At 40.2% G+C, this 115,978-nt stretch overlaps 2 protein-coding genes across 3 annotated transcripts; one reads left to right on the forward strand and one right to left on the reverse strand.

Annotated features, from left to right (window-relative positions):
* The first annotated feature begins 759 nt into the window (after window positions 1-759).
* Window positions 760-23,939, forward strand: ankub1 (ankyrin repeat and ubiquitin domain containing 1). The gene is made up of 6 exons (XM_002937094.5): window positions 760-834; window positions 14,194-14,337; window positions 16,199-16,415; window positions 17,963-18,077; window positions 21,231-22,127; window positions 22,984-23,939. The coding sequence occupies exons 1-6, from the start codon at window positions 808-810 to the stop codon at window positions 23,060-23,062; spliced, it is 1,479 nt and encodes a 492-aa protein (XP_002937140.2). The 5' UTR covers window positions 760-807; the 3' UTR covers window positions 23,063-23,939.
* A 5,485-nt stretch (window positions 23,940-29,424) lies between these two features.
* Window positions 29,425-60,483, reverse strand: rhbdd1 (rhomboid domain containing 1). Of its 2 annotated transcripts, none has more exon segments than NM_001016449.2 (7): window positions 29,425-30,208; window positions 44,803-44,931; window positions 46,194-46,244; window positions 46,400-46,485; window positions 55,080-55,212; window positions 57,994-58,499; window positions 60,461-60,483. In NM_001016449.2, coding segments are annotated over 6 exon segments (927 nt in total). In that variant the 5' UTR covers window positions 58,427-58,499; window positions 60,461-60,483; the 3' UTR covers window positions 29,425-30,113.
* Window positions 60,484-115,978: the final 55,495 nt, after the last annotated feature.

A 115,978-nucleotide genomic window follows, 5' to 3' on the forward strand; every position in this document is an offset into this window, starting at 1 on the left:
CGAAAATGTAAATCGCCAGTGGGATGGCATACATGGTGCGGCGATTTGCCAAAATCACCTAATTTGCCTTGAGAGGAAACTTCCACAATTTGGGAAATCGCGGCGCCGCGTATGCCATCCCACTGGCAATTTACATTTTAATTAAACTTGTTATCTACAAAATCTACACACTACCATTCAGTAGATAGTTCTTGTTTATATTATTTCTACCAAAGTGCATAAGTTTGCACTTATCAACATTGAACCTCATTTTCCAGTTTGCTGCCCAGTTTTCCAATTTTGTCAAATCGCTCTGCAAAGCGGCAGCATCCTGCATGGAACCTATAGTTTTGCACAATTTTGTGTCATCAGCAAAAATAGAAACAGTACTCTCTATGCCCTCCTCCAGGTCATTAATAAACAAGTTAAAAAGCAAAGGACCAAGGACTGACCCCTGCGGTACTCCACTAACCACACTGGTCCAATTAGAAAATGTTCCATTTACCACCACTCTTTGTAATCTATCCTTCAGCCAGTTCTCTATCCAATTACAAATATTATGTTCTAGGCCAATATTCCTTAATTTGATCATTAACCTTCTGTGAGGTACTGTATCAAACGCTTTAGCAAAGTTCAAGTAGATGACATCAATGACATTGCTTGAAATTGTGTGTGCCCACATATTGAATCCAAATCCTGCATGTCTAAATAAGTATGCATCTAAATTAATTGCTTAATTAGACATGCAGGAAGTGGATTCAATATGTGGGGAGTATTAAAGGTGTGAGGAGGCAACCTCAACTTTGGGAGAAGTTTGACAGCACAGCAATGGTGATAGTGGGAAACTGCATGCAGGTATTACTTTGTTCTGATGCAGTTGAAATCATTAACTGCCTCTTCCTTTTTATGTTCAAGGACAAAAGCACGTGGTTGGTGTGTCACACAATTGCTATAACACATTATAAAGGAGGAGATTGTTGGGAAATGGCTGTCAAAACAACTCCAACCAAGACTAACTTGACGCTATAGAGCTTACATTCTATTTACAAAATGTAAAAATGTATGGGGGAAAGTCTCCACATTTGCAACTGATATTTCAACTTTAGTATCTGAAGCTATGGAGATAATGGTAATGCCTCAGATGTGCATTCTGCAACCTACTGATATTCTCTGCTTCGGCTGTACTTTGCTGCCTGTGCAAGCAGACATGACAGTGGTAACTACAACAGAATTTATTTTAATCCTATTTGAAGTGTATATCCATCAATTAAGATTATTTTATTAAATCTTTGTTGTAATATAATAATGAGAAGGGATAAATTATTATTATAAAATATTTCATTTGTAATAAACGTTTGCTAAAGCTGTAGAATAGGCTGTGACATTTAGGCTGATGCCAGATGTGGCGTAGGGCTGATATTTTCGGCAAGCGGAAAAACGCTTGGCAAAAATTCAGCCCTACGCCTGCTACTTGTGCCTGCACCGGAATGAATGAGATACGCTCGGGTGCAGGCACATGTAGCCGATATACTCATGAAAATGCAAGATAATGCAAAGTCTCGCGTTTTCATGCGTATATCGGCTACATGTGCCTGCACCCAAGCATATTCCATTCATTCGGGTGCAGGCACAAGTAGCAGGTGTAGGGCTGTATTTTCGGCAAGCAATTTTCCGCTTGCCGAAAATATCAGCCCTACGCCACGTCTGGCATCAGCCTTAATTGCTTACAGGGATTAGGCTGAGCATACAGATTCAGCCCCTGGTACATCTCTCCTTGTTGCTTTTCTCTGATTAATTGTAGATCAGTGCTGTCCAGCTTTTTTCATATGGTCCAGTTATTCACAACCAGTCCTTTAGCTTCAAGTTGCACAGCCTTGCTGTTGATAATAGTGTCTTCTAACTGATCCTTCTCTGTTTTAAAATTTTGCCCTTTAAGCTTAGTAAGGGGCCCATTTACTAAAGGTTGTGTGTTTTTTTCAAGTTTCATATCTTTTTGCATAAAATATGATTGGACATGGAAAAAAGTGCTATTTCTCTCTATTTATAATGTTTCAAAACTGCAACAAATCTGACAGTAAAAAACGCCATCTAAAAGCTGTCAAGGTCATGTAGAAGTCAATGGCAGATGCCTTTTTTGACATATGGAAGATCTTTCTTTGGGGTGTTAGAGGTTTTTGTTTTTTTATGCTTTCATTTGTGTAAACAAATTGAGTTTTCTGCATTTTTTCCAGGTTGTCTTTGCTCATACTTTTTTAAAAGGCTGTTTTAATAAATCACTTGGCATTTGTTGTTTTAGTGAAAATGCTTATTAAACCTCTAAAACTCTAAAACCACAAACATTAGAAGATTGATAAATGGGCCTCCCTGGGTTTACCTGCACTTCAGTAATTTTTTGTCTTTTGTAGAATTCATACATTTGATGACATATCAACCTATGGATAGGTTGATAGGTGGATGGCCTATGGATATACAGGTATAGGACCCATTATCCAGAATGCTCGGGACCAAGGGTATTCCGGATAAGGGTTCTTTCCGTAAGTTGGATCTCCATACATTAAGTCTACTAAAAAATCATTAAAACGTAAATTAAACCCAATAGGCTTGTTTTGCATCCAATAAGGATTACTTATATCTTAGCTGGGGTCAAGTACAAGGTACTGTTTTATTACAACAGGGAATTATTTGATTAAAATGGAATCTATGGGAGATGGGTGTTCCGTAATTCGGAGCTTTCTGGATAACGGGTTTCCGGATAACGGATCCCATACCTGTACATATATTAATCTTTCTGTGGATGTTTCTCAAGACAAAATTAAACATATACAACTACAGTAAAATATTACCATCAGCAAATTAATCCAGTCTGGGTATTTGAGAGGTTTGTAGAACTTATTGATGTATGAAATTCCCTGCTTAATATTAAAGTGACTCTATAGCCACAGCAGCAAGTAGCATCATCCTCATGCTTTTATTCTGAACCAAAATTTACAGAAAATGTACGTTCCTTATCTGCAAGGCATCTATTTTATACTAACCATTAACCATACATTTAAGGGACCGTGTCAAATTCAATATAAGTCCTTTAAATTTGCATCAGGGTTATGATGGTGGAAATATGTTACTAGAGATCTCTGGAAATGTTTGCCAAACATATATTACTTGACAATTACTTACTATGACAATGAAAGATGTGAACATTTAACAGATTTTATTTGTAATACAGCAAATGTGTGAAGGTAGCTGAGCAGCCTTTCCTGGTTATTGATAGCTGTTGCAGGAACAAAAGCCTGACAAAGCATTTCCTGAAGGACAAATAGCAAATAAGCTTTGACTTTTCCTCCCAGCAAAGACTTTACAATTTCAGCGGTGCAGGCGCCATAAGCAAAAACAGATGAGTTATTTGAGATTGGTCATTGCTTGGTTTTCACATGGTACGTAAAATGATTATTTAGTCCTTAGTAATGCTACATTAGCCTTTCCAAGAATGGCATGGCAAAATCATTTATTATTGTTTATTTATAGAGAACTAGCTAGTTACACAGAGCTGTACATCTGCATTTTGTAGGGGGTTTGAGCAGCCTGCGGAGAATCTGTGCTGTCAGCAGAGGGGGGGCAGGAAGGGTTTGAAGGGAATGGTAGAGTGAGCTAATTGGACATGGCATGGAATGCCAGATACTGTCACATGCATGAGGTAAATTAGCTAGCTACTTTAGGGATTCACTATTTTGTGTAATGAGCTGATAATTTCTCACTTTGTGAGAAATGTAACATACAAGAAAAATCTATACAAAATGTATGCCTTTGTTTTAATTAGTCCTTAGTCAAATACTTTTTCTAGTAGGATTCAGATTCTGACAAACTCACATTCAAGGCTGAATCAAATCTGAATCCTTAAAATAATGTGACTTTTTGTCACATAAACATGAAATTTGAAAATTCTTAACCATGCGTTACATATGTTCAGTATTCGGTCAAGTCTTTAGCAAAGGATTTGGGGTTCAGCTGAATCCCTACCGCTAAGCTAAATAACCTTCCATCTTTACTCCTTGAGCAAAGCACATGTGTAGTAGACTCCCTGGAGTTTTGTGTACCACTGTGCACATCAAGTAAATCAAGTTGCACACATCAATTGGTTGTTTTGAAAAACCAATATGGCAAGATTATGCCTGTATATGTGTTTATATTGTACACCTTTTTTACTTTATTCAGAGTGCTGCAGCGTGTTGTATTGCAAAATCATCAAGAAATTGGCACCCAACGATACAACAAGCGGTCGTTATAGGTCAGCATTACCAATTTGTATTTGGATTAAACAAAATGATTGACACCCTAGACTTAATATTATGTAACACACCCTCTGGAAAGAGATCAAGTGCTTTTTATAGCCATAAGCTACTGCCAGTTTGTGTCACTCTTCTTTTCACAACTGCACTCTTCTTTATTAACAATGTATATTTCTCTGTCAGCGGTGAGGTCTTCAGGGCTCACCTACCTTTGAGCCCCCTTTTAACTGAGTTGGAAACAGATGATGCGAGGTGAAGCTGTTGTACCATGTACCTGAAGGTTTTCTTGAATCTGTCTTGCAGTTGACTGAGCTCAATGTTTGACCAATCCTTCTGTGCAGCCCTTGATCATTTATTCTCTTGCTCTAGATGCTGACTTCCCCCACTGAAGAAGTAGCTTTGATAGTAGATACTTTGCCAAGAGGAATGGAAGAGTCTGATATAACAGATGCACCCTCATCCACATCTGACTGTTATATTATGACTATTGTGCTAGGCTATGTAATAGTACATCAGAGACACTAATATATAATTTATTCAGATGTGGAGTGTTGTGGACTGTTCACATCAACACCGCTATACATAATGTGTTATTTTCCTTTGTATATGTCTATTGGCTTCTACATTTAGGTGGTTAGAAATATGTTTAATTGTTTTCTATGTAGGTGCACAGCCTTGTGAATTTGTAGAAAAAAACACACTGAAATACAGGTAGAATATGTGGCATATTGCACTTTCCATTGTAAATTAGCACTGTGGTATGTTATTTAGCCATCTACCAACATTGTTTCAGAAGTCAGAACCATGAGTGCAGAAAATATAAACAGCCAGAACTGCATTTACAAATAACTTTATAAACTTTGAAAAACTGTAATTAATGTATATTGCAAAGCTACTTAATAAGAATAAGATTTTGTTAACTTAATCACTCTGGGTGAAGGAATCCTTTAGTGATAAATGGATACTTATTTTCCTTTGGCCTAGCTTCTGTAGGTGTTGGTTGCTCAGCTTGCAGTTTAAATGAGCATCACATTCATTTAATGCTTTGCTGCTACATTCCAACAGCATAGCCATCATAAGAAATGAACACGCTCATCAGCTTGCCTGCTAAATCATTATGTGCCTGCTGTATGGACTGTTTGCACAATAAGCATACAGAACAAGAACATCACTAGGACTCATGAATGAGCTGTTATATGCAGGTACCCTCATTTCTTAATGAAAGAGAATGAAAAACTTAATGGGGTTATTTCCTATACCCTGGGATGCAAGTGCAAGCCCCTTAGTGCTCAATTAAGAAACATTTGTGCCACGGGGTAAGCTTTGCTCTGCTCCTTTCATTTGGTCTTTATTTTGTGTGTGTGTGTGTTTTTTTTTCTATTATTTTGCTTAATGTTATTCAGCTATCTGGTTTCTATGGCCCAAATTACCCTAGCAACCATGAAGTGGTTTGCCTGAGAAACAGAAAGAAAGATAAATAGGAGAGGGCCTGAATAGAAATATTAATAATAAAAAGTAACAATAACCTTAAAGCTATAGCTGCACACAGGCGTGTTATTCAGGGGAAACATTTCTTTGGCTCCATGATCAACATTTTGAAATCATATGAGGTATAGTCACATTGGTTTTATAATATTTATCACATTTTAATATATGCTAATTATAGTAACTAAATGCTTTGTGGTGTCATTTGGCACCTCCTCTTTCACACATATCTACCTATATGCACTTAATATTCACTTGTGTGTTGTCCTAGATAAAGGTCCCCAGGTAGGACTGAAATATTGGAATAACTGGCGAATAAGATGGTGAAAATATATAGAGCTGGACCAGAGACCTAAAGTGTTTGTGCTCTAGGAAATGATGAACCCTAAAAGTATATACATATAAGGGATCCATTAATGACCCTGGGGGGCACAAGTGCATCCAAAAGCACTTGCTTGTAGGCAGGGTGTTGTGCCAGATGAAAATGTTGCCTCTCAGTGACAAGTGCAGTTTCTGGTGGAACAGCTATTCCTGCCATTGGGCCAACGGTAAGGACAAGGCCCCTCCTGCCACTCCATAGCTTGTGCCGCTAAATGGCACCATAGGTATAGGACAGGTATGGGAGGGTTGCGAAGGCCCTGTACCCCGCCCACCTTTCTTCAATTGAGAGCTGCCTAATGCAAACTACTATTCCCTCAGTTTGTACTGGAAGCTGTCTCAAAAACTAGAGCACACAGGCATGCACTTGCTATGAATATTATTGTTATATTGATTTATCATGGAAGGTAGTGTATGCCAGTGTAGGGGCTTTTCTCCTACTATATGGTCGTAGAGAGCCTAGTGAAGATGGCAGCATAGCATTCAGTTATACAAACAATGCCGGTTTCTATGCCCGTTTACTAGACTTTCAGTAGTTCTTTCACATACATCTGTACCGTGGCTTCATGGAAACAGCCAGTTATTATTCAGCATTGTTTGTTACTGGTGTTTCCTAGCTATAGAGATAAGTGTTCATATACATTTGTTCTGTAAGTCTGTAAGCACACAAAAGTGACATATCTTATAGTCTGTAAATAATTATACTTTCTCTCATATATGGATTTTTCATTTGCAAGACTCAATTACTGTAATTCAAGTTCAATACTGTACAATATAGGGTATGTTGTCTACGGATCTCATACCTGGCAAGGCAGCTATATCTTTTAGGCAGCCAGTGGCGTAACTAGATGTTACTGGGCGCCACAGCAAATTCAATTTAGGGCCCCAAAACATTGGTAAGCTGACCAAGCTTTTACCAAGAAATATTGAAATTGTTCATTATTTAGGGCCTAACTGGCCCCCCGCACTCCTGGGCCCCCCTGCAACTGCAGGATTTGCATTCGCTGTAGTTACACACCTATAACCAGCTATACTGAAGTAAACAATTGCACATTAAATATTTTTCAACACACTTTTGTGGCAGTGAACTCTTCTGTTTCATGGATTGTATATGATCATAACGCATTTATACAGCACCAGCAAGTTATACAGCTCTTATAGCAAACAGAGGTCTTAAAAAGAATACAGAAAAAAAGCTTACAATCTAATCAATAGTTAATGGGAGAATACCTAAACCAGGTCCTCTATTAGAAACCTACTTGGCACCTGAGGCATATACAGCTAGAATGTTTGAGATTTACTGTACTTCTAACTGTTCTTCAGCACTGTACTTAAGTATGTTGCTGCTCTAGGCCCCTGCCTGCCCTCTCCTGTTGCCAACTGGTGTGTACAGAGGACAGGTTACTTTTAAGGTGATCATGGAAGCAAGGGGTTACCCATTTCCTCTCAGCTCCACCACCAGATTTAGCAGAGAGATAGTTAAGACCCAGTGCACGGGCCCTTAGGTTCATATGAGGGTGCTGTATATCACTTTCCAGTCTACCAACACTCCTGACTTGCCTTGTAACATCTCGTTTGATTGGTTTCCTCTGGTATTCGGGCTGTATTTACCATATGGGGACCTGAGCTTAGGGCAAAAGCTTTAGTGGGACGGCCCTCTGGTGCTTATTTTATAAGTAAAACAATGCATTAAGAAATCCCCCCCATCCTGCTGGTGGATTCTTGGTGGCTCAATCCAGCGGCAGGGCTGGGGGTGGTACCTATCTCTGCTGCAATCATTGCCTGCACAGAACATTCTACACTTGCCCCAGTCACCAAGAGAGGAGGGCGGACTGAGGTATGGTGCCTAGGGTAGCACTGGACCTAAAGAGAGCCCTGTCTGATATCATGGGATTAGGTGTTTTGGCAGCTTCATGTATTCTGTGTGTGTTTCAGACTTATTTATGTACGTTTGCTTCATTGTATATTTAATGTTATTTAATGTGTGGAAGGGATATTGCTAGCACCAATTTAGATTGGTACAATTCCACTTACTGTATAGTGAAGGCTTAATTTGTTCATCGTTATGGGGTAAATGAAACTGCTGCAGGTACTGGATAGGGTGAACTGAGTGAACTTGTGTTTTTTTAAACAAACTCTACTGAATTAAGTTAGAGGACTGTGCTAGAAATGTGTGTGGAAGGCACGAGCCACTCAGTGCTTCTGGATTTATAATTGCACAGGTATAGGATCTATTATCAAGAATTCTTAGGAGTTTCTGGATAAGGGATCTTTCAATAATGTGGATTTCCATACCTTAAAGGTATTCTGTCAAGATTGCCTGTGCCAGAGTCTGCTCAGCTCTCTCCTCTCTTCCCTCTCCTGCTCCCCCTCCCATAAGAATGCTAAGAACTCATTCCCCCCCCTTAGGAATGTGGATCTGAGCCTTTCCTCATAGTCTCACAAACTGCCCATGTACAGCAGTCTTGGTCTTGGTGCAGGGGTATGGCATTATGGGAATTTTCTTTACAGGATTTCTTGTTTCCTTTTTTGTAAACATGTTCTTCAAGTATCTGACTTCCTCTCTCAGAAAGATCCTTCATTCCTGGGGCCAGAGTCTGCACAACTCTCTCGTTGCTCCCCTCTCCTGCTCCCCCCTCCCATAAGAATTCATAAAACTCACTCCCCCCACCCTTAGGAATGTGCAATCTGAGCTATAACGGCTAGATCTGCAAGCAGGAAGCTACTTAAAATGGCAGCTGCTGTCTTAAGCAAATGGAGAAAGCTTCTAGGGCTGTTTACTCAGGTATGGAAATGGTTTCTGCAGAATAAATATATTGTTCTAGGTGGCACTAATGTGGCGGATCTATTGGCAGTAAAATTCCAAAATGACTTTAAAATGTTATCTTGAACCAACAAATGTATTTTTTTAGCTGTAATATTGGTGTGTAGGTGCATTGTGCCTGAGTGTGAGCTTTCAGAAGCGCTACACATTAGAACTCCTTTCAGGTAACCTATTGTTTCTCCTACTCCCATGTACCTGGAGGAGTCCGAAGCTGGACTTGGATTTCTTACTATTGAGTGCTATTCTGATATCTACTGCTATCTTGCTCCCTTCCCATTGTGGCTTTAGGCATTTCTGTGCCAGCTAAAATACACCGTAAAACTGTCCCATGTGCTATTAGCCTCAATTAGCTTTTACAGTAAAGGATATATAGATATATACACACGGTGTGCACTTGCACTTGTAAATAATGGTACATTGACTTTTATAAACAATAACTCCAGATCCTAAATACATTATGCTGTGGGGGGCAGAAGTAGTGGCACCCAGAATACATTAAATGCAACAAGAAGCAGTGGGAACTTAAGCCCCAAATACATTAAATACAACGAAGGACAGTGATTTTTGACAGCCAAGACCTCCTTACCCTTTCAAAAAGCAGATTTTCTGAAGGCTGGAGATGATTTCAGCATTGTAAAGTTCAGAACGCGTTCACAAAATGTTTGCATTGCTAAACATGCCCCACCTAATGGTAGACATGTGAATAGCACCTAAGCAGGAGAAACCCTGTTTAGGTACTATATGACTTGGGTCATATTGAAAGTACAGGAGAAACAATAGGTTACCTGAAAGCAGTTCTAATGTGTAGTGCTGGCTCCTTCTGAAAGCTCAGACTCAGGCACAATACACTGATATGGCACCTACTCACCAATATTACTAAATATTATTAAATTTGTTGATTCAAGAATAAAATTTGAAATGGTAGAGTGAATTATTTGCTATGCAAACAGTGTAATTTAGAAATAAAAAGTACTCCACAATCCCTTTAAAGGAGAAGGAAAGGCAAAATCACTTGGGGGTTCCAAAATGTTAGGCACCCCCAAGTGACTTGAATCGCCTACCTTTTACCCCGGGCTGGTGCCCCTGTTAGGAGAGAACAGCACCAGCCCGGGGTACCTGCAGCACTTCCTCCTTCCTGTAGCGCTGCGCGCGCATGTACAGTAGAGTGAGAGGCGGAACTTTAACAGAGAAGTCGGCTTTTCACTCTACTGCGCATGCGCCTTTCGTGTAGTCGCAGCGAAACGAAGCAGGAAGGAGGAAGTGCATCGCTCCAGGTACCCCGGGCTGGTGCGGTTTTCTGCTAACAGGGGCACCAGCCCGGGGTACGAGGTAAGCGGTTAAAGTCACTTGGGGGTGCCTAACATTTTAGCACCCCCAAGTGACTAAGCCTTTCCTTCTCCTTTAAGTCTGGTATAAAATCATTTAAACATTAAATAAACCCAACAGGATTGTTTTGCAAACAATAAGGATTCATGTAGCTTATTTGCCATCAAGTACAAGGTAATGTGTTATTATTCCAGATTAAAAGGAGATCATTTTTCAAAATTAGAATTAATTGGGAAATGGCCTTTCTGTGATTTGGAGCTTTATGGATAACGGGTTTCCAGATATGGAATTCCATATCTGCATAATTCTGAATTCTTGCTGCATTTGCCTTCTGATCCAACATAGTATATTAGAGATAGCTGGAGTAGTGTGACAGGAGGGAACCCTCAATTCATTTGAGAAATTTCAGGGAAACCAATTGCTGGTTATGTTATACCCCTCTCTGTGACTGGGGGCCCAGGCAGACGTTCTTTTTTCCCAGCACAAAAACATATTTACATTTTCTCATTATTTACAGGGCAGAGGCTGAGTTGTTATAACAACTTTAGTATTAAATGTCTATATGCATGTAATCTTAACTTGTGAGTAAATGTTGTATAGGTTATGTAAACACCTTAAACTCTTTTAAACGCTCAGAATCAAACAAGCAGATTAAGTTGTTAAGGCTGCCCAGTACTCAGCACAAGGGAAGGACTGTGTGCTTTCCCTGCTGCCTGTAGCTGTTCTTGATACCATGTTAAACCTGCAAACACTGCCCTTGTTTGCCGTATCTCTTAAGAATGGGTGGAGATATTTTTCCTGTTCATTTTGGCAGGGAAAACAGTCTCTCTGACTACCAGTCATTGTGGAAAAAACTCAAAGGAAGCCATAAGAGAACAACTCTCCTTTCGGCACTGCAGGCTATTGATCCAAAGGCATCGCTTACACAGTGCCCAGGGCACCCAGCGGATGGCAGAGCCAGGCTGGATTCTTTCTCTAGAAAATGCGGGTGTTTATAGCTTTTGAAGGTCTTTGTGAACCTTTTGATGTTCACCCTGGCCAAACTGTCTATGATGTCAAACTGATGATAAAGGTAATTGTGTTTACACCAGTCTCTGATATAGAAGGTCACAGGGGGACAATCAAATTCAGATTAGAATGTTCCTAACAGATGTAATGGCAAAAAAGCATATATTATTATAGTGGAAAGTTAGATTTGTCATATTCATTTGCTTCTCTATGGGAGAATTAGCCAGCTTCAATGCTACCAGACATATGCAAAGAGAATTTATTCAGTGCCAAAATGCTACCTGTTGGGTACAGACATGTCAAACTCTTTCCATGTTTGCTAGGCTGGCACTTCTATCAGAGGTTTTACAATATCCCAGCACAGCACTGAACCTTCCCCATTGTATTACACATATTCTCTCCTACTTAAGAGTTAAACTTCAGTGTATGGGGTAATTCAAATTTAACATTTATATATACAGTATATATATTTAGAATGTCCGTTTATTAGCAACTTTTCTATTGGTCTTCATGTTTTATATTTTTTAGACATTCTTCAGCCTTTTCAATTGTATTGTTATTGTATTACTGTCTAGTTGCTAGGTTGAGTTGCTAGCAACCCGATAGCTGTTGAAATTCCAAAAATGGAAGGCTGCTGAACTGAAAGGTAAATCATTATATATGAAAAAATAAATTAACGTTGAGGAGCCCACAAGTATATAAATACATAAAGAACTATAAGAACTTTGCGAAATAGTGTTATTGTTGATTTTTTCAATTTTGAATTGAGAAAGCCAGTCGGATGACTGGTGAAATGTCTTCAAGAAAGGAAAAAAAACACAGCAAGTCCAGTTGATTTGTGTTATTACTACAGATATACCATAATCTAGATGCATGAGGCAGTGTTATTGCTCATTCACTGCACTTTAGTGTTTTTTTTCTGTCCTTTTGTGCTAAAAACAGATTTTGCCTGGATGGTCCATTCCCTGTAGTCAGAGCTGGAATAGCTCCAGTTTCCAGTGTCTTATCTGGTACAGTTATTGGCTTATACAGCCACTGTGCCTGGGAGCAGCTCAGCAGAAACAGGTGACCTAACTACTAAATAAAATGCACTCCGAGGAATAAATCTTTCAAAGCTCCCATAAGCCCTATAAGTGAATTAATTTAGTAGTTTCTGTTCAATTTCATATCTTGGGGAAACAGCTGGAAAAGTACAAGAGCAACCTGGGGAACATAGTAACATAGTAAGTTAGGTTGAAAAAAAGACACAATTCCTTCTTGACTACAAAATGGCAACCGGACCAGTCCCTGGATCTACCCAAAGCTCTGTAAAGTGGAAGAATAAACCCCTCCTCCTGTGAATCTATGCCCCTTTTAATACAGCTATCTTGCAGAAGACCTTCAGCCATTAAGCTAAATTGTTGTCTATTTTCCCTCTTCCATTTATTCTTACATAATAGTTATTAGGGGTCAATTAGAACCGCAAGTGCAGTTGCACTGCTGCATTTTTCCCCGGAAGTCAGTTGAACTATTAAAGGTACTTGCACTGCTGTGACTATTGAGGCAGGGGAACCCTGGAGATAAAGCCAGCTCCAGACCAGGCGGTTAGTCCAGGGTTACTTTTGTGTCCAGCATACCCAGTACATTTGCACCTAAAGAATCAGCTGCAGACAACACTCAATGGGGAACATCAGAAATAGTGCCAGCCAGACTTCTGTGCCCAATTGGCATAAGAATGTGCACACAGTTGGGTTCATTTTTGGAAAATTGATGCAAAGCCCTTGCAACTGCATTGACGCTGAAATTCTAAGAAAAAGCGCTGCATTGTGCTTGAAATTGCACTTTACTCACTGCGCTAGCGGACATAAATAAGCCTCTTATTAATATAAATAAAAACTGCATATACAGTGTTGAACTGGTCCACTGTGGTACTGGAAGAAATCCTGGTGGGCTCCACTGCCCTGGGTGTGTGTGGCAGGTGGGGGGTTATGGCAATGCGGTGGGCAGCATTGATTCCAGCACAGGTTTTCTGGTGGGTCCAAGGGTCTCCAGTATGACACTGTTCCTAAACTATAACTAATTAACTTTGCTACTTTAACTCTTATGCTTCTCTATATTGGTATTGCAGCATTTTTTAATGTCAATGCATCATTTTCCCAGGCATACAAGTATAATGTGTAGCCTTATTCATCTTCCCTTCCCATAGGTACAAATAGATATAAACCTTTAACCCCCCCCATCTGAAATATTATTTCATTGTTACCAATGAAACCAGAAAAAAGAATGACAGTGCCATGACATTTTTTGGGGGTTTACAGAAACAGTTATATTGAAAAATATAATTATCTGGGATGCATGAGGTTGAAAATCTGACAAAAAAAGGGAAAGCAAAATAGAAATGGAAACTTGTGTAATCACCAGTGATGAGTGAAGCTGCCCTGTTTCACTGCAGAAACATTCGCACAGCAAAGAATGCTCATTGGCTTCAATTTCATCAAAATTAAGCAGTTTTTGCTGTTTTTTTTTCCTCATGCCAAATGTTTAGAGAGATATTAGAAGCTCATGCTTCTGGCCCTTTCCTTGCTGCTATTACTGACTGCATCTGTCTGCGCCCTTCTCTGACCTGCTCTTTTTGGATTCTGCTGTTTGGCCCAAACTCAGCTGAGCTGACTGGTTGGGACTTAGCTATTATAATTGCCCTAGGGAAGGACTTGACATTACACCCTGCTGCACCCAAGAGGGTTCAACACAAAGGTAAAAGTGTCTGATACGGTGGGAAGAATGTGTTAGAGAGAAAAGAATAGGACAGGATAAGTACTTTAACTCACCAACATTTGACTCAAAAAATAGGGAACTTCATAAAGTGCAAATAGAGTTGGGTCATTCACTTTCTCTTTTCTGTTTTTATCCAAAAACACTCATCTATTTCAGGACTATTTTCATGTCCAGCTGTCGGATGACAAACAAGGCAGAAGGATTTTGGAGCTGACCTTTGCAGGGGGAGTGCTAAGAGATGAGTGGGTTCTTACTGATGTTGGGATCACTCTTTGTTCAACCATAAAATGTACTATAAAGGTAATGGGAAAAACTCATGGCCTATTTTGGGACTCTGCCATATTAACAGGATAAATAAATGTATGAAAGTATGTTATTTACTAGAGTAGTGCTGGCCAACTTGTCCCATGTAGTGGGACAATTATTTCTCATATAGCATGTTGGAGGGCTGGATTCAGTTAAAATGATGTCAAATAGAGGAGCCTCTGAGTGGCCTGGGGACCAAAAAGATAATTTCAAAGGGCCACATCTCTAGTTGGACAGCCCTGTACTAGAGAATATGTTATCAATCTGCAAGAAGCTGAATAGCATTCTACTGATTTGGGGATGAAATTCACATCTTCTGCAATATGCAAGGGGCTATGCCTCATGGTGGGGAATGGAACTGCTGTGCTGCCTTCTCAGCCTGTCAGATAATGGGAAGGTGGTGCCCTTCCAGAGGAGCACTGTCAGTGTCCTTTCACCCTGACGGTACATCTAACTTATACTGTATCTGTTATCTGTAACATGGCACCTATAATGTATATGCTGTTGCACATTAGCATTGAAAATACAGTATTTGCCCAGGGCCCCTAACAATTGATACTTTATATCAGTGCTGTCCAACTTCTACGGTGCCGAGGGCCGGAATTTCTCTAGCATACATGGTGGAGGGCCGCTTATGGAAGCCAGTTTTGACCGCTCCCCTATTTGAAACCATGCCCACTTCAAACCACACCTATTTTATCACAATGGTGGTAGCACAGCAAAATCCCAAATGCTTGGCCTTACTGTGGGGATATCAACCATCATTCATATGTGAAAGAATTATGTCATATTAAGATATACCCTTATTCCATATGCCTCCTCCTCCCCTGTGGATAGCACAGCAACCCCCACTACATAATTACACACCTTAGGGACCATTTAATGGCTATTTCCAACTGCTAACAAACTCCCACAACAAACCCCTGCCAGGTTCACCTCCCACAAGCAGAATAGGGCAAGCAGAGTATGGCACACACAGGCAGCACTCTGTCTGTCCTATGCTGTCTGTGTGTGCCATACTCTGCCTGTCCTACCCTACCTGTGTGTGCCATACTCTGCCTTCTCTATGCTGCCTCTGTGTGTCATACTCTGCCTGCCCTACCCTGCCTGTGTGTGCCATACTCTGCCTGCCCTACCCTGACTGTGTGTGCCATACTCTGCCTGCCCTACCCTGACTGTGTGTGCCATACTCTGCCTGCCTTACCCTGACTGTGTGTGCCATACTCTGCCTGCCCTACCCTTCCTGTGTGTGCCATACCCTCCCTGACCTATGCTGCCTGTGTGTGCCATACTCTGCCTACAGTACCTATGTCTGAGGTGTGAAGAAGTGAACAATGGGAGTAATTACAGTCTGAGCCTGAGGTGTGAACACTGCAGGGGGTGAACAATGCAGGTATTAAAAGGTGTGAAAAACACAGGGGATTACATTTTTAAACAATACAGAGGAATTACAGCCTGAATCTGAGGTGAGAACCATGCAGGGGGCCAGTTAATCTCAGTACTGATACCATTTAATGCTTACTCAAAGGTAAGCCATCAAAGCAGCCAGACAGGTGGGGGGCCACACAGAGGGGGGTCGTGGGCCGCCAGTTGGACAGCACTGCTTTATATATATACACCATAGTAAGAAAGGGCACACTCCAAAAAATATATCTACAAATGCCTGGGTGCCGAGTGTAGATATCGAGATATAACCATGGAAAGGACACAGCACTCACAGGACTTATGTCTATTATCCTTTATTAGTGCAAAATCGACATTTATTGCAAAGTCCTGTAAGTGCTTTATTTATATCAAAGCTGAATGTGCAAAATGCTTCTCCTCATTAATAATTCATAATATATTTTTTTTGTAGGAAGAGACAAAGCCAGCACTGTATGTATTTAATGCAGTGACCAAGGAGAGAATAGGAATATTTGGTGGAGCTTATCTTTTCACTGATAGAGTTTCCAGCCTGAAGACATTAATATCTCAGAAAAGTGGTTACCCCGTTAGCATTTACACCCTGAGGACTTGGCAAGGCACGGAAATGTATAACTGCAACTGTCTGAGTGACTACAAGTTAGATCTTGGTAGGTTGTACCTGGTGGACCCAAGCTGTACTGTGAGAAAGCTAGAGATCAACAGGCAAAAATTAAGTCCTTGAATCAAATGTTCAAAATCCCAGGCTCCTCTCTTTATTTTAAACATTTGGCAAAAATCTCACTCATGGCCAGGATATTCACAATTATATCTGCATACCAGGCACATTAAATACTCTAGTTGTGCAATTACACTTACAAATCACTTATGCATCCATATTGGAAAGTTGCTTTGAAATACATTTTCTTTCATTGTGCAGTTGTATTTGTGTAACAACAGTTTCTATCTATCTCTTACAGTTGCCTCTTTCCTTTCCCAGACTACTCATATCATTGCGGCATTGTAATGGTGGGCAGTTATCCTCCTGCCAGGACTCCAATTCCCACAAGGCTTTGCATGTTCTATGAGTAATGGGCCCGAGAAGACGCATAATAACAGAAGTGTGCAAGGCATTGTAGGAACTGGAGTGTTGGCAGGAGGAGAGACAATTTCTGATACATGGGGCCAAGTCTGGACTAAAATTGAAAAGAGACCATGGGCCCACTCTCCAAACTAGTTCTCATCTACTTTTTACTCAGTCTCTATATTTTCCTAGATTTTTTATCCTTACAAACTATAATTTATTTTTCAAACGAAGTCATAAAAGGCAGGCACTCATGTAAAAATCCATTATGATGGCCTGGGTGCAGGTTGAAGATATCCAGAGTGTAGTAAAGGTCCACACAACTCAGGGCTTAAGAAAAAATCATTTACTTTATTAGGAGGAGCCTTCTAATAAAGTAAATTATTTTTTCTTAAGCCCTGAGTTGTGCGGACCTTTACTACACTCTGGATAATTTATTATTCTATATATTTAGTTGCTTTGTTCCCATAAAAAAAAAAATAATGACCATGAATTAGGCCAAATGGCTAGAAGCAGGAGGACCCACTGACACCTGGGCCCGCCGGGAATTTTCCTGGTATCCTTGTGGGCCAGTCCGACACTGGGCCCTGGCATTTTTAAGTACACAAAAGCCTGAATAGCCCCCAAAGGCCTATAAACAGTTGCTGTCCGAGTACCGGTCTGGGCCTGCATGGGGCATATTTAATGTTAAATCCGTGGCTAGTTGATTATCAAAAGTGAAACTGCTAGCTTAACATTGGCTTTTGGCTTCCAAGTTATTTCAGCTGAACAATTAGAATTCAGTCCAATTTAAATTCTTCAAAAAAAGTACTGGGATTTGTCTAATTTCAGGATTAGGTACATCTCTAGCCTTACACTTTCCATGTATTCTAGGTGTAGCTCTCAGCATGAATGGACAATGGCTGTAAAGCAAACAGGTTGTAAATGTATGTTCCAGAGTACTGGATCTTCTTGTACCCAATGACATGCCTTAAATAAACCAGCCATCCCAATCATGCTTACATACTGAGTTGCACCCAAAATACATACAGAAAATACAGTATGCATTTTTTTGCATGATTTGGATCTGAATACTGAACTGAATACTGGTATTTGTACATACCTTAAACATATTTCTTTTTGTGTGCATTTTAGGTGCATCACTGAGAATGGATGTTTGGGACGGCTGGAAGGAATTACTTAAGGCATGTGTCACTGGGCACAAGAACAATGTCCAACGTTACTTAGCAGGAAAGCAAGAAGTGCTCAGGTATGTACATTTATTATTGCAGTCACTGTGCCCAGGATAATCAAACCTGCCCAACTGCTAGTTGAGCTACAGGAAGGCAAAAAACCTCCCCTACAGCTTCTTTAATTTGCCTCAGAGGGGGAAATTTCCTTTATGACTCCCAAAAGGGCAATCAGAATATTTTGATATATAAATATATACTGTATATAGCTAATACCCATGAATAAATATTACTAACAGAAAACTTGACCTGTCCCACTTGGCTACCAGTGAATATCATCCTTACTGGAACATCATAAGATATTATCACATCATACACATGTATGGGATCTGGTATCCAGAAACCTGTTATCCAGAAAGATCCAAAGTACAATTTGACCATCTCCCATAGACTTTATTTTAATCAATAACTCAAATTTTTAGAATGATTTTTTTCTCTGTAATAATAAAACAGTACCTTGTATTTGATCCCAACTAAAATATAATTAATCCCTATTAGATTTAATTAATTTTAATTACACTGACCATGTGGATTTTTCTGTGTTGGAAAAAAAATACCCTGCTAAAAATGAATATATATATATATATATATATATATATATATATATATATATTAAGAAGACTTCTTTTTTTGGAAAAGCTGACTTGCCTGTGCTAGGTTATGGACATGCCATATTGGCATATTGAGGAGGAGATGTGGGTGCTCTACTATTACATATGGAGTGATGGCAGTTTATCGTTTATTGCCACACTTTATGGAGGTGATATAAACTAAAGGGCAATATGACAATGGCATATATATATATATATATATATATATAGCATGAAATAATCCATGGCCGGCACACCCTTAAAATTCCAAAAAAATTTTTATTGAAAACTCATTGTTTAAAAACCAACGTTTCGGTCCTCATTAGGACCTTTATCAAGGATAAAACAACGGTGTATCATCTCACATATAAATACCCTTGCAATCTAAACAGCTGTTTAGATTGCAAGGGTATTTATATGTGAGATGATACACCGTTGTTTTATCCTTGATAAAGGTCCTAATGAGGACCGAAACGGTGGTTTTTAAACAATGAGTTTTCAATAAAAAATTTTTTTGAATTTTAAGGGTGTGCCGGCCATGGATTATTTCATGCTAAATACTCAGATTTTGGCTGTGCACCCCACAGAATACTAAAAGCCTTGGAGTGCAGACACCATCAGGACTGATATATATATATATATATATATATACACACACACACACACATATATATATATATATATATATATATATATATATATATATATATATATAATATATATATATATACATTGTTTGAATACATACATAAAACTAACTGTAACCCTGGATATTTTACCTGTCCAAGAACTCAAGGAATAAATCTGTCATCACAACATTACTCCATATAGCCTGGCAAGCATGTGTGCCTTTGCTGTGCCCTTTTTAACAACATTTCTTTTATCTTTGTTGTCCAGACACAATATCAATCCAGCCACACCTGTGCTTGGCAAAGGCAGGTACAAATACCGGCTCAGACCCCTCCCTTTACATTTATCACTTAGAAATATTTACACTCATACAACATTTAAAAATTACAGTTTGACCACAGCTCAATTTAAGATATAGCAAGATAAGTGCAACTTTAGCTAACAGTACACGGTTAAATAACAAAGACATATAAAATATGACCAATGACTGGGTTAAATTAACCAACACACCTCACCTCTGAGTTACTAGATAGGTATCAGGAATAACAGAGTAGCTAACTGCAGGCACAGGTCATGTCAATTTATAACCACATCAGAGACATTTTATAGCAAATATTTGCAGTTATCACTGCCCTAGAACATATCTCCGTCTGATGGCAAGCACCAGAAACAATGCTTGGAGATATTAGTTTAACCTGACACATAGCACAACTGATTTCAATTGGATTCATGCCATTATTATATTAGGGCAGCAAATAACCAGAGTGCTTAGCACTGTGTATTTATAGTTCTAGGGGCTTGAGTCCAGTTCTGACTAAAGATGTATTAGTGTGGAGTTTGTTTAGTCTGTATTTCCCACTGTTTGCTCATAGAGCACAAAATCTTACTAGCAGATTCATTGGCTTCTGGTTAAATTCACCCTAGTATGTGTTTGTGTGCATGTGATAGGAACTTAGATTGTAAGCTCCACTGAGCCAGGGACTAATAGGAAATCTTTCCATACCATGTCAGTACAATATAAAGTATACTAAAGCACAACAATATTAAAGGAGACATATCCTATAAAAATTAAGAATACCCCAGTGAATTATACTCCTCTAGATATAGAAGGAATGTGCTTAAAAAGTTGTGTTTCAGACTGATTTATTGAAATTCCACAAAAACCCCACTAGCCCCGCCCACCTGTTCCACTTCCTGCTGGCTGAATTTTCTGGATGAGCAGGGGAGCCGGCGGCTCTCAGTATACTGTAGGATAGGAACCAATCAGCAGCTAGGCTGACCTGATAGGGAACTGAAGCCTGTTTTTGCTTGTGTGAGTGCAGGGCTGCGATTGGCTCTCCCCCTCCTACTGTGCTTCTGGCAGGGACCGTTAGGACACGCCTACTCTTCATTTCACACTGGAAGGAGAAGTGAGAGGATCTATAGGGAGCTCCAATAAAGGGGCCATTGTTACAGAGAGGATTAATGTTTAGCTCAAAGGGAAACCAGCACCGTATATCATAATTGCCTACAAAATTAGGGTTTTCCCCATTTATCTAATATTTCTCCTTTAAAGAAGTTTGTTTTAGAATTAAAGAGGCACAAAAACCTAAATGTTTATAATTGCTGCCAATTGCTGGTCAAATAAATGAGGAATGATTTCCCTCTCTACAGGGCTATTAATTCCCTGGATTACTAAATGGCTAAAATAGCCCATTACTTACAGCCTGTGTACAGACCCACATACAAACAAATGTACATACATTCATAAACTTTTCTGAATTGAGCATTGGTAATTTATTTCCCAGTATGAGTGCTAATCACAGTCAGTGTTGGACTGGAATTTTTGGGGACCACCGAAAACCGCCCCTCAAGGGCTCCACCCATTCTGACATACCCTAACAAAACCATCACTAAATATCCATACTGACATTTTCATATGTTACTCATTTTTTATTCTTTTTCTTAAACCAGGTACCAAGAACGAGTGGCCCTTTACATTGCAGCACACTTTGGCCATCTTGAACTTGCCCAGTGGCTTTTGAATAGAGGCGTGAGGGCTGATGAAGCAGTTGGCGTTCATCCCTACAGAGAATGGTGCCACGAGACAGATCATCCAGATGTAGGGAAATGCGCCATTCACGCTGCTGCCGAAGCTGGGCAACTTCTTGTGCTGAAAGCATTTATTGCACATAATGTTTTGTGTCTGCAGTGCCAGAATCCTGTGGGTCAGACGCCACTCAAAATATGCACCTTGCAAGGACACAAGGACTGTGTTTTGTACTTGGTTATGAAAACATGGTCCCTTGTCTCTTTCCCAAACATCTCCCTTCCAATGAATATCTACATTAAAGTGAAAAAATGGCTTTTTGTGGCTCAGAAACACATCTGGAAAGTGAAGAAGAGACTCGTGGAATTCAAGACACGGGTAGGGGACACTCTGGTTGTGGATGGTTTCACAGAACCTAACATGACTTCTCGAGGGTTGCACAGGCTTCATCATGAAAATGGGGGAAAAGAGACAGATGATTCTGGAAATAAGTCGCTCTGCGTCAGTGAAAAACATGGTACCAACAAAGTTAGTCATGATACAATGAGAAATGGTAAGGGGCAGAAACTAAAGTTGCCTCCAATTCACCAAACAATAACAAATTGCACAAGAAGTAAAGACACCTCACTTGGTGACACTTTTAAAAATACTTGGACTGCTCATGTTCCTCTTCCTCCTCTTGTGAATGCTGCCAATGGCCGCCCACAGAATCTAACTGATCCACATGCTGTCATCATTCTAAACTCAAGTCTGAAATCTTTCTCAAAGCACAGTGGAAGGACACCGAGGGAAAATGCAATCTATTGCTTAGGTCTAGCCAGGTATGTTTTTATGACTGTTGGACATTATGTTATTGTTATACTCTAGGATTGGGCTCATAAGAACCTGTTGACAGATATCATAGCCAGACCATACTACATATAACAGTCTTCTGGTGTTGCCCCATTTTTCTGTGCACCCCCTTGGGCAAACCCTTGTGCAAGTCCCTATATGTAATACAGGGCGCTAAGTTTGCCCAGGAGCGGTAACCCATAGCAGCCAATAAGATATTTGCTTTTAACCAGGTGACCAGTAAATGCTACCCGCTGATTGGTTGCTATGGGTTATTGCTCCTGGGCAAACTTAGTGAATAGGACATTTGATAACATACTAAAAGTCAACTCAGTGGGGAACTATCCCTTCAAGGGCAAAGACAGATGGTGCGATTAGTTAGTGATTTTTAAAATCCTGTCCCGGCGACTGATCGCCACTGCTAAACATAGCACCGATTTGTACTACAATATCGCAGCAACTTCCATATTTTGCATGGAGATTAGTCGCTGGGACCGTGACTGGGGTTTAGTTGCATTGACTGATCGCCCCCATCTGTCTTCTCCCTATTAACCTGGGTTATTTTCCCTGTAATTTCTCTGTGCTCTGGCTTAGAATGAAGGTTCTTTAAGGCAGTAATATAATGTGCCCCAAATCTTCTCGAGGTTTATGGAATATTTACAATTAAAGAGTTTTTACTTTGCAGTTGCCCTATGATTATTACCAAATTAATGGTTCCCATGATTTTATTTTTATATAACAGACCATTCATTTTTCCCATCAATTATTCTTTTGTTTTTTTATTGTATTCATACTGTACAAATATATTTCTCTTGCAATTTTTTCTTAATATTTATTTTTCCCCAGTGAGTTTAAAGAGAAGACATGGTTGAGACAACTTGATGTTGCCAGGATGCTGGCTAAGAAATCAGTGTGCAGCTTCTGAGCAGTCACAGGGAATGGCGTGATGAGACTGCAATGCTATAGGCTACATTTATTACTTTGCTACTCTGTAACAGAAAACACAATCTCCCCATAGTCCGTAACCAGTGAGAAACCATTGCTCAGGGAAATTCAGACTCAGGGAGTCTGCTGTTGTGAATAACGTTAAGTCCATTTCATGCCATCTATAATGTCTATACATTGGCCTGGTCACCTTTATATTAACTATTAATATGATGAGACCGCTTGAAGTTGGTCCTAATGGTTTTGTTTTTTTCTACAGCAGTTCTCTAGATTGGAATTTAGTTGCTAGGGTCTGATTAAACCTAGCAACCAGGCAAGGGCTTAAATGAGTGGTATATGAACACAAGAGGGCTGGATAGAAAGACAAGCAATACCTAATAATAAAATACCCCAGATTTTGTGCATTCACCCTCCAAAACTAGTATTTCCACTGTTGCAAACGGTTTCATACAGCAAAGCATTAGTGTCTCTCCTAGATTCACCATTTCTGTTATTTATTGCAGTTTAACCAGTAATATTTTGGCCCCCGTTAGTAAACCTGTCCCAGTGTGTCTCATATATCTATGATGTGTATGCTGCTATTACTCAGGCCATACCTAAGGGTAGGTGAGCCCATAGGATTACTACCATGGATAACAGAAGCACAAAATGCTTGCTGTGAAGCTTTTCTAGAAAGCTGTTATGCTAAATATAACATTATGAATACTGCTAACATTCTATTTATATAGCACCAGCAAATTACCAGGAGTGAACTGTACCAGGCATGAGTATGAAATAATCCCTACCTATAGGCATTATATGGACTGAATAGGAGCACTGTGTGTGTGTGTTTTTAATAAAACCTTCTTACAATATGACTAAGATTCTTTATTGAATTGCTGTACCTCAGTCAGCACCATGCCAGACATCAAACAATCATAAAAGATTAACAGGGAACTAGAGACCTAAGCTCCTTTACTAACTAGGGTGAACCCCATACCATCCAGGGCCTTTGTTTACTTACACACATTCTAATTTGTTTTTAATTACCTTCTGATTTACCTTAACGTTGGCTGGAATTGGCTCTGCTAACATCGCTTCATTAACTGACTTGTTCCCAGAAGAAAAGAAGTGGTTTAAAACCTCTGCTTTCTCCTTGTTTTCGTCAACCAATTTACTTGCCTTTGATACCAAGGCTTTAACACCCTGTCTGTGGCCCTTAATCTCTGTATATTTATTATAATGCTTGCCCTGTGTGTATTTTTCTACTCTGTAAAACTGTAAAACAATTGGGGGGCGCCAGGCAGGAACCTCTCCTGCCTTCCTTTAGCCCGCTCTCCCTTCTCATTGCCCCCGTTGCTTGTCATTAGGTGTTGGGGGCAATGACTCCCCCCGCACTTGATGGGACTGTGGATGCACGCACACGCGAGGGGGGATGAGGTGCAGGGGATGAGGTGCAGGGGCGAGGTGGCCGACCGGATGCCTAGTTGTTTAAATACTTCTGCAGAACACAACTTATCTATAAGGGTAATACTCAATGCCGCTCAGAAGGCCTCTGATGAGCTTAAGGATAGATTTAGTTAAGCCAAAATGTTGACTTACCCAGATCATAAGTCAACATTGTTCTTTCCAAAAGAATGACTCCATACGAATTCCTTCCTTTCCAATTAACAAACTTGCTGAAAAACGCTATGATATAATAAGGAATTCATCACTACTAAAGTGGCCATCCAAGAATGGAAACAGCTTGTAGTTATATACAAACATTAAAGCTTGACTGTACCCATTTTTTTGTGATTTCATTTAGTACAGGTATGAAATCCATTATCTGAAAACCTTTTATCCAGAAAGCTCAGAATTAAGGAAAGACCATCACCCAAAATAGTCTATTTTAAACAATTCAAATTTTTAAAATTGACTTCCTTTTCCTCTGTAATAATAAAACAGTACCTTGCACTTGATCCCAACTAAGATATAATTAATCCTTATTGGATGCAAAACTATCCTATTGGGTTTAATTAATGTGTAAATAATTTTTAGAAAACATAAGGTATAGTGATTTAAATTACAGAAAGATTCCTTATTCAAAAATCCCAGTTCCCCTTCATTCTGGGTAACAGGACCTATACCTATAGTTACTTACTGCCCAAGACTGAGTATCAAGATTTTTTTTTCACGTCATGTAATTTACCATTTTGCAATAATAAATTCCAGGGCTTAAAAGATCTTAGAATAACTAAAGCTATGAATAATCCAGTTTTGGTTGTTATGTAATAAAAGTAGTATGTTTGCTCAGGTGCAGTAACCCATAGCAACCAATCAGCAGGTACAATTTACTGGTCACCTATTTAAAAGAAAACATCTTATTGGTTGCCATGTGTTACTGTGCCTGGGAAAATGTACTGCCTTTTATTACACAGGGGGGTTTATGTTTTGAGCCCATACCAGTATGTACCCAGGGTTCAAAGAAAAAATCCCAAAGTCCATCACGTTCAACCCTTCCAAGCAAACCCCAGTGCACATATATAGACGTATACCAGCCTTTCTATACACACATACATAAACATATATATATCAACATCAATACTAACTGTAGATATAAGTATCACAATAGCCTTGGATATTCTGATTGTTCAAGAACTCATCCAGGCCCCTCTTAAAGGCATTAACAGAATCTGCCATTACCACATCACTAGGAAGGGCATTCCCCAACCTCACTGCCCTCACCGTGAGAAACCACCTACGCTGCTTCAAATGGAAGTTCTGTTCCTCTAATCTAAAGGGGTGACCTCTGGTGCGCTGATTGTTTTTATGGGGAAAATAAACAATGACCATTGCATTTTCCTCTTTCTATATATAATTTATTATTGTGGCAAATCTTTGTTTTATTTTTCTAATGGGATCCCCTGAGGTGTAACTCTGAGTCCCCACTAGGTGGAGGCACTGTACTATAAAATCTCAGTTTCCCTCATTCAGATTTCCATTGAGGGTTCCAGGTTTGCCCGACTGCCCAGCATATGTAGTGTGCCAAGAAAAGGCTTCCATCAATAAAATGCCGTATGGATTTACACAACTACCGATGGCGTTTTGCAGTCAGGTGGGTTCCAAATGATCGCATGAAGTGTCTGGGCAGGTTTCAGTCTAGTTTATTTAAAGAGCTAAGGGAAACTAAGCAAGGAAGAGCTGGAATATAAAGCAGAAGGTTTGAATCCAAACACACATTTATAAACTTGGGACGTATTCCAAACAGAGATTCCTCCACCATTTAAGGCAGTTTATTTGTGCATTGTAGCCTGTTCAAAGCGCAGAACTGCAAAGCATTAAAGGGAACAGCAAAAGGATAATACTGAAAGCAGAAATTAACAGATTAAGTTGAAAAAAAGACACTGGGGGTCATTTATTAACACTGGGAAAACCTGCACCTGGGAAGTAACCCTAACAGCCAATCAGTGATTAGTTATAGACAGTTTGAGTAAGAACAATGACAAATGTGGTTACTGCCCAGTGTTGATAAATGATCCCCAGGTCTCTCTGGCTTATACTCCAGACTGCCTTGTTGCCCCTGTGTCAAGGTTGCCAAATGAGGGGGGGTCTTTCCTGTATTAAGCCCCCCAGGCCATATATGTGTAGGTAAATGACAATAAATATTAATCCTCTCCACAATAACTGTAAATTCAGATGTCTACACTGACAGCAATTCATGTAATGAGACTATACTCACTCTTACAGTCAAACAAAGCAACTACAAAACCATGTTTAATGGCTGCCACCCTACCACCCAGTGAGACATGATGAAGGAAACACAGACCACCCAGAACCAGAAGGAATAAGACAAAAAGAGATTAATGACCCAGATTCAGAGAAAAAGTGGAATATCCCAAAATGTACCATGTGATAAAACACCAATAATGCCTTCAGAGATATAGCATTAAACAGAGATGCTTGTGATCTTGGGGGATTATAGCACACATGAATGGCTCACAGTTTATGGCTAAACGGAATCCAATCAACACATCCAAGCCCCCCTCTCTCTATGCTTCACAAACATACCTCACTCTCATTAATTATAATCAATAACAACAATGGTTCATAAGCAGGTCAAGCAATTAATCTACATTCAGCTCTGTACAGGAATGGCTTCAAAGAGATGAGTGATATAAATACCTCTATTATGATATAAATCATCCTGCACAGAGACTTTTCTTCTCATTTGTGTCAGTGTATAGAGGAGCCAGGGGAGCAGAAAATTCTGTTATGTGAATGGAATTTCTGCTGTGCACATGAAATTAAAGAGAACCCCTAATAGGAAAAATGATATAAAGACTGCAGAGGGGGAATTTGCATGGCACTGAGACTGCCCAAGCTGTGGACAGTACTAATGGGTACATGCATGTACAATCTGTCTCTCTACATGCAGCACGGTGTCAGTCACCTATTTTAAAAGGCACACTTCTGTGTATGGGGCCCTAAGGGACATGGTTTTTGTGCCTCTCAGAGTACGCACTATTACGTTTGAGTAAGTACATGCGCATGTAGTAACAAATTACTGTTTGCCTTCATATTTATGGAAGGAAGTTTTTAATTTGGTGACGGGGAGGCTACTGGGGGAAAAATGCAACTTTTGTTTTTTTTAGAAAAAAAAAAATTGGGGCAGATTTTGATTGTGGTTTTAGAAACCACAAAATCACAAAAAACTCATTCCACTAAAACTGCAAATGTCTAGTCATTTAGTAAAAAATTGAAAAAGCACAAACAAATTAAAATGCTGAACAAAAATGAAAAGAACAGGAAAACCTCAAATTTTCTATTTTTTGCAGAATTTTCATACACTTACAAACGATAACTGAAAAACCTCTAAAACCACATATTTAATAAACATTGTTACGACGTTCCTAGAACAGCTCCCATTGACTTCCACGTGACCTTGACAGCTTTTAGATGGCTTATTTTTGTCTCTCTTTTTTTTCATTTTCACCCTAACACTTAAGCTTTTTGAAAAGTAAGCATTTCAAGCAGCTTTGCAATATACATCATTTCAAAAATATGCAGCCTTTTCATGATTTTTAATGTAATAATATGGTTTGGAACAGTTCCCTAAGCCCCGCCCCTGCTCTCCTGCCGATCTGGCCGACTACTCTGAGAGTCAAATAAAATTTAACGGTAGTTGACTGTCTTCAGCCTGCCTCCTTTAAAGGAGAAGGAATTTGAAATGGTAAAGTGAATTATTTGCTATGCAAACAGTATAAATTTAGAAACAAAAAGTACTCCACAATCCCTTTAAAGGAGAAGGAAAGGCAAAGTCACTTGGGGGTGCGAAAATGTTAGGCACCCCCAAGTGACTTTAAGCACTTACCTTGTACCCCGGGCTGGTGCCCCTGTTCAGAGAAATCCACACCAGCCCGGGGCACCTGTAGTGAGCACTTCCTCCTTCCATGTTCGCTCTGCCGGCAAAATCCCTGGGCCGGCGCATGCGCAGTAGAGTGAGAAACCAACTTTTTTGTTAAAGTTCTGCTTTTCACTCTACTGCGCATGTGATAGCGCGAACATGGAAGAAGGAAGCGCTCGCTACAGGTACCCCGGGGTACAAGCTAAGTGATGCCTAACATTTTAGCAACCCCAAGTGACTTAGCCTTTCCTTCTCCTTTAGATCCCACAATCCCCTGCACACGTGATGTCTATAATGAAAGGACCATCACAGTGCAATGCATTGTGGGTGATGCAGTTCCATAGTGCCGTAAGCTGTGGAGAACTGTTTGGCAGCTGGATTTCAGCATGGTATTTATTCATAATTTTTGAACAGATTATAGTGATAGTTACATTATGGGTTTCAGTGTTGTGTGGGGCTGTTCAACAAAGTTTGGAGTTTCTCTTTAACAAGTCAGACATTTTATGAGTTTTCTTTTATTTAGAATAATCCATGATTTCTAGAGCTAAAACCTCCATTTGTGAAAACATTATAAACCTTAGTAAATGGGCCCCTAAATTCAGGAAAGATTTCCTGCTTTTGTATACAAGGGCATATTTAACCATTTTAAATAATTTAGATTGCCTGCTTTAAAAATATATATCATTTTGTGGGGTGAATTTATTTTTAGGCAGCTGAGGACATAAATCTGTATGCACGATTGCTTTCTTGGGGTATCCACGTGCCTAACAGCAGGGGAATCACATGCATGTGGCGTATCAAACTGTTTAGAAGACTTGCAGCATTCATATTTATGTGATTTTGTTTGTCTTTTCTGAAGCATGTGGGACAGGAGACACTGTAAGTTGCAAATTTCAAGGGGTGCTTTAAAAATCAAATTTGTATCTTTTTTCTTACCCATAAAAAGTAAAGGGAAAAAAGTAAAAGACACCATCAAGTTAACTATAAAAACAAAGACTATATTTTATCAAAAATATGGATTTTTCAAAAGCTGTTAAGGCACCAAATATTTAAAATGAATACAATAAAGTGATACAGAAACATTGAAAATGATATGACTCTGTACAGGATATAGCATTGTTAAACAGAAAGGCCTATGAGAAAGGTCCCCTGGTACCTCTTATTGCACTTGTGAGATCCAAGCGAAGAGCAGATGGCGGATGGTTCCTCTCATTCAGAAGGTCAAGCAAGTAAACAAAGTTACACTCTGGGAACTCTATAAAATACTTTCATTAATTAAACCTTGTACTACAGCAATCTAGCAAGTTTAGTAGTTTCACACCATGGAAGCCGGTGCACACATTTCTACACAAAAAATGCATATTATGGCCAATGTAATGTGCAGAACCCCCCATGTATGGGCTTCGTAATCATAAGGATCTCCTTGCTATGCACCAGGGACCTCCCTGGCCCCCCAAATTGGGGCACAGGACATGGATAACAAAATGCATTATTTGAAACTGTGTATTAGAGCAGTGATGTAAATGTGCATGTATGTGTGAAGACACAGACTTTTGCTTAAAGATATAAAAAAATAAGTATTAAAAAGTTGCTGGTTGGAAACATTTGTCAGTAAGGGCTATAAAACCAGTGCAATAATGTTTGTAGGATGGTTTGGGCTCTGTCTTTAAAACCGGTTCAACCTCCGTCTCCTAATTTCTTCTACAGAAAGTTGTTCTGCTGATGACCAGGGAGCATTCTGTTGGGGCCTTCTGTGCCCATCTATAATGAAAGAAACAAATGACCTTTATTAAGAATTGGATTAACAAATAATCTTTGCCAAATATAGTATGTGGAACCAATTCTGCACATTTGGTTACCAGTTATACATTATTATATAATGGCTTGAAACCAAGAGAACCGCACATTTTAATTGCATTTGCTTACATTATATCTTCTAAATTTGAGAAGATGTTTAAGAACAACAAACTTAATAGCACTATTTGGACTATTATATGGAAGCGCAAAAGACAACATGTATAAAAGTGCCAACACACTATAGGGCTCATGTATAAGTGCTCTGAGCAAATTGCAATTTCAAGCGCCATGTTTTTTCCCACAATGCAGTGTTGTTGAGGTCGCAAGGGGTGTTGCTACATATCAACTGATACAATTGCAGTTGATATGTCAAAATGAATGAAATTGTTTGCACCATAAATTAGACACAAGTATCTGGGAATGGCTTATTGCATGAAGCAGGCAAGGCAGACAAGTTGTATTTCTATAGACAAGAGGCTATTCCGATACAGGTAAATATTGGCAAGTCAATATTTTTGGACATTTTTCAGAAAAGCATAAAAAGCAGCTCTGCATACTACTGAATACAACTGGGGTTTTTTACGGCACATAAAATAAGGTGCTTATTTTCCTGCCAGCAATGTTTTAACCATGAAAATTTGTATGCAATATTATCTTTTTTGGGGCCTCTACATGCCATATGCTTGGGTACACCTATGCACACTGAGCATCAAACTGTTCAGTAGAGCCCCTAGCATTCATATTTAGGGTGTCAGAACTTGGTACATAAGGATTTGTGGGAGATTAGATGCTGTAAAATAGAAGCTTTTAGGCAATTGCAAAGCTTTGGTAGTTTGGAGTAGAAAGATATATTTACTCCAAAAATATATGCTTTCAGGGCTCAGTGTATTTGTTTCCCAGCTTTTACCACATATAAAACAGGCAGTGTGTTATTGAATTAGTTGAAATGTAAGCCATGAAATTTGTATTCCCAAGGTATATTTTGGGGTTTCTACATGCCACATTCTTAGGTAGACCTATGCACACTGGGCACCAAACTGTTGGGTGGGCCCCTGCCATTCATATTTAGGGTACCCAATGATATGTGGTAGTTAAGATGTTGCAAAGCTGAGCTTAGAGGTTATTTTAAAAATTTTACTTAAATCACCTTTAGAAAAGCTTTGCGGTTTGGAGGAGAAAGACATAGTGACCCATTTTGTATTCGTAAGAATGTGTACTTTCCAAAAAAAAATATGGCTTTATGGGGCGAACTTACTCTTTTAGGGATTTACCCCACATAAAAATGCAGTACATGTACACTGGCTGAAATAAAAGAAGTGATAGATTATATGGAGAGCTTAGGTAAACTTAAGCACATTGGGCATCGAACCATTCAGGAGACCCCTGGCATTTATAATGATGTTGGTACCTACTGGCCTGTGGGAGATTCTTTAAACTGGAAGCTTTGTGGCAAAGACATATTTACTCATTTTGGATTTATAAGAATGTGCTCTATGCAAATATGGTTTCCTAGGGTAGGCTGTTCCATTGGTTGATTCATTTGTATTGGATCTGTTGGAACACTGAAACATAGTATTCTAGGTAGGCTGTTTAAATGGCATTTAATAACTTTTATACAGTAAAGGCAGAGGGCAATGACACCCCAGGCACATTATATGCCATGGAATGCAGTGCATATTTACAAAGCAAGTACTTTATGTACACTGAAAAGCAATGATACTGACATACCAGGTAGTGTAATTTTAAGTGTTAGCTTGGCATTAAAAGGAAAAAAAACCTTTTTAAATCGTGGAGCATTGATTAATTCACACAGCCTAATAAATAATGCCATTCATATACATAATACAATTTCTTGCATAAAAGTCTTTATAAATATATACCTATATGTCCAGTGGGTGGCACTAAAGTCATTCACTGAACGCATGCTTAAAAAGTAGGACAAATGGCATTCAGCAAAGCTTTCCCCTAGTAAGCAGAATGCGGCTTATTCTGAAACAGATGGGCACTACACAAGCTGTTCTACTGAATGCTACACACTTGCCTGTTGTCTGGCTGCTAAGGAGTTCTCTGTGCACAAAATATGTTATAATGGTTCTGTGGATTTTCCATAAAATTTCTGCCTGAGTATAATGGCCCAAAGGCCCAGGCCAACGGTAGTAGATGTTTGGGCATGGGGTGGAAGACTATACTCAATATCCATTTGACATCACAATGATGGGTGGTGGGATGGCATAAACCCTGAATATGGGACAACTTCTTGGCCTGTTTTCCTCATCATTTCTTTACCAAATATAGCAAAGATTATGGGCGCCTAAGAATGGTTTAACAGCTAGTTTTTCCTCTTACACTGTGTGTGTATTAGGTGTGGGCATTGGCAACCCTGATACAGTTACTAAACTGGTTTACTGAATAAGCTCTGTATGTGGCATATTGTAAGATGCCTGTCTACAAACTTCTAGTAATTATCACAATAATGGCAACCCTGTGGCACAAACAGATAAATCTACATTCAAGTACATTTTAAGTCACAGAGATAAGTGCACATAAAAGTAAACAGAGAGAAAAATGACTTCCTGCCTCCCTCACCATATAATTTAATGGGGTTATTAATCAATACATACTTGTTGTAGAGCTGGAACTATATTGGTACAAAATGGCACTATATCTAGCAAAAGAACAAAATTCCATTGGCATGACCATTTAATGGAAACCTTTTCTTTGATCCTACTGTATGTTTAACAGCCAGGGGAGGAGGGGGACACAGGCTATATGCCTGACCTAGGTTTCTTTTCATGTAATCCTGTATCTTCACAATGCAGCCCTCCAGCTCGGGCAAAACAACTTATAAGGGTGCATTCGCTTACCGAGACGCAGCAAGCAAAGCATAATTTCAACACGTTTTCCCACAGTGCACCATATTTCAGTTTCAACTCCGGTGTTGTTGCAGGCGCAAACAGGCGATTCTCTTGAAGTGAATGCGCCATTGAAAATCCTGAACACTGAAATCCTGGGGTTACCGCCAGAAGGCGGTGTTAGCTCCAGGGTTTCCCTGCCCCAATAGGTTTTGCGCACAAGTGGCTGCAAGGAAAATGCAAGTTGCAGACATAAATGATCCTTGTAGTCTTTACCAGGGTTTTTTTATTCAGTACTGATATAGGATCCGTTATCCGGAAACCCGTTATCCAGAAAGTTCCGAATTACGGAATGGACTTCTCCCATAGACTTCATTTTAAACAAATTATTCTAATTTTGAGAAATTATTTCCTTTTTCTCTGTAGTATTAAAACAGTACCTTGTACTTGATCCAAACTAAGATATAAATAATCCTTATTGGAGGCAAACAATCCTATTGGGTTTATTTAATGTTTAAATTATTTTTTAGTAAACTTAAAGCATGGAGATCTCAGAATATCACTGTTTTTGGCCTTAAATATGTGGATTAAGTGGCTTAGTTTTGGAGCTGAAGGTCACACCAACCTTAGAGTAAGGGGCATGTTTCCACAGTGTAAGAAATGGATTTCTAGTTTTTTTGTTGTTTGGGCTGTCATTTGTAAATTTGACTTAACAGAAGTGTTAGAAACCCCAGACACAAAAGGAACGGGAAGTTGCTATTTTTTTAGTTTTATTTTGTTTTGTCTTTGGAAGTGGAGGTAGCAGAGAAAGTGCTGGGTGCTGCACAGTAAACCTTATCTTATGCTGTGTGTGCAGAAGGGGTGACAATACTCGTATGGTGATGTCACCAAACTAGCGGATCTGGGCCCAATCTGGCCACCCACATGCTGGGCCAAATCAGGCTGAATCATCTACTGGTGCCTATGGAGATCTGTAGGGCAAAGATCACATCAACTGACAATGCAGTCCTTTCTAACAACGTTTTTCATACATGCCAAACTGATATCTGCAGATTTATACCAAGATATCAACCAGGAAGGCCTGTTGGTGGGCCCCACACACATGCAGATAAATTAAGTCTCAAGGGGACTAATCAGCAGGCTAAATCTGTCCACCTACTTAGGGTATAAAATTTGAATATGTATACACTGCTTCCCCAAAATGAAGCTTTTTCAACCTAAATCTAAAAGGAGAATAAGGATTTAAAGTGATCCCTGGGCCATTTCTATAACTTTAAAATTTCCCCAACCACCAAATAATTGAAGGTAGTAATCCATAGTAATTAGGATGAAAAAAAACACCCATCTCTGGCAATAGCGTGTACATTTTTTACCTTCACTGTTATCTGGGAATAAAGCTCTTATTTTAATATACTTCAGCCACAGACATGCTGTGTTTACAATAACTGTCCCAATACAAGGGAAAATGTTGAACATCTGCTCATTTGCAAAAGAACCCACTGGAAGTGCTGCCCATACAATGAAAATAATAAATACAGGTACAAAAAGGGAGACACTCCTCAAGCCAAATCAATTTCACACATAGTAACATAGTAAGTTAGGGTGAAAAAAGACATTCTCGTCCATCACGATCAACCATAATTCCTATATATAACATTCCTAAATGCTAATTGATCCAGAGGAAGGCAAAAATCCCCATCTGAAGCCTCTCTAATTTGCCTCAGAGGGGAAAAAATTCCTTCCTGACTCCAAGATGGCAATCGGACCAGTCCCTGGATCAACTTGTACTAAGAGCTATCCCCCATACCCCTATATTCCCTCACTTGTACTGAGAGCTATCTCCCATACCCCTGTATTCCCTCACTTGTACTGAGAGCTATCTCCCATAGCCCTGTATTCCCTCACTTGTACTGAGAGCTATCTCCCATACCCCTGTATTTCCTCACTTGTACTGAGAGCTATCTCCCATACCCCTGTATTCCCTCACTTGTACTGAGAGCTATCTCCCATAACCCTGTATTTCCTCACTTGTACTGAGAGCTATCTCCCATAACCCTGTATTCCCTCACTTGTACTGAGAGCTATCTCCCATAACCCTGTATTCCCTCACTTGTACTGAGAGCTATCTCCCATAACCCTGTATTCCCTCACTTGTACTGAGAGCTATCTCCCATACCCCTGTATTCCCCCACTTATACTGAGAGCTATCTCCCATAACCCTGTATTCCCTCACTTGTACTGAGAGCTATCCCCCCTACCCCTGTATTCCCTCACTTGTACTGAGAGCTATCTCCCATAACCCTGTATTCCCTCACTTGTACTGAGAGCTATCTCCCCTACCCCTGTATTCCCTCACTTGTACTGAGAGCTATCTCCCATACCCCTGTATTCCCTCACTTGTACTGAGAGCTATCTCCCATAACCCTGTATTCCCTCACTTGTACTGAGAGCTATCTCCCATAACCCTGTATTCCCTCACTTGTACTGAGAGCTATCTCCCATAACCCTGTATTCCCTCACTTGTACTGAGAGCTATCCCCCCTACCCCTGTATTCCCTCACTTGTACTGAGAGCTATCCCCCCTACCCCTGTATTCCCTCACTTATACTGTGAGCTATCTCTCATAACCCTGTATTCCCTCACTTGTACTGAGAGCTATCTCCCATACCCCTGTATTCCCTCACTTGTACTGAGAGCTATCTCCCATAACCCTGTATTCCTTCACTTGTACTGTGAGCTATCTCTCATAACCCTGTATTCCCTCACTTGTACTGAGAGCTATCTCCCATACCCCTGTATTCCCTCACTTGTACTGAGAGCTATCTCCCATAACCCTGTATTCCCTCACTTGTACTGTGAGCTATCTCTCATAACCCTGTATTCCCTCACTTGTACTGAGAGCTATCTCCCATACCCCTGTATTCCCTCACTTGTACTGAGAGCTATCTCCCATAACCCTGTATTCCCTCACTTGTACTGAGAGCTATCCCCCATACCCCTGTATTCCCTCACTTGTACTGAGAGCTATCTCCCATAACCCTGTATTCCCTCACTTGTACTGAGAGCTATCTCCCATACCCCTGTATTCCCTCACTTGTACTGAGAGCTATCTCCCATAGCCCTGTATTCCCTCACTTGTACTGAGAGCTATCTCCCATAACCCTGTATTTCCTCACTTGTACTGAGAGCTATCTCCCATACCCCTGTATTCCCTCACTTGTACTGAGAGCTATCTCCCATAACCCTGTATTTCCTCACTTGTACTGAGAGCTATCTCCCATACCCCTGTATTCCCTCACTTGTACTGAGAGCTATCTCCCATAACCCTGTATTTCCTCACTTGTACTAAGAGCTATCTCCCATACCCCTGTATTCCCTCACTTGTACTGAGAGCTATCTCCCATAACCCTGTATTCCCTCACTTGTACTGAGAGCTATCTCCCATAACCCTGTATTCCCTCACTTGTACTGAGAGCTATCTCCCATAACCCTGTATTCCCTCACTTGTACTGAGAGCTATCTCCCATAACCCTGTATTCCCTCACTTGTACTGAGAGCTATCTCCCATAACCCTGTATTCCCTCACTTGTACTGAGAGCTATCTCCCATAACCCTGTATTCCCTCACTTGTACTGAGAGCTATCTCCCATAACCCTGTATTCCCTCACTTGTACTGAGAGCTATCTCCCATAACCCTGTATTCCCTAACTTGCTAAGAAGCCATCCAACCCCTTCTTAAAGCCTTCCCCAGTGTAAACAAACAACTTGGCCCCTCTTTCTTCATAACTGAGTCTTTCCATACCCTTTACCAGCTTAGTTGCCCTTCTCTGGACCCTCTCTAATTCAATAGAGATGTCCAGTTTGAGCACTGGATACCACTGGATAAACTAAACAGCATATTCTAGATGGGGCCTTGCAAGTGCTCTGTAAAGGGGAAGTATAACACCCTCGCCCCGTGAATCAAACCTTGTTTGCCCTTGCAGCTGCTGCCTGGCATTGCTTGCTACAGCCAAGTTTATTATCTACAAGGACTCCAAGGTCCTTCTCCATAATGGATTTGCCTAGTGCAGTCCCATTAAGGGTATAAGTGGCTTGCATATTTTTACATCCCAGGTATATAAACCTTAAATTTTTCCACATCCACATTAAATCTTATCTGCCACTTAGCCGCTCAGATTGCCAGTTTGTCAAGATCCTGCTGCAAGGATGCCACATCCAAGATATATAATAAATTTACTTTGGACTTATTGTTAACTTTATATTGGCATCTTTCATTGCAGGAGATTAATGCAAAATATAACCTTATTAAAAAGTATGCCATAAAAACATTAAACAGGAGGATGAACTCTCTTTAAATAAACAAAAACATGAAACCATAGGCCAGCACACACAGCACAAACTATATACAGAGGATTTTTATACACACATATATTTACGCACACGCAGACACACGTATACTGAAGACAGAGGCTGCTGCTTGAATTTCCAGGAATTACAATATTTCTTCTGGGTGTTACTGAAGTTCAGCAAAGAGATGCATTTAATATTGCCTCCACAACATTTCACAAGTTGGATGGAAAAAAAATGTTGTTATTGGAATTAAGACAAAACACGCTTTCACTGAAATGGCCTTTATTTTCTCAGGTTCTGAAGCTTGCCAGCACAGGCTGCTAAAATCAGCTATTAACTCGTTTGGCATAGTTAGAGGTTCTGAATATGCCTATAATCATGTTGGTGAGCACTAAATCTTGATATTATAGCAGCCAGTGAAAGCAGCCAAACACTGGAAGCTTCAGATACTGTCTTAATATGATTTAAGAATTGTCGGCACGCTCCTGTTTCTCAGAGGTATAAGTAGGATAGATGAGATTTTTATACATTAACATAACATAGATAATTGCGATTTTCATTAATGGGGACCTGTCATCAAGACATAAAAAGGTGTAATGCAAGCCCAAATTATTTTTTTAAACATCAATAACTGTTTGTAAAGATGTCAGCGGTCAATCCCCTTCATCTCACATAGGCTCTGCTTGGGTGCATGTGATTAGCCACATACTTAAGCTCCTCTCGTCTGATAAATGCATGAGATTTAGGGATGATACAATGCTTGCCCTGATGGCAATGTTTTTTTCATGGTAAACACAGAATGAGTAGAGATCCACTGTATTGTAGCAGTTACAGGCCTATTTTTCTGATCAACATAGGTAGAAAAATCTATGCCAAACAAATAGTGAATAGGGTAAAAACATTTCTTCAGTACAAAATAAACCAGGAGAATGCAGTATTTTTCCAAGCTGAGAAGCTAAGGACAACACTATTGGGATGGTTTATTTAATTAAAATATACCAAAACAGAAGGATCCCATTTATGTGGTTAGCCAAAAATATGTAGAAGGCTTTAAATAGGTTTCCCTGGGACTTTCTCAAAGGCACTTTGGTAGCACATGGCTTCAAGACAAACGATAGCAGAATGAATAGAGTTATTATGATGGAGTTACTGACAATTGCCATTAGACAGTATCCGAACAACAAACAAATTGAATATGTTTCACAAATCTCACAATACCCATCTCCGGTATAATTAAAAAAATAATTTGATGAGGATTTAGGTTTTAAATCCAATTTAAATGTAGTTAGTACCTATTAAAGGACATGTAAAGCCTACATGCCTACAATGTATATCAGTTTGGGAATGCCTCCCCCACCCAAATGGCATCATTTGTACTGCATATATCCCCTCCATTTGCCAGCACCATCACATTTTCCTAAAGCAAATAGAAGCTTTCACCTGGTGGCCATTTTTAGATACATAATTGGATACATTTAAATCTGCAAACAGCATACACACATACAGACCATTATTCAGCATACATTTCATCATGAATACAGGCGAATACAGGCAGAACTGTCTTTGATAAAAGTTCTACTTTGTTTGAGCTGAGCTAAGGAGAGGAGGTTATGAGAAAAAAATTGAAGCAGACAGCTAGAGCTGAGTTTCTATGGGAACCAGCAATGCCATCTCTTCACTGGCTGCTAGACTGGGGGTGTGTCTAGTAATCTGAGCTTAGTACAACTGAGCATGCCCACAAGCCAACAGCCAAAGTAAATTCCTGAGGGAGGGGGGCGAGCGGGTTACAGGAGGAGAAGCAAATCTAAGTGATTAAGGAGATGTTACAGCCTTACTATTAACCTTTGGACAACCAGTGTGACAGGTATTGAAAGATTTCCCTGAAATCACAGAAGTTTTCTCTCAAGGCAACTTCCGCGATTTCAGGGAAATCGTGGCGCTGCGTATGCCATCCTACCGGCGATTTACATTTACGTTGGTGGGATGGCATTTCGGGGAGATTAGTCGCCCGCGAACAGGGAGATTTGTCACGGGGCGACTAATCTTCCCGTGTGCCAGAGCACTAAAGGAGAAGGAAAAATCAGTGATTGTAATCACTTACCTGAAACCCCCGGCCAGTGCTCCTGTTAGGAGAAAACTGCACCAGCCAGGGGTTAATGCAGATGAGCAATCCTTCCCCTTCCTACTCCTGACGGGTGCAGTTTTCTCCTAACAGGAGCACTGGCCGGGGGTTTCAGGTAAACGATTACAATCACTGGGGGGTGGGGGGGGGGGGTGTTCCTAACATTTTGTAACTTTCCTTATCCTTTTAAGCATTAAAAGATGATAACAGTTTCATAATTTGCTCCATATTGCATACTCTACCAGTGTCAACACCACAATTCATCCTACAGAATACAGACAGGACTTCTTTTAATTATGTAAAAAGACAAGAGAGCAGGAATTAATATGAATGGAATAACAAAAACTAAACAAGAGGGAAGCCTATTAATTCCCTGTATGAAACCATATCACAAGGCAACTCACATACTGTACACAAATCAACATTATGGGCCAATCATAATTACTAAAACGGAATAAAAAAACAGGAAGAACAAAAAGACCTGGGAAAATCTTCTTTGTACACAAAACAAGGAAGGAACCCAACCCTGACTTTTAAAAAACAGTAAACCCAACACTCCAAGGTTTGCAACCAACCCTAATCAGTTCCTCCAACTACTGACACTAAATCTGGCCATTCACTATAACATCCACTCATTTGTCAAAGTCACCAAACCAGTGGATCTTTCCCCTGATATGCCCACCTAGCGTCATATGATCCGATTACAATTAAGGGAATCAAACCAGCCCAATCAACATCTGGCCAATTTTCAGCCAGATATTGGTTTAGATGGCCTGTCAGAGGGCCTCATACAAAGGCAGATAAGCTGCTGAATCGGTGTGTACGGCCCGAATCAGCTACAGCTTTAATCTGTCTGTGTATGGCCAGCTTTAATCAGCTGAAATGGATGAATAGGATACCCAAGCAGAATACTGGTAAACAAAGAAATATAAAAATAATAGGCGCGATGACCAGCACAATGACCAGCACCAATATTCACTTCTGGGTTAGCTTTACTGTACCATACAAAATGGAAACTACATTTCGGGGGGAGGGCACTACAGCCTATGGAGTAAGCAAACAAACTTGGAGGTAGCTGAAATCATATTCACCTAAATTCAAAATAAATTGAAAAACTGTCCAGATTAAATTGAATTCACTAATGTGCACTAGATGCTTAATAAACAATTATTTCCGTATTCTATCATGTTTTAGATACTGAAGCACATACGTTTCAGGCATGGGCTGGGTTTCAGTCATCTTCATGAAGCTTGATTTTTTTAAATAATGTTTCATGCTGATAAAACGTCAAAACACATAGACTTTTTTTTTTCTTACTTTGCCACCAATTTACTAAAAAAAAATCTGAAAAAATATAAAAATTTATTTTACTACCATTTGATAATTTTGCTAGAATTGTTGAAATTCCATTGAAATATTAATTATTACTTTAAATACATGTCCAATACATGAGTATTACTATGACACTGCAGGAATGCCCAACTTGCACACAACACAATGATTTGCAGTAAAAAAAAAATATTTACATTGAGGGACAGGACTATATCTCATATCTAATCATGTCTTTCCTAATAATGGTAAGAAATAACTGAAACCTATTTATGAAAAAGATTTATTACAGCTAGTGGATGTTTGTGATAGATTTTACCAGCACTGATTTGGCTAAGGGAAACCTTGGAAGAACTGCCTAACAATCTGCCCTGCCTCCCTTTTTGCCAGGGGCTTGGTGCAAGCAACTACAGTATGGCTCCCAAAGTACTACTATTACAGAGAAACAACGGCTCCTGATGAAATAAACTCAATTGCAATTTCATAATTTCTTAAAATGTAAGTGCCACTGGGGAAGGGACTGCCGCACTCCTAGGTGGAACTAAAGAGAAGCAAGACCACACTTGCTTCCAAGCAAGGCACCAAAATAGAAAGAAGCTGCCATCATTCCCCTGTGATTGGGTTCTAAGTTGAATTTCAGCCAATAAAAAGTGAGAACTGACGTTGTAAGCAGGCTTTACAAATTCATATAAGACTTGTTAAGTCTTCTCACATTGAACTGAATTGCTGAGAAGCACATTTGCCAACTGTTTCTACTGGGTTACTGCTGGCTTAACAAAGGAAAGCTTTTCACTTCATTAAGTCCCAGTATTTGGCGAGACAGGGACTTAACTGTTACCAGCCACTTGTATTTATATAACAAAAAAGGCTCCTTCACAGCAGGCTGCCATGCACAGTTATCATAAAAGCTACACAGAATACATTTGTTCTATAACTTGTGTAGCAATAAGTGAGGCACAAATGACAATCACCATTCTCTAATAAGCGGCAACCAAACATCACAAGTGTCATAGCCATCATGTCACCCACTTGTACTTCTGGTGAGGCCTAAGTGATGCTTCTACAGAGGAGCTACCGACAGTGCCACTTTCTGCTATACCTACTATCCTGTATCATCCTCCCACCCCCACAGGTACTATCCTGTATCATCCTCCCACTCCCACAGGTACTATCCTGTATCATCCTCCCACTCCCACAGGTACTATCCTGTATCATCCTCCCACTCCCACAGGTACTATCCTGTATCATCCTCCCACTCCCACAGGTACTATCCTGTATCATCCTCCCACCCCCACAGGTACTATCCTGTATCATCCTCCCACCCCCACAGGTACTATCCTGTATCATCCTCCCACTCCCACAGGTACTATCCTGTATCATCCTCCCACTCCCACAGGTACTATCCTGTATCATCCTCCCACCCCCACAGGTACTATCCTGTATCATCCTCCCACCCCCACAGGTACTATCCTGTATCATCCTCCCACTCCCACAGGTACTATCCTGTATCATCCTCCCACCCCCACAGGTACTATCCTGTATCATCCTCCCACTCCCACAGGTACTATCCTGTATCATCCTCCCACCCCCACAGGTACTATCCTGTATCATCCTCCTACTCCCACAGGTACTATCCTGTATCATCCTCCCACTCCCACAGGTACTATCCTGTATCATCCTCCCACTCCCACAGGTACTATCCTGTATCATCCTCCCACTCCCACAAGTACTATACTGTATCATCCTCTCACTCCCACAGGTACTATACTGTATCATCCTCCCACTCCCACAGGTACCATCCTGTATCATCCTCCCACTCCCACAGGTACCATCCTGTATCATCCTCCCACTCCCACAGGTACTATCCTGTATCATCCTCCCACTCCCACAGGTACTATCCTGTATCATCCTCCCACTCCCACAGGTACTATACTGTATCATCCTCTCACTCCCACAGGTACTATCCTGTATCATCCTCCCACTCCCACAGGTACTATCCTGTATCCTCCCACAGGTACTATCCTGTATCATCCTCCCACTCCCACAGGTACTATCCTGTATCATCCTCTCACCCCCACAGGTACTATACTGTATATGTTCTAAAGGCTGAATCACTAGCTGAATAGTTTTTTGTCACCTGGCATCTATAATATCCCTATCACCCTTGCTCCAGTCCTAAATAAACTCTTTCCCCCTGAAAAAGCTCATTGTGCTTTTATATATTTTTTATTGTTGTCGTTTTTTGCACTGTTTTTTTCTAACATTTGTCATTGGTTTGTTCATTTCTAGTTAGTTACAGTGAAGCCCTCGTGAGACTGCATAGCTGGGAAACAAACCAATGTTGTGTATCAGTGCCAGTGTTATAGTGCGAGGGCCTGAGTATCTGCATCAGTACCCACTGCTTCTCACTGTATATAATGTGCTGGTTTTGTAAATATCGACTGCATCTCATTGTATATAATGTGCCTGGGATTTCAGTACCGACTGCCTTACTCACTATAAAACTAACTAAAACACATTTAAAGTGGACCTGTCACCCAGACATAAAAAGCTGTATAATAAAAGCCCTTTTCAAATTAAACATGTAACCCAAAGTCATTTTTTTATTAACACATCTATACCCATTATATAAGCATTTAAAAGTCCCAGCTGTCAATCATATATTGCCTGACCCGCCTCTACGCCTTAGGCATAGGGGTGGGGCAGACAGTTACTTTCGCTTTCAATTCAGAACTTCTTAGATGTCACTGCTCTCCTCACATTCCCCCTCCCTCCTCACCATCTAATTGTGTAACCAGTGCATGGATATGGGTATCTGGTCCCCCCATACTGGCACAGAAACGAGATTTTAGCAGGATGCACAGCTTGCCTTAATAACAGTGTCCACAAAATGGAGCCTGCCTGTTTTCTGCAATTGTGAATTCCAAGGCTGAAGGAATTAAGTTTCAAATAATTTATATTGTGTAACTGAAGTTTATTTGTAATTATTTCTTAGGGTGACAGGTCCCCTTTAAGTTAACGGATCACAAACACAAATGGATGGAGAACCCCTCACAGAAGGGCATGTATATATAATACCTTTACATCCTAAGCATTTTAGGGCAAAAAAGCACTCCCGCCCACACTTCTGCACAGTATCCCTAGAAGTCAGTGGGAACCTCAAGAGGTAGCTGGGAGGTTCATTTTTACACCAGCAGTGAATCCAAAACATACTCAGGCCAATACCCTTTAGTTTCAATCTGATCCTGTAGTTTCTCATACTGCATAATGTATAGCGATTGCTGAAAGTTCTGCTGTTAAGGGTAGAAAACCACCATTGCTTTCTTACTCTCACTTTAATATTTTGTCATGTAATACAACCATTCCTTCTAGAAGGGCATTCGTGGCATAGATTTTACAAAGATAGGTACTTGATGGTGATACTTAATGCCACTCAAACGAATAACTGACCTAATGGGGGAGATTTCAGCTCAAAATACGTAAATGTGAATATTTGGGTGAAAATCCACCCTGTATAAACAGTGACAAAAGAATGCAATTGAAGTAAATGGCATAAGGTGGAGCAATTAATGTCTAATGCAAAATTTAGCCTTAAGATAACACAATGCTGAAGGCTGGTAACAATATAGACAATGTACCTGTAATTTCATGCTGTTACAATACCCCTGAACATTGCAGGTTTCTATAAAAAAAAAATTGATAAAAAGGCCATATGTAAAACCTTGCTTTACCTAAATAGACCATTTTCATAAAAATGTACTTTTCCAATAGTATGTTGCACTGGATAATCCTAAATAGAAAATTGCCATTTTAAGTACTTACGTCCTCAACGACTTTACTATTTGACACAATTTTTTATCATGCAGCTACACACATTTACATAAGAGGAACCATGACTATCTCACCTCTTTCATGGAGACTTTCCCTTATGGCTTGCTGTAATTGTTCATCTTCATCAAAGCCTCCTGTGTAAAGATCGTAACTCCTTGAAGAACTGTGCTGCTGGTATGAATCATCTGCATAGCCAGAGTAGCCTAGAACAATACAGCATAGAATCAGCACTCAGGGATGCAGGCGAAATGGATAATGTTATAGTCACAAAGTTGTCTACTTATGAATGAAGACACTAAATAAAAGTTTTTTAGCAGTTTGTTGCATTCAATTGTGCTATTTTCCTGACGTGCCACACTTCACTATAAAAGGGTCAAAGTTTGAGCTCAGTGCTTAGTTAGGGCTTCCTTACACAGTGCACTTTCACCCACTAATGCAGACAGGTGAAGTTGTAAGGGGTCATTACAAAGTGCACGGGAAGGTACAAAGTGAAAAACAGACACAAAGGGGCATATTTATTATGCTGTGTAAAAAACGGTGAGAAAATTCGCCACACATCGCCAGGCTTCGCCATGTAAAAATGGCGTAAAAAAGGCGTAAAAACAGCGTAATTGTTTTATGCGTTTTTTCTTCCACCGGAACTTATGGGAAATAACGGCGTAATATGCGGCGTAATATCCGGCGTTCAGACGGCAATCTTTTCCATTTATTTTACACAGCTTTTTACTCCGTTTTTTCGGCGAATTAGTTTTACACAGCATAATAAATACGCCCCAAACTGTCATATTCTTGCATATTTGAACCCTGTCCCACACTCTGACCATGAGCTCCAGAATGTAACTAGCAATGCCTGAGTCAGGGCACAAAATGTGCATCCAACCCCCTGCCGGAGGTGTGTTCCCTCTTGTTAGGAGCCAAAAAATCTATTCCATTCTGCCTTCAATGTGATCTCCAATGGGCCCTGAGGTGGTGGGGCACCCCCTGCACCCTGGTAGTTATGCCACTGATGGGTGCAGGATTTTGTGCCCCAGAATGGAGTGCAAGGACCTGCACTCACCCCTTTATTAGCAAAGCTAAAGGTCAGCAGTGCAATGTTCATGAGAGGCATGCACGGGGAGGCATGTAGACATTTCCCGTACCACCCCCTAACTTGAGCATCAGCCAGGTGCAGGTGAAGCAATGCCCATACAAAAATGCTGGGCAAATAAGCCCTAAGAGGTGTGATTAGGTGTCCCTTGCATATGTGGCATTTTTAGGTGACCCGCATAGTGTATAGATGAGAGGACTGTGCACAGTAAGAAGTCAAAAGTCACTTATTCCTACTTCTAATCTTTTCTACCAAATGAATGGGTTAACTGGCTCCCCTGTATAGTGTAGCATACACATTTTTGCAATGCATCTGGGTACATTTAGAGTCTATCTGAACCAAGTCATAGTATTTCTAAGAAAACCATACAATTCCTACCAGAATAACTGAAGTTTCTCTGAGTGGAAGAAGGGCCATTTGAGAAAGAAGCTGTAAAACAGATAATAAAACAATGAGGGATTGGCACAAGCACATACTTACAACAATCTACATTAAAAGAGCATGCATATATAAAGTAATAGTTACAGTTAAAAAGTAACTAGATTTTGAAATATAAACCTGTCTCACACAGTGGGGATTCTTACCTGTACTTATCAGGATTTTCTTAAGAGGCCCTTGGGTATAGAGCAGTCCAACTAAGATACCAGAGAGATGTCCAACAAAAGAGGTCCTAAAAGAAACACAAAAAAGAGTACAAGAAGTTCAAGATATGCTCTAAACCCCTCTCTGCTTTGCTAGAATGCAGGGAGTGTTTAAAAGTTCAATTTGTACCTTTCCTTTTAATTTGAAACAATCTAAACACAGCTCACAGGTGAAAGGCTAGGGATTATTTAAATCTAAAGTATAAAAGTATAGTTCTGAAACATGTAAATTAAGGTTCACTAATATTCAATTTAGCAAGCTATATAAGCTAAGGAATTTAGAAGTACTAAAAATCCTTGCCCCTTGCAAATGCCCCTTTTAGTGCCATATTTTACTTATGGTTGGACCTCTCCTTGGTTTTGGTGAATTTAACACACACTGTATGCTGTGGGCTTTTGTAAGGTCCTGACAAGTTTGAGTGCTGCTGAGCACACAAGGTGTATGTCTGGTGATGTCTTTATTTAGTCTTTTCCAAAACCTTACTTTGACTGGGATCTCTTATCTCAACACTTCCAATGTTTTCCTTGGATATTAGCAAACTGAACACCTCTTAATTAGGATACATTTCCTCTGTTTCCCCAGCTATGCCATCCAAAGGCAAAGTATCAGTGACACGTAGTGGTAGGACTAAACTCAGGTTATCCCCAGGAATCACACCCTCCCAGCATAAAAACGCGAGAGTTTGAAAGTCTTGCGTTTTTATGCGTATTTCGGCTACATGTGCCTGCACCCGAGCGTATTCCATTCATTCGGAAACAAATCTCAACATTTGGTTTCCTGTCTTTTAAGCTTTGTTAATATCTGACTCGTGTCAGGCTAATTTCTTTTTGATTTTGTGAGCCCTTTCTGTTACTGTTGAGTCTTTACTTTTATTTTTAATCCTTTAAAGCTGTAGTATACCCCCTAGTTCAACTTGAGTGCAATGTATAGGGCTTGTGCTGAACCTACTTTTTAGGGTAAGGTCACACGAGGTGAACTGTCAGCCTGCGCATAATCCACCCATTTGCTTAAAAATTCTTCTAGTTGTACCTGCATCCAGATAGAAAGTCTGCTTTGGTGCAGGCACTCACAGCCAACAGCCAACATCCACCACTAAACACAAATGTACTTTACAGAGTTTATCATTTATATGATGTGTAAACATGAGTTTTTTTGCCCTTTTCAACATGAATGGCTGCCCTTGGCTATACAGCAACTTTATATACAGTATATTTACAGTAAATGTTTTTACCATTGCAGAGTAACATCACATTATAATTAAATACATATTTAAAACCCTTTCATTTCTTGGTGTTACTCTTCCTTTAATGACTAATTTCTATATATTAAATGTTAGCGACCTGCTCTTAATGGCATAGATCTTGACACTCATGAGAAACCCTGTGTGCTGTATTTATCTACTGCAAGTATTTCACAGGTTATGCCTTTCTCACTGCAGTCACTGACACAAGCTAAGGGATTTATGCACCCTATTCATTGTTAACAAAGAAGGTCTTGGTAGACTGAATATTTTAGGGTCTCATGTGAGTTTTAACCCTCATCATTCAGACATACCGCTTTTATTATGCTGCCAAAAACGCATTTAGACCTAGCCAAAGGCAAGTCCGTCGGCAAATAAATTTACTTTTTTGAAGGGTAAGAACGTTTTACTGCCCATTTCTGGGAATGGTTTAGCACTAAGAGTTGATACTACATTTATTATCTACAACTGTTCCAAAATGTTTGGATACTCCTACATTTACAAAATATAAACAACTTTTTGCCCACCTTCATTCTACTTTCTTACTCTGGCATTCATTAACTTGTCTATTACCTACTTGTCACATGAGCTGCTTCATAAAAGCATGAAAGTAGGTAATTGTCTATAACTACCTATAATGTAGTTTTACTTAACACTTGGATTGGCAATTAACTGTATATATGTACTGTATAATGTATTTCTGATTACACCTACAAGGTCAACTGTTGTTGGAGCTCAGCAGTGGAGCAGAGAATTTCTGACACGAATGATTGCCACCATATTATTCCAGTCAGTACACATTCATCATAATGACCAAATCTTCATTATTATGGATGATTATGTCTATGGTGGTCTTTCCTGGGTAGGGTTGCCACATTTCTGGAAAAAACACTGGCCTTCCTATATTTGTATCTATCTTCCTTATTAATAACAATAATCATATAACAACACATCAATAATAACAATAACAGTGATCATTTTACCGGCCAGGTGGCAAGCCTATTCCTGGGATAGTCAACATTATGCAAGCTCACTATCTACCAAAGAAGCTTAAACTTATCATATTTAGAAGATCGCTTTTAATCTACTTGGTGATCTATAATTACCAAAATATAGTAACACAACTTCTAAAGTTGATATGGACATCAGGTTTAATCATCTACTCAAATAATACCTCATGTTGACAACAGTATACCAGGGAGTAGGGGATACAATTTCCCCTCAATGTACAAGGGGTAAAATACAGATGATTGGATATAAAAAATTTAGATTAAGTGGGGATTTCACAAAAGTGGTGGTACTGTTACCATTTTCTTATCATTACCAAAATGTTGACGCACTGGATAACTATTTCGCACCCAGACAGCCAGACAGCCAGGAACTTGGAAGTGTGACTTTAATTTGTGAAAGCCAAGACACTTCCCTTCCATGGCACTACAACAACTATAATGTGATGCACAAGCAAAAATAGTACTGCACCCTCTGTAATAATGGCACAAATATAGTTATATGTCACCTATTAGGCAAACTGCAAAACACAGGAAATCCTGAGCAAGAATATTGTTATCAGACTAACCGATAAAACACTAGCCAAAGCCCGGGCCAGCACTACAATGTAGTTGGCAGTAAATCTGTAATACCGTTAAGTTTAGGCCCAGGCCCGCCCTAATGTTACCTGCTCCATAACCAGACCTTTATCTACACCATTGCCCTGCCCTTTTTAAGTCATTACTCTGCCCTACTGTGTCGCAGCCCACCCCCCCACCAGCCAGTAAGTTTATTTTAAAAAGGTAGCAGCCCTAACAAAAAAAAAAAAACCACCAATGAGGCCAAAACTGTAGTTGATGCTGAGAAAAGTACAACCTCAAATATGTTAGTTCTTCATACAGATACTGTACATATGTACACTTTTGCAGCAAACTGAATTAAAACAGTTTTTACTTAAATATATGTATATACATGAACAGGTATGGGATCTGTTATCCTGAAACCCATTATCCAGAAAGCTACCAATTAAAGTGCAAGGAAATGCTTCTACTATAGCCGCTAATATATTGTAGAGCCCCCTTGCCTGTAGCAAATCGCCACAGGCGATTAAAATAATGCAAACTTCTCCACAAAATTGCCTTTTAATTTTACAGTATTTGCAGTCTGACACGGCCGCCATCTTGGATTTCCCCCGCTAGGTTCTACTGTCCAGTCAGTCGCCTTCCCACCCTGTCCCAGTTTCGTACTGCTCTGCCACTCTGCTCTGTCCCCCCTTCCCCCGCTGCTACCCCCCCCACCCCCGCAGCACTCGCCTGTTGTTCTTCGGCTGCTGGTTCCTCCGTGTCACAGGGGCCAGTGAAGGGGAGGGGAGAAGAGGGGAGCGCACCTGCTTCTCTTCTGTCTCTGAAAATGAGCAATGCGCATGCGCCCCCTACAGTCCCAAGTCTGGGAAGGAGTGTTACATTATGGGAATCTTCTCTACCCAGCTCAGCGTTTTTTCTCCGTGTTTGGCTTCAGATCTTCTGAACAGGTTAAATATGGGGAGACTTAAAGGCACTATTGAGAGAACTGAAGGTATGCCTGCAGCTTGAGATTAACTCTTTACTAGCCTTTCCTTCTCCTTTAAGGGAAGGCCATCTCCCATAGACTCAATTTTAAGCAAATAATTGAAAATTTTAAAACACATTTCCTTTTTCTCTGTAATTATAAAACAGTACCCTGTACTTGATCCCAACTAAGATATAATTAATCCTTATTGGAGGCAAAACAATCCTGGTGAGTTTATTTAATGTTTAAATGATTTTTAGAAGGTTTATGGTATGGAGCTCCAAATAACAAAGATCCATTATCTGGAAAACCACAGGTCCCGAGCATTCTGGATAACAGGTCCCATACCTGTAATAATAATAGCCTTCTGGACACCGATTCCAGCAAAGCTTCACTTATCCTTTCCTGGTTTGGAAATATTCCACAAAAAAGTGTGATATGTCTCCTTGGTAACAAAATAATGCTGTAATCTTAGATTTATAGTTACATAAATATTTCACATAAGCATATATGTTTAGGCAGTACATAAATATTTGACCCCCCCCCCATTTAAGACCACACAAAACATGTTTTTTCTATGAAAAAGACTCCATTTCACTGTTGCTGCCTGTGGCAATGTTTGTTCTTTGGTCATTTACACTAAGTGAGATTGATGAATTCATCTAAGTTTATTCACCCAATACGTGTAAAATAAATCTCTCTCGGATGCTTTGAGATGCAAAAAGAAAAGACCATCTCTTTAATGCAGGGAGCCTTAAATAGAAGCCGAAAGTCCAACATTCTTCTATAACATTTCAATCATCAGTTCTTCTTTTCTTCCATATCTATCACATGCAATATTTAAGACCCCCACTCTTTCTTCCTCTTGTTTATCCATTTGTTGAAGTCATTTCCAGGATTTTGTTCAGGATTCAGCTTATTTCAAGCATTTTGCGGGACTCCAGCCAAATCCAGTTAGCTGAACCAAATCTGAACTCTTAAGGCAGAGGTTTTCAGTTTAGGCCCCACTTTGAGGTCCAATGTTTAGTCAGGGCCCCCTTTAGCTTGTAAGTAAATTCCAGACTTATTTAAACACCACTGTATCAGTGATTTAGCCATAGTTCCTAAAATATCCAGGAGACTGTAGTGCAATGAAAAGTATGGTGCTTTCTGGTAAGAAATTGATTCTAAAGGGTAGTCTTTTCACATGTTTAGGAGACCACAGTAGCAAGCTTTAACTTACACACAAAGCCTGTAAAAATAAACAACTGACATGAGCTGTATCTCTGTTTTTAGTAATCAATAAACAAAAGACCTGGGCTGGGAGTCTTCACATTCAACACAACAGCATTTATTACATTACAGGTGCTGTACCCCACCTACAGTTAGATTAGTATACAACAGTGATCCCCAACCAGTGGCTCATAAGTAATATGTTGCTCACTGACCTGGATGCTACTGGTTGGAGGCACATTTTGGATGCCTGATATCCATGAAATATGGGAGGGTCCATCAGTTTGTTCTGATCACCCTGTTAGAGGTGGAGTTAGGTTGTGATGTTTGATTGGTTGAGAGTTAGGAGTAGAAAAGGGCTTGCACTGGATTGTTTAGAGGGAACTTCAGAAGTGCCTGGACATTTGATCTTGGATTGAAGGAGGCCATTTTGACCAAAGGATTCTACCTTCATGTAAAGGCAATGCTTCATGAACCTCTGTAAAACTTCACCTCCTAAACAAAGCTAAGTATTCTGTTTTATTTCCGAAAGTACATTTAGCGGCACGTTTAGTAAGCAATTTTGAGCTAAAGTTGGATTTTTTCTTATTTCTAGATAATTGCTAGATTTACAAATGGGTTTTCGGCAGAACTCAATTTTTTCGTTATTGTTCCCCCAAAAATTCAAGCATAATTCTCGATTTATTAACGTTTCATTAACTTTTTTTGTCAAAAATTTTTTGGCAGGTATGATCTGTTGAGTACCATGGAGTCCTATGGAGGCTTAAGGCCCCCATACACGGGCCGACTATAGCTGCCGATTCGGCAGCTAATCGGCCCGTGTATAGACAGAACAGAGCGGCATGGCCGACCGATATCTGGCCTGAAATTGGCTAGATCTCGATCGGCCAGGTTAGAAAATCCAGTCGGATCGGGGACCGCATCGGCTCGTTGATGCAGTCCCCGAACCGACTGCCCCATAACCTCAAATGGCCAGGGGCCAAACGATCGGATTATTTTTTTTTTTAAGTTCCTTGCTACCCGATATCGCCCACCCGTAGGTGGGGATATCGAGTGAAGATCCGCTCGCTTGGCGACATCGCCAAGCGAGCAGATCTTATAGTGTATGGGCACCTTTAGACTAGAGCAGTGCTGTCCAACTGGCGGCCCGCGGGCCGCATGCGGCCCGCGACCCCCCTCTGTGTGGCCCCCCACCTGTCTGGCTGCTTTGATGGCTTACTCTTGTGTAAGCTTTAAATAGTATCAGTACTGTGATTAACTGCCCTCCCTGCATGGTTCTCACCTCAGATTCAGGCTGTAATCCCTCTGTATTGTTTAAATATGTAATCCCCTGTACTGTTCACACCTTTTAATCTCTGCATTGTTCAACCCCTGCAGTGTTCACACCTCAGGCTCAGGCTGTGATCACCCCCATTGTTCCCCTGTTCACACCTCAGGAGCAGTAGAAACCCACAAATAATCCCTGCATACTACAAAAATAACATATACTGAGGTGGTACTGCAATTAAAAAGTTTTTTAATATATAGTTATTGTGCAGACTGTAGGAGCAGTGCCAGCATTGTGTCACTGTAGGCTGGCTGTGTGTGCCATACACACAGGCAGCATAGGGCAAGCAGAGTATGGTACACACAGGCAGGGTAGGGAAGGCAGAGTATGGCACACACAGGCAGAGTAGGGCAGGCAGAGTATGGCACACACAGGCCAAGTTTGGCACAAACCAGCCAAGAATGGCACACACAGTGAAAGTATGGCACACACAGGCAGGGTAGGAAATGCAGAGTATGGCACACACAGGCAGGGTAGGGCAGGCAGAGTATGGCACACACAGGCCAAGTATGGCACAAACCAGCCAAGAATGGCACACACAGTGAAAGTATGGCACGCAGGCAGGGTAGGGCAGGCAGAGTATGGCACACACAGGCAGGGTAGGGAAGGCAGAGTATGGCACACACAGGCAGGGTAGGGAAGGCAGAGTATGGCACACACAGGCAGGGTAGGGCAGGCAGAGTATGGCACACACAGGCCAAGTATGGCACAAACCAGCCAAGAATGGCACACACAGTGAAAGTATGGCACGCAGGCAGGGTAGGGCAGGCAGAGTATGGCACACACAGGCAGGGTAGGGAAGGCAGAGTATGGCACACACAAAGGCAGGGTAGGGCAGGCAGAGTATGGCACACAGGCAGGGTAGGGCAGGCAGAGTATGGCAGGTTTTTGCTGTACTACAACCATTAAAATGGGTATGATCATGTGATAACATGGGTGTGGTTTCAAGTGGGTGTGGTTTCAAAAAGGGGAGTGGTCAAAACTGGCTTCCATTATCGGCCCTCCACCACGTAGGTCGGAAAAATTCCGGCCCTCGGTACAACAGAAGTTGGACAGCACTGGACTAGAGGAATAGAATAGTCATTGACAGCCTGTCCTTGGAGCTTTAAGGGGAAGTTAATCCCCTCATGTTTTCACTTTGATCTGGCTGCTGGATAAGTACTTAAAGGAGAAGGAAAGGCTAATAAAGAGTTAATCTCAAGCTGCAGGCATACCTTCAGTTGTCTCAATAGTGCCCTTATGTCTCCCCATATTTCACCTGTTCAGATGATCAGAAGCCAAACAGGAAGAAAAAATGCTGAGCTGTGTAAAGAAGATTCCCATAATGCCTCACTCCTGCACAGACACCCAGACCAAGTGAACATGCTCAGTTAGTAAGACCATGAGTCAGCTTCCTGCTGATTGGCTCAGATCCACATTCCTAAGGGGGGGGGAGTGAGTTCTTAGCATTCTTGAGGGAGGGGGGAGCAGCAGAGAGCAGGAAGCTGAAAGCTGCGTGTCTCTGGCAGGGGAAAACAGACACAACTAATCTTTTTACAGAGAAGTCAGTGCAGCGTTTCTGTGAGTGCTTATGGCTGTATTTACATAGACCTTTCTGATAAAGCTTACTTAGTTTTTACCTTTCCTTCTCCTTTAAAGGAAGGATCAAAAACTAGATATTAAAAATTAAAAAAGGATGTAAGTTGAGAGATAAGTGAAAAGTTTAAGCACTTTAAAACCAGCTTTCTTTTCAATACACCACAGACATAACCACCAGCACCAGAACTGTGTGAAAGTGTGTAAGAGCTTTGATCAGTTAAGGGTAATGAAAGCAAGTGTCTGATTGGCTGGCAGAGGTTACTGGACTGGTGTAAATGTGCACCTGATTTTGTAAAAGGGTGCAACTCAGATGAATCCCTACTCATACTGCCTCAAAACACAAAATATTTTTTTATTAGATGACTCTCCATTACAACATAAAAATAAAATGTTAAGACCCCTGATGAATCTTGGACTGCAGCAGAACACAAAAGTATGCTTAAAATGAATATCCATCTGTGCAAAACAAAGAGACTACAAATCCAGATGTCACTGAGCCTTAAACTAAACTATGAAACCAAACCACACTCTATTCAACTCAAATTAATATATATTAAAAAAATAAAACTCATGTTGGCATCATTAACATTTTTCTGGAGTGAGTATATATTTTTTAGTTATGATGATAAAGACAAGGACAAGATGTAGATAAGTATAACATTCACATAACTAATGTTCATCAGATTAAGACATTGACATTCATTAAAAAGCAATATAGTTGCAAACTTACCCTGGGGAAAGCAAGTGAATTGCTACCAGCTCAGCCCAGCAAGCATATTTATTAGGTATCAGGATGCCAAATACATTCGAAGAACCTCCTGGGTGATAATAGTTGTTGAGCACTTTCAAAGCAAATAATACACCTAAAAGGAAACACAGAAACTGTGAGACTTAAATGGGTAGTGGGGTAGTTCAACTTAAATATCTAGTATGGATAAGGATATTATTATTAACATTTATTTATAAAGCGCCAACATATTCCGCAGTGCTGTACAATAAGTGGGTTTCATACATTGGACATACAGAGTAACATATAAAGCAATCAATAACCGATACAGGAGGTGAAGAGAGCCCTGCCCAAAAGAGCTTACAATCTACAAGGATATTGCTATTCTGAGACAATTTGCAATTTGTCTTTTTTATTTTTTGTGGGTTTTTTTGGATGTTGAGCTATATGTTCAGTAGCTCTACAGTTTGGTATTTTAGCAGCTATCTGGTCACTAGGGTCTTATATACCCTAGCAACCAGGCAGTGGTTCAAGTGAGAGACTGGAATACAACTACGTGGAAAACTGCATAGGACAATAAGAAATTAACAATAAAAATCAAATTGTAGCCTCACAGAGCAAGTTTTTTCGGATGCTGGGATCAGTGACCCCCATTTAAATGCTGAAAAGAAGCAGAAAAGGAAGGCAAATAAATAAAAAAAAAAAACTATAAAATATAACGAAGACCAAGTGCTAGGAATAGGACAGTAAATAACAAACTAAGGGCAATGACAGACAATGAGATTAGTTGCCCGCTATAAACCTTCTCTAAATGCTTTTGCGATAATGTAACTCATCGGTGGGAAAACTCCTCTAAATGCTTCAGCTTTTCAAAGTTGGCTGAAGCTGCGTCACAAAGAAACTTTGGGCAGCTTCGGAAAGGAGACGCAATGTGGTGATTTACATTATTGCTGTTGGAAATAATGACGTGCGGGCCGGCCCGACACCCGCAGGACAGGCAGGTTAGGGCCAATATACACACAGCGTTGTGGGTGGGTTTGGGCCGAGCTCTTCCTGCACCCTCCCAGCCTGCTAGCTAACTGTACCCCACTTCTGCCTCTGGATTGGACAGGTATTTTTTGCAAAATTTTGTCCTCTCTCATATTTAGAGTCAAGGGTTTTTACTGCTAAATGTTCCACCTCATACTGCCTATTGTGCTTGTAACCTTTAAAACAGATTGTTTGTTAAGGTTTTTAACCGATTAAATTTGGGCATGCCTGACTCAGCCTTAGAACATTTGGTTTAGTACAAGGTTTGCAAGCACATATTCTCTCAGCAACTTGATGGGCCAGGGAAAAGGTGTTTCAGGTAATCAGATACCAAAGTGAGGAAAATTCAGTTTGGGGGTACTGTTATGGGTCCCATCTTGGTTTTACCCTTTAGTTTTTATGGAGAGGGTGACCCTGCATTTTGCTGTGATCCTGTTGACAGCTGATAAATGGTGCAAGATTGGTGCAAAATTACAAATGTTTATAGTCTGATTTGTTTAGATTGAGAGGTGCAACTGATATTAAAGCACCGTATAGCTACTTTTCCATGTTTCATTATTTTAAAGGAGAAGGAAAGGCTAATGAAGAGTTAATCTCAAACTGCAGGCATACCTTCAGTTGTCTCAATAGTGCCCTATAGTCTCCCCATATTTCACCTGTTCAGATGATCAGAAGCCAAACAGAAAGAAAAAACGCTGAGCTGTGTAAAGAAAGTTCCCATAATGCCTCGCTCCTGCACAGACATGCAGACCAAGTGAACATACTCAGTTAGGAAGACTATGGGGCATATTCATGAAAAAGCGAGTTTGAATCCTGAATGGGATAAATTCGGATTGGTTACGATAATTTCTTAAGATCGCAAATATAACGAATATGCTTACGAAAAAATCGTATTAGTCACGATAATATCGTATTGGCAATCCGAAAGTCACGAAATTTCGTATCCGAACGATCGTAAAATGCAGGAAAACCTTTATGACTTTGATCCTTTTGTTCATGATTTTGGAAGCCTCCCATAGGAATCAATGGCACTGTGCAGCTCCAACCCGGCCCAAGGAAAGTCAAGATAACAAAGCTTGAATGAATCCGAAACTTTTGTACTCAACGCAACAATACGAAAAAGTTGCAAAAAGTCACACAGGTACGAAAAAATCGCCGAAAATACGCCTCGGAGCGTTCGTGGATTAGTAAATCTCCCCCTATGAGTCAGCTTCCTACTGATTGGCTCAGATCCACATTCCTAAGGAGGGGGAGTGAGTTCTTAGCATTCTTGAGGGAGGGGAGAGGAGTACAGAGCAGAAAGCTTTGTGTCTGTGGCACATGAATTACAGACACAAGAAATTTTTTCACAGAGAACTCAGTGCAGCATTTCTGTGAGTGCTTATGGCTGTATTTACATAGACCTTTCTGATAAAGCTTCAAATACAGAGTAGAGCAGCGGGATGGCAGCTGTCATGTATGCCGTCACCTGGCGGTGATCACCAACCAGAAGTATGCGCACTTGAGTCCAAAACCCAATCAACACCCAGTGCACATGCTCCTGCTTGGTGATCAATGCTGGAGAGCTGTAGCATCAGATATGACACAGACAAACATGGCAGCTTCAACCCCAATGCACTACTCTCCGATTCAAGCCCAGGAGAAAGAGGCAGAAACTACTTTGTGATGTAGGGAAGGGAGGTGGGGCTCTGTAGGGTTGTGTGTCATTTTCAAAAGTGTTAAGGGAGGGGTTTCCTTGCCCTCTAAACTGCAAATGCCAGAAAGAGAATATTTGAAATGTAGATGGTTTTAAGCATAGGACATATATCTCACAGCAAAGCTAACACCATAGAATCAAACATGCCAAATATATTTCTTAGCAATATGACAGCCCACAAGGGAGGCATACCTGAGAATCCCACTGCGCACTGCATCTTATAGGAGGGATCACCTGTGAATTCTGCCAAGCCATATTCCAAAATGACATAGACCACTCCAATCAACTGAGAAAATACAATTATAATTGTAGCAAAAAGTCCACTGCCTAGCTTGCGCTCCAGTTTTGCACCTTTCCATAACAAGGATACCATGTTGAAATATAGGTGCCAGTCATCTGCGTGGTGGAATGGAGAGAGAAGGAAACGTTGCCAATCCCTGCCATAATAACCATCACGTACACTAATGCAAACTTCCAATAATGGCTTGAAAGGGTTTAAGAAGAGGAAAATATTTAACCCAAGTGCTGCCAAAGTTACAGGTGGGATATTATGAACCCCAAATTGAAAAAGTTGGGCAAACAAAAGCAAAAGCCCAGCATTTATCCCTCTTTGTCTTCTCTGCATTTTAAAATGATAATAATTGGCTTTTCTTTTCTTTTAAACTAGGAGGTTCCAGATTAATCACATCCAGCGTTATCTGAAACAAAAAATAATGTTAAATTTAGGTTTTGCCTCTGCACTGGTTTCATGGAATATGTAATGTGTTATTTTTTTACAATTGTAAACACAATCCTGTTTATCTGTGACCAAAAAAATGAAGCATTACATGTCTTAAAAATGCAAGTGGTTTGTTTATTGAATTAAGAAAACCATTTAATCTACAAATGTACACTGGTATTGTAGCAAATTAAAAAAGGCATCATATAATATTTTTTTCTGCCACTAAAGAAGCAACAGAAACCATTGACACTGAACATTTTCTAATTTTGATGTTCTTTTCAGAAAACAGTAAATACTATATAAATACATACATAAATGTTTTTCTTGATGTAGCAGCTCATAACATAGATAACATAATTTAGACATCTGTCTAAACCATTTAGGGCTGTGGCACACGGGGAGATTAGTCGCCCGCGACAAATCTCCCCGAAATGCCATCCCACCGGTGAGAATGTAAATTACCGGTGGGATGGCATATGCGCCGCATATACCATCCCACCTGTTATTTACATTTTTGCCATTGGGATGGCATTTCGGGGAGATAACTTATGAGCGACCACACAAAAAATAAAATTTATATATATATATATATATATATATATATATATATATATAGTATACAGGGAGGAGCACACCCTATACAAGTCCAAATGCCCTTGGTGCAGGTCAAAAAACAAAAATATAGTAGAAAGAGTGCCGCACACACAGGGACTTGATACAAAAGAAAAAGTGGTTTTATTGAAAAAATTCCAACGTTTCGAGCACAATCTGTGCTCTTCCTCAGGTACAAACCTGACCCTGAGGAAGAGCACAGATTGTGCTCGAAACGTTGGAATTTTTTCAATAAAACCACTTTTTCTTTTGTATCAAGTCCCTGTGTGTGCGGCACTCTTTCTACTATATATAAATATATAGCCAGTAAGCGGCACACCATCAGCATAGGATGATACCTGGGTGCCAGTGCATAATTGTAATAGGTATAACAATAGAGAGTGAGAGCACACACAGGGATTTCCACACAAGGTGATCGATCCCTGTGTGTGTGCTGTCACTCTCTATTGTTATATATATATATATATATATATATATATATATATATATATATGTGTGTGTGTGTGTGTGTGCGTGTAACAGGATCACTCGGTCTTTTTAAATTATGGAAATGGAACACAATGCCTATTATAACATGCTACAGTGATTCTATACTGAAGTAAGGGTGGTTTGTTAGAAGAAACAACACTAAAGCAAAATTAAATTGCCATATTTACTTGGGAGCATCATCCAAAAATTGTTTTATAATTGTAAATATAACACCAATTGAAAGCAGTATTTGTTTCTCTCTGGTTCTGACTCTTGAATGCAACAGGTGTTGAGTTCTGTCAACTGCTACTGTACTTTGCTACACTGATACAAGGCAAAGCCAGAAGTGTGGCAAATAGGCCTGACATATACCCAGGTTGATAACAATTTCATTTACAAATAACTGTAGAACCACTGTTAAAGTATTACAGTTTATTAGGCACATTTAAGAGGAACATTAACTATTAAATGTACTGCAGGATGCTGGGAATTGTAGTTCAAGAGGGAATACGAATAATGTTGCGCTAAACGCTTAAGCAAATATCTAGGATAAAGCGGCCAGGATACAATGGAAATAGAGTAACCAGAGCCTGGCTACAGAGCAAGCATCAGAGCGGAGCTGCTACCCTAGGCCGTATAAGACTTCCTACTGTAGTCAAGAGGGCGGAAGAAGCTATCAGTTCCGATGGGATACGGGCGGAAGAACGGGACTGTAAAGCAATTGGAGCAGAAGCCGTAACAACTCAGAAGGAAGCACTCACAGCAGGACCGAGAGGGTGCCCGCACTGGTTCCCTCCACCAGCCTTCACCCACCCGCATTCCCGCAGCACCCAGCCGTCCACTCCTCCCCTCCCTTACCTCAATCCCCGGAAACAGCGCCTCCCAATGACGGTGCATAGTGTTACTGCGCCGGCGCGTCAAACATTCTTTACAAGTCCGCTAACTGCAACTCAACTTTCCGTAGAGGGTTATTGGGCACTGGTGCGCATGCGCGACCAAATACCTTTTAAAGGGGCCGCATACCTCTTTTATTCAGCATGAGTTTAATGAAATGGGTTTGTGATGAATTAACTTTTTATCTTTTGTTTTAAGCAAAAAAATCTGTTTTTTGTTATTTCTTGAGCTAAAGAGTACAAACAGGGAGATTGTAGCTACTCCATGGGGCACATTCATGAAAACAAGAGTTTGAATCCCGAATGGGATAAATTCGGATTGGATACGATAATTTCTTAAGATCGCAACTATCACAAATATGCTTACGAAAAAATTGTATTAGTCACAATAATATCATATTGGCGATCCAAAAGTCACAAAATTTTCGTACCGAGCGATCGTAAAATGCAGGAAAACCTTTCTGACTTTGATCCTTTTGTGCATGATTTTGGAAGCCTCCCATAGGGCTCAATGGCATTCTGCAGCTCCAACCTGGCCCAAGGAAAGTCTCCCATAGGGCTCAATGGCACTCTGCAGCTCCAACCCGGCCCAAGGAAAGTCTCCCATAGGGCTCAATGGCACTCTGCAGCTCCAACCTGGCCCAAGGAAAGTCTCACATAGGGCTCAATGGCACTCTGCAGCTCCAACCTGGCCCAAGGAAAGTCTCCCATAGGGCTCAATGGCACTCTGCAGCTCCAACCCGGCCCAAGGAAAGTCTCCCATAGGGCTCAATGGCACTCTGCAGCTCCAACCTGGCCCAAGGAAAGTCTCCCATAGGGCTCAATGGCACTCTGCAGCTCCAACCTGGCCCAAGGAAAGTCTCCCATAGGGCTCAATGGCACTCTGCAGCTCCAACCCGGCCCAAGGAAAGTCTCCCATAGGGCTCATTGGCACTGTGCAGCTCCAACCCGGCCCAAGGAAAGTCTCCCATAGGGCTCAATGGCACTCTGCAGCTCCAACCTGGCCCAAGGAAAGTCTCCCATAGGGCTCAATGGCACTCTGCAGCTCCAACCTGGCCCAAGGAAAGTCTCCCATAGGGCTCAATGGCACTCTGCAGCTCCAACCCGGCCCAAGGAAAGTCTCCCATAGGGCTCAATGGCACTCTGCAGCTCCAACCTGGCCCAAGGAAAGCCTCCCATAGGGCTCAATGGCACTCTGCAGCTCCAACCCGGCCCAAGAAAAGTCTCCCATAGGACTCAATGGCACTCTGCAGCTCCAACCCGGCCCAAGCAAAGTCTCCCATAGGGCTCAATGGCACTCTGCAGCTCCAACCCGGCCCAAGGAAAGTCTCCCATAGGGCTCAATGGCACTCTGCAGCTCCAACCCGGCCCAAGGAAAGTCTCCCATAGGGCTCAATGGCACTCTGCAGCTCCAACCCGGCCCAAGGAAAGTCTCCCATAGGGCTCAATGGCACTCTGCAGCTCCAACCTGGCCCAAGGAAAGCCTCCCATAGGGCTCAATGGCACTCTGCAGCTCCAACCCGGCCCAAGGAAAGTCTCCCATAGGGCTCAATGGCACTCTGCAGCTCCAACCCGGCCCAAGGAAAGTCTCTCATAGGGCTCAATGGCACTCTGCAGCTCCAACCTGGCCCAAAGAAAGTCTCCCATAGGGCTCAATGGCACTCTGCAGCTCCAACCCGGCCCAAGGAAAGTCTCCCATAGGGCTCAATGGCACTCTGCAGCTCCAACCTGGCCCAAGGAAAGTCTCCCATAGGGCTCAATGGCACTCTGCAGCTCCAACCTGGCCCAAGGAAAGCCTCCCATAGGGCTCAATGGCACTCTGCAGCTCCAACCCGGCCCAAGAAAAGTCTCCCATAGGACTCAATGGCACTCTGCAGCTCCAACCCGGCCCAAGGAAAGTCTCCCATAGGGCTCAATGGCACTCTGCAGCTCCAACCCGGCCCAAGGAAAGTCTCCCATAGGGCTCAATGGCACTCTGCAGCTCCAACCCGGCCCAAGGAAAGTCTCTCATAGGGCTCAATGGCACTCTGCAGCTCCAACCCGGCCCAAGGAAAGTCTCCCATAGGGCTCAATGGCACTCTGCAGCTCCAACCCGGCCCAAGGAAAGTCTCCCATAGGGCTCAATGGCACTCTGCAGCTCCAACCCGGCCCAAGGAAAGTCTCCCATAGGGCTCAATGGCACTCTGCAGCTCCAACCTGGCCCAAGGAAAGTCTCCCATAGGGCTCAATGGCACTCTGCAGCTCCAACCCGGCCCAAGGAAAGTCTCCCATAGGGCTCAATGGCACTCTGCAGCTCCAACCTGGCCCAAGGAAAGCCTCCCATAGGGCTCAATGGCACTCTGCAGCTCCAACCCGGCCCAAGAAACGTCTCCCATAGGACTCAATGGCACTCTGCAGCTCCAACCCGGCCCAAGGAAAGTCTCTCATAGGGCTCAATGGCACTCTGCAGCTCCAACCTGGCCCAAGGGAAGTCTCCCATAGGGCTCAATGGCACTCTGCAGCTCCAACCCGGCCCAAGGAAAGTCTCCCATAGGGCTCAATGGCACTCTGCAGCTAGCTCCAACCCGGCCCAAGAAAAGTCTCCCATAGGACTCAATGGCACTCTGCAGCTCCAACCCCGCCCAAGGAAAGTCTCCCATAGGGCTCAATGGCACTCTGCAGCTCCAACCCGGCCCAAGGAAAGTCTCCCATAGGGCTCAATGGCACTCTGCAGCTCCAACCCGGCCCAAGGAAAGTCTCCCATAGGGCTCAATGGTACTCTGCAGCTCCAACCCGGCCCAAGGAAAGTCTCCCATAGGGCTCAATGGCACTCTGCAGCTCCAACCTGGCCCAAGGAAAGTCTCCCATAGGGCTCAATGGCACTCTGCAGCTCCAACCTGGCCCAAGGAAAGCCTCCCATAGGGCTCAATGGCACTCTGCAGCTCCAACCCGGCCCAAGGAAAGTCTCCCATAGGGCTCAATGGCACTCTGCAGCTCCAACCCGGCCCAAGGAAAGTCTCTCATAGGGCTCAATGGCACTCTGCAGCTCCAACCTGGCCCAAGGAAAGTCTCCCATAGGGCTCAATGGCACTCTGCAGCTCCAACCTGGCCCAAGGAAAGTCTCCCATAGGACTCAATGGCACTCTGCAGCTCCAACCCGGCCCAAGGAAAGTCTCCCATAGGGCTCAATGGCACTCTGCAGCTCCAACCCGGCCCAAGGAAAGTCTCTCATAGGGCTCAATGGCACTCTGCAGCTCCAACCTGGCCCAAGGAAAGTCTCCCATAGGGCTCAATGGCACTCTGCAGCTCCAACCTGGCCCAAGGAAAGTCTCCCATAGGACTCAATGGCACTCTGCAGCTCCAACCCGGCCCAAGGAAAGTCTCCCATAGGGCTCAATGGCACTCTGCAGCTCCAACCTGGCCCAAGGAAAGTCTCCCATAGGGCTCAATGGCACTCTGCAGCTCCAACCTGGCCCAAGGAAAGTCTCCCATAGGACTCAATGGCACTCTGCAGCTCCAACCCGGCCCAAGGAAAGTCTCCCATAGGGCTCAATGGCACTCTGCAGCTCCAACCCGGCCCAAGGAAAGTCTCCCATAGGGCTAAATGGCACTCTGCAGCTCCAACCCGGCCCAAGGAAAGTCTCCCATAGGACTCAATGGCTTTCTGCAGCTCCAACCTGGCCCAAGGAAAGTCTCCCATAGGGCTCAATGGCACTCTGCAGCTCCAACCCGGCCCAAGGAAAGTCTCCCATAGGACTCAATGGCACTCTGCAGCTCCAACCTGGCCCAAGGAAAGTCTCCCATAGGGCTCAATGGCACTCTGCAGCTCCAACCTGGCCCAAGGAAAGTCTCCCATAGGGCTTAATGGCACTCTGCAGCTCCAACCCGGCCCAAGGAAAGTCTCCCATAGGGCTCAATGGCACTCTGCAGCTCCAACCTGGCCCAAGGAAAGTCTCCCATAAGGTTCAATGGCACTCTGCAGCTCCAACCTGGCCCACGGAAAGTCTCCCATAGGGCTCAATGGCACTCTGCAGCTCCAACCTGGCCCAAGGAAAGTCTCCCATAGGGCTCAATGGCACTCTGCAGCTCCAACCTGGCCCAAGAAAAGTCTCCCATAGGGCTCAATGGCACTCTGCAGCTCCATCCTGGCCCAAGGAAAGTCTCCCATAGGGTTCAATGGCACTCTGCAGCTCCAACCCGGCCCAAGGAAAGTCTCCCATAGGGCTCAATGGCACTCTGCAGCTCCAACCCGGCACAAGGAAAGTCTCCCATAGGGCTCAATGGCACTCTGCAGCTCCAACCTGGCCCAAGAAAAGTCACGATACTGAAGCTTGAATGAATCCGAAACTTTCGTACTTGGTGCGACAATACGATTTTGCCGCACAAATTTTGTCGCAAAGTACAAAAAAGTTGTGCAAAACACGGAAAAGTCGCCGAAAATACGCTCAGATCGTTCGTGGATTACTAAATCTCCCCCCATGTCTGGTCCTTGTTAATTAGATTAACAGTATATAAATTATACCTCTGCTGTTTATGTGGGAATCTTATTATCTAACTTGCTAAGACCAAACATGCAATAGCTTACCAATTTGCCCTGTTAAACCCTATTCACTGAAATGAGGTTGAAAAGGGGGTATATACTAGGGATCCACCGAATCCACTTTTTCGGATTTGGCCGAACCCCTGAATCCTTCGTAAAGCATTCAGCCGAATACAGAATCCAAATCCTAATTAGCTTATGCTAATTATGTTTAGGTAGGTAGGTTTAGATAAATGTCGCCACAAACAACTGTTCTAAGCCAAGGTCTGTTGGTCTAAGTGAATATTTTTTAGCTTCCATGTTTACGTGATGAAAAGTCACATGATTTTTAGGATTTCAGCTGGGAGCGTGGATTAGGCTGAATCTGAATTGTGCCAAAAAAGGCAGAATCTTAGTCGAATCTTGGATTCGGTGCATCCCTAGTATATACTGTATAGGGTTACCACCTTTGGCAGGTTACAAACCTTGCCATCATGCAAACTGTCATGACACGTTGTCAATTTGGAGGATTTCTGCAGAATGTTTAAAACCAGGCAGATAGTTTTGACCCAGGCAGCCCCTTGAAAAACTGGGCTGTCCGGGTCAAAACCGTACCCTAATAATGTATCCTGTGTGTCAGTCATCATCATCTTTTACATTTTACATTACATTAACATTTATTTATAAAGCGCCAACATATTCCGCAGCGCTGTACAATAAGTGGGTTACATACATTGGACATACAGAGTAACATATAAAGCAATCAGTAACCGATACAAGAGGTGAAGAGGGCCCTGCCCAAAAGAGCTTACAATCTACAAGTTACCATTCCCATTGCACCAATTCAGAAGCTGGAATCCTGTTCCCTTGCTAGAGGCATGTGTTCTCACGTGGTCATCCGACAGCAAAGAAACTAAAATATGAATCGTCAGTTCAGAAACCCCACCTGTTTTTGCAGCACAAAAATGTGATGGTGATGACAGAAAGAAATCCTGTGATCTTGGATCATTCAGTGCTATTGCCATGGCTAGAAAATGTGCATACACTTGTCTATAATGCACAAGAATATTACATAGAAGTGCACCTTATTATCCGGCATTCCACAGCAAAATACCCCAATGTGTTAAGATAACACCAAGCAATTAGGAGCTTATCTCTGCTGCCTTTTTCCTATTCTTTATTTTGTATTCTGTTCCTTCTCAGTCTGGAATCTGAAACTTTGCTGGGTAGCTAGAGTCCCTGACCCTAGCAATCAGATAGCAGTTTAAATCCCAGGCTGGAATTGGAATTGAAGATGGACAGAACAACACATTATACAATTCAGAACAGCCATAAAGATATGTAAAGATTATTCATTTTTGCATGTTAAAGTTTTGAAGCATTAATCCGTTGCACAGTAATATTTAGTTAAGCTCCAAGCATTCAAGAATATTATTGCAAATGTGACAGCAACAAAAAATAATATTTGTCACATGTAACCTGCAAAATAATAATTTCTGCAGGGACATCAAGTACCTATGTTACTGTTCTGACAGTATTTAAAGTAATGACAGTTTTGCAATGCTGTAACACAGGGAAAAGCAAATGTTGCCACTAAGCTACTTTCTGCACAGACACCACTCCCGTATCTTAACAGATGGGTTGGCAACACACGGTTAAAGCTGCTGCAAATAACTTATCTTTTTTGTGTTGTTTTGGTATACTTATTTATTTATGATTTCTTTATACTGGCCACTTGTCATGTTTACCCTTGACACGCTTTCACTTAACAATTCCGCCAAAGAAAAGTGCTACTAAAAAGACAGAAAATGTAGTATGGGGGCTATGCTACAGACTTTAACAGCTGGCAATTGTTCTAAAAACAAGCTGCTGACATGGCTACATTAAAATTCTATTAGCATCTCTGGTGGGAGAAGCAAGGGTGTTTGTGCCATTTAGCATTACTGTACTACAACTCAAAGAAAACTTCTCTTGTTCAGAAATAAATCCGACAGTCACATTCTTTCATTCAGGAAAACAAATGCCAAACACAGAACGGGATATTTGTTTATCAGCCCACAATGAAGGGAACAAATGCAACTTATGTCATTAAAGGGATACTGACACATATTTAAAACCAATTGTGAAGTTATTCCAGCATGTGTGACTTTTGGTGGTACAGCCACCTGAAATTTCTGGATTGGCTTACTAAGGATCAGTTAGAAAGTGTTTTGTATTTGTATCACTTGCTAAATCCCAGGAGCAGGGTACTTGATTGTGTTTCACCATTCAGGATGAATAACAACTCACAAGTAATGAACCAAAGCATCTTCAGCACACCCTAGCCTTCCCAATAAACATAAAGCCAGTGGCTTTACATGGAAAGTGAATGCAGGGACAACTTTCACTGTTGCTGCTCTATGTTTGTCAGAACAACCTGCCATGATGATAATACTGTAATCAACACAGACTTAATACTACTGAGGAACACACCACCATACACATAGCCTTTTGCACACATCCATCAGTTAAAAGGCCTTTACAGGGCCAGAAAGCCTTTAAAAAACCTCCAGCCTATAGTCACACTATCCCATTAATCAGAGTATGTACTGTTAAGGGTGAATTCCAGAAATGTGGGCAGTGTCTGGGGAAAGCATTTGTCAGTACTTTTGCCTAGACATCTCATGCTGGGATGCTGGAGACTATAATGTTTGTTTGTGTCGACACAGAGACGTTCATGACATCAACAACATTTATTACAGTTTGGACAGTCACTTTGGTACATTTATACATCTATTCAATACACACATCAAGTGCAACTACTTCCACCACCCCTTATTTCAGCCACCAAAAGGCACTATCTGGGAGTCATGTGGTGCATAGTCTCTCTAGCATCACAACACCCATTCATAAAATTATTTGGCTACGTTCTTTTAGCAGCTGAATTTAATTTTAAAAGCAGCCCCACTTACATTTTTATCTGGAATCCCAAACAATGTGAGCTGTTTTGTTCCTATGAAAAACACTTCAACTGCAAGACAAGGTTCCTTTGAAGAGCATGAAACATTCCTTTCTAATACTGTACAATCATTCTGACGACTATGCTGCTGCCTCCAAAATGTACAAATTTTAAGGTCACACAAAAAGCAGCTATTTATTGTTAACCTCAGCTGCCACGCGCCTGCATTTCTAAAGCCCACTCAAAATAAATGGAAAGGGAGGGCTGCTTCACAAAAGTGTTACTCTGGGAAATAAAGTTCAAACAGAACTATTTTTTGATGTTTAAAAATGTCATATGTATAATTAGCACACACTAAAAAGTAAATTCAATTCCTCTTAACTTTGTTACAGAGTAAAAAGTACAAATATATTCCCCCTTCCAAAATAATATATTTACATTTTACCAGAAATTCCAAAATGCAAATTGTGCAAATCTCTTTTGCAAAAGCAACAAGATGTTGCTCAGATGTTTTGTTTTAAACAGGTTTCCAGTAAATGATTTCTGCTGATTGGGTGCTATTGGTTTCTTTACCTCAGTGATCCCCTACCAGTGGCTTAGGGGCAACATGTCACCACCCCCTTGGATGTTGCTCTCAGTGCCCGCAAACCAGGTAGTTATTTTTGAATTCCTTGGTGGCAAGTTTTGGTTGAATAAAAACAAGATTTACTACCAAATAAAGCCCCCTGTAAGCTGATAGTGTGCATAGAGGCCCCTAATAGCCAATCTTAGCCCTTATTTGGCACCTCCATGAACTTTTATGATGCTTGTGTTGCTCTCCAAGTCTTTTTACTTTTGACTGTGGCTCACGAGTGAGAAAGGTTGGGGACCCCTGTGTTACCTTGTGTAAACTTTGTAGGCTTCATTTAATAATGGTGCGGTAGGGTAGGTGCAAGAAACAGACGCAAAGCCACCACAGGTTTTTCCATCCAAAATGCATGTATGAATACAATGCTCCTTTCATTCAGGAGAGATGTATTCACAAGGACTGGTAGGTGGATAGGGACTAGATAGAGACCACTAATGGATGCACCTCTCCCATGAATACAGTGCAGCTTTCATTTAGTAGAGCTGTATTTATAAGAAGTAGTAGGTAGATAGGTACTAGAAAGGGAGCACTAATGGATGCAAGTCTGAGTGGGGCCCTGTACTTACTGCCTGCCTATGGTGGAAATAAATAAATTACAGGGTTATTGTGTGCCCACAATGATGCATTTTGCACCCTGTACCAGATTCAGCACAAGATGCCAAGTGCAGGCTCAATGTTGCATCGATGGGTCCTAAAAGGTGCAATTTTTCACCCCCTAGGGTACTTGCAGACTGGACATTTTGTTGCCCATGCTTAATCTCCCCCAGCACAGGTGACAAAAAAGTCTGAAGTTACATACCTACTGAGACTAATGTAAATCACTGGTTGTAAAATGTATGTAACTGATATGAATTGCATTTGAGTGACTACACATTGCTTTACTACATTAATCCATCCCTAAAGGAAAATGTAACTTTGGATATTCTGTCACACACACTGGAGGAGAATAAACATCCCATCTGCCATGACCCTTGTGCTCCAGCACTGACATTGTGGGAATTGTAAATGAGTCTCAGTGACTTTTATTACATTACAAAATGGAGCTAGTCTCAAGTAAACAGGACAAGTGTGGGCAGCGGCATTATTATTATTTTTGTTACATTATCCATGTCTATTAAATTAATAAAGTGAAATGTCCTGCTGCAAAAAGCCATAGTAATTAAAATAAGAGGCATAGTAATTTCTAAACCTGTTTTTTGGTCACAAAGCAGACTTAGAGATTGGTCTCTTGTCAACTACATGATGGCACATTCTGTGCTTATTGCAAGGTGAATGTCCTTTGTTGCTTAACTGTATTCATGTGATTGATTCCTGGTTCCTAACTTTGAGTCTGTTGACTATTTTTTAGATTGCTGCCTGTGCTGACCCTGCCTGTAATTATGGACTTAATTCTCCGTTATTTGGTTTCTGACCTGGTTATTACAATTTCAGATTCCTTGGCAGAATTTCTTGAACTCTTTTATCTAGCACTTTTTTCTGCTCTGAATGAACTCATCATGTTCTCAGTGTAGGTGAGGCCATAGGTTTACAGACTCCACAAGGAACCTTCTGACCCCAATGTGGCAATACGTGCCTACATGTATGTGGTAAGGGTGGTGTACCAGATTGTTTATTAATGGGATATAAAATATATATTTTACTGCATTTTCCTTAAAATTCCATACAAATTAATAGAGAGCTGTGAAATTTCCCTCTGACAAACGGTGACTATTGCATATAATTATTTCTAAGTAATCGTAGGGCATCAGGTAACCGTGCCCCCTTTTCTGTCTGTGACATCATTCAGCCCCGTTACAGGCAGGGGAACAATCTGGTTGGCTGGGAGCATCGGTGCACCTCTGGAAAAAGAGGAGAAACCAGGGAGTGCCTTGCTTTGGAGCCAGTTCCCCAGTATCTTTCATAGCAAAGAGGTTCAGGCTACTGTGCCAGTTACGTGAGCGTGATCCGACCGTACAGCAATGTGGTAAGAAAATAGTTACATAATGTATATACCCCTATATTTACTATCCTGACTATAAAGCTTGGCAGAACTGCAGTACTTCACGTAATACCTTATGGGAGTAATATAAACTTTCCTTTCACCACACACTACTACACACTCAGACCCACACCTGTGAGTTCCACTCCCTATAATATTACATGCTGCAGAAAATATCCATCATGAATCCAGTATAAATTGCCCTTTTCAAAACAAAACCCATGGCCCGTGTCACACAACATTACTACTTTGTATTTTCCGACAAAATATTTTAATTTCAGGTTAACCAATTAAAGGTAAGCCATTTAAATGAAATGCGATGTTTTATAATATAGGAAAGTAAAAATATAAAAGGCAAATAGTCTGTGCAATCTCTTGCATGTAGCCTATGCAAATTGTTTCCAAAAGCAGCATGATCGACGCATGATAGATGGTATTTGTATACTCAAAGGATATAATCATTTAAAAAAAACTTTTTTTCCCCTCAGCCAAATATATTGGTGATATATTTTATATTTTTCATTTTGCTATTATGGCTTTATTTATGAAACCGTAATTTGTCAAGGAACCCTTTATACAATCTGCTATTACGATTAATATACATTATACTATAAAAAAAAAGAAAGCACTTGTAAGTATGGACTTCTCAATCAGACATATCGGAATCTCCTTTGGCAGAGATAATGTTAACTATTATAGCAAGTCAGATTTTGGAGATAAGTTATGGAGTCACAATATCCATCCTGTTGATTTTATTGACTTGATCAGCTGCCTAGGATACAGAATGTTTGCTGCAAAGAGATCATGACACCACATGACTAATCTATTTACCTGTCGGAGAGCCAAGACGCTAGGAAACAAATATCTGTATCTAATGACATTACATTTATAGATTTGTGTATGCCTTGTGGAAAAGGAGAAAATGATTGCATTGCTAATTAGCAAATGTACATTTGATAGATATACTGGCTTCATTTCATGCTAAAAAGTGCTACATGGTGCTGGTCTGTAGGTTCATTCAGTTACATGCTCCCCTAGCATCTAGCAATTCGGATGTTTTAATAAATGACTAGACATTTGTGGTGTTTGTGGAAACGAGTTTAGCCATGGTTTGCTGTTGCCAGAGAAAGTTCCTGTGCCGTTAATGACATCAGTGAAGACCAGCGCTGGCATAGGTTGCTCCTGTATTTGTCTCAACAATGCATACTGTCCAGGAAAAGAAACCAAGTTTAATAGCAGCAAGCACTAATATTTATGGAGAGTGGGGATACATATCCTATAATTACTAAAACACATTTTAGAGGGAGTGCTGCAAACTTTGACCCTTCCTGCCCCTATGCTGTGTTGTACATAAAATACAGAGTGATAGTTGTGTGGTAAGTTAAACTAATAAAGAAAAAAAGTTCAGCCTTTTTTTAGAACACTCTACAGGGGTTATGTGATAAAAGGGTGCTGAAAGGTACAATAAATAAAAGGTGCAAACTTTTAGCATTTAGCATGAAAACACATACAGTATATGATTGGCTGATGTGGGTAACTAGACGTGGGCAACCTTTGCACCTTATTTTACATTACCCTGATATGGTACCCTTTTACTTGTGATTTTACACTTTCTTCTTGTATTCTTTAATGGATGTAACACACTTGCAGTATCTCAACAGAAGAGGTTGCCCTAAAGCTCCAGTTATGTAATCCTGACAATCTTAATAAATGACAGAAACATATATGTTTAGTAGTTTCTGATGTTCGCTCTATGTGATGAAATGCATGTTTTGATCTTTTTCATGCATTGGCTCAGATCCAGATCATTCCCACCTACCACCTGAAGGAAAATGAGAATACAGATCAAAAATATGTAGTCATTCAGCATGTAGAGGTGTGCCTTGTAGCTCATAGGTATGCGTGCCTGTGCATTAAACCTTCCTCGGGATTGTCATGTTGGGGGGAAAAAAGTTTAACATCATTTTTGCAAATAACAAGTGATTCTAAGCCCTGCACAGCCTTCGTAGTGTTTGATTATTTGGTTTTAAACATAGTAACAATTTCTTAATGTTGGGCACAGAAAATAAATGTAGTCCAGTTGTATCCAACTGATTTCGATCTATTAAAGGGATGGTTCAACTGTAAGTTAACTTTGAATATGTTAAAGCTGCTATTTTTAGCAAATTTGCAACTGGTCTTTTTTTGATTATTTGCCTTCCTCTTCTACATCTTTCCAGTTTTCGGGGCCACTGTTGCTCTGTGAGGCTCCAATTTTACTGTTAGTTTTTCTTCCTTATCTTTTTATTCAGGCCCCCTCCTATTCATATTCAAGTCTCTCATTCAAACCAGTGTCTCGTTGCTAAGGTAAACAAGACCTCAGCAACTAGATAGCTGCTGAAATTCCAAAGTGGGGAGTTACTGAACACAAAGCTTAAAGCTTCACAGAGGCTCCTGGTGTGTATATACAAAGACACTGTTTTTTTTGTGCTTGTTCTACATTGCCTGATGAAGCAGGAAATGCCTGCGAAACGCGTTGCAATATTGTTGTGAATAAACTATTACTGAAAATTACCACTTTTGTTGGTGTCTGCCTGGAGGAGGTAAGCTTACTACTACCTCCTCTGAATTACCCATTGGGTTTTTAAGTGTTTTTAGCTAATTTTATCCTTTTGGCGCCTCTGTTTTGTCTCATCACAAAGCTTAAAAAGACTAATTTCAAATTGTCTCAGAATACCAATCTACATCATACGAAAAGTGAACTGAAAGGTGAACAACCTCTTTAACAGGATTCATTTTTAGAATGACTGACACTTATGTGTCCATTTATCAGTTTTTGAGTTTGTGAAGTCGAGTTTTTTTTAAATCAAATAAAATTGCATATCGAATGCTCATTTATTTATTAAAAATGAAGACTGAATGAATACTTAGTCAACAGATTATATTATGTTTATATTATGTTAAGTGACATATTAAAGAATCTTGCCAAACTGGAATATATATATATATATCAGTAAATATTGCCCTTTTACATCCTTTCCCTTGATCCACCATTTAGTAATGGGCTGATGGGGCCTAGCATGTATGTGTGCCTTGGCTTGTTTGTGTGCACTGTGAATCCTATGATCCTAGGAGGCGGACCTTAATTCTTAAATTTTCTATTTAGGCTTATCCAATGGCACATACTACTAAAAAAGTATATTTTTATGAAAATGGAAGATGAAGTTAGATGAAGAAGGGTTTTGCCTGTGAGTTTGTTTATGCAATATATTTTTATAGAGACCTACATGGTTTGGCGGTATAGTTTTCCTTTATAGAGACACTGACACCAAAAATCTTTTTTACATCTATTATAACATTGTCTTTGCATGCTATTTATAATTTTGCCATAAAAGTATTTGCCCAATGCAATGTATTCTGCCATATTTGTACAGCCGCAGTCTGTTAGCTTTAGAATCTATAACTGACAGGTTGGGAAGGGACAGTCAGGTTGGCAAAACAGTCAGGTTTAGGAACTGCAAGTAACAATTACTTACAAAAGCAGAGCTATCAGCAAAAAAGGTCAGCAAATCAACATGACCTATAGGTAACTTTTCATGTACATTGAAATTTTGAAGATTAGTTTTCAGCATCAGTATCATTTTAAGAGTGAGGCAGCATGTAAAACACGTGAAGATTCGCTCGCTTGGCGAGATCGGCAAGCGAGCGGATCTTTACCCAATATCCCCACCTACGGGTGGGTGATATTGGGGAACGTGTAGGCTGGGGCCCGTCGGTAGTGCCCATACATGGGCCGATTAGCTGCCGAATCGGTCTTAGGGACCGATATCGGCAGCTAGAATCGGCCCGTGTATGGGGACCTTTAAGGGTAAATGGTGCTTTAGATAATCTCATTAAGTTCAAGGGTACAAAAGAGTCTAAGTAACAGTTCTGAAGCAAAAATTACCTGGAAACTGGTTGGGAGAAGAATTGTGCAAAAGAGACTCTGGGAAAGCACAAGTATTGTTGATCAGGCTTCAGGCAGTGGGAGACCCAGAGGACCTTAAGCAAGCTCTTAGGCTGTCTGGGATTTAAGTTTTTTTGCAGACAGGTACCCTAGAGAGGGCCTAATACAATCAGGGTTAAGTACAGAACTCTATTCTAATAAGAAAAAGCAGAGAGGCAAAAGTCAGACACGCCAGTAAGTAGAAGGCTACCTCTGTTTCAGTAATTAAAATCAGCTTTTAAATTAATGCTATTTATCTTAAATTACTGAGAATATCTTAGAGAGCCTCAGTGTCTTCACTACTTTTCATTTTTTTATGTTCCAATTATAAAGAGGATAGCACCCAAATTACTACATATGGTCCAGGAATTCTGTTTAATCACTGTGAGCTGCATGTGGGGGATTTCCACTGAGCTAAAGTTTGTTTCCAGGGACAATAATAATAATAACAACATTTTTTCAAACTACATTTGTTACTAGTAAAATTATGCAACTCAAAAGTGGACCTAATTCAAGGAGGACAAATTTCTATTATATTTCCTTGTTATTTTATGACATATAGCAAAGCAGATTTACAGTTATCCTACAGCACACACATTAATTACTGTTTCCTATAATTAAAGGCAGACATTAACGTTTTTAATTCTATATTATCATCAACTCATCTTTTTGAAAACATTTCTGACACAGTTTCCATGGATTTTATGATAAAAGAATGATAGAATTCTTGAGTAAGTGAAGCGATATAAATATATTTGATTTGCCCATTCGTTTGAATGACTTGTGACAGTTTTTAGTTCCTGAATGTTTTTGTTGAAAAAATACCATTGAGAAGATGCAAAGACAATTGATTAGCAGCAAAAATCTTGATCTGTGTGATTTTACATTGACATTGATTTTTCTTAATGAAACTAGCTAGTAACTGAGTTTTCTAAAAATGGGCTTTCCTAGTTTTACTGCCTTGCTATTTGATGGTCTTAGTAATATTCTTTCTGTGACTTGCTTAAAATAAATACAGCTTGGAGCCTGGACTATGGCAATTTTTATTACAATAACTGCAATTAAATGTGTTAGTTTGACTCTTTCTTTGTAGCATTTCTGTTCTGTTCTGAAAAGATCAGAGATTAATAAATGGGTGAATGGAAACCTATGGAAAACTCTGTTATTTCTGTTGTCAAAGTTCATTATCTAAGCTGAACACACACACACTGCTAAATTTGTGCTGCAGTCTGGATACACCACTATATAGTGTATTTGGCCAATAGCTGTCTATACACATCAGTGGAGTCACTGGCTAATTAAAGTGTAATCATTATAGGCTGACACACGCAGCACTGTTGGGCCATTTAGTCAGATTACAGTACATAAGTCTTCTTTGTTGTTCAAATGAGAATGTAAGATTGTCTGTATAAAGGAAGATTTGTTAATTGTTTAATTTAAAGCAAATCTTTAAGTGACAGACACAATGTCAACACATGAGTAGTTCTTCAGTAAAGTACTGACCCCAGTACCAAATGGGTCAGTGCATTTGGCCAATATTTTAGCTACTGTGAATAGCTTAAGTGTCCTTAGTGATATTACTAAAGTGCTAATTGTATATGCATGTGTGTGTTTGTGAGTGGGGAAGGGGTTGGTCAGAGCTACTTTACAGCACTAGGCCCTTCCCAAAGATCTGATGAGTGGGGCCCATACATACTGCCCTATTTTACACATCATAAATGCTATTGCATTTATTTATATACGTTAGGTGCTGTGGCAGGGTACCTGGTGGGCCACAGGTACCACAGTACCTCAGTTAGGGGCATTTCAAAGAACTCACTCCCCTTTGTCATTGTGCACACCCACAGTAATAAGTTACCAGTAGTTTTACGAAACCCATACGCAAGATTAAAAAAACAAAATTGTTACTAAAATGATCACTATTTTTCCCTATTCTTTCCACTGTTTGCCCTGGCTACATATGCCAGCATTTAGCTCTCCCTAAGCCAAAGGTCCAATTCCCACTGTGCCTTGCACCTTAAATTACCTACTACTGTTACATTACAATCTGGGTAAGGTACTACAGAATTTGTGGGTGCTATATCAAGGACAGCAATAATAATAATTAAAGGTGTAGAATCATGTTCTGTTTTGCTATTTGTACAAGTATTGTATAATTTCAAAATAATGGGATTAATTAAACAATTGTAACTTCTTCCAAAATGTTGTTGTGGCACTCAGTAACTGTGTAATTACTGAAGTTACATAAACAAATCATTCTATTTATTCCTGTTATTCCTTAACAACCCCAGCTTTCATAAGAAGTAATGCTTCAATTTATCTTTTGTTTGGGTGTGTCTAAAAGTTAGTTTTTTTTTTCAAAGCAAAGCCTGAGATGAAACTGTGAGTCATAAGGAACTTGTATATTCTTTATTTACTATACACAGTGTTCTAGTATATGCTTTGCCATGCAGTGAAACAAGAGAATTTTTGTGTACGTGCTGGAGCTACATAGTTGGCAGGCAACTTATTACTTTGTTTAATGTTAATGACTGCATTCCAAGTTCATTTGCTCCAGGTTCTTGGCAAAACCCTAAGTACTGAAACTTAATTTGTGAATTGGCATGGTGTATTTGTCAAAAGTGTTTTAGTGGAAGCAGGTTTAATGTATAAGAATTTCTATATTGGGATGGCACAACATATTCTACAATAAAAATCACTGAATTAAAAATGGAAACCCAAGACTAATACACAGCAGAGCATGCATAGTATAAATGCTGCTATCCCACTTATAGTTTGTTGCTAAACATGTCTGGCCATGGAACTAAAAGTGACACTGTTAAGTCTTTGTCCTTTCCTATTGCTTCTGGACACTACCCAATCCTGATGGGACTATTATGCACTTAACTATATTCTATGAAAAATACACACTCTCCAGGGTAATTCAAACCCTACCTGAAGATACAGACAGGAAGGAAACAGGTTTACCTTTGCCATCTGAATTTGGCTCCATCCAACTTGCACTCAATCTGGTGCAATAAGCTACCACCATTATGCTTCACTGTGGGCTTGGTGTTTTCGGACTGATTTTTGCAAGCAAAATGTTCTAGTTTTTACCATCACAAAAATTTGGTGACAAATGATAATTACTCAGATGGAAAAAGTAGAGAAATGCTTGCCAACATTTCTCACGCACAATAATTTTATTTTTTTTTTAAAACATTTTCCTCCCTTGTACTTACTAGAACCCACAAAAACCCTAAAATATCATGGCTTTTTAGCCAAGGCATGCAAAAAAAGCTTTGATAAAAGCACATTCCCTGGTCCTATGCCTTATTATCAAGTCATTCTGTGCAAGCTCCTTCACTTTTAAGCCACGAGTTATGATCATACACTTGTCACTTAGAAATGTTTTTGAGAGAATAAGCACTAACACAGAATCAATTGGTAATAAGGCTTAGGGCCAGTAATTGTGCATTGATTAATCACCTCTTTTGTACGTTTGAAGCAAATATGGTGAAGTCCGTTGCACTACCATTGTGCTTTTAGCCCAAATCTCCATTTAATTTTTTAGGTCCAGACAGAGGCAACAAAATACCCAACTGTTGAGTGAATTCAGTCTCTTATCTGGAAGCTTTCCTGCTTTTTGAAAAATGCTTTCTTGTTTAAAATAAAATTTCAAGGTACCTGTCTCCAGTTATTGACCTTATGTGTTCCAGTGGCTGTCTGAATGGTGGTGCTTTAAGGCATGGATGTTTAGATTTCTCCATTGCAGCCAGTTCAATAGACCTATTTAATACCCAATTGACATAAACCCCGACTAACCCAATTTATTGGATAGCTAACATGTTAAGGATTTAGGATAATGATAGAATTTGTGAAGTGGAAATGTAAAAACAGCACAGAAAACCTGTTCTTGCTTTGCCCATATTCTTGTTTGAAGGATGATACATGTTCATTGCAAACACTTTAAGAAAAAACTCACAGAAAGGCCTGATATACTATTGTTGTCATGTTGCCCAGAGTTTTCCTGTTACAGTCATCAAGGAATCCCAGTAGTAGTTAATGCTTCTCACTCTTCAATTACATCACTGAGGTTTCCTTGGCTCTCACACTGGTCTCCTTTCTTCTTGTCCTGTAAGTCTGTAGGCCAAACCACAAACAACAATTATGACTGGTCAGACATCTGTAATATGTCAAGTTCTACATTATTCATCAGTTTAGTTCCTTAATAGCAAAGATATCCACCTCCAAAGCTTTCATTGAGAATAAAAAGCGCAGCAACCATCTCAGAATACCAACAATGTCACTTTACCTATTTAACCCTTCGCACACAAGCTGCTGGATGGGGACATGCAGATGAAAAGAAATAAATCAATCACAGTGTGCTATAAGACATTAATAAAACATAGCAGCAATACCATACACTTAACAATCAAATAACCAACATACAGCAAGCAATATTAGAACAATAGTATATATAAGCAATCTCCCAATTAAGGTCCCAATTTTCCTTTTAACTCCTTTTAGGCAGGATAATTTATCAATGAATTTACTTTGTTTGCTTCAAAGTAGTTCAGATAAGGCTGGTTTTAGCTAACATGGGTGTTGTTTTAAAATGTTGTATATTAGTACAACTGAGGCTGTATTTGTTTTTTAATAAGTAAACCGTGTTCTCAAGTAACATATAAACATATTTCATATTAAAAATATTGTCCATTAAGCACCATGGTACTTCAACACCTGCGCATACAGCACTTTGTATATATGTATGCACAGTTTGTTCTAATGCATCAAAGGGAAATTACATAATAGGATATACACCCTAGTTTTACACCTGTCTCATAATGCTGATTGATTTTTCTGCTCAAATTACAGAACGATTTGTGGGTCACTACTGGGAGTCTGCATTAATGCCATTTCATTCATTCTGCCATGTATCATTAAGAACTGCCTGCAAGGGAGCCAAACAGAAATAGATTGTGTGCTTATCATAGGGGCTGCATTGTGCATTCTTCTGGCTGCCTAAATTACTGTGTTGGGAATTGTGCCAATGCATTTGTGCCTGTTCCATACATGGAACACTTGGCCTGCACCAGTGACAGACGCAAGCTGCTGCAGATTAAAAACCCAGCGACAGAGCCTTGTGCCCCCTATTGCTCCCCAGCTTGCACAAGTAAAGTGGCTATGCCCCCTATGAGTGCAGCATGCTTGGGGCCCAAGTGCTTGTTAGATAAGTACTACAGGGCAAGCTTTTGTGGCCCTTAGTGCTGCTGCACTTGTGCCCCAGGAAAAAGATAATGACCTCTTGTGTGTGTGCTCAGACATTACATTATATGAAAAGATCTGATAGCTCAGAATGGTAAATCCATCTAGCTCTAGCAGATTGCTCTGATCTTCATATGCATGGGGTCCTAGGCAATCCTTGAGTAGATTTGGGCTGTGCCACACTAGCATAGTTTAAGTTAACACACAGCTCAAAACATCAACTTCTTTGTAAATGACAACTTGCATTACTTGCAGTTTTTTATTTTCTAAAGCTCTACAGTTATGTGTGGGATGGATTTCACTGATTAGAGACAGATGCCAAGTGTTTGGCCTAGTTTACCAGTTTGCAGTACATTTAGTCCCTGCCAACAGTGGGTGTTGCTCTGCATTGTAAATACCTGAAGAGAATAAGAACAAAGCAATGCAAGACAGCAATTACAAGCTTGTGGCCAAACTTTGGAGTTTTCCTGGCACTTAATGGCAAAACGGCTGAAGTTAAAAACCACTTTTCTGACCAAATGGGAAATATCTTTCCCAGAAACAGTTATAAAAAAATATACTTTTTTGGAAATACTTGACTATGAAAACAAAGGACTTTTCATGATGATTATTTCCTATTAAATTTATGCTGCAGCAGCAGCTGCCAGCTGAGACGGAGTTTGCCTTCTCTTGAATTCCTATGGGGTTTTCACTGGAAAATGTTAGAAGCATTATACTGTAAGGCAGCAGAGAAAAAGCTTAACTCCCATCATTTAGCCCATTTAGCACCAAGAGACGATAGAGAATGAACAACAACTGAATAAAGTATCAGTTATGTATATATTGTTATAATGGTATAATGTAGATAAAGTATATGCAGATTGTTTATGAAAGTACTGTAGCATTGTATATTTAGTTGCATTTTGCAGCAATTTCATCATATCAGAAACCAAATAACAAATTATGTTAGGTTAAATGACATGCTAAGTAAAATATCAATTATTTCCCTTCATTGCATACTGTAAACCTTTTTAGAGGTTTTAGTTATTTGTAATTGTATTTGCTGTTAAATGTAGTATCTGCTTGACTGTTTGTATTCTCTGCAATATAGCTTCTGACTCCTGAAACAATGTAGCAGATTAGCAGAATTGGTGCTCTTGCACCCCTTACTCTAGTCCTTGTGAAAACTGACTTTAGCTACATTGTTTCGGAATCAAGACTGAGAACAGAAATTCATTTGAAGAATAACTTTTAAATATATATATTTACCAAGCATTACATTTTCTTTCATTATAAAAAAGACAGTATTTGATTGGAGATCCCCTTTAAATGGGTGGGTCACCTTTAACAGTATGTTACAGAATGTCTTATTCTTAGCAACTTTTCAATTGGTCTTTATTTTGTTTTGGTTTCAAATTATTTGATTTGCTCTTCTGACTCTTTCCAGCTTTCAAAAGGTGCCACTGACCCCGGCAGCCAAAAAAAAAAACTATTGCTCTTTGAGGCTACAATTTCATTGTTATTGTTACTTTTTATTACTTATCTTTCTATTCCGATCCACTCCTATTCATATTCCAGTCTTTCATTTCAGCCTGGTTACTAAGGAAATTTGGACCCTACCAACCATATTGCTGCTTAACTTACAAATTAGAGTATGGCACACAAGGGTAGGCAAAGTATGGCACACACAGGCAGCATAAGGCAGGCAGATTATGGCACACACAGGCAGCATAGGGCAGGCAGAGTATGGCAAACACAGGCAGGCAGAGTATGGCATGCACAGGCAGGGTAGGGCAGGCAGAGTCTGGCACACACAGGCACACATAGGGCAGGCAGAGTATGGCACACACAGGCAGCATAGGGCAGGCAGAGTATGGCACACACAGGCAGCACAGGGCAGGCAGAGTATGGCACACACAGGCAGCATAGGGCAGGCAGAGTATGGCACACACAGCCAGGCAGAGTATGGCACGCACAGGCAGGGTAGGGAAGGCAGAGTATGGCACACACAAGCAGGGTAGGGCAGGCAGAGTATGGCACTCACAGGCAGCACAGGGCAGGCAGAGTATGGCACACACAGGCAGTATAGGGCAGGCAGAGTATGGCACACACAGACAGGGTAGGGCAGGTAGAGTATGGCTCACACAGGCAGCATAGGGCAGGCAGAGTATGGCACACACAGGCAGGGTAGGGAAGGTAGAGTATGGCTCACACAGGCAGCATAGGACAGGCAGAGTATGGCACACACAGGCAGTGCAGGGGAGGCAAGAGTATGGCACACACAGGAAGTTCCAAGCCCTGGTAGGCCCCACTGGCCCTGACCTGAACCCTGCTGGCGCTCCCATGGGCAGCTGATCTCTCTTCCTGATGCACCGAAGGCAAGCATTATATATGTGTGCTTAGGGGAGGGGGTTGGGTGGGCAGTGGGGGCCCTAGGGGGTGTGTGGAGGCCACAGCAGGGGCCCCTTGGGGGTGTGGGGACCTCTGGCAGCAGGCACAGTGGACCCTGCACCCCCTAGTTCGACCCTGTAGGGCAGGGTATGGCACACATGGGCAGGGTAGAAGACAGAAGGCAGAGTAGGGAAAGAGACAGGGAAACCTATCATGACACAATGCCTGCACTGTTCCTACAGTCTGTGTGACTACTTGAACAATGCTCACACTTACAGTCTGAGTTGTCAACAATGCAGGGTTCTATAGGTTTGAACAATGCAGGGACCCAAAGCTGTGAAAAATGCAGGGGCTTAAAGGTATGAATCTGAGGTGTGAACAATGCAGGGGCCAGTGAATTAGTTAAGTGTAAGATAAATTGCCTATCAGAAGTTCATGACTCAAATCAGCAACACAGTAAGTTGGTAAATATTTACCAGTGTGGCATAATGCGGTTCTTAAGACTGCCTGATACAACAACCGTTCATATTTTGGCAATGTGTTTACCATATAAATGAATATTTATCAGAAGTAACTATTATCTTTGCTTCATATGATGCCACATCTCAAACAGAACTTGTGAAAATATGCTTTTATTTCGTTCATCTAAGTCAACATCCTTGTAAGCAGGAAATTGACACTTATGCTATCAGCCAAATGGATGAACAATATCTAATCAAACATCATCAGTTACAATATTACTCTATAAAAATTGTATCCGCTTTAAAGCTTACAAAAAGTTGTGTAATATTTGAACTGTACATATAAAGTGCCTACTTTCAGTAGTGATGTGCTTCACAGAAAAATTGGGAGACTTTCTCATGGCAACTTTTTCAACGCAAAATAAGTGCAATTGTAGTCTATGGGTGTGTTTTTTTCATTGTGTTATTGTGTTTACAATTATACTTGCCAATGGGCAAATACAGTATTTCAAAACCATACTTAGTGAAAATGTTGCTCATTGCTAGTGTCCAGAGCAAGTCCTGCTTACGGCTGTTCAACAGTCATAGTAGCATTGCCAAGAAATGTGTATACATAATCCCTTGGACCTTAAGTCCTGGGGAACTTAATTACCTTGTGGTCTTAATGCTCAAAATCACTGTGCCACTGGAATATGAGTTGGGTTGCAGAAAGGATGTGACACATTCCATTGCAAATCAGTTGTGGCTGTAACTTCAATTAGTAATACAACTAGATAAAAATACATTCATTAACTGCCCCATGGATATCAGCTAATGGGCATAATATTGGCAAATTTAACGATTTATATATATAAAAAAAACACTTTTGTCACATTTACCCTTTTAAACCTATTTAAACCATCTGGCAAATGCAATTTTGTCATAGTTGTCTTCTGCAGTTTAATTTCTTGAAACCATTTTGAATTGTTGAGTGTTTGAGGAGCTATTCTAGAGGTTATACACAACTGACATGGGTTTAGAGAACATGTAAAATGTTTTCTTCACTGAGAAGCTGTCCTGCTGTACAAACTCTGCCCTCCAGCATGTTTGGTCTGTACCAACACCTGCTTTGTGCATGGGCAGTAGGGGGTGCAACTTTGCCCCCCTTTGTACTCTTTCATCTGGAATAATATAAATTAGCCCCCAGCCTTTTTGGCAATAGCCACAGGAACATTTGCACAGCAAAGCAATAGCCATGGCTAGGTGTATTTGTAAGCACAGTAGCAGCAAAGCAATAATACACCCAGTAAGTATCTGCTAAAGTGAATCTATGAAGATTTTCATTCATCCAGGTCATGATATATAGTATCTAGTATGTATAGTACTGTAGACTTAATTCTACTAGATTCTGTATATCATGCCCTGGATAAATGAAAATCTTCATAGACATACAGTACTCAGAGTCATTTTTGGGAAAATACCCTGAAACTCATATGGCAATATGAGAGGACAGCCAAAAAACTTGCAGATTACAGCACAACACACCAAGGGCCAAGAGAGAAAAATAAATAAATTCACCATTTTATTCTTGGGAATCAAAAACACCCAGAGAACAGACAAATAAATCAACAATCAACACCCTGAGACAGAAGTTAGTACACCCAAGCGGCCCAATACCAAAGCACATGAAAAGTAATGTGGTCTATGCTGCCCAGTGTAGTGAAGAGTGCTTGGTTCTATACATTGGGGAGACTAAACATCTGCTCAGTAAGAGAATGGCCCAATACAGGACAAGACTTAGCTGTCTATTTACATCTAAAGGAAAATGGACACTCCTTTGAGGACAGCAATGTGTATATTTTGGACTGGGAAAACAGATGGTTTGAAAGAGGTGTGAAGGGGGTCATTTATGCCAAACCGAGCTCTCTGCAGCTCATTTATATTCTTCTTAAGGACTGGAGCCCCAAACTGCACTGCATACTCAAGGTGAGGCCTTACCAGTTAGTTAGTTAATGCCCTTTATATGGAAGAATGTTTGAAATACATGCATAGAAGGGATTTGCCAGGGGATGCCCATATCCTACAAAAACACTGTTACTGAACGATATTTTAGCCAATGTAGAAATGTGCAGGTAATCCCTAGTATCCATAGGGTACAGAATGCAAATAAAAACTGGTCTCAACTCCCCTCAACAGCAGCCCCTTATGAAGGAGCTACTAGCCCGGCATGAAAAGATACTAACAATTCTTTGCACTTCATTCTGGGATTCAGAGATTTGTGTCTGTAAGCAGCAGGTGTAACTTTGGAGTAGTAAGGTACATTGCAGGCCAAAAAATGGCACTCTTGTTCTTATTTTTTCATCACATTGTTATAAATATTTTAGAAGTTTTAGTTGTGCTGCCACGTACTTCCTCTGCACAGATATAAGGATATCTTTTTAAAACTAAAGTCAGTCTTTTTAAAACTAAAGTTAAAGACTACCTTTTGGAGCACTCACCCAGCACCTGATCTGGAAACTGGCACTTATACTGTAATGTCACCCACTGTGACCTATAGCACTTACATTTGCCCATTTGTGTCTGTTAGTTACCCCTCCCATATAGATTGTAAGCTCTACGGGGCAGGGACCTCCTTCATCTTGTGTTTCTGACTCTTATTGCAACTGCACCTTGTATTTATTGTTGTACTTTGTATTTATCCATTATCTTTTGTATTTATCCATTATCCCCTGTCTGTATTAATGAATTCTACTGTACAGCGCTGCGTACATAAGTAGCGCTTTATAAATAAAGATATACATACATACATAAGGATAGGCAAAGCTCAAACAGTCTAGGGTTTGGAATTTGCATGCCCATCTCTACTTTCCCCAAGCACACTGCAACTCTCTGCTTTGTTTCTGCCAAATATCTTTCTACTTTAAAATCATTTGGCAGGCTTTTATTATATAACAATACAATAACAATTACTGCAGTCATTTGACAGGTTTGTACAACCAGTAAAACATTTTTTGGATCAAGGGCTGTTACAATTTCCAGTACACTACATGTGTACGACACATTCACTCAGTATTTTTCATATTAATTTCTAAAGGGAACATGCAGTTCCTTCCCTTGTGCAATGTATGTTGGACAATGATCCTGAGACCTTTCAATGCTAATTACATACTGTACTAGAAGAGATAATTATGCTCTTATTTCTATCCTTCCCAGTGTAATGACCTATCCTGCATTTGATGATTTGCAGTTGTGTCTTACAGTCTCATACGTTGTTTTCTTTAATAATGATGATTGTTTATTTTCATTATGTTGTGATACAGCCATCTCACATTATGTAGTGTAGCATCTGGCAGTATTCTTTGTTAAAGTTCTCGAATCTCTTGCATTTATTTCATATGTGTACAGTCAGTGCATTCATTGGGGTAGGTCCTGTTTTACATATTCACAGTCAAGTTTTTATTTATATCACTGATCTTACGACATGCCTGTGATGCTTAACACTAAAGTGCGATACCCCATATCACTGTAAAACCATTTGCTGTAACTAACATACTGTATGTGGACTATAGTATTGTTTCTTAAATTGTTTAGAATTGTATCCATTTTCAATTAAAGTAAAGGTGCATTAGTAGTGCTGGGCCAAGGTGGCTGAGTGCCCAAGGCAAACTCGCCCCACCTGTGCACATGAACGAACAAGTGTGTGCATACAGGCCTGGCACCCCGCCACTATTGCCCCATAGCCTACCCCAAGTTCTGGCCCTGCCCTCTACATCTTCAAATGTTCTGAAAGAGTTGTGTTTACTACACTGGCATAGTTATTCTAGCATAGATTTAGGATATTTTACTTTTCGGGTTTTGAAATAACCTAGAGCAGTGCTGTCCAACTGGCAGCCCGCAACCCCCCTCTGTGTGGCCCCCCACCTGTCTGGCTGCTTTGATGGCTTACCTTTGTGTAAGCTTTAAATGGTATCAGTACTGAGATTAACTGGCCCCTGCATTGCTCACACCTCAGATTCAGGCTGTAATTCCTCTGTATTGTTTAAACATGTAATCCCCTGTGTTGTTCACACCTTTTAGTTTCTGCATTGTTCACCCCCTGCAGTGTTCACACCTCAGGCTCAGACTGTAGGAGCAGTGCCAGCATTGTGTGTATAGCATACACAGGCAGCATAGGTCAGGCAGAGTATGGCACACACAGGCAGCATAGGGCAGGCAGAGTATGGTGCACACAGGCAGCATAGGGCAGGCAGAGTATGGCATGCACAGGCAGGGTAAGGCACATAGATTATGGCACACACAGCAGCATAGGACAGGCAGAGTATGGCACACAATGGCAGCATAGGGCAGGCAGAGTAGGACACACACAGGCAGCATAGGGCAGGTAGATTATGGCACACATGGGCAGCATAGGGCAGGCAGAGTATGGCACACACAGTAGCATAGGGTAGGCAGAGTACTGCCTGTGTGTGTCATACTCTGCCTACCCTATGCTGCCTGTGGGAGGTGAACCTGGCAAGGGTTTGTTTTGGGAGTTTGTTAGTAGTTGGAAATAGCCATTAAATGGTTCCTAAGGTTTGTAATTATGTGCTGGGAGTTGCTGTGCTATCCACAGGGGAGGAGGAGGCATATGGATTTAAGGGTGTGTTTTAATATGACATAATATAATTATTTCACATATGAATGATGGTTGATATCCCTGCAGTGAGCCCCAAGCATTTGGGTTTTTGCTGTGCTACCAGCATTAATGTGGGCAAGGTCTTAAAAGCTCTTGTGATAACATGAGGCTGGTTTGAAGTGGGTGTGGTTTAAAAAAAGGGGAGTGGTCAAAACTAGCTTCCATTAGCGGCCCTCCACTATGTATGAAATTTTGGCCCTCGGCACCACAGAAGTTGGGCAGCATTGGCCTAGAGAGTTGTCCCTGCCAGAAAGCCAGCCAATTCAACTGGCCATGCCCCCATTTATGTCTAGTAATGCCCCCTTCCCCCTGTACCATTAGGTAATGCCCCTTCTGGCCTACTATTTTTGGCTTATGGCATGACTTTTTATGACTATTAAGCACACTATTAAATAGTACTACTTTTGCTGTGTAAAACCGCTAAATTTCTGGCTTGCCTAATGAAAGATTTACAGAGATCCACTTACTACAAACTACATACTTGTTTCAGTGATCGGCGCTGCCAAGGGATGCCCATACCCTTTCCCTCACCGTCTCTACTGAGCATGCGTCCTCAACACCGCCCCCCCCCCCCCAGTCTGTGGCATATTCTGCTTTTTACACTGTGCAGAACCCCCCCCCCGCTCCGCTCCAATACCCGCACCAAACTCCCCCTGCTCCGCTCCAATCCCTGGAGCCTTGGGCCACCAGTTCCCACCAGCACCCCCCCCCCGCGTGCTCCCCGCTGTTCACTGCTCCCCCCGCTCCATCCTGTTCGGCTGTGTCCTCCTCTGATGGCCCCGGCGCGCCACTGCATGCACTATTTATACAGAGCGTCGCCATAGCAACCGGACGCTTGCCGGTCAGTGGGAAGGGGAGCGCGCCTGCTTGTTCTGAAGAGGGACATGTGTATATGCACAGCCTACAGTCCTGGTTGTAGGGTCGTTGCAGGAGCGATGCATTATGGGAATCCTCTTTACCCAGCTCAGCGTTTTTTTGGCCTGTTTGGCTTCTGATCATCTGAACGATGGCAATTTTGGGAGACTTAAGGGCACTATTGAGAGAACTGAAGGTATGCCTGCAGCTTGAGATTAACTCTTTATTAGCCTTTCCTTCTCCTTTAAGCACAGCTAAAACAGATAGCTTAGCTAGTGAGAATGTCATAGGTGTTAAAAGGAGTTAAAGCACAAGCTAAGTAAAAATACTTTCAGGTCTTAATATTTCCATTAGGTTGATCTATAAAGAAAAAATCAAGGTATAGTGGGGCTTTAAACAAAGTGTTTATGGCCTAACGAGGAAGCCTTGGGCTTGTAGCTTTTTAAATCCTTTTTGTCCATTTGAATGCGTCTCAGGATGTTTTAGCCCCCTGTGAGGGTTTCACAGAACCACAGCTACATCTGTGAACAAACCTTTCACACTCCTCATCCTAAGTGCTTGGTAATGTTCTTCCAAAACAAATTTATTCTAGCTAATTCAGCATATCGTACAACAGGTGAAAATGTGTCTGACATGCAGCTGATTACTTGTTCATTTGAATCTAGAATTTAATGCAAACAGTGACCCACCACTTTCTATTATTGTATTAAGAGATCTAAAAGCAATTCACGGACAGATATGGTATTTTGTAAATATACTATAATTAAATTACTTTCCATTTATAAAGTGGCAAAGCAGCTGCCTGCTCCAGCTAACAGTTATGTAATCTGATTTCTCAGAACTCTGGCTGAGCTGTTGTGCAACATTAATGCCAGCATTCATACTGTCCTCTTCTCTTACTTGTTAGGCTGCAGCAAGAATATGTTTCTGAATTCAAAATATATTCCTTACTTGAAAATATTGCTTGTGAACAAACGTAGTAGATTGTACTACATAAACAAACTGTAGATATGTATATGTAATGGGTTCTGTGCATTTGGTACATAGAGCTCAAATTATATGCCTGATTATTGTAGACTAATCACAATTTCACCTTTGAGTTACATTTTAATATGATGTAGAAAGTAATATGTTCTTCATTTTTTATTTTTGGATTTTTAATTATTTTACTTTTTGTTCATCAACTTTCCAGTTTGGAATTTCAGCAGTTATCTGGTTGTTAGGGTACAAATTATCTTAGAGAGGACCTAAATAGAAAAATAAGTTATATAAATAACAGTAACATTGTAGCCTAACAGAGCAATATTTTTTCAGCTGCATGGATCAGAAGACCAATTGAAAAGCATAGCAATGGCCATTCTATGACATACTAAAACTTTAAGGTAAACCAGCCCTTTAATAACTCCACTAATTTTGTAGGGTAACTATGGAAATATATTAAGCCAGTTTTATAGGCAAGGATTGAGATTATTAATTGATTTTAGTGTTCTACTGGCTATTGACATCCAAACTTCAGTGTTTGAATGTCACCATTTCCAGCGCTCACTTTCAAATTGATGTATGCACCCGAGTTCATTGCGTTGGACTAGGGTGCATGAGGCTCACCAGAGCTGCTTCCCCAGGGCTCCCACACCCATATTGGGGCCTCCACTGCCTGCCCACTCACCCACCGCCAGCCCCTTCCCCCCACACTTGCACCATATACTTATGTTTGCCATGATCAAGAGGGGGGGGGGCAGGGAGGGAGCAACAGGGGAGAACAGGCAGGGATCAGGTCGGGGTTGGCAGGGCCCACCAGGTTTTTTCCCAGTGTTCCACTGGCCTAGTTCAACCCTGGCATCAGTTGGCAGTAGCTCCAAGGTTTCCCTTCAATACGTGCAAGATTCATAATACAAGGGGGGATGGAACCAGTGGCACTGAGTGTAACTATGAAGAAGTGCAAGAAACGGCTTTAGACTCAACTCATTTTAATAATGGTGTATATTTGTAAAATGACAACTGTGATAGTGGGGTATATTTGCACAACCGCAACTGTGATAGTACTTTGTAATGATGCCATCAAAATATAGAGAAACAGAAATGACAGTGCTTAACATTCTGCACTAAAAGGAGATGTCATTAACAATAATGTAAGAGCTATAGATTTAAATGACAAACATTATCTGTCATTACAGGAATATTTAATAACTGTAAATGTGCATACTGTTAATAGAATAAATGCCATTACTTTGATGGGTGTATGACAGGCAGAATTCTCATGACACATACGCCAATCCACAACTCTGGAGATACTGGGTATAATGAGATAACTGAACAGGGATTGTAAAAATAAACTGAAATCTGCAGCTTAATGGGTCAGATGACACCTAGTATAATACAACATTGTAATACAACATAAGTAATATGGTAATAATGCTTAGTTTTAAAATTGTAGACAGAGTAATGCTGTTTGCTACTTGCTTGTCCCTGTGGACAAGTATGCTTGTAGAAAAGCTGTTTAAATAGCAAACAGACAATGTCACATGCAGACAAACTACTTTAATCTTGTTGGACTTCTTTAGTGCAACAGTAGCAATAGAGAAAGTAGCATTTGGAGAATAACTGGTAAATTTCTGGTGAGGTGGGATAAAAAAATGTACATTTAAATATTTATTTACTTAAATAATTTTATCTATAAAATTATTTAAATAAATATTTATTTATTTATTTATAGTCACAAACTGGTCTCATTCTCCAGTCCCACAGGGGCAAGTGTTGAAGACACTTGCTCCAGTAGAATTGATGGTGCAAGTTGCACTCAGCACCTCATGCCAGATAAGAAAAACTACAGCCCTGTACCTCCCAAGTGCCTTGCTGTTCTTGTCCCCCGTAGAACCACAGTTTTAATGTACTTTTATAGCCCTAGGCCACCATAAAGCAAACACTTCCAAACCACACTATTCTGAACCTCCAGTGAGGCCCATTTGCTGTACCTGTGGTAAAAAAGCAGTAGTACAGTGGGGTTGGCAGGCACTATCTTAGGCAGTTTGATCTTATTATTTTACAGCAATATGACTTAGGACAATACACAGTTGAAGCCTTTATATCTCTGACTGTGCATACTCCTGGCTGGCCAGGAAAACCATTACAGCAATATGGTGCCAGTCAACCCCACTGCACAAATCTACTTGATTTGACGGTGAGGGCAGTAAGGTTCGGGAATGCCCTTCCGAGTTATGTTGTAAAGCAGATTCTGCTAATGCCTTTAAGAGGGGCCTGGATGAGTTCTTGAACAAGCAAAGTATCCAAGGCTATTGTGATACTAATATCTACAGTTAGGGGCACATTTACTAACCCACGAACGGGTCGAAATGAGTCCGATTGCGTTTTTTTTCGTAATGATCGGTATTTTGCGTTTTTTTCGTATTTTTTGCGATTTTTTCGGCTTCTTTATGAATTTTTCGTTACCAATACGATTTTTGCGTAAAAACGCGAGTTTTTCGTAGCCATTACGAAAGTTGCGTAAAAAGTTGCGCTTTTTCGTAGCGTTAAAACTTACGCGAAAAGTTGCGCCTTTTTCGTAGCGTTAAAACTTAAATGGTGCAAAGTTTCGCGTAAGTTTTAACGCTACGAAAAAAGCCCAACTTTTTGCGCAAGTTTTAACGCTACGAAAAATCGCCAGATTTTACGCAACTTTCGTAATGGCTACGAAAAACTCGCGTTTTTACGCAAAAATCGTATTGGTAACGAAAAATTCGTAAAGAAGCCGAAAAAATCGCAACAAATACGAAAAAGTCGCAAAATGTTCGTTTTCAAGTCGGAACTTTTCCAATTCGGGTCGGATTCGTGGGTTAGTAAATCAGCCCCTTAGTATTGGTGTTGTTACAGGTATAGGACCCATTATCGAGAATTCTCGGGACCAAGGGTATTCTGGATAAGGGGTCTTTCCATAATTTGGATCTCCATACCTTAAGTATACTGAAAAAATCAACAAAACGTTAATTAAACCCAACAGGATTGTTTTGCATCCAATTATGATTATTTATATCTTAGTTGGGATCAATTACAAGGTACTGTTTTATTACTATAGAGAAAAAGGAAATCAGTTTTAAAATTCTGAATTATTTAATTAAAATGGAGTCTATGGGAGACGGGCTTTCCGTAATTCTGAGCTTTCTGGATAACGGATTTCCGGATAAGGGATCCCATACCTGTATATATACTGTAGCTTATGTATGTGAGTGTATAGATAGATCAGAGTGTATTTCTGTGTGCTGGGTTCACTTGAAAGGGTTGAACTTGATGGACTCTGGTCTTTTTTCAACCCTATGTAACTATGTATAGTTAATAACTAATAATAAGTGGGGCATTTCAGTATCTAGTGGCATTCTCAAAACTGTCTGTATTAGTTCAATAACTGCTTTTCAGTATTCTGCAATTCTGGGGCATGTCCAAGCTCACTTGAGAAGGGACATTTGCTTACTATGCATTATATTTATGATTTGATATATATAGATTTATGATATATATAAATAGATATACATATAAAGAAAGAAATATATTTATATTGAAAGGAAAGAACGCCTGCCTGTCTGTCTGTGTATTTTGACCTTATATTTTAATGTTGATAACCTGTATGAATAAAACACTTCACTGGGGCATGTCCAAGATCACTTAAAAAAGGGGGAGTATCCCTTGAAACGTTGTGTGTGGAGATCTCAATAAAATGTAAGATTCACAGGGACATTTGCTTACTATGTGTGCCATTTGTTATGCATTATATTTATGATTTGAAGCGCCTGAGCAACCGAATATACATTATGGATGTAAATTGTAAATGGTATAATATAAAATTGTGCACCAGACTGTTTCGTTGGTAAATTATAGCACAAGATTTTGAATTATATTGAGAATTTGGGGCAGACTTTCCAACAGAAGGGTTGTGTCTGAGGAAATATTTTTGCTAATCTATCTTGGGTAAGGTACCATCACATCATTACCTTATAAAAGCTTTCTTTTTGTTTGGTACATACCACTATTTTACAGGCATTTTCCTAGATCTTAGACCACTGATGTGAGGTCAGGTCCCTTTCCATTTCTTGTTCCCAATGTTGCATGTATAAATGTTTTGGGAATGGATCTCCTGGAGAGGAGCTGAACAGCTATAGCAACAGGGAGTGCATTTTAGACACGAAGGGAAATAGCAGCGACCAGAACTGCACTTGCAGACGTACATGACCCCTTAAGTTGAATGATAAATGCTAAAATAGTAATAATAATAAATATCTAACTGTATCTCCTTTCTGGTTGCTGGATTAGGTGACCTTGATAACTAGATACCACTGGATACATAATATTAAAAGTTGAGCTGTGTGCAGAGAATATTTTGTTTGGTTGCTTTGTAAACTGTTTGTGGTGCTCAACACATCTGTACTGGGTAAAAAAAAAAAAAATTGGGGGCGTGTACTTTCTCTTTAAGCTATAGCATGTTTCTGATAATACAGATTTTGTAGATAAAATCAGAGTGACTGCAGCGGGCTTGCTGTCAGATTTCTTCCCTCTTCTTCATGTATATGAGAATATAAACCCCTCTTATCTCAAGAATAATAAACATTTTAGAAACTCAGACTACTGTTAAACTCCATGCAATAAAAAGAAACCAGTAAATTCTTTAGTAGGTAATGAACCAGCAAAACTGTATTCGGGAGAGATTTAAAAATAGTAATGTAATGGAAATTTGACAGTAACTTTGTATTTTGTCCTTTTTTGTCCTATTTTGCTCTTTAAGCCCTACAATTCACAGATTTGGCAATTCATTTTGTCATTTTTAAGGCACTCTGCCAATGTATGTCATGAGCAATGAAAATAAACCTATGTTTCATATAAATAAAGATGGAACGTCTCCTTGGGTAGGAAAAAGAACTCTCAAAAGTTTCATAAAAATACAAGAGATGTTTTTACATTAGAAATCTTTTTTAAAGGAATATTTGGAATTTAGAGTTTAAAATCGTGTTTAAAAGTGCTGAGATAGTACCAACAAAATATATAGGGCAGGCCCAAAGTGTAATCTTACAGGTGGAGGGTGCCTGACTGTGACCTATGTGCACCCCATACTAAGTGCTTTTGCAACATCCTCACCCCAACACTATCCATGTAACAGTAGCTCACAATGGGTGTGCCTGCCCTCTTTTTGTTCAGTATTACTCCATATACTGGCTCCTCCTTACTAATCATTTATTAAGTTCAATGTCAGACTTGGGTACCTGGGGCTCACCAGAGAACCTGACCCAAGGGTGCCACCCTATGCCAGAAGCCTCTAATGAGCCTGGGGCATACCAGGACCCTGGCCCCCAGGATTTCTCCCCGTACCCAGGTGGGCCAGTCTGACCCTGCTAAAGTTTGAACTGCTGGAGATTCCAAGCCAGAATTCTTATAAACTTAGTTAAAAATGATTAAAAATTAACTTCATACTCTCAAAACTAATGTTTGGTCTAGCAACTGAGCAGTTAGTGACTATTATTCAATGACTATTATCAATATGTGGCTGTATAATGTGTTTGGAATCAGGATTCCCTAGATTTTGCTATGGATTATGTAAATGATTTATGACCATGTGGCTATTGTGCCTTGATTTATGATATATATACATATAAAGAAAGAAATATATTTATATTGAAAGGAAAGAACACCTGTCTGTCTGTGTATTTTGACCTTTTATTTTAATGTTGATAACCTGTAAGAATAAAACACTTCACTTTACAAGCTCTTGTTATATTAGGCAGGCATAAAAATGCTGTCAGATATCTGACAGTTCAGCTTAGAAGTGTTCTGAGGAGTCTTTATTTTACTTGTACAGAGCAAGTGACTGACCTTGATACCAGGCTGACAATGCTATACAGTGTTCCTTTATTCCCTTTGCAAAATTCATCATCTTATCTGTCATCAGATTAGACAGCTTTTGCCCTTCTGTAGTCTTGTTCCAGGGAAAAGAGAAATGCACTTGCTAATTACAGTTGGTAGATTTGAATTTATGTATTCACAATGGGCTATGTATCAAGGCAGATCAATTGACAGATCTATGCAAGTGATCTTCCTTTAGCATTTTTGCATATTATACTGTTTGTGACATTTTAATGAAGTACTTTCATGGCTGGCACATGGGGGAAGCGCTTTGATAGATGAGCGACATCAATTCTGAAAAGGCTTAAATTAATTTGCGCCATTCTTCTCTGATTGTGGCATTGTTATCTGTTTAGCATTTGCCCTGTGACTGTATAAAACAGCAACACAAAAGAGCATTTTTGGTAACTACATTTTCTGGTAGCTATTAAAAAGTATGAGAAGTCAGGGATGTGTAAATCAACATTGGCCCATAGTCACCCAATGTTTTCCACATGTAGGTGCATTTTCTTTTTCATATTTAAAGGAGAAGGAAAGGCTAAGTCACTTGGGGGTGCCAAAATGTTAAGCACCCCCAAGTGACTTAGATCGCTTACCTTGTACCCTGGGCTGGGTACCTGTAGAAAGCGCTTCCTTCTTCCTCTCTCTTCTGCCGGCGAAATCCGCGGGCCGGCGCATGCCCAGTAGAGTGAAAAGCCGACTTTCTTGTTTAAGTTCGGCTTTTCACTCTACTGCGCATGCGCGCACAAGCGAATAGGAAGTAGGAAGCGCTTGCTGCTACCCCAGGCTGGTGCTGTTCTCTTCGTACAGGGGCACCAGCCTGGGGTAAAAGGTAAGCGATCTAAGTCACTTGGGGGAGCCTAACATTTTGGCACCCCCAAGTGACTTAGCCTTTCCTTCTCCTTTAAAGGCAGTCCATTCACCCTTTGCTGCATTTTGAACAGCAATGCCTTGCACCCACTGGCACTATACTCTCCATATAGTGCCAGATACCCAATTTATACTTATTCATACTTATTACAACACTTGCCCTCCCCGTGTGTAATTGTGTATATTGTAAGATTGTACAGTGCTGTGTATCCTTGTAGTGCTTTATAAATAAAGTTATACATACATACATACATACATAGGTACAATAGCTACACAGTGCAGCTAGATCATAGATGCTATTTGTGTACCTTAGTTTTCTAGCACTTGTGTCCCTTTAGTGCTCTAGCATTTGCATCTTGGCTTTTAGTAAATTACCCCTATACTGTCTCTTCAGCCAAAAAGGATGTCAAGACTGAGTAGATTCATTAGAGGTCACATTTTTTTCTTGTTAAAATTAATCATACATTCCATTTTCCCCTGTTGTTTTTTTTACCAGAAAGCATGGGCTAACTATATTAGTCCTCCACAACTCTTTGTGTCTAAGGGGCATATTTATTATACTGTGTAAAAAACGGCGAACTTATGGGAAATAATGGCGTAATATCCGGCGTAATATCCGGCGTTCAGATGGTGATCTTTTCCATTTATTTTACACAGCTTTTTACTCAGTGCTGCTCAGTCCTTCCTGCCTTCTATTCCGAATTGAGCACTGCTGCACCTGCTGACACAGGAGAACCCAAGAGCTACTGCCTCAGTGCTCTGCATGAATCGCTGCAGTTTGCCAAAAGAATAGGGCACACATGTCACTTGCATGCCCAACATCAAAAAAGACACCTTCCAGTTTGTTCCTGTATGTTACCCAACCACTTAGATTGTAAGCTCTATGGGGCAGGGACCTCCTTCCTACTGTGTCTCATACCACATGGCACTTATTCCCTGTGCATTTATATATATTTATTGTATTTATTTATTATAACACTTGTCCTCCCTGTGTGTAATTTTTGTATATTGTAAGATTGTACAGCACTGCGTACCCTTGTGGCGCTTTATAAATAAAGTTATACATACATATATACATACAAAAGACACCAGGCACACACTAAAAATATTTGGAGCAACTGTGCCTAATTTGCGACAAAGTACATACAGTTGCTTTAGTTTCACTGAAACAGATGCAATTGTGGTAGGGCAGCACAATCAAGAGCATCGCCTCTTTGTGACAGCAGTGATGCCTAAATACTGGGGAAAACACTGTATTATGGGAAAAAAACAAGGTGATTGTACTCAAAACTGCACTCACTCACTGCTTACTGCACTCAAAGATGTATAAGTGCCCTATAGAATTTACTTGTACACATGAAAGTACAGGTATAGGATCTAAGATCAGGAATGCTTTAGAAGTGGGGTTTTCTGGATAAGGGGTCTATCCGTAATTTGGATCACCAAACCTTAAGTACAAGGTTCTAGTATTACAAAGAAAAAGAAAATCATTCTTAAAAATTAGAATTATTTGCTTAAAATGGAGTTAACGGGAGATGGCCTTTCAGTAATTTGGAGCTTTTTGGATAACGTGTTTCATGTATTATAAACCATTAATATATGATTATTGAATTAATGGAGAGTAGTACAGGTATAGGACCCATTATCCAGAATGCTCGGGACCAAGGGTATTCCGGATAAGGGGTCTTTCCGTAATTTGGATCTCAATACCTTAAGTCTACTAAAAAATCAATAAAACATTAATTAAACCCAATAGAATTGTTTTGCATCCAATAAGGATTAATTATATCTTATTTGGAATCAATTACAAGGTTCTGTTTTATTTCTACATAGAAAAAGGAAATCAGTTTTAAAATTCTGAATTATTTGATTAAAATGGAGTCTATGGGAGACGGGCATTCCGTAATTTGGAGCTTTCTGGATAACGGGTTTCCGGATAAGGGGTCCGATACCTGTACAATAATTTAGGATAATAGTTTCAGAAAACAGGCAAAATGTAGATCTAGTTTGATACAGAGCTAGTAAACTGAACAATAAATAGAAATAAAATATCCTATTTTAAAATATTAAAAGTTCAGAAATGGTGCACACAGAAAACTCCAGGTACTGCCTGGGTGCATGCTTAACATAACATAATTAGTAAGCACAAATAAACCGCACTCACAGGACTTGTATGAAGCAAAAATATGGGTTTTCCAGATAATTCCACAATACCTTAAGTCTGCTAAAAAGCATTTCAATATTATATAAAGTATATTATATATATATACCTCCAATATGGATTCATGCAGCTTAGTTACCATCAAGTACAAGCTACTGTTTTATTATTACAGAGAAAAAGAGAATTATTTTTAAAAATTTGAATTAGTTTATAATGGTTACTTATAAAGTTCAAATGATTTTTAGCAGACCTATGGTAATTAAAGTTACAGAAAGTTCCCTTATCCAAAAAGGTTCCAAGCATTCTGGATAACAGACCTGTATATATTTTATATGTGATTAAGTTGATATAGCAGAATTCACAACTGTGCCTTGGGCTTGAACCTTGAGATTTATTTCTACCCTAGCAAAGTTGGAGCTTTTATACCTTTTTTAGGCTATCTTGTTATATATTTTGGTGTACAAGGCATATCCTATTACACTGTATAATGTACAGGTTAACACTGTCCTTTTTATGTTCTGGGGTGCAAACTTTCCCAGAGGAAATGCAACAGGTGGCACATATATAAATCTTGTTGAATTTGTTCACCAGGGCAAAATTCCTACCCTTGTCAAACATGATAATGTACTAATGCTATAAGCCGTGTCATGCTAATGTACTCTGTACTGTTCTTAAATAAGGCAATGTGTACATTTGTGATTAATGTTTATTTTCCCCTCTGGGCTAATAGATACTTGTGATGTGACATTTAGAATTTGAGTTAAAAGGGTGTATCTATTCTCTTACAGAACATGCTCTGGGGGCTGGTGCTTGTTTTGGTTAAATTATGCTTCATTTCCTTTAAACATGCTTATTAAGTTATTTCCATGCTCATGAGCATTGCCTGACAATTTAACTGTTTCCCCTATGAGTATGCCTGGGAAATGTACCAAGCAGACTATTGCACACATACTAGTTAGTTTAAAATAAAACAGTGCAATATACATGCATAACATTCAAACAGGTGAGCTGTGGCATCTCTATTTAGTCCAGTTGGATTGACCTTTGATGAATTAGGAAACGTCTTCCAAGGATGGAATGAGCAGGAAACATGGAGGATTCCCAGTTCAGCCTGTGATAAATCTGGACTTTAGCCCCAATCCCAAAAAATGTACACAGCTGTAAATATGTGCTACAAAAATCTATTAATATTGCAGCTGAGATCAGGAACAACTTTATTTATAGCAACCAGTATAGCTTCTCCAACAATAATAATTGTACAAGTCAGACGGTTTTTCTAATTAAAACTGAACCAGGGTTTCCAGCCTGCTGGGTATGCCTATTGTCCCACCTCCCTGTCATTCTCTTTGGCCCAGGGGCTTCACCTAATACAGATTCCAGAAACAGGGGTCAACCATAGTTGAGATACTAGACCCTACGTAAGGTAGTTCTTCATTCCCCTGTCTGGGCGAGATACTGCTAGGGCACTGGCCCCTTCCTTAACTCTCACTGGAGCCTCAACTGCTCGACTAACTGGTCGACCACTAACTCTTGCTACCTACAGTAAGCTCCACAAACCTAATTATCACTATCTACCCTATCAACTCCCAGTGCCTCACTAAGGTGGCTTTAAGGGCTCTGGCACACGGGGAGATTAGTCGCCCACGACAAAACTCCCTGTTCGCGGGCGACTAATCTCCCCGAAAGATATATATGCGTTGGCACGATTTCCCTGAAATCGCGGAAGTTTCCTCTCAAGGCAACTTCCCCGATTTCAGGGAAATCGTGCTGCCGCGTATGCCATCCCACCGACGATTTACATTTTTGCCGGGTGGATGGCATTTCAGGAAGATTAGTCGCCCGCAAACAGGTTTGATAACAGGTAAAGACACACAGAGCTGCTAGTAGCAGCTACTTGTCGTGGCTACTAAAATAGACAATGCTGATCATAACTGATAACAGTCTCTACATGTGTTTTAGCAGAAGCAGTTCTCAGTATTGTCTGGCGTTTAGCAGCTGTGAAAAAGTAGCTTCTACTAATAGCTCTGTGTGTCTTCACCCTAAGGGCTCTGGCACACAGGGAGATTAGTCGCCCGCAACAAATCTCCCTGTTCGCGGGCGACTAATCTCCCGAAATGCCATACCACCGCGAAAATGTAAATCGCCGGTGGGATGGCATACGCGGCGGCACGAGTTCAAGTTGCCTTGAGAGGAAGAGGGGAGATTAGTGGCCCGCGAACAGAGCCCTAAGTGTAACAGAACATAATTGATATGTTCTTCTGCACTTTGGCTGGAGAGGTTTTAAAACCATTCCTCCTTGTGTCCTTTTGTTCCCCACCCCTAAACAACACAGGAAAAAATTGGCCCTGAGGCAAAATTACCCCATGGCCCCCCAGGCAAACGTAGATTAGTGAAAAAAATATGTCTTCTGTTGCCTCTACTCTGTGCCCCCAGTGACACCCCCTCAGTTTTATACCACATGGTGGCCCTCTTTATGGGCCATTTTTTGCAGTTTGAACCATGCCTACTACTTCATAACTGACCTCTAATATGTCAGTCCATGAAAATTATTTAATACATTTCACTGCCCTTAACAAGGAGCTAAATAATGAAGAAAAAAAACAGAAATAAAACACAATTGCAAATTGTCACAGAATATTACTGTCTACATTGTATTAAAAGTTTATTTAAAGGAGAGCTACACCTTTAAGTTATGTAATCTCATTGTAATCTCAATGCTGAAGCTCATATTTACTCTAATGGCAATGACGATGCACAGTAAATCTTGCACAGGCAACAAATGCAAGAAAAACCTAGTGGTCAATTGTGTTTGCGTAGGTCCTGAAACCAAAGGCCATCCGAAATATGCATGTCCTCAAAACAAAAGAAGCAATAAATGTGTTTTTTAGTTTTGGTATACTGGAGTGAGCTAAGGTAAATCCTGTACATTTTAATTATTTCTCCTTAACTAACTTAAGCAAAATCAACAACCTTATTAAAAACTCAATCACACCTGTTATAACTCTTTAATAAACTGTGGGAATGGGTTTTTTTCTTAAACGATTCTTAAGAAATGGAATAGAATAAAATCAGACACAGGAGAATAATTGGCTGCGGGCTATGGAGCAAAACTACTGTACTCAAGTTCAAGATTTTTTGCCCAGTCATGCATAATTATTATCCTTCATTTATATAATGCTGACATATCATTCACAGCAGCCCCTGTCCTCATGGAGCTTACAATGTGTTATTTACAGTGGCTTGCAAAAGTTTTCGGCCCCCATGAACTTTTCCACATTTTGTCACATTACAGCCACAAACATGAATCAATTTTATTGGAATTCCACGTGAAAGACCAATACAAAGTGGTGTACACGTGAGAAGTGGAACGAAAATCATACATGATTCCAAACATTTTTTACAAATGAATAACTTCAAAGTGGGGTGTGCGTAATTATTCAGCCCCCTGAGTCAATACTGCTGCAATTACAGCTGCCAGTCTTTTAGGGTATGTCTCTACCAGCTTTGCACATCTAGAGACTGAAATCCTTGCCCATTCTTCTTTGCAAAACAGATCCAGCTCAGTCAGATTAGATGGACAGCGTTTGTGAACAGCAGTTTTCAGATCTTGCCACAGATTCTCGATTGCATTTAGATCTGGACTGGGCCATTCTAACACATGGGTATGTTTTGTTTTAAACCATTCCATTGTTGCCCTGGCTTTATGTTTAGGGTCATTGTCCTGCTGGAAGGTGAACCTCCTCCCCAGTCTCAAGTCTTTTGCAGACTCCAAGAGGTTTTCTTCCAAGATTGCCCTGTATTTGGCTTCATCCATCTTCCCATCAACTCTGACCAGCTTCCCTGTCCCTGCTGAAGAGAAGCACCCCCAGAGGATGATGCTGCCACCACCATATTTGACAGTGGGGATGGTGTGTTCAGAGTGATGTGCAGTGTTAGTTTTCCGCCACACATAGCGTTTTGCATTTTGGCCAAAAAGTTCCATTTTGGTCTCATCTGACCAGAGCACCTTCTTCCACATGTTTGCTGTGTCCCCCACATGGCTTGTGGCAAACTGCAAACGGGACTTCTTATGGTTTTCTGTTAACAATGGCTTTCTTCTTGCCACTCTTCCATAAAGGCCAACTTTGTGCAGTGCACGACTAATAGTTGTCCTATGGACAGATTCCCCCACCTGAGCTGTAGATCTCTGCAGCTCGTCCAGAGTCACCATGGGCCTCTTGGCTGCATTTCTGATCAGCGCTCTCCTTGTTCGGCCTGTGAGTTTAGGTGGACGGCCTTGTCTTGGTAGGTTTACAGTTGTGCCATACTCCTTCCATTTCTGAATGATCGCTTGAACAGTGCTCCGTGGGATGTTCAAGGCTTTGGAAATCTTTTTGTAGCCTAAGCCTGCTTTAAATTTCTCAATAACTTTATCCCTGACCTGTCTGGTGTGTTCTTTGGACTTCATGGTGTTGTTGCTCCCAATATTCTCTTAGACAAACTCTGAGGCCGTCACAGAGCAGCTGTATTTGTACTGACATTAGATTACACACAGGTGCACTCTATTTAGTCATTAGCACTCATCAGGCAATGTCTATGGGCAACTGACTGCACTCAGACCAAAGGGGGCTGAATAATTACGCACACCCCACTTTGCAGTTATTTATTTGTAAAAAATGTTTGGAATCATGTATGATTTTCGTTCCACTTCTCACGTGTACACCACTTTGTATTGGTCTTTCACGTGGAATTCCAATAAAATTGATTCATGTTTGTGGCTGTAATGTAATGTAATGTGAAAATGTGGAAAAGTTCAAGGGGGCCAAATACTTTTGCAAGCCACTGTATTAAGTTAGTTATCAGTGAGCTGTTAATAAAGGCATCAGTTGCTAATTTCTGAGCTCCTGAAATTTCTGTCCCTGCTTTTGTGTCTATAAAAAAAAGTTAGCAATTATAGAAAGCATCATAATTAACCAGGAACAAAGCAGTCAAGAGATGATAGTTTTCATTTTTAAATTGGTGGTTATGTGGAAACAACATAGCCAGAAACAAGATGACATAAATTATAGGGGCATACCCTTACTGCTTAAGGTATGTTTGGGAAAAGTATAATGTGCAACATTTGTACCCTCACTCTTTGTTACGCTAGTTCTTTAAGCTAGGAAACACTTTTTAAAACAAAAGTAAAGATTAAATATAATATGACTAGAAAGTCTGTATCTGTCCATCATCAAAACATAAGCAGAAAATGAGATTACATCTGTCACAGCAGCTAAAACTACAAATCTAATTACCAATTGATTCTGATGCAGACTGCCCTGATTCCCAAGCAGCTAAGCAGCTGTGTGTTGCTCCATCAACTGACTTATAGTAGCCAAAAGGTGTTTTCTTTCAACAAAAAGATAAAGATAGGAAGCTACTGTGGGTGTCTCTTTAGAGGCACAAATTATAACTGGGATGGTGATATTTTCGCAGAGAAAAAACTGATACATTAAAAAGGAGTTTTATAGTTATTAGCAGTTGTTACACTGCTACAGCAATTGAAAATTAAGTTACTGAGCAGAGAACCATCTTCTGACACTTTTCTCATTGTCAGCTCATTGTCAACTGAGAAGTGTCTCCTGGTGTTTCTGACAGAAAAGCAGGGGGGCTTGTAAATTTCAAGTAAGAGAGATGGAAGACTAATCACTGAACCAGGTTTCAGCTTTTAATTCTGTAACTTCTAATGAACAATCACCAGATCTGCTACCATTCCTGTGGCACAAAATCACCCACCTATTCCTTCTCTCAGGATGACTTCTGTCCCTGGCTCTCACACTTATTTACTAACTTTACTAATACTCATTTACTAACTTTTGGATTTTTTTTTCTTTTCCCAATTCTTTTAGTGCTAAAAGTCGCTACTTTTCCGAGATCTACTATGTGACAAAACGGATAAAAATCTGAATCTGACAATTTGCCACATACTGTAATACTTGCCGATATCATGTAGAAGTCAATGGCAGATGTCCCTTCCCTTTCCTGGAGGATCCTTCTCTTGCTTCAAAACTTTTTTGATTTTTGACACTCTTTTGTGTGACAATTGAAAAATTGGAGGTTTTCATGTGACAAGTTGAAAAATTCTGAATTTTTGTGACTTTTCCTGTGAAGACTTTGCAGTTCAAACTTTGTAAATGTAAAACATTTGTGGAAATTAGTTTATTAGAAGTTTAAAATAGTTTTAGTAAATCTGCCCCTGCCAGAATGGCCGCCTCCCCCTACTTCCACCTCTTCACAGGCTGTACAGAACAATTTTACATTAATTTGTTTTAGGGTGTTTAGTTCCCCACTAATTTAACCAAATTGTTAAATAAAAAACAAACTATAGTAAATTGGACCATAATATATGTGCAATTAAATTTGTATTTATTTGTATTTACTCTTTATTTTATGAGTATTCTCTATTCACTATATCTGATATATTATGAAGTCTCTTGTTTATTCCTCACATAGAGCCCGATCTAGGTCCATATTTTATTATATAAAGAGAACTGTGTATTCTGTGCGCTGGGAAAGTAAATATCCTTCTCGCAGTTTACCATGTATCAGTAGTAAAGTGTCTCTACCCTAGTTCATAGCCAGTAAATTCCAAGCTAAACAGTGTGCTGGAAAACAATACCTACAGTGTAATAATCAGATTAGACTCAGCTCTGAATGTCAGTGGGGAAAACGAACGACCATTGGTCGCAGGAAAGATCGTAATTGCTACGTGTATGGCCAGCATATCATATACATTTTATTTTTTCTACATAAAGATATGGCTATTAAGAATATCAACAAATAAATCTGTTTGGCCTGGTGCTGAGAGAGAGGGAGAAGTGCAGTGATCAAAAAACTTTCATCGAGGAGAATTGCTTTCTATGGCAATGAGTCAGCATTACTTACCAATACCCACCGGGAACATTGACAAATATCGCTCCTTTCAAACCCTGCCTGCCGAAATAATAAGCGGATGTGGGGGCGCCAGGATTGGCGTTTCACATTCTCGATCCAGTAAATCCTGTGCTGAGGTAACAAGTAGAGGTGTAGGCGCAGGAACTTTTCTTCGACCTTGGGTTTTTCTGTGCAGCCAGTAATGTAGGCTGACTACTTATACTTTGACTTAAATGTGATTTGGGAATAATGGCAATTATCGGTCTTTTTAAATCCTGTTTGCCGAGGTATTAAGTGGATGTGTAGGCACCAGGATTTAGGTTTGAGAATTAATGGTTTATATACCTGATCCATTAAACCCTTGCGCTGAGCAAATAACTGGGACTGCAAGCGTAAGAACATTACCTGATTTTCAGGCGTTGCCCAGCCAGTAATATAGACTGGCCTTTGATCCAATTAAGCTTAATAAGAAGCGGGAACATTTGTAACTATTATTTTTGTTTCACAACCTTGCCTGCCGAGGCATTAATAGGACGGCAGGCATTAGAATTCGGGTATAACACGCAATAGTGTTAAAGGAACTTCGCCGTATTTCACTTGGGTGTTGGTAAATCCTGGTTGCTAAAGTAACGAATGCAATTGTAAATAGCAGGACTATAAGCCAGAAATGAAACCAAGCTATAAACGTTTAACGGCCTAGTTACCGCGCAAAAACCTGGGTACTAAAATAGTAAATAGAAGCGTGGGCACTAGAACGCTGTCCCCTTGGGGAAAGAAATGTCGGTGTGATCCGTACTGACTAGAAGTACTCATAGCGCAACACACTGTCAGCCATCATATCCAACCATATACAGTAGGTACTGAAAAATTAGGGCAATACAACCTGGAACTTTAATGTATTTCCCTCTTCAGACATCAATGAGTAATATGGCGTACTATTAAAACCGAATGTAATCCATATGCCGCGTGAGTAAATTACCAGTATCAGTGTATTGTATACCGATTACAAGACTAAGCAAAGTGGATACACGCTTAAGCTTATAGTGATCGGTTATGCACAATTGAAATAGTAATTGTGAATGGAACTTCCATATGTAGTATATTATACACTGCATGCAAAGTTTTAAATGTTCCCGTGTGGCAAACGTGAGCATTAATGGGTCAATGGTGACTGTGATGAACGCAGCCCCTATATGTACTTTTATGAGTATTTGTGATAAAACAAGCAATCGTTACACTTACCTGATAAGCTGCAGAGTATTCCAGCAAATAAGGACCAAACAAATATACCGCAATATTCACTTGACCCCTTGAAAAATAGGGGTCAATCAACTCACAAATCACACGACACATGAAGGGTTAATTAAAGTTTATTAAAAGTTTATTGAATGGATGGGGTATCCGCTCTCAACCTTTACACATAAATGACCGTAAATACATACCTGAATGAAAGGACAAGTGATTTCCTCTGAAAACTGTGATACGCAGACTAACCACAATGTTGATACAAATGAAACTACTCATAACAAATAAAGATACTTTGTAAAATAATAACATCCAGGAGGTTAAGAGCTAGAAATAAAATAGTTTCAAGGTGTGATCTTTGAATATTTTAACACTTTCCTTACTTTTCTATCTATCTATTTTTTAATTCACTAATTTTAACTAGTAACAAGTAAAAGTTAAATTTTAATGACAAAAGGTGTGCCAGTCCTGTCTTTTTCGTGTCTATAACACGATATATTACATGCATAAATTTCTTGATACTGAGCACCCAAATAAATACCACTGTAGTGCGAGGTTACTTCTACTTTGTACATAAAATACCCACCTACTGGCATCACTCTCTGCCATAATCAGCATATTACATACCATATATACTCGAGTATAAGCCGATCCGAATATAAGCCGAGGTACCTAATTTTACCTAAGAAAACTGGAAAAATGTATTGACTCGAGTATAAGCCTAGGGTGGGAAATGCAGCCGCTACTGATAAGTTTCAATAATCAAAATGAATACCGATAAAATTACATTAATAGAGGGATCAGTGGGGTATATTTTTTTAAATATTTATTTAAAAGAAAAACAGTAAACTAGCTCTGTAAGTGGAGAAGAGGGTCAACCAAACACAGGCACTGGAGGGTCTGGTTGTGGGGGGCCTAATTTGCACACAAAGGAGAGAGGGTGCTAGTCTGGAGGGACCCATGGCACCCGACTCGAGTATAAGCCGAGGGTGACTTTTTGAGCACATTTTGGGTGCTGAAAAACTAGGCTTATACTCGAGTATATACAGTATTTAAAGGGAATGTGAATCAGCTGTCACAACTATTACAAAAGTGATGAAATTGCGTGTTAGGGAAAGGGCTACTTTTATATAAGAAAAGGGTTGTGCAGTTCTTGCTACAAGCGTAGATGTCTTTCATTCCTTTCCCTTGTAAACCACATTCCTCTCATGCTTAATTACTCAGATTCTAGGTATCGTAGGATGTACAGAACAATTCTGGCGTGTCTAAAAACTACATTGGGATGATGAAATATGGATCATAATGTTAATGCATTACAGATTCTATTACCCTACCTTAACTATCAACCTTAACACAATGTGGCAAAATGTGAACTAGAACATGTTGGCCAGTGACTTGGGTTACAGAGGTGGACTGCATTCCCACAGAGCTGTAAAATAAAGATTAAACTGGTTTAAATGTTAGGGTTCTTCAAATTATTTTTAAGTAAATGGTTAAAATTAAAAGCTGATGTATGAGGTAAAACAATATTGCAGGGGATTTATATCAGGTCACTGTATATTGTATATATGACAGTGTGTTTAAAAAACACATCTGCCTGACCTTAAAATGTACAGGAAAATGTACATGTAAGGTGCATGATATGGGCTGCAGGGGGTACCTAGTTGTCAGACTTATTGAGTGCCAGAACTGGATTGCTGAAAGAGAACTGCACTTACAGTTCCCCAGTAGTACAAACTTGATTGAGGACAAGGGATAACAAGTGAAGGTGGTATAAGAGGACCTTAGATCTTGGTGGTGGTGACAAAATCTGTTTGGCTCTCTGCAGAGATAATGGTAGCTAAGCGCATACAGGCTGGGATCTGGGCAGGTGGCAAATGGGGAAAGTTGAGAGAAAAATATGGGCACCAGAAGCAGTAGAGAATAAGCGAGTTCAGATTCAGGGTCAGCAGCCAATGCAAGGTAACAAGGGTCCTGATAAACATTCAGCAAATTTTACAAGTAAGCCAGGAAATAATGTCCAAGAGCTTACCTAAATGCCAAATTGGATTAAGGGGAAAAGGGGCACACACCTTCCTGCATCTTCAGGCACAACCACCAGTAGGGCCCTGACACTAGTGCAGATAGGGTTAATATTCCCATCAGGTAATTAAGTGCCAGCTGACAATGGAGTTGCCTGTAGAGGTAAAAGGGGTGTGCTCCAATACTTGGGAGTAGTCAGAAAGACTACAATCTCATCTGTGTTATATTTTTAATGCCTTATGAAGACAAGCACCTTGTTGATGTGTTTCTGAGTTGACTAAAGTAAAAGCAAAGTCCTATTTCCCTGCATTTTTTCTGTCACTGTCTCATTTCTGCACAAGAAACCCACTTGCCTACAATTTAAAAATTACGAAGAGAGAATTATGAAGAGACCACACGGGGCAAAGCAGTGATCAATCTATATGGTCATTTAGTTGCCATTGCTGGCATGTGAAACCACCTCTGTCTCTACCTTGATTGAAAACTTGTCTGGAAAAACAAAATTGTAAGTGCTTGTCTTTATAATGAGGAGGGCATTTTTAGCATCCCTTGTACTTGTAGTGGGAGCATGTTTGGACAAGAGTTGAACTTTGCAATCTGCCTTAGCATTCAGAACATTTTAGCTGATCTTATCAGTCTAAGCACGGACATTCCATTATGCAATAGGAAACATTCTTGTCAAGTCGGGGAGACTTGACACAACGTTATGTAGGAATGCTGTAGTGCTGCTTCCTTTTTTTCTGTGCCTTGATGCAAAGAGCCAAACATTCTCAGCATATGTGTTTCTCTATAAAGGATGGAAAGCTAAAGTACTTCATTAACAGACGTCTACTTAAATGTGATCTTGATGCAGGCTGGCAAAATAAAAGCTGTGATTCAGAAGGCCCACATTTTATATGCTTCACACACTGCCCCTTTAGTTCCTCCTTGTCCTTTTTACAATGCGTTCATTAAGGAAACTGGAATGAACCTAAATATATATCAGATGTTTCTAGTGTTTTCCCTAACCAAAAGAACAGATGTGTTCAGTGCAACTGAGGTCAGCATTTACTGTAAATCTAGAGCATACCCAAAACTTTATTTAGCAAGTATTCAATGGCGTCCATAAAATGAGGATTATTTTACACTGTGGGCCTAGCTCACTTGTTGGACTTGTAGCTTTGTCTGGTTTACTTAGGGATCTTTTACTTTCAAACAAACTGTAGAGCCAAATAGAAAACGATATAACACTTACTTAAACTGAAGCACTAATTGTTTTGGACTAAAACTTGTCTAGGCAAGCGGTAATTTTCCTGTTTGCTATTTTTAAATACTATTTTACTGAAAAATGTATAATTGTAACATTGTAGTTGTGATGATAAACCCTGGACATGTCATATTTAACTGAAAATATAAGAGATCATACATCAGCATTGGAGATTTATGTAGATTTAGATGTGATAGCAAGCACCCTTGCAACAGATGGGGCTACACTGGATATAGAGAGATTTGTATATATATATATATATATATATTATAGATTATAGATTAACAACTCTTCAATCTTCCCTGTTTATTTCTCCACATAAGCTTTGTAATTCTTTAGCCTCTTCTTGTTCATCCAAGGAAAAATATCTTTACGTATTTAGTCTGACCCTATCAAGAAGTGTCCCTCTTCCCTTCATGCTTTCAAAATTTTCAACATATTGGCATCTTTCTCCTAAATTATCACCTTTGAAAGCAATGGAATCATGTTGCAAGGTAATTAGTCTCAGCATAGTCTCTGCAGAGTATCTCCTGATACATAAATAATTATTTGTTTCTAAAATTATACCAGTATGGTAAATAGAGATCAGTGAGTATGCAACTGGATAAAAGATACCCTAGTTTTATGATTCATGCCAAAAGATCTTATTTATGTTTGGTATGACTTAAGCAGTAAACTGGATCAGGACATGATTGCTTATGTGAAATATTTGCATTTTGCCCAAGTATTTAACAGCTTAATAGATTGCTGCAGAAAATTAAGGCTCTAGGACTAGCAGGAGGGCAAATGTCTGGCTAAGAAAGTGATATTGACAAATTATTTTCAATGATAGGATTCATTGGCATGGCTAAAATAGGAAGTATTGTTATTTTTTGTATACTTCCGATATACCCACTATCCAGTGTTGCTTTTGGGACCTCCATTTAAGTTTAAAAGTGTAGATGGCGAAGCACTGGCTCCATTGTCACCTTGGGCTGTGTGCAGTGAGACTCCATTCTTCTGAAAAGTACTGTTTACATTTGTACTCTGTCTTATCAGAGGAATACGCTGCCTACAACCTAGACTGACAGACGCATTTTGCTTGGAGATACACTCAAAGGTAATGCTGGGTTTGGGGGGGGGGGTGAGGGATGTTGAAAAGTTAGCAGAGTCGGCTCCTATAACATCCTTATTAACCGTCACGTACCATTAATAGCCATTATCCATTCCAATAATCAAAAGAGATCAGCATACAGCAATAAAGTGCCATTACTCGATTTCCATGGCAAGACCTTGGATAAAGTGATGTTTTAGCCCACACTTGGCCTTTTTTAAAGCATGAGTAAAGGCCAAGTGTGGCCTGAAACGTCGCTTATAGTGGTACTAACAAGATTCCTATTATTGGGATTTTGAGCTTGTTAGTATAAATTTAAATCTTAGGTCAGTGCCACACGGGGTGCATTCCAACGCTCAAAAAACCTTTTGATTGTGCCTGAAATCCACTGAGAGTGCCTAAACCCAGCCTGACACAGTGGCTACAGGTATAAGCACATCAATAAGCTTTTTGAAGTAAAGAAGTAAATCATGGATCTTCCTATGAATCTTATAGACATATTGATACTGTAGCTAGAATGCCAAACATGAACAAGACAATCACTTATGCTGTTTTTGCAAAAATACAGTATTAAGTTGGCACTATAGCCAGCAGCATATAGCAAGTGGAAAGGTCTTCTGAACAGTAACCAGCAAAGTGTAACCTCACATTACACAATTGCCCAATTTCAGCATGTCTTCACTAGATGTTAAATGTAATGCATCATAAGGAACTGGAATGGATATTAATAAGACAAATAAAGGACACAGCACTAAAGTATAAAAGTAGAGAGCCCTGCTTGGAACTGCATATTTTTCTCTTTCTTTCACTCATATGGTATAATCCTCTTGACTCTACATGTTTTAATTCAGTTACTGTTTTGCATTGTTTTATCATTTTTGTCAATTGTAAGTTCTTTTGAGCAGGGCCCTGTTTAGTTTATAAATAAATATACATACAATATACAGTGGTGTGAAAAACTATTTGCCCCCTTCCTGATTTCTTATTCTTTTGCATGTTTGTCACACAAAATGTTTCTGATCATCAAACACATTTAACTATTAGTCAAAGATAACACAAGTAAACACAAAATGCAGTTTTTAAATGAGGGTTTTTATTACTTAGGGAGTAAAAAAAATCCAAACCTACATGGCCCTGTGTGAAAAAGTAATTGCCCCCTGAACCTAATAACTGGTTGGGCCACCCTTAGCAGCAATAACTGCAATCAAGCGTTTGCGATAACTTGCAACGAGTCTTTTACAGCGCTCTGGAGAAACTTTGGCCCACTCATCTTTGCAGAATTGTTTTAATTCAGCTTTATTTGAGGGTTTTCTAGCATGAACCGCCTTTTTAAGGTCATGCCACAACATCTCAATAGGATTCAGGTCAGGACTTTGACTAGGCCACTCCAAAGTCTTAATTTTGTTTTTCTTCAGCCATTCAGAGGTGGATTTGCTGGTGTGTTTTGGGTCATTGTCCTGCTGCAGCACCCAAGATCGCTTCAGTTGACGAAGAGATGGCCGGACATTCTCCTTCAGGATTTTTTGGTAGACAGTAGAATTCATGGTTCCATCTATCACAGCAAGCCTTCCAGGTCCTGAAGCAGCAAAACAACCCCAGACCATCACACTACCACCACCATATTGTACTGTTGGTATGATGTTCTTTTTCTGAAATGCTGTGTTACTTTTACGCCAGATGTAACGGGACACGCACCTTCCAAAAAGTTCAACTTTTGTCTCGTCGGTCCACAAGGTATTTTCCCAAAAGTCTTGGCAATCATTGAGATGTTTTTTAGCAAAATTGAGACGCGCCATAATGTTCTTTTTGCTTAAAAGTGGTTTGCGCCTTGGAAATCTGCCATGCAGGCCGTTTTTGCCCAGTCTTTTTCTTATGGTAGATTTGGAGTTTTTTTTCTCCCTTAATAACGTAAACTTTTTAAAAAAAACTGCATTTTGTGTTCAATTATGTTATCTTTGACTAATAGTTAACGGTTTTTGATGAGCAGAAACATTTAAGTGTGACAAACATGCAAAAGAATAAGAAATCAGGAAGGGGGCAAATAGTTTTTCACACCACTGTATATATGTATGTAATGAATGTATACAACCACTTAATGTACAGCACTAAGGATTATGCTGGCACTTATACATATGTGTTAATCTTAATTATAATAATAATTTGAATCATTGTTATTTTAGTTCTTGCCATTCTTTTAGGACAATAATGCACAGAGAGTAGATTTTTTTCCTTCAGTGCTAATATTCACAATATATAAAACAAACCACAAAGCTTGTGAACCCTATTTTCTTTATTCATTTCAGAGGATCATCAACATCTGCAGCACAAATTAAATTGTTCAACCTTTTTGTATTTCAACATGAAGCAGGGTTACATTCCTGGACTCCATGGTGGTAGTCACTGAGCAAATGCATGCAGACTGGAAGTGGGCCTGTGGTCTTTTCGAGTGGCGTAACTACAGGGGGACCAGACCCTGTAATTCTGGTTGGCTCAGTAATGTAGGGGGGCAAGGTTTCACATGAGTGTGTATGCATCATTACTTACACTTTCAAGTCCCAGCCCACTACACAGGTTACTGGTCAACAATCATCATGGAGTCTGACATGGCCAAACATAGTGGCGGCCAATGCTGCTGTGCAGCTTCACACTTTCACACTGGGTTGAAAGGGGCAAGTTGTCTTTTAGGAAAAAGGAAAGATGTATTTCAGCAAGGGGTAGAGGATCTTACATTTTAAAAGCAATGGGGTGTTAGTTCCCCTTTAAGTCTTTCGCATGCAACCTGCAGCTTTCCTTCATGAAGCAATATAGCTAACATTTGCCATAATTATTAAGAAAATCACAGGAATCCTATCTTTAATACACTCAATTTCTCCCATGTGTAATACCAATAGATGGCAGCATTGAGTTAGTTTTTATATATAAGCGAAATGTATTTTGTATCTCCTTATAAATGAGCATATGCATCACACATACTATTTACAAAGGAGTGAGTCAAAATGTTATTAGAGAGTTACAGGAATACTGATTCTATGTGAGTTGTAGAATGCAGCAGCACAGAAACAGTCTTCAGCCGGACTGTTTATCTGCACAAACTAGATAAGCTTGAAGCCACAGAAATTACATGATGCAGGAAACTTTCGGTTTAAAACATGCATTTGCAACCAGACGGAACTAATATTTCGACTGCATTGGAAAATGAAAACAAAACAACACAAAAAAATCACAGCAATGAATAACTTTACAAAGTCTATTCAATAGCAGTGGATTGGCACTTTTCACTAACATTTCTAAAGATACTGCTTGATTCACTGGGCTTGAATGCCTCCTAAATAACAAAATACAGTTGGAAACTAGTTACTAGACACCTGCCATTAACTTTAACATGATCTCGACAAGTTTTAGTTGGAGTATTTTCAAATCTGGAATTTAAGCAGTTTTGTCAATCAAAAAAGTCACAACTTTGTTGGGGGGGGACATTTAGTGATAAATAATCTGAACTGGAAAAAAAAAATCTGACCCTTAGTAAATGGCCCCCTTTATGTTACAGTTGCCACTTTTTATTGATCCAGTATAATAATTAATGGCTTTCATATCCTACAATAACATGAAGTGTTAGAAATAGTGATGGGCGAAATGTTTTGCCAGGCATGGATTCGCGTCCAAAAATTGGCGCAAGAATAGTCGCGGGCGTCAAAAGAATAGTAGCACGTCCAAATTGTTGCAAGAATAGCTGCAGGCGTCAAAAGAATAGTCGCACGTCCCAATTGTTGCAAGAATAGTCGCAGGCATCAAAAAAATAGTCGCATGTCCAAATTGATTCAAGAATAGTCGCAGGCGTCAAAAGAATAGTCGCGGGCAGCAATTTTTCTCTCGCACAACCTTTACGCTGTTTTGCGAATCTTTAAGTTCCGTTTGTTATAAAATAATGTAAAACTCTGCATAACTTGCTGTCACTATATAAATAAATAATGAAACACGTAATTGTAGAATGGGCTGCTTTTTACCTCCCCCCCCCCCAAAAAAAAACATTTTTATGTCATTTTTACACATAAAAAGTAGTTCCCTAATTAGGTGATAGAAACCTGTGACTTGTTATTTTTGTACCTACACAGACACAGACAAACGGACTGCCCCAAGCACATCTCTTTGTTCAACAACCCCTGTAAGAGGACAAAAAGACAAGGGGGGAGCAGACAATTTGCAGTGTGCCGGCAGACCCACAATGACGACCTGGGCAAAGATTCATATCAGCTAAGCAAAGGTCATATTTAGCAATCCTTATGCTAGCTGTGAAGTAATCAATATGCATGAATATTTACCGAACATAAATCTTCACTGTATTATTAGCAGGGGAGGGCAGCATTGCTGGAATGGCTCTGCTGCAAGGTATAATGCTCTGCATTTATGCACAGACATACACACAAACATATAATTAATGTGAAGTCATACTGTTGCTGTTGAGGTGCTAGGGTGTAGTGTTTCTTTGGGACTTCTAATCCTGTGGGGGACATTTTATTAATTGTTATTTTTATTCAGTTTATTAGGTATCATTTACTCCTGATATTCTCTCTTTACCTCATACCCACTTTTAGACTATAAGTTCTATTAAGCAGGGCCCCTTTTCCTCCTATATCAATTAGAATTTGTATGTGAATTGCATGTTTCATGTAAACAAACTTACATTGTACAGGCCTGCAGAATATGTTTATGCTGTATAAAAACTTGCTAAAGAAAAGACAATTTTACTAAGGGTGATAAAATGTTAGGCAAGCTCTAATCAATTTAATCACAATGTTTTTTCCCCAGGTCGGTGCTCTATTTAGGAAAAATGGACTGGTGCAGGGACCTTTTTACCTTGCACATGCATCCCTAGTGCAAAGATTCAGCTGTGTGAAGTAATTTAAAATCTAACAGGTTATGTAATAAAAGGCACTAAGTTTGCCCAGGTGCAGTAACATATGGCAACCAATCAGCAAGTAGCATTTACTAGTCACCCGTTTAAAAGCAAACATCTTATTGGTTGCTATGGGGTACTGCATCTGGGCATCTAGGTCTGCAGGGGGACAGCAGGGAAAAGGTAAGAAAGATGCAGCATGGTGCTGCTCTACTTTTTTCCCTGAGTCAGTCAGTTTTCCCCTTAAAGCAGCAGCAGCACCACCATCCCAGAAAAAAAGTCCAGTTGCTGAGGGGAATGGCAAGGTCCAAAATCAGAATAGACCCTGGCATTGCAAGTACACAGAGGCCCAACAGCACCGACGGGCTAAATAGCGACTCTCTTTGACATCTTACAGCAGCCCCCCTGGCGAGATTGCCAATTCAGGTCTGAATAACATATTGGCACTCCCCCACTAACTTTGCCTTTACTTGTACTTTATAAATAATAGTAATAATTGTGTTGAAAAACAAATAAAGGGCCACAGATTTAAGAATCAGTGTTGCTGTAGCTATCTTGCCTAGTGGAGCTTATTTACTAATATATGTAC

Source organism: Xenopus tropicalis, chromosome 5 (genome assembly GCF_000004195.4).
Source record: "Xenopus tropicalis strain Nigerian chromosome 5, UCB_Xtro_10.0, whole genome shotgun sequence".
NCBI classification, from domain to species: Eukaryota; Metazoa; Chordata; class Amphibia; order Anura; family Pipidae; genus Xenopus; species Xenopus tropicalis.

Coding starts and splice junctions, on each gene's coding strand:
- rhbdd1 (XM_012963006.3), bottom strand. CDS start 58,426: ATGCAGAGAAGACAAAGAGGGATAAATGCTGGGCTTTTGCTTTTGTTT. Junction 46,245..46,399: donor GAAAATCCTGATAAGTACAG/GTAAGAATCCCC, acceptor TCTGTTTTACAG/CTTCTTTCTCAAATGGCCCT. Junction 30,209..44,802: donor GGAAAGTCTCCATGAAAGAG/GTGAGATAGTCA, acceptor CTTTCATTATAG/ATGGGCACAGAAGGCCCCAA.
- ankub1 (XM_002937094.5), top strand. CDS start 808: ATGGTGATAGTGGGAAACTGCATGCAG. Junction 16,416..17,962: donor TGACTACAAGTTAGATCTTG/GTAGGTTGTACC, acceptor TGTGCATTTTAG/GTGCATCACTGAGAATGGAT. Junction 18,078..21,230: donor GGAAAGCAAGAAGTGCTCAG/GTATGTACATTT, acceptor TTCTTAAACCAG/GTACCAAGAACGAGTGGCCC.